This window comes from Ursus americanus, chromosome 21 (genome assembly GCF_024610735.1).
Source record: "Ursus americanus isolate L20-20 chromosome 21, mUrsAme1.1.p, whole genome shotgun sequence".
In the NCBI taxonomy this organism is placed as follows: Eukaryota; Metazoa; Chordata; class Mammalia; order Carnivora; family Ursidae; genus Ursus; species Ursus americanus.
In genome coordinates this window covers 30,195,609-30,339,787 of record NC_142147.1, presented here as the reverse complement: position 1 = coordinate 30,339,787, position 144,179 = coordinate 30,195,609, and the positions used below count along the sequence as shown (strand labels likewise).

At 44.3% G+C, this 144,179-nt stretch overlaps 1 protein-coding gene across 1 annotated transcript; it reads left to right on the top strand.

Annotated features, from left to right (window-relative positions):
- Window positions 1-65,298: 65,298 nt before the first annotated feature.
- On the top strand, window positions 65,299-138,310 carry ADAMTS18 (ADAM metallopeptidase with thrombospondin type 1 motif 18). The gene is made up of 20 exons (XM_045796049.2): window positions 65,299-65,579; window positions 67,757-67,950; window positions 68,228-68,311; window positions 69,923-70,082; window positions 71,388-71,493; window positions 73,443-73,580; window positions 75,693-75,846; window positions 83,395-83,490; window positions 87,847-87,995; window positions 94,236-94,408; window positions 98,072-98,202; window positions 99,174-99,297; window positions 100,021-100,265; window positions 119,122-119,263; window positions 121,623-121,749; window positions 124,884-125,088; window positions 127,755-127,940; window positions 129,298-129,510; window positions 131,436-131,583; window positions 136,323-138,310. The coding sequence occupies exons 1-20, from the start codon at window positions 65,441-65,443 to the stop codon at window positions 136,436-136,438; spliced, it is 3,030 nt and encodes a 1,009-aa protein (XP_045652005.1). The 5' UTR covers window positions 65,299-65,440; the 3' UTR covers window positions 136,439-138,310.
- The last annotated feature ends 5,869 nt before the right edge of the window (window positions 138,311-144,179 follow it).

The following is a 144,179-nucleotide window of genomic DNA, read 5'->3' as shown; positions in this document are numbered from 1 at the left end:
ACTTGTTTGAATTTCACTGTGTGTGTGGCACGCACCTTGTCTTTCTGGTTATCTCTAAAGAAAATGGAAAAAGTTTGGACCTGCCATTCTTTTTCCTCTTTCTTTCTTTCTTTCTTTCTTTCTTTCTTTCTTTCTTTCTTTCTTTCTTTCTTTCTTTCTTTCTTTCTTTCCCTCTCTTTATTTCTTTCTTTCCTTCTTTCTAGAGGGAGGGAGGAGGGACAGAGGGAGAGAGAGAATCTTAAGCAGGCTCCACACCCAGGATGGAGCCCATCATGGGGTGGGATCATGACCTGAGTCGAAATCAAGAGTCAGACGCTTAACTGACTGAGACACCTGGGCACCCCAGAGATCTTTCTCTTCGGACATGAAAATGCAGTCAGGGATTTGTTCGGTAAAACCTGATGAACTATTCAGTACAGCTTTGAAATGCCAGAGGACAGTATCCTTCTCTTCTCTGCACAGAAAGGAGAGGAGAAACTAAGGGGTTGGCCATGGCACAGAAAGCAGTGGTGGTGGGAAAAGAATTAAATGTTCTTATTTTCCATGAAAGAGACACTTGCATCTTCCTAAAACAGAGACCAAGGGAAAAGTGGTTGAATAACAGGCATGCCATTGTTTCTTAACGCAGGCCGGGAGGAGGTACATGGCTTAAGGTGCATTCTATTGAAAAAAGGTTAAACTTATGACCATGTAGAAAGAAGAAAAACCAACACCTAGAATTGTATCATTCATATTAAAGAAGGAAAAAAGGGAAAGTATTTAAATACTTAAGAGTGAAACCCTATGATCTCTCTGTCTCAAACTTTCCCATCCCTTCCTTTCTTCTTTCCCCCCTCCTTCCTACAAATATTTATTGAATGCCGGCTGCGTGCCAGGCTCTGGGCTAAGGTCGACAGAATACACCACCAAGATTTTTTTTTTTTCTTTTTCCCCTTAGGTTTATGTGATGAACTGAATGTTTGTGCCCAGGCCCCAAAATCCGTATGTCGAAACCTAATACCCAAGACGATGGTATCTGGAGACGGGGTCTTTGAGAAGTGATTAGGCCATGATGATTGGGTCAGTGCCCTTACGAAAGAGATGGAAGAGAGCTCCCTTGCCCTTTCTACCCTGTGAGGACACAGCAAAAAGAAGGCACTCTATGAACCAGGAAGCAGGCTCTCTAAGACGTCAAATCTGTCAGCTCCTTGATCTCGGACTTCCCAGCCTCCAGAAGTGTGAGAGAGAAATGTTTCTTGTTTATTTTATTTTATTTAAAAGATTTTATTTGTTTATTTGAGAGAGAGCTTGTGAGAGAGAGTACAAGTGGGGGGAGGGGCAGAGGGAGAGGGAGAAGATGACTCCCCTCTGAGCAGGGAGCCCAGTGACCCAGGGCTCAGTCCCAGGACCCCAAGATCATGACCTGAGTGGAAGGCAGATGCTTAACCGACTGAGACACCCAGGTGCCCCGATGTTTGTTGTTTATGTCGCCACTGCTATGGTATTTTCTTACAGCAGCCTGAAAAGACTATGACCTTTAGATATTCATTGTAGTGTCTTAGATTTGTAGTTTTAAAATCAGCTAAGATTTTTTCTTTAAGATTTTATTTATTTATTTGAGAGAGAGGGAGAGAGAGCACGAGCAGGGGGAGGGGGCAGAAGGAGAAGCAGACTCTCCACTGAGCAGGGAGCCCTACGCGAGGCTCAATTCTAGGCACCTGGAATCATAACCTGAGCTGAAGGCAGACACCCAACCAACTAAGCCACCCAAGCACCCCCAAATCAGCTAAGATTGGTATTTCCAAAAAACCTAGAGATGACTGCTATGCAATTCACAGCTGAGTGCTATGCAATTCACAGCTGAAGGGCTGGACCTTGCGCTCCTGACTCTCTGTCACCATCTAGAGGCAATTTATACATATTGCAGGGCTAGTTCTGGGAATATTGAATATATACAATCATCTCAGCTGGCTTTGCCATGTTTATGTACTGGCTGTACAGAAGCCAGTGGACCCAGTCATCCGCAAATGGATGGAAATGGAAGTTGTGATCTCTCCAGCTATGCGCATGTGAGAAATGGCTTGGTTTCTGTAGCAAACCATGGAGGGTAGGGACCTACAGAGTGCAAAGGTTTACTACGGTGTGGTTGAACAGCTGGAAAACCCGTGGGGGAGAAGCCACTTACATCAGGTTCAAGAGGAGGCCTCCACTCCCTTGGTGTCCAGTTCTTTACTGAGACCACTGAAGTCACCTGTATCAGAAACACCCACAGGTGCTTGCTACAAATGCATATCTGGGCCCCACACCAAACCTGCTGAATCAGAATTTCCATGGTGCGTGGGCCAGGAATCTGCATAGTAAGCCAGCATTCCAGGTGATCTTGATGCACATCAAAATCAGACATCAGATGTATGAAGTCATCCTTTGTTGTCACTTTTAAAGCCCACATATAAAGTGCTCAGAAATCATAGTCAATCCTTGAGCTATCCTTCTGATGCATCATGTTTATTCCCATTTTACAGATTATACAATGGAGGCCACTAGGGCTGAAACAGATTATGTTGGGAAACCCTACTGGTTTGCTCAACCTGGACTTCCTCACTGTGTGGCCTTTCCCAAAGGCCTTCCCTCGAGGAGTATTCTGCGTCGGCAGCCTGGAGGTCACCTTGTCGCTGCTGCGTCCAGGGAAACAGACTACGCATACTGAGCTGTCACTTGTTCTAAGCTGTGACTGGGACCTCATCTTAACCACCTCGGTACCTGAGGACTGGAACAGGGTACACGACCCCCTCTCCTGCTACCATCCTGGTCCAGGATGCGTCATTAGTCACCTTAATTCTAGCAAGTTTGCTTACCTGCTCCCCTCTGGCCCAACCTCTGCACCACCAGTCCCTATCCACGCACAATCTGAGACTCTGTATTAGAGATAATGCTGTCCTACACACGCACACACACACATCTTAAATCTAACAGACTCCTACATGCCTCCCCCAGCCTACAAGGTCCTGACGACTTGGTGCTTTGCTCTCTGCGTCACCCTCCGGCCTGTAACTCACTCACCAGGGCGAGCATTTTTCGTGCCTGAAGACCTTTTGTTGTGTCCCCTCTGCTGACACACAAGACCTTATTCCTCTCTTCCCTTGTAAAGCCCCAGCACACACTCTTCGGTCTGTTTGAAATGTCAGCTCTGAAGAGACATCTTAGACACACACACGCTTATCCCCACCCCCAGCTGAATTAGATATAGCTGTTAGGCTAATTTCGGAGCCTTTTCTGTTCCTTTATAGTATCTGTGGTCATCTGGGTTCTGGCATTGTTGAGTTATCCCATGAGTCTTTCCCACTGGCCTAGGAGAGTCTATTCCGTTCATCTCTGCACACAGTAGGGATCCAAAGATCAAGTAAACGTACTGAGTAGGTGAACAGGCACGCGGCAAGTGAGTGCACATTCAAGGTGATGGCGGCCCTGGGCCTGGTGGTTGAGTTCTGTGAGGTGTGGTGTTTGGGGCCAGGACTGTCTTACGAAGTTGGAGGCAGGGTCACAGGGAGAAGAACGGTGAGAAGCGGCTAGGCCACCGCCAGCCTGCCTTGCGCTGCAGGCAGTGACCAGGATCAGGGTTCCAGCCCTCCAGGGTGCTCTAGATTTGCCAGCCCCCGGGTTTCTCTGGGTAGAGAGGCTGTCTTGAGCCCAGCTGAGCCCAGTTTCCTCGTCTTTCTCTAGGGGTTAATAACCCCCACCTTGCAATGATAGGGCCGGAGGTAAATGAGATAAAGCGGGGGATAGCCGCTGGCACTCGGGAGGCGTTCAGAACGCTGAATACCTAGCTGTCTCGCCAGAAGACTTGTGCAAGAGAAGTCTGCACAGGCAGCGAGAGGAGTCGCGCCACTTACCTGAGCCTGCCCCCTCTCAGCTCAGCCCGCGGTGCGCTTCAATTACGTTTTCCAAGCCTGACCCAGGGCGCTCCCCCCTCCCTTCCCTCCACTCCCCCACCTCCCCTCCCCCTCCCCCTCCTCCCTCGGAGCGGGAGCCGGGGATCCCACGCCCTTGCACCAGCCCGGGGGCTCGGACGGGCCCGGGAGCCGCTGGTCGCCAATCACCGTGCGGTGGAGAGGCGGGCGCTCGGCTCGGCGCGCTGGGGGAGCCAGCTGGCGCTGCTTTCCCCGGGAGCCTCAGACGCTCGCACAGACAGACGCACAGACTGGCGGGCAAGCGGGCGGGCAGGCACGGACAGAGTCCGCCGGCCGTCTGCGCTCAGAGGCGCGCGCCAGCCCGGGCCCGGGGAGCCCCCGTGCCCCCCGGGAGCGGCAGGCAGGCAGCTCCGCCGGCCGGCGCCGGCAGAAGGGAGGGCGCGCGGGCGGCCGGAGGAGGGGAGGCCCCGGCGCGCGCGGGCCGCGAGGTGAGCGCCGGCGGCTCCCACCTGGCGCCGCACCTGGAGCGCCGCGCTCCGGGCCGGCGGGGAGAATGCGCGCCGCCAGTGCGCTCCGCCCGCCGCGTCCGGCCGCCCGCAGCCGCCGCGCCCGCACCTGACCATGGAGTGCGCCCTCCTGCTCGCGTGCGCCCTCCCCGCCGCCCGCTCGGGTCCGCCGTGGGCTCCGGCGGGGCTGGGGCGCGTGGCCAAGGCAGGTGCCCGCCGAGGGGCGCGCCGAGAGCGGGTGGCAGGGGGCGCCGGGCGCAAGCCCCGCCGCGCCCCCTCACGCGCGGTGTCACCTTTTCTCTTGCAGGCGCTCCAGCTGTGCTGCCTCTGCTGTGCGTCGGTCGCCGCAGCCTTAGCCAGTGACAGCAGCCGCGGCGGCAGCGGACTAAACGTTGGTTCGTATTTGCTCCCCACGCCCCGACGGGCCTTTCCAGGCACTTGCCCCTTCCTTCCCCTCAAAGAGGGAGACGTAGAAAGGCGCGTTCCACCACCCCCCAACCTGGCAGGTGTGCTCGCGTCCTGGACAGGACTCCTGTTTGGAGAGGGGGGTGGTGGGGATGTGGCAAGGACTCTGAACTTAATCAAAAGAATCAATGCCTCAAGCTGTAAATCCCATAAATGAGAAAACAGTACTTTCCTTCGTTCACAGATGGCTTGTTTTTTTAAAAAAAGTCCTTACTGTGGTGAGAAATTAGGAAGTGGACTAGATGGTCACTATCAAAAGGCACCTTCCTCATTTCCTTCCTCTTTTGGGAAAGCCTGCAGGAACTAATTCTTGGGGGGAGATGGAAAAAAAATTGAGTTCTCCCCTCCCCCATCTTTTTTTCCCTCACTTTCCTGTTCGTTTGTGTTCCCGACCTTCCTTTGCTGTCCTGCTTTCACCGGCCCTTGTGTCATGGATCCCCAAACACTGCTTTTAGAGAGAGCAGAGCAGGTAGCTTGAGGTTTCTGGGGCCTTTATCTCTTCTGAGGTTCCCAACTGGAGGGTCCCAGAACACCCTTCCTGTCATTTATTAACTTCTTTTGGCACCCAGTGGAAGGTCCTTGGTGCTATTGTTCCCACCAGCTACAGGAGAATAGCTGATCCAAGTGTCTAGCAACACCTTGATGTCCAACCCTGATCCTAGAACTTTTAGCCTTGCAGGGTTATCTCCCACTGCTGTGGGAGAGCAAGGCATATTGGGTGGGTGGGGGCCTGGCAGAGTCATGAAGTAAGGGCTGGGAAGATGTGGGTGAGTGAGGGGCCAGGACTCTCTTGAGAAATTCACTTTTTGTCCACCCAGAGAGGCTGGCTGCAGTTTCTAAAACAACCCCTCATTGTTCCACATACAGTTCTCTCTGTTCCAGCCACCACCTGTAAGGACCGCATCTTGAGTCACCCCTGAGCTGACTGATTAGATCACTCTCTACAGAAGGCTCTGACTGCCTCTCTTTCTGTCGAGGACTGAATATTACCACCCACCTGTTCATTCTCCCCTTGGAAACAAACTAGTAGCTGTGTCTGGCACAGATGGCTTCGTGGGCTGATGGTATGGAAGGTTGGCTGGTTAAGGCTACCACATGGCCTCTTAAGTAGGAGCTGGCAGAGTTTCGGGTGGGTTTGGACAAGGAGGTAAGAAGCAACTTCTTGCAGAGACTGGAGCACGTGCAGGCAGGGTTTTCACACTTAGGTTTTAGTATGGTGGAGGAAGGAGATGGTTCTTTGCCAAGAAAAAGTTGCATTTAATCAAGAGCTGCATACCTGTAAAGCAACATAGCAGATTTTTATTTTATTTTATTTTATTTTTTTAAAGATTTTTATTTATTTATTCGACAGAGATAGAGACAGCCAGCGAGAGAGAGAACACAAGCAGGGGCAGTGGGAGAGGAAGAAGCAGGCTCATAGCGGAGGAGCCTGATGTGGGGCTCGATCCCATCACGCCGGGATCACGCCCTGAGCCGAAGGCAGACGCTTTAACCGCTGTGCCACCCAGGCGCCCCAACATAGCAGATTTTTAAAAGAGAAATCATGAATGGCCTGCTCAGGTGTTTTGTTTTGTTTTGTTTTTTAAGGTTAAGAGAGGAGACAATTTTTCCAGTTGTTTTATTAATATACATGTCAGTTAGATAGTATTGCTGGTTAAACAAGGAGAAAATGGGAGAGGCAAGACTTAAAGTCCATTGTGAGAATGGGAGTTGCTCAAGCAGTAAGAGTCACAGATGGTTCATCCAGAAGAAAACAGTTGAAAGTTATGATCCTGTTGGGATCCGTCCCCCCCCCCCCCAACACAGGCTCAATTAGAGTATCACTCATTGATCCCTGTTAGCTACGGGGCTTCTGTTCATTCCTGAGCTTTTCTTATTTGGTTGTTGACTATTTTGGGAAAAGGGAAATTCCTCTTTCTTTTCCTCCCTCCAGTAACCAAGGACCCAAGTGACTCAAACATGCCTCTTAGTTATTCGGAATCTTTCTAAACACTTTCCAAATTAGTTTCCCATTCTGTGCCTAGAAAGTGGAAATGCAGAGTGTGTTTGAACACGCGGAAGGCATGCTCCAAATCATTTTGTGATGATACTTTTTAGTTTCAACGTTTTGCAATAGAAAACAGTGTGCCGGCTTCAATTTTCCAGCAGCAAAAAGGGTTTTTTGTTTTTGTTTTTTGTTTTTTTAGCTCCTTCCCTTTAGAAAAGCAGCAATTAGTGCTGCTCTAGAGAGCAATGGGGAAAGTATTTTGAAACATGCCTTTCCAGGTGTCCCCTGACTGACACTCCCCCACCAACATGTCTGAGCAATTTTAAACATCAGATTCTATAGGAAAGTTCTGACAATTTTGAGGCATTTTTATGCATCCACTATATTTTATGTTTACAGTGAAATGGGATTGTCCCTGTAAAAGCTCAGAGTAAAATGTTCAGAGCCATGCAAGTGCTGGGGTTTTATTATCACATACAGTTAATATCGGAAATATGAAACTGCCGCTAGGCTCTCATTATCTGGGATGTCATCTCAAGTTACTCAGCACCGTGAGTTATCATTTGAAATTTAAGCTCGGCCTCCCCAAGTGCTCCCAATTCGGTTGAAACACGAAGATATTAATCACCTCGAAAAAAACCTTTTCTTTTCTTTTCTCTCCTTCTGTGGTTTTACATTTATTTTGTCTCTAAAAAAAAAATCACTTTTTATGTATGGAAGGCTCTGACTCATCGACTAAGTCCATCTGTCTCTCTCCAGACCATGAGAGAGAGTTGTGGCATTTTCCGCAAACATTCTTGGCATTCACGAAGGCTGGGCTTGACTTTTCGCTTTTGTAGGAATTACTGTCACAGAGCTCATCGCGAAGGCCACAGAGCTCTCTTCAGGAGCTGCTCTGAATTGTGAATCTAGGTGCATGGCGAGAGGAACACCACCACCTTTGAGCTGCGCGTTTGCTCTCTGCCAGCCTGCCAGAGAGTGACCCTTTGGCCCTGTGGGTGCTGGGTGCTGACAGCTAACCCTTTCCCGTTGCAGATTACGTCTTTGTCACGCCAGTGGAAGTGGACTCGGGCGGGTCATATATTTCACACGACATTTTGCACAGCGGCCGGAGAAAGCGGTCGGCGCCGAGTGCCGGCAGCTCCCTGCATTACCGATTTTCAGCATTTGGACAGGAACTACATTTAGAACTTAAGCCCTCGGCGATTTTGAGCAGTCACTTTAGTGTCCAGGTACTTGGAAGGGATGGTGCTACAGAGACCCGGGAGCCTGCAGTGCAGAGATGTTTCTATCAGGGATTTATCAGAAATGACAGCTCCTCCTCCGTCGCTGTGTCTACGTGTGCCGGCTTGGTAAGTACCCCACACTCTGGGTCGACTCCCTCTTTCGTGTGTTTTGTGTAACTTGAATGAACAGATGTCTGCAATATTAAGTGTTCTTCCAGCCAACTCGACACATTCACACTGTCAGCTTTGATACTTCTAATATTCTCAATTGAATTAATCTAATCTGCTCCCAGAAAAAGAAAATATAATAGAACTTTAATTACCATTTAGAACATTCTTTTGATGTTTAATGGTCTGGGCCTCTTTATTCTCCATGTTTGAGACGATCCCCAAGGAAATTAATTTGATGGATGCCATTCGCTTTGTAAAGTCTTGGGAGACCCAGGCATTATATAAATCTAACAAGCTGCATGCCTCTACATTGCTTTGAAATGGGAAAACTGTATTTCAATGCAAAATTGTGTTCAGCCGCCCCGTGAAGCCCAACCTTCTCTGTAGAAGGGAGGCCTTTTGTTTTCTTTTAACGAATCTGTTCGTGTCCTGCTCACATAAGACATCCTTTTAGAATGTGGCATGGTGTGCTTGAGGGCTGGCAGGCTTGAGTGTGGCATCCAGGGATGCAGAGCTCTTAAAAAGGATTTGGGACAAGAGTTCTTTCGTCTCAGTGTAATCCTCAACAGTGGAGCTCCAGGCCAAGGGTGTTGGTGTAAAGGATGCTTGTCTCAGGATTCGATCAAATTTGTGAGGCAGTAAATGGGGTTCTGGGTTTGCATTGCAATTGACAAGTGTCTTGAACGGACATCAGAGTATGTGTCTCTTGAGACACATCATGGCCATGCTCTGGCTTGGCTGGAAGATGGAAAGTGTGAGAAAGCCCATTTGAGGATGTAGTTGGTAACATACATGGTACATCAGAGCAAGAGGGTCTGGTGTGGGTGCCGGTGAACGAAAACTCCCATGTTCTCTGCTGAGTCAAAACTTTATTATTTAACTTCTTTTTCACATCGTGGCCTGAAATTTAGCTAACATCTTTCATCACAGAGTTTTGAGATTCTTTGGCATAATCTTCGAAGCATAGAGAGAAGCAAAGATTTAACAATTCTCAACTAAGCTTGATCAGTTTAGACAATCACTATGACTCACTAATGACCTGTGTATTCTGACATGGTCACACACACACACACACCCTGGGATCTCATTGGTTTGGCTTGATTGTGATGAGTCTCCTGCTCTTTTCTGGGCGTTCCCCCGTACTCCGCCCTCTTCCTCTCAGGAGGTCGGGCATCTCACCATAGCTGAAACGATCGCATTCCACATGACACAGTGGTTAAGAGCAGTCCGTCCAGGACCATTGTACCCCAGCACTCACTAGTAGGACCTTGGGCAAGGTATTAACCTCTATGTGTCTTAGTGTCTTCATTTCCAAAATGGGAATAACAAAAGGATTTACATCACAGGGCGGTGGGGATTAAGTGACTTCTTCCATGGAAGATGCTTCCATGGAAAATAGTTCCTAGCAGGGAATAATCACCCTATAGCTGTCCTAGTTCCAGCCAAGCTTAGCCACCTTATGTTGATTTCTCTTGGGATTCCACTCTGCGAATGATAGGAAATCTGATCAGTTGCCTCATATTAATAGATGTCAGGTTATTTCTCCTAAGGAGGAGATTCACAGGGAGCAAATGATCACTGAACACCTAGGAAGGAGGCAAATGAAAAATTTCCATCGTGATGTAAAAATTGTGATGGATGTGGAAGAAGTAACTGACAGCCACGTCTGCCTGTGTATAAGGCTGATGTGAATTGGAATCATGAAATTCGGATTCTGTCCACACTGCTCAACAGCTGCATGTACTTAGCTAAATAACTTCTCTAGGTCTCAGTTTTCTCTCCTGAATCATGTAAAATAATTTCTCAGACCACTGCCACCTCTAGGCATCTGACTCTGATTATCCGATTTGTTGACCCTGGACAGGCCCGCTTGCTATGGGGTAGGGCGAGAATCGAGCTTATCCCCGTTGCATTACCGACCTCTCCATGACCCAGCCAAACAACTGCGAAACATATACACCCATCCTTGATAAGAAAACAACAACAAGAAAAAACATGAAAGAGAATAGCAATACAACTGAGAAACTGGACTCCACTTGGAATTAATTTTTATAACCTGTGTTGAAGTATAATGTATATACAGAAAAGTGTAAAATGTATATTCAGAAAAAGGCAAAAACACAGAATATGGCCTAATGAATTTTCACCACGTTTGCACCCATGTGACCACCAATGATTTGAAACAAGACATTCATTACCAGTGCCCCCACAAGACCCTGCTGTGTCCCCTTCCCAGTCACCTCCACCCAGAAGGTAACCACTATCCTGATCTCTTAGCTTCATTTTGCCCATTTGAATATTTTACGTATGTGTAAAATTATACAGTATTCCTCTGTAGGACTATTCACAGTGTTTCCATTTAATTGCTGGTGGGCATTTAAGTCGTTTTTGGTGTGGGCTGTTCTGGAGTACTGCTGAGCATTCTTGAATATTCCTCTTGGTGAGCATATGGACGCATTCTCTTGGAAGTCTACCTAATAATGAGCTGTTAGGTCTGGTTGTACTAACTGGCACTGCCCTCAGAGTGTATGGGAGTTCCAGTTGCTCCACATCCTCACCAACATTTACTATTGTCTGTATTTTCCATTTTAGCTACTGAATCAATGGGTGTGAAGTGGTATCCCATTATATGGGTTTAGTTTGTGTTGTCTTAATGATTGCTGAAATTGAGTACCATTTCTTATGCCTTTCGGCCATTTGTATATTCTCTTTTGTGATCCATCCATATCATACGGACAGGTGGTATAAATGTTTCCAGCCTACATAGTGGTGCTTTTTTCCTTTTCTCTATAAATAGAAATAGGAGTTCTGAGAAAAAAACACTGCTTTGCCAACTTATCATCTCTGTTATTATGGCTCTGAATCTCTACCAATGCACTGATCTACTTGTGAAACCCTATCACATAGCAGCAGTGAACACTGTGAGATTATCTGAGCTCAGTGAGGGGACGCTTGACTAGGAACATTGAGAGATGGTGATGGAGAAATAATCATGGCAGGAGGAAGAATTTCTTCATCCTTCTAGCCACCTAGAACACATAGACACTGCCCTGCTTCTTTGGCCAAACAAGGGGTTCATACCTTCGCTAATATGTTAATTTGGACCTACTGTAACAAATTCGGAACAGTGAATGATTTCAGAGTTCAAGAGAAGACAAACCACTAGATGCTTTTTGGAGAGACTCCTCAGGGTTAACATGCTAAAGGAGATGAGCAACTCTTCTTCCTTTGATCCAGAAGCTGATGTGAGATGAAGGAGACTGAGAGGTAGAGCCTCTTCCACTAGAAGTCTCTACACCAGCATTTCTACCGCAGCGGAGCTGGATGGCTGGCGTCAGAATGCCTTTAGGGCATTTTAGCGACCTCCTGGAGTGCATGCAGTGTGTATCAGGAGAGCAGGTCACCTTTCAAAGGCAAAATAACCATGGGAAAACTAACCGTGACCTTGATTGCTTGGGAAGCCCCAGGAGAGAATGAGAAAGCGTAGGAGGGTTATAATAGTAAAATACACGTGTAGGGACAGACATGCCTACCTGTATACCTACGTGTTCCAGTGAGGATTTCTCCAGCAGGGAGTTTGCTTCAATAATTCAGAATTAAACTGTGCTTAAAATATTTTCTTAAAACACCCTCCCCTCCCCACAACCGACAGGGCTCAGTTCATTCAGGAGTTGAGCAGGTAATTATTTATTTAGAGTAATGGCCAAAACAGAAGTTGCAAACTTCCTGGAGTGAATCCTGCCAATCCTGACGTCTCGGCAGGATTATTTTTTTTTAATTTTGAATGCCTTTACACAGGAGCGTGCGCTCCAGCTCACCACTGCCCCCTACCTCTGACTGCCTTGCACTCTGGGGAAAGGTGTCTGGGTTTGCAGCCTTTGTTGCAGAATCTTGGGGTCACAATTCACCTAATCTAATCATCATCTGCCATGTACATCCCTTCTCTAGCTAGCCTCTCCTTGACTACCACAGTGAGGAGAGCGTGAGTACCTCCAGCAGGCCGGCGCCATTGTTGGGAGTTTCTTCTTGATGTTGAAATTCCACCTACCTTCTCATGACTTTCCCCTGTGTTTCTTAGTTCTGTCTTCTGAGGTGCTAGAACAAACTTGTGTCTATCTTCCTATGTACTTGGAGATCCAAAAGGCCTTTCTGCTCAAAACTCTTTCACCCTCCTTTTCATTAGGACAGTGTTTTTCAGCGTGCCATCGGCTCCCTCAACTGTTCCTGAGGTGTTGAAAATTTGAATTTCTTTACCCACAACAGAAGGTCAAAGAGGTTAAGCTCAGGAATGTGTGTTTTTAATTCTCCATATGATTCCTAATGCACACTAATGTTAGAGAACCATTGGATCAAGACAATGAACGTATAGGCAAATTGTTTTAATAAGTGCTATTGGGGAAAAAAATGCTGTTGCTTTGAGATACTGATCCCATTTCTGAAACTTAGACATGTCCTATTTCAAGAGCTGACTGGAAGGACGCATTGAATGATTACTTTATTCAACAACTATTGATGATCTTCTGTTCAGGGCATGGTGGATACAGTCGCAAACAAGTTGGATGCCATACTCTAGTTCATAGAAAAAGTTCATGGATACGGTTTTAAAAAATGGGGGAAGCATAGTCAAATAGGTGCTAAGGTTACCCCTCTGAGCTTTACCACGCACGTTAGCATGTTAACAACATGGAAATGCCCTACATTAAAGACCTTTGTTTATACCTAGAACTTTCCGAACTTATTTGGTCTTGGAAACTTTTTTTTTTTTCCCCAAAGAGGATCTCTTCACAGTCTGGTAGTGACAAGAAAATCGAAGTGATGCTTCCCCCCAAAAAAGATACATCATGTATTGAGTTCTAACTGGTGCGAGATGCGCCAGGGAGAAAAAGATTTCATGACTTTCTAAGTGGTTTCATGGCCGGATATTCCCATAGAGTGAGAGAAACTTTAGGTTTAAATGCAATTAGACAGAGTCTTCTCTGTGGTACATTTCACACCTTTTAATATGCTAATGTGGATTGTGAAGCTCCAAGAGGGGGAATTGTAATACTAATTGGACTGCTCCCCCCTCTTTAAGGCACACTTCCATCAGCAATTTGTCCAGGTTTCGGCATTTACCATGAAAGAGCAACTTCTAGATCTAAGATTAATTGCACTTTATTGGTACCTGATAAACCCATTAGCAGAGGTTCCAGTTGGGGAAATGCACCCCTTGCTTAACAAACTCTTAACACCAAGCTCCATTCACAATGTGACGAGCAAGAGACAAGGCAGGCAGAAACTGCCACGGCCTTGCTTTCCTGGCCAGATCTGTACTACGGGTACTTGGTACTTCACCTTTGATGAATAACCTCCGCGAACGCCCAGCTGGCAAGAGTGGCGGAGTGGTCTGCTGGGATCTCTGGTCGTCTCTGATCAGGACCCCAGCCTCAGCACGGTATCAGGGGCCCAATGGAAAGTGTGCCATGATCAAGGCTGCAGGAGATGCCTCCAGCCTCTATTCCTGACACACCATCTAGTTGTGTCTTTGAGTTTCTCTTTCGTTTCTTTTCTTTGTCCCCAACAATTAAGCTGTAAGGGGTGTTTCTCCTGCATGGCTGGTTGCCCCAATGTCCTCGTGTCTTTCTTCGTGGTGGCCTTTTAGACTGCAACTACAGGGACCCAGCCTCCAGCGAGCCTGGGTCCCTGTGAGGAGCTTTGGAAGCAGCTGGGTTTCAATAGGCGGTAGGGAAGCTTTGATCTCCCCTTTTCAGGAGTATTTTATGACTCAGAAGTCTCGGCCATTGAGTCTGCTGCTGGCCACTGCCTGCCCAGCAGTCTTTAGAAAGCTGATTTCCATTCATAAAAGGGTTGAAGTTAAATGACCTTAGTCCAGACAGGCAGAAAGAGACCAGGCTGTCCTGCTTTGTGGGGCCTTGTTAGTAAGGCAGAGTTTTGCTGAATTCCACACACCCCCTTGGAACTTTTCAATCACTTGAGAGGATCGTGTAAAATTAAGGATTAGACTGGGCCGTACTGATAAGTTTTTGGATACAGGCTCTCCCAAATCAGAGATGTTTTCTTAGGTTCTTGATTCATCAAGGGTAAAAAGATTTTTTTCTGGCCACTCCTCAGAGGTGATTTGTGAAGACAATTATTTGCTCATAGCAATACTTTTAGCAAAGTGCCAGCCAATCTCTTTTTTGAAAACCTAGCCGAGGTTCTTGCCAGAGAGCAGGATCCCGAGGCTGATTTGAGGGGTGCTCACATAGGAGGGCGAAGGGCTGACCCTTCCCCTGTGCTCTCTGCCTGTTAGAGGATGGCCCCTGGAGTTACGTGCCCCCCGCCCCCCCCCAGGCTCCAGAACTGTGAGTACCACGCTTTCTGCCTGGGTCTACACATGTTTCCTCATCTGTAATGTAGACTGTATGTCTTTCTCTCTCTCTCTCTCTTTCTCGGGGGACTGCGATGACTCATGAGGGCGCTTAGCCTGACACACACTGAGCGCTCTGTCCTTGATTACTCTTGACTTTGGACTAAGAGGGGGTCTGGGAAGGACATGGCTTCCGTTCAGGAGCCGCCTCAAGCCTGTCAGAACAGGGAAAGGGCACCCGGGTGGTGGTAACATCAGGATGTTGGAGGATGTTTGCAGATTTTGCGGGAGGAAAGTCAGCACTACGTTATCTACCCTGAAGAAAGGAAACGAGAGAAAGATAAGGAATCAAACAGCAGGGGTTGACAAATCCATAAAGGTTTGGGTCGGGATGCACTTGGTCCAGCAGTTAGTGCACTGGCCTCGAGCTCAGACTTAGAAGTCCCAGCTCTTGCCTCCACTAACCGCACAACTCAGGTCAAATTCCTGATGCTCTCTGTGCTTAATTTCTTCATTGGTAAGATGAGGATAATGAGGCTTATGGATGCTAAATTGGAGGAAAAATACGTGCAATGCTTAAAACAGTGCCTAGAACATAGTAATAATGTTAGTAGTGGTAACAAGAGAGGAATAATCATCATTATTGCAAACCTCCTTCCATAAAGGAGTTTCCAAAGCTGGCTAATGCCAATCTTCCTTACCACCCACAGGCGGGAAAGTTTTAGCCAAGATAATAATAATAGTTTCTATTGATTGAGCACTTCCTGAGTTATTAAAACTGGAGCCGTGGAGAGGAGAATTCAGCTAAGACATAGACCGAGGCCTTCATAACATTTAACTGCCAGTGAGCATATGGGTATTCAAGGTCTGAAGTGGCATTTTTTTCCTCCATGCATTTCAAAACGACCGAGGCACTTCAAAAGAAACCCCCAGCATCCTCCATTGAGGCCCTTCGAGAATTCCATGGGTCCTGGGTAGAGCCTACGTGTCCATTTGAGGAAAGGAAAGAAAAAGCGTCAGAGATGGTCCCAACGCAGCAGGTGCTGTTGACTGATTTAGTGTCCTAAATGTATCCCTGAAGAATCTTCTTGGGGGTAACAGGACTGCTGGAACCTCTTTGGGGCAATTGGTTTTGCTTTATGGAATGCATCACGACGTGTGAGTGTGACTGTCCGTGCTCTCACTCCCATCAGCCGACCTGGATGCTAACGGGGACAGCCAGGGCTGGCTCGTGTGACTTGAAAGGCAGGTTGTTCTCGTTTGCGCCCGGTGATGTCATTGCCGTAGGCTTTGTCTGACCCCGCTCTTTGCCCTTGCTCGTCTTCCTTCTGCAGGCAGGGCCTCCTGCGTTCCGGGGAGGGGGCCAGCGTTTCCTTGGGTGCCTGGTGCCCCATGTGCCTTACTCAGCAGCGATACCGCAGTTGTAACCTATGTCCTACGTGAGAGCATGTGTCTGGCTCTCTGCACTTTATTTCTTCTCCCCTCTGTCTGTAAGCCTCAGGGGGCCGCATTCAATTCATCTGTATATCCGAACAAGACCAAATTATGTCTTCCCTTATGTATTGATATGTGAATTAATGCATGGAGGGAAGTCAGGGGTGATGTGCAGCAAACCAAGGATTCCAGTTACTGCTTTGAGGTTCCTTTTGAAACCAGAGTTTAAGTCTGTGTGTGTGTGTGTGTGTGTGTCTGCATGCATGTGTGCACATTTAAAATGTCCAAAAATTGTATCAGCCAACACTTTTCCCAAAGCATTTTTTTATGGAAAGGAGGAGTTTTTGAAAATAGTGTATATCTTGGAGTTGCTTCCTTATCAATACAGGTACATCTATCTTATTCTTTTAACTGCTGCATATTTAATCCTTTCCTCCTGGTTAATGTGTTGGTTTCCAGTTTTTTGCTGTCTCTGGAGAGAACATGTATATACATGGGTCTTCTTAGTTGCATGCAATTCTATGTTCCATGCAAGAGAGAAACACTGAGAGACCTACTTTGTGAAAAACTGAGGCGCCAAACACATACTAGACATTTGCTCTGGCCAGGAATTTCCTTGCTGATACTGACATTGGCCACCCAACATCACTGGCTATCACCTTGGTGGTAAGTCATACAGTTCCTGTGAACTCATTTCACCTTTGTTTTCCATGAGCCTAAGAAAGTCACTTAGGAGAATGGTTCTGTCCAGTGGAGCAGATGTCCTGGTAAAATTGCATGGTTTCCCACCATCGACAATAAACAATTGAAGAGAAAGTGGTGCTGATTAATTCCTGAAGTCCAAATAGAAACAGGCCCAAGGAGCACCATGAAGGCTTTCGTGACCAAAACGGTTTGCCTGGGCTTCCTACCTGTCTCTGTCCACTAACCCAGGAGTTCCCTTTCAGTTATATCCAGTTATTTCCATGAAAGCCTGTTCCCACGGCTTCTCTATCCAATTATAGGGAGGGTACACTCAAATGCCGGAATACAAGTCTGGTGAGAGTGTTCTTTCTGGACGGCACGCTCACCTCTCCTGAAGGGATGCCTTTGATGTGTCCAAGGATTTCATGTGCAGCTGAATTCTTTTCATTGCTTATTCATGCCGCTGAGCTCTGGAATATTTTATCTGCCCTTATTACCACTACCAGTCAAGGGGGCATGCGTTCTAATATAAATTATATAATGCACACCACTCATTTACTGGAAGTCGGCTACCCTTATTTGAGAGACGGCACTTGAAAGGGACTGACATAAGCTAGTAAAAGGAGATTATCTCTCCGGAGAGTTCCCGAGTTCTCTCTCCAGCAGACTGATTTTTAGTGTCTGTGGGTTCAGTCTGTGATTTTACGATTCCTCACCTCCCTTTCATAGTGTCCTTTGCCACTTCCAGGAGACAAATGAAGAGTTACGCAAAATTAATTTCTCTGTTGATAAACAACACAATTATTCCCCTACCTTGATTATGGAGTGTAGGTCTGTTTTAGGCAGCGCAGCGATGTGGTGGAGAGAAAAGACTTCTTAAATGCACTCTTGTTCTATATATACACACACACACACACACACATATGTAATATATATACAGACATATATGTATATCCTATATTTTCCTATGTCTTGGTCTTATCTCAGGGCTTTACAGACGTTGTTTTTCAATGAGATGCATTGAAGCAAAATGATTCCATGCTTTTAAAGGGATTCTTTTTTGTGCAAAGCAAATACCAATTTCTGTTTAATCCTGCATATGTAACAATGATTAAATCATGTCTAGATCAGTGATTCTTTTTTTAATTTAAATTCAATTAATAAACATATAATGTATTATTAGTTTCAGAGGTAGAGTTCATTGATTCATCAGTCTTGTAGACAGCCCAGTGCTCATTCCATCATCTGCCCTCCTTAATGGCCATCCCCCAGTTGCCCCATCCCCCTGCCCCACCCCTCCAGCAACCTCCTCAGTTTGTTTCCTATGATTAAGAGTCTCTTGCGGTTTGTCTCCCTCTCTGATTTCATTTTGTTTTATTTTTCCCCTCTCTCTCTCTCTCTTTTTTTTTAAGATTTTATTTATTTATTTGACAGAGACACAGCCAGCGAGAGAGGGAACACAAGCAGGGGGAGTGGGAGAGGAAGAAGCAGGCTCCCAGCAGAGCAGGGAGCCCGATGTGGGGCTCGATCTCAGGACCCTGGGATCACGCCCTGAGCCAAAGGCAGACACTTAACAACTGAGCCACCCAGCCGCCCCATTTTCCCCTCTCTTCCCCCATAATGCTCTGTTTTGTTTCTTAAATTCCACTTAGATCAGTGATTCTTAGCGTAGAGAGATTTAAAAAACATGGTGCCCAGATCCCACTCCAGACCAGTTGAAGGTGAATATCTGGGGATGGGGCCCGAGCATGTGTATTTTTTAATGGCTCCCCAGCTGGTTCTAATGCACAGTCCAGGTTGGGAACCCCTGGTCCAGATAAATGCCAAGGGCTTCAGAGGCGCTGTCACCTTAAAAATGCCTTGTGCGGTAGTTGAAGAGGGCAGGATAGCATGTTAGAATGCGTGAGATTTTAGAAGCCCATCGCTTTTACTTACTAGTTGTGTGATCTTGGCAGAATTATTCTTTTTGAAGACATTGCATTTTGAAATACTTTTAGACTCACAAGTTGTAAAAATAATACAGAGCGTTCCCATATATTCTTTACTCAGCTTTGGGAAATTATCAACTCTCTGGGAATCTAGCACACAGGGCCTCCCAGTTACTGGTCCAGTTGCTAAGTCAGGTACTGCTGGGAAGAGATTTTGCAGATGTCACCAAGGCTTCAGATAAGTTGACCTTAAGATAGGGAGATTTTCCAGGTAGGTTTGACCCGATAATCCTATGATCCTGCAGAATCAGATAAAGTCAAAGCGGTCTGTAGCTAGAGGGATTTGACATGTGAGCGTCTCCATTGCTGGCTTTGGAGATCAAGGGGTCCATGTGGACGTGGTAAGGAATGCAGTGGCCCCTAGGACGTGGGAGTGGCCTCTAGTTGGCAGCCAGCAAGGAATGGGCCCCTCAGTCCTACAACTGGAGGCAGTTGAATTTTGCCAACAACCTGAATGAGCTTAGAAGTGGATTTTTTCCCAGAGCCTCCAGCAAGGAATGCAGCCCTGGCTGACACCCTGATTCGGACCTTGGGAAACCCAGAGCAGAGAACCTGGTCACACCGTGCCCAGACTTCTGACTTGCAGAACTGTGAGCTACCAAAAGGGTGTTATTTTTAAACTGCTAAATACGTCATGATTTGTTATGCAGCGGTAAAAAACCTAACACAGAAAGGTTCTACAGTGCTGATTCTGCAGCAGGCGGGTCCCCTAGTAAGTGCCTTGTCTTTCCAGAACCATGGTCCTTTTACATCATTCCCCAACCACTCTTGCTACCTCATGGGGCACCTGAAACCGTGGGTTCAAGGAGAAGCAGCAAGTGTCCATAGATAGCCCATGTTAAAAACTGCTTAGGAAATTGTTTTACAGTTTAGTATCGGGTTTCCTAGCAGGGCGCTACGCACATGGATGGATGCCTGTGAGAGCTGTCCTGTGTGTTCTAGGATGCTTGACCGTACCCCAGCAGACGACAGTAGCACCCCGAGGTTATGACTGGTAAATGCTCCCAGATACGACCAGGTGTCCCTGGGGTGTGATCGTCCCCAGCTAAGGATCAAGGACAGCGCCTGATCACAAGCTGGCTTCCTTAATAGAATGCATTTATGTAAGTGTGTCTTTTTCCGGGAGTATACTTGCTATTGATTTCAGAATCATTAAGAGCGATGATTTCAGTAATAATGATGATTCAATAATGATTTTTACTTTTGAGGCACGTCGCTGGAGAGACCATGTATGAATGGTGCATGGGGACTGGACGTGGATTGGAAGGCAGCAAAAGACAGTCTGGAAATTTTTTTAAAGATCTGTATTTGCTTTTGAATTTCACAGCATGCCAACTCGGGCTGCTGAAAATAAATGGATCTCTGAAGAAACATATATTTTTAAAAGATTTTTATTTACTCATTTGAGAGAGAGAGAGTGCATGAGTGGGGGTGAGGGGTAGGGGGAGAGGGAGAATCAGACTCCCCGCTGAGCAGGAAGACCAAGTGGGGCTTGATCCCAGGACCTTGGGATCATGACCTGAGCCAAAGGCAGACGGTTAACCGACTGAGCTACCCAGGTGCCCCATAGAAACAGAGATATATTTATAATAAAATTTACCCTTGCATTCTTATGAGGGAGGAGGCAGGGAGTCAATCCATGTGGATGTAGATTAGAAATGTGGATTCCATTTCTGGGTTTGCTGCCAACCTTATATAAAACTTAAACATCCTCTGTATCCTGCGGACCTATAACAATGGGGGCTGTGGGCAGCTCTGGAATGAGATCTGGAATGTTCTGTGTGTTTTATGAATGTATGCTCAAGCCTGAGAATCTTCTCAATGTATATTGGATTTTTCTATCTACTACGTGTAGTTGGGCATACTTGAAGTTCACGGTATTTGAAGGTTCAAGGAGTTCTGTTTTAATTGGAATGCACCATAAGGAAGCTAATTCTTTCACCTGATTATTGAACCCATCGCCTCATCCCTTCCTTGAGTAGACCCGTCATAAGAGAGTGCATAGTACATTGGTACCTGCTACCATATAATAACAACATCCTTTAAATTACCCACCTTCTTTGTAAATGTAATGGGTGAGCAAAGTTAAGGTCATTTGGAGGTTTGTATGCCTGGCTAATTGCTTGACATTTCTTCTTTTCCCTCTGTTCCTTCTTCCTACCTACCATCCACCCATCTCTACACCCATCCACCCCCTCCACCCACCCATCCTTCTAACCCAAAGCATTTATTTTCAGCCTACTAGTACTTTAGTACTATGTGCATTAGTGCTATGATAGATGATGGAAATACAAAAATGATAGTATGGTTCCTAAATTCTAAGATACTCCAGTGTGAAGGTGGAGAGTAATAGTGACAGGAATATAAACACATAAGGGCAGTGCAACAAAATTAATATTAAAGTATCATTTAAAGCACCGTGAGAACACAAATAAGTGTTGAGTGACTACTTTTTAATATGGTGGGCAAGCAGCTTAGATGCAGGTGCGTAAATAGCAGGTGATTTTATACACCTGTCCATGTACATTTCATTGCTCATGGGTCAGTCGAATTGGGTATTTTGAAAATATACCCAATCCCAACTACTTGTTATCCACTCTCCTGCCACCACTGTGAGGCATGCCGCTCTCCTCTCCCACCCGGATTCTTGTAGCAGCTTCTAGTCTGATGGTTCTCCTTCGTCTCTTGTGTCCCTAATAACCTATGCTTCTCAAACTTGCTAGATTATTTCACCTTTTTTCCTCTGGCAGCTAATGGCTTTCTATGATTCATAGTTTGTAATCCAAATTCCTTACCACGGCCTGCAACTCCTCATGTGATTAGGCTCTTTTCGCCTAATTTCCTGTCATTTCTACCATCGTACACTCCCTGCCCTCCAGCCCTTCTGGCCTCTGTCACCTTTCATGGCCCCAGATGCCCCTATTCCATTGACTTTGCTCTGTGGATGCGCTTCCCCCAAATAGTCACCTACCTCCTTCCTTCCCATCCTGTGCACTTCAGTTCTCTATGTGACTGTCATCATTGCAGAAAGTTCTTCCCTGCACTGGTCACTCCGCCACCCCCTTATCTTGCTTGCTTCTTCTTCATCCTATTTAGCACTCATCTAATAAGCACTTTATTGTCTCGCATGGACCACCCTCCCTGCTTGAATAGTGGCTTCATGAGGGCCCGACTTCCTCTCTGCTGTTCACGGCTGTGTCTCCAGTGGCAAGAATAGACCCTGGTAAATGGCAGATACTCAATAAACATTTGTTACATGAACGTATGTAATTGACATCCTGGTCATTTAGAGATACATACATCGTTTCTGTTTGGCATGCATCCTGAGTTGGATTTTTCTTATGCATCCATGCATGCATTCATTCATTGGAAAAACTCATCAGTAGGTATCCTCATATGCAGGTTAGCCATGGGGATTCAGAGAGAGCAGTGGCCACCTGTGATTTCTTGTCTGCCCAGCATCTGTTTCCCCAGTCTTTTGGTAAAAACATTGCAGTTTTCCTTGGGGACTGACCTTCTCCACCTCTGCCTCAAGTCCTTGGAATCGGGGTGGAGGTGACATGTTTTCATAGCGACCAGTCAGAATATTAGATATCCCTGACTACAGTGGTTGGTAGTGATTCACATGTAAGGGGATCAGAGCCAATGAAATGAAACTCTGGGACACCTGGGAGTAGCAAAGAGGATGGAACGAAAGTCCAGAGTTGCTGGCCACCTTTATGTCCCCTGAGAATAGCCCATCACAGTCTTGATGCCCGAAGTTAAAGTACGCTGGGCCTTTCACTCGCATGAAACCTATCCCCCTTTCTTGTGAATCTAGTTTAATGTTAGTTTCTGTGACTCTGCAATGAAAAGTCCTAACTGTGATAGGAACACAGAAGCTATGGACACTTTCTGCGAAGAACCTCCAGGTCTCGCAGGGGAGCAGGCAAGCGTAATGCAGCAAGGGCATTCAGCACGTGCCGGCCGACACGTAAATGCAGTGACACCTTGCCCACATTTTGTGAACTGACGTTTCGTGGGTGCAGAGCCCACTGCACGGAGTGTGACTACATCTACCCTTGTCAATCATTGTTCACGACGGTGTGTCTTGGAGGCATCATCTGTCTTCTTGATTCACTACTTTGTCAGTTGTCTTGTTATTACACACCTCTCCATGTCTGCCGACAATAACTACAGAGGCATTTGACCGAGCAAATACAAGCGAGCACGTTCTATGCCTGTCAGTGAGCAGTTGGAGAGAGACCGCTCTCCACGGTTGGCTTAGAGGATGACTTCACACTCCATAACCACTTTTAATTGATTTCTTTGATTTGTTTGGACGATGTCATGTGGGGAAATGTTGTAAACCAAGAATGCTTATTGATGGATTGCATTGCCCAACATTCATATGCAGCTCATTTGCGTCTTTGAAGATATTTATTGTAATGAATCTAATTTTAGTAGGCAGTGGGTTTTTATTTTTAAATAATGACAACAGAAGTGTGTGTGTGTGTATTTTTTTTCTCCCTCATGCTCTGTTTCTTTTTTATGACGTATGGAATGCCATCTCCTCTTTGCTGTGGCACAGTGCTGTCCAGTAGAACGTAACACAAACCAACATACGTCATTTAAAATTTTCTAGTAGTCTTACTTAAAAAAGAAAAAAGTGAAAAGAAACAGGTGAAATTTGTGTTGGTATATTTTATTAGTCTCCTGTATTGAGAATGTTATTTCAAAATAGAATCAATAACCACAATTGAGATAGGTTTTATTTAACACACAAGTCTTCAAAATTCAGTGTGCATTTTATAATTCCTGCACATTTGCTTCAGACCAGCCACACTCCAAGTGCACAGGCACAGAGGATAGACAGGACAGCTCTAGTCCTCTCCTATCTGGAGTTCCTGGGACGTATACATTGAAAGTAAATGAGTAGAGAAGAAAGATTCCCTTTTTATCTAGTTTGCTAAGATGGCATATCTTCCAAAGAGTACTTCCCCAGTGTCTTTAGTTGTCTTCTGAACACTCTCTGCTATGAACAGGTTGATATTTGGGTTTGGAGGCCCTTTGCCATTATACATGTAGTCCCCTAGACAGTTGCACGATTCTGGTGGTGGAAATCAGATGTAAGATAAAGTGAAATATTTCTTTTGAAGGTAATTGAAGGTATTAGGTTTTTACACGTGGATTTTCTTCTAATTATATTGGAGTAAAACTTGGTAGTTTAATTTCTGCTTTTTTTAAAAAGTGGAAACCTCTTTATTAGGTCTCATTTTTCGGATCTTTGTAATAACCTGCAGAGTTCTGCTCATTAACATATGTAGAAATCAGAGCAAAATAGAGTTTTAAAAGGATCCATAGTCTGGTCATGACATTAAGAGGTAATGTCACACTATATTATGAATTTCCCTCTTGAACAGAAGGGTTCAGTGGCAAAAATAACCCAGATCAGCGAACAATCAAAAATGCATTGTATCTGACAGGGTCATATTTAATGTATCAGAAACTGTAGTTATCTTGTTACGTTTTTGCTCACGTGGTGATACCTGAGCCAGTTTTCCTTGTCGGTGGCCATGCTCACGGAAGCTGGCAACCCCGCGGAGAGGCGGGAGAGATCAACCCGCAGATGAGAGTCTTCACACCCTTCCCTGTGGCCAGAGCTGCTGGACTGTGGCGTCAGTGTGATAGTCTCTTGCTGGGCCCTGCCTTCCTTAGGCCAGAGAGTGGAGGAGAGTTTTCTCAGGAGCACTTGAAATGAGGAGCCAGGGGCTTTTATTCTGCAGAAGGGAAGAACTCCTCAGTCTAGCGAAAGGGCGGTAGGTCCTTTTCAGGGGAGCCCCCTTCCGCTCTCCATTCATGGTGGTAGACTGAGCATGCCTGGGGCTGTGGTAGCGTTCTCTGGAGAACCAGAGCAAGTGTGTGGATATTGTATATTATATATATTCTACATATGTAGTATTAATATATATTGATATCAATATTATATTAGATATTAATATATGGTTAATTTTAATTATACAATAAAGAACATATTAATGTATATATTGTGTATTTTTATATGTATATATACATATGTGTGCTTGTGTTTGTACACACATAAATTTATATATATAATAAAAGAAATGTATATACAATTATAAAAGATAAAATTATATATGTATTACATATACATATATACATACACATATATACACACATGTATGTGTGTGTATATATATACACACATATATAAATACATACATACATATATATAAATATATACATACATATATATACATATATACATACATATATACATATATATGTATGTATATATGTATATGAAATACGGGATTGACTCACATATTATGAGAAAGTCCCAAGACCTTCACTTGACCAGCTGGAGAGCCGAGAGAGCTGAAGGTGTGGTTCCAGTCAGAGTCTGAAGGCAGGAAAAGACCAGTGTCCCAGCTTGAGGACCATGAGGCAGGGAGCAAGTTCTCATTTCCTCCACCTTTTTGTTCTGATCAGGCCGTGAGTGACTGGGCGATGCCCACCCACGGTGGGGAAGGAAACCTGCTTTGTTCAATCTACTGATTCAAGGTTCATCTCAACAACAAACACCCAGAAAGACATACCCAGAATAATGTCTCACGGAATATTTGGGCCCGGTTGAGCTGACACATAACATGAGGCACCGCGGGGTCCGTCTGCCACCCTTGGGCACAGTCGCGGGGTCCGTCTGCCATCCTTGGGCACAGTCGGTTTTGCGCCTCTGCTTCTCGTAACGTGCTCCGCTCGTGCTGCCCCGCTTCCTAATGTGATTATTTCAGTAATGCCTGTCTCCTACGCTCCATGACAAGTGTCACGAGGGCATGAACCCCACCTTTACAGTTTTTATTCCCTCATCATTGTGTTTCAAGCATCTGTCCCAGTGCCTGGCACTCACTCATTCACACTCTCTCTCTTCGAAGTGCATATATGGAAATCTGTATCTATGCAAATCTGCATCTCCACATTATATATTAATACAATGAAATAATATTATTTCTTCAAGTGAATTTCCTCACTTATCAAGTGTGTACTGAGTGCCGACCGGGACGTGTCCAGGAGCATCGAGCCTGGTAGTTCTGAAGAAGGGCATTAGCGTCCTGCCTCCCCCGTGAACCTCGGCACCTGTGCTTGTGAGCCAGCAAATTCTGGGCAACCTTGACCTCTGTGTGTTTCTCGTTTTCCTCATCAGTAACACACGGATAAGATCACCTACCTCTTACGGTTGTGGTGAGTCTTACGTTCTTCATGCAAAACCCATATCGCAATGCTGGAGAGAGACAATAAACATACAAATGAGGGAACATAAAGTATGTTGGAAGGTCCCAGTGCCCTACGGTGGGTGAGGGAGGTAAGGACTGCCTGCCGGTGAGGGGGCGTTTGCGGCTCCCTGGTGGGTGCTCAGGAGAGGTCTCCCTGATGAACTGACAGTTGAGCCAAGACCCCAGGACAGAGAGGAGCCATGGTGCGGCTGCGCTGGGAAGAGCACCCCACGAGGAGAGGCGGTGAATGTGAATGCCCTCGGGTGGGTGGGAGTGGCCGGTGTGCTCCGGGAGTCCCAAATCCTCAAGGAGCACCTACCATCACAATGAATCATTGCTGCCATGCACTGTCTTCAGCCCATCCCCTAAAACAGGTAGGCAGTAGGTATTTACGCTTCATTGGTGCTTTGCAGGAAAATCAGGGTTTCAGTTGGAATAAATGAACCGGTTTAAAATGATGTGTGGGTCTTGCAAAATTGCTGACTAAACAGAGAGTATCTGAAAAGCCAGCATACTATATTTCTGGCCACATTCTGAGGTTTGAGGATCAAAAGAAGGTTTTGGAGAGATTCACTGTGCTGGACACTGTGTTGCCTTATTGATTAGAAGGGAGACAGGTTTGTCAGCTACCCGTGCTCCATACGGGGTTTGGTTCTAGCTAATTTCTGCAGACGGACCTCTTATGTTATTAGCCTTCTTCCCTGCTAATGCTCAGTTTTGTTGTTCACTTTCTCAACAGAGGTGAAAATGGGGGAAAAGATTGTTGACTACCTGCTGAGATGGTCTGGGACTCTGGAGATTTGGTTCTAGTCCCAAGGCTCTTACTAGCTACTCTGTAATCTTGTACGTCTCTGGGCCTCAGTTTCCTCATCTGAAAATGAAGGGATGGGATTAGAGAAGCATTTATCAAACTGTCATTCTTAGTCCACTTGCAGAAGCATTGTTTGGAGTGCTTGACAGAAGTTCAGGTCCCTAGGGCCCATTCCAACTCTCATAATCTCTGTCACTGAGACCCTTGGCATCTTCACTTAAAAAAAAAAAGATGTTCTTTATTGTGAGAGAGAGAGAGAGAGAGGGAGAACGGATGAGCAGGGGGAGGGGCAGAGGGAGAGAGAGAGTCCCAGGCAGACTACACGCTGATGCAGAGCCTGAGTGGGGCGCTCAATCTCATGACCATGAGATCATGACCTGAGCCAAAATCAAGAGTTGGACACCCAACCAACTGAGCCACCCAGGTGCCCCGGAATCTGCATTTGAGTAATTCCCATGTTCATCAAATTTTGAGAATCTATGAAATTAAAAAAAAAAAAAAAGCCTGACTCCCACATTTGAAAAAAAAAATTCTGCTTCCTTATATAAGATGTCCTCTTCAAACTCGGGGTTACAACTGATCAGTGGGTCATGGATCCGTTTAGTCAGTCACGGTGACTAGTAAGAAGGAAAATACAGAGAAGCGTAAAATAGAGTAGTCTAGACAATGCCAGATTATTATCTAGGAAAAGTATTTTGAGAAATTTTGCAGCGTGGGTGTGTACGTGTGTTTACTGAGCCACGTTATAAAATGTGTGGAGGTGTTTACGCTAATGCTTTGGACCCGGCTTTTAGTCAGGGTGGTTTAGGAGATATGTCATGGAGGATCCATATTTAATGCATGTGTGGTGTGGTCTGTGCAGTCGTCCCTCGGGAACGTTGTATGGTGTGAGCTACTTAACACCAACCTGGACAAACATTGAGAATCGTACTGTGGTGACATTGGCAGGAGCTCTGGAGTCACTGAATAAATAAATCTTTTCTAGCACGGATAGGTCTTAATGATTATGCACCTCTCTATACATTTGTGCCATTTCTTTTTCTTTATCCCCAAAGCACAAGAAAGATTTCCATTAAGTATTTGAACAGAAATGGAGCATTTTCCCTCTCATGTTAGCAAATGCTTGCCTTTGATAGCCCAGCGTTGAGCTGAGCCCAGATTCAAGACAAGGCTTGTTTGATGAAGCAGACCTGTCAGAGGGCTTCACCATAAATGCCATAACCTGTTGATTTAAGGGTTTCAGTGTATACTGTAGGTCATCAAGCCCCAAACAGAGCACATGGGTTTTGATCTGAGGATTCAGCTCTCCATTGTAAATCTGTCAGCCTCCACTGTTGAGTCAGCTACTGAGAGCGGAATGTCTGTGGTACTATTTATCCTGTCATATCAGCTTAGGTCAACAGTTTTTTGTTACTCTCTGCGGAATAAGCCAGTCCCCTGTTAAATGCTACTTTTGACTCTAATGTAAGTTTCTTATCTCTGCCTTCTTCAGTGTCTGCTTCAGTAGCCAGGGCTGCAGGCAATGAATGTAGCTTTGGCCTAGGGTTTTTTGTTTTGTTTTGTTTTGTTGTTTTTTGACTAACAGGGCCACTCAGCTCACAAGGTGCTTCTGAAATCTTGCATACCACCTCTCTCCCTTCAAGAATGTTGCGATTTCTGCTTTAAACAAAAATCAATTGAATTAGCCCAAATACAGAAAGATGGAGGAGGAATGAGTAGAGAGCTCATTTATTTGTTCCAAAGTGGCCACATTCATGTAACCACCAACCAGACCAGAATATAGAATATCTCCTGCACCCCCGGAGCCCTGCTTCTGCTTGCTCTCAGTTTCTAAATGTCTCACTTCCCAACATAACCATTATCATGGCTTCAATCACTGAAGGTTAGTTTTGCCTGTTTTTGAACTTTGCATCGATGCAATCCACAGAACGCTCTTAGTTGACCAGCTCCTTCTGTTCAACAGCGAGTTTGGACATAGCTGTAACTGATCCATTTTTATTGCTCTAAAGCATCCCATTGCATAAAGCGCAACACTTTATCCTTTCCATTGTTGATGGACATTTGACTGTTCTGGCTTTGGGCAGTTAGCAATAATGCTGCTGTGAATATTCTTTTGCAGGTCTTATGGTTCAAAGATGTACTCATTCCTGTAGGGTTTCTAGGAATGGAGTCTCGGAGTCGTAAAGCACATGCAAATTGGTTCTACCAATTTGTTTTCAAAGTGGTATCTACCAGTCCACATTCTCACAAGCAGTCTCATTCCTTATCTTTGCCGGCACTTGGAAGTTTTTTGTCTTCATTTTCACAAATATGGAGTGTACATAGTATATCATTGATGACTAAAGAGGTGGAGGGATTTTCCTCATGTTTAATGGACACTTTAATGTCTCCCAGTTCATCAGTCTTCAGCATCCTATATCAGAGCCCTCTCCTGTATCCAAAATCCTAAAGATATTTTTCAGTGTGAAATTCTAGAAGCTTTATGGATATTTGTACCTTCATGGGTAGCCTACAATCTACTTGGAATGCGTTTTTGTGAGTGATGTGAGGAGTTGATCAAGGTAACTTCTGTTCAGAGCTAGCAATGTCCACAATAGCCAAACTGTGCAAGGAGCCAAGATGCCCTTCAACAGACTAATGGATAAAGAAGATGTGGCCCATACATACAAAGGAATATTACTCAGCCATCAGAAAGGATGATCACCCACCATTTGCATCGACATGGATGGAACTGGAGGGGATTATGCTAAGTGAAATAAGTCAAGCAGAGAAAGACAATTATCCTATGGTTTCATTTATTTGTGGAACATAAGGAATAGCAGGGAGGACATTGGGAGAAGGAAGGGAAAAATGAAGGGGGGGAAATCAGAGGGGGAGATGAACCATGAGACACTATGGACTCCAGGAAACAAACTGAGGGCTTCAGAGGGGAGCGGGGTGGGGGATTGGGACAGGCCAGTGGTGGGTATTAAGGAGGGCACGTATTGCATGGAGCACTGGGTGTTATTCGCAAACAGTGGATCATGGAACACCACATCAACAGTTAATGGTGCACTGTTTGGTGACTAACATATCATAAAGAGAAAAAAAGATAACTTTTTTTTCTCCAAGTAAATATCCAGTGGATACAGCACCATTTATTTCAAAGATCGTGCTTCTAAGCACACTGCACTGCAGTGTTATCTTTGTCGTGAATCAGGTGATGGTGTGTGTGTTGGTCTGTTCTTGATTTCTCTATTTTATTCCATTTTAAAAATTGTCTTTGTCCTAATACCACACTTTATTAATTTCTGTAGCTTTATCATAGGTCTCGATAGCAAGTAGTCTAAGTCCTTCATCTTTGTAATTCAAGACTGTCTTGGCTATACGAGGTTTGCATTTTCACATGCATTTTAGGATCAGTTTGCTAATTCCTACCAAAATGCTGCTGGGATATTTACTTGGATTTCATTGAATTTACAATAGTACTTTTGATACACAAATATGGTATATCTCATTTGCAGGTCTTTAAATTCCTTCCCGTTTTGTAGTTTTCATTAGAGAGATCTTGCTCATCCTTTGTTAGATTTTCTCTTGACTGCTGTTCTTGATGGTATGTAAAATGAAATAATTGCCCTTGTTTTCTAAATTTTTGCTACTGTTATGGAGAAATGAAATTGATTTTTGTATTGAGTTTTATCTTGAAATTCTTCATTATCGATTTTAGAAATTTGCTTATAAATTCTTTTGATGCTTCTATATATAATCATATCTTCCGTGAATAGTGACAGTTTCCCGGCCTCCCCCCCCAATCTTTATTAATTTTTTTTTGGACTCTTGCAAAGTCAAAGACCTTAAGTATTGTGATGAATAGACGTGATCGTATTAAGCATCTTTGTTTCAGGCCTGATCTTAGGGGGCAATATTTTACTCTTTTACCAAGAAGTATGATGTTAGCTGTAGGTTTCTTTGTAGATACACTTCATCAGATTGGTAACATTCCCTTATATTTGTAGTTTGCTAATAAATTTTGTGAAAAATTCTTCATCTATTGAGGGCATATGATTTTTCTACTTTTTTTCCCTATTAAGTATATTGACTGATTTTTTTTTTTTTTCAAATGTTAAGCCAACCTTGCCTTTCTGGAATAAACCTTATTTGGCCATGACGCACTATCAATTTAGTGATTGCTGGGTTTTATGTGCACGTATTTATTTGGGTTTGCCCATGCATGTTTATGAGAAAAATTGGCCTGTAATTTTATTCTCTTACTGCATCCTTACCAAGTTTGGGTATTGAAGTTAGGCTGGCTTCATAAAATGAACTGAAAACGGTTTTGTTTTTTTTGTTTTCCCCTGCCACTTTCCTTGGGCTTAATTTGTTATTTCTTTATTTTTTATGTAGAATCTTAGCTCATTGCTTTTCCACCTTTTGTCTTTTCTAATGTGTATGGTTTTAAGTCTAAACATTTCCATATAAGCATGACTTTAAGCTGCATATCACAGGTTTTACTATGTGAAATCTTTATTGCCATTTATGAAGAACATTTGGTAATTTCCCTTTGGATATCTTTTTTAACTCAAGGATTATTTAGAAGTGATTTGATTAATTTGCAGCCATTCGGGATTATCTTTTTGGTTTTGATTTCGCTTAATGTCACAGTGGTGAGAGAACATCCATCCACTTTTCAACCCTTTGAAATATGTTGAGTCTTGCTTCCTGGCCTACAATGTGGTCGTATTTAGGGTGAAGATAAATATTCCATAAGCCCTTGAAATGAAGGTGAATCGAGGCCTTATGTGTACAGTGTGTTATACGTCAATGTTGTCAAGTACATTAATTGTGCTGTTCAGACTATTTTTGTCTTTGGTGATTTTTCTGTCTGTTTGATCCATTAGCTTTTGAGAGATGTACATTAAAGTCTCCCATTATGATTGTAAAGTTGTCTATTTTTTTGTTGTTGTTAGTTTCATTATCTCTTTCTGGTCAGTTATCCCCATTTAAAACATGCAGTATCTTGCTTTACCTCTAGTAATGCTTCTTGCCCTAAAGTCGGCTTTGATGACTATAGTAACAGTGTCATCTTGGTTGATGTTTTCATGGCGTAACTTTGTCCCATCTTTCCACTCGTAACCTTTTGTCTTCAGTTTTAAGGTGAGTCGTTTATAAACAGCACACAGTGGAGCTTTGAAAATCCATGCTTTGATTCTTGGCATTTTAAAGGGAGTATTTTATCCATATACTCTTAAGAGGATTACTTAGATGTTTTGGTATTAAACTTAGTACCCATTTGTTTTTGATTTGTTGGAGTCTAAAGAAAATGGATACCATTACCACTTCGATTACAATGTCATAAAAGTAAGGCATTTGAAATTCACCTACTCTCACTTTGTTAGATTATTGTTGCCACATATTTTAATTTTATATTTAAATCCAAGATATCACTATTGCTTATAGAATTCATATTTATTTAGATTTCCCGTGTTCCCTTTGTTGTCGTTCATTCTCTTTTATTTTCATTCTTCCTTCCGGGAGTAAATATGTGGGGGGGGGCAGGTGGGAATGTGCATTCATTAATCCATATTCTGCCTGAAGAAATTTCATTACTATTCCGTATACATCTGATGGTGACAAATAGTTCTCTCAGTGTTCATTTGTTTGGACATATCCTTAATTTTTCTTCCTTTTCACTAGGTCTAGAATTCCAAGTTTGCCTTTAGCTCCTTAAAGACGGTAATTCTTGCCTCCTGGCTCCCATCCTTTCTGTCAGGTGGCGCATTGCCATTATTGGTGTTGTTCCTTTCAAGGTAATACAGCTTTAAAAAAAAACTCCCTCTGGATCTTTAAAGAGTATTTAACACCTTTGGTCTTCAGTGCTAGTACTATGATGTGCCTAGGTATGTTTTTCTTTTTTATTTAAACTTCTTGGGTGGGGGGGGGGGTGCCTGGGTGGCTCAGTCGGTTAAGCGTCTGACTCAATCTCAGCTCAGGTCTTGATCTCAGAGGTCGTGAGTTGGGGCCCCGCATCTGGCTCCACGCTGAGCACGGAGACTACTCCAAAATAAATCAATAAATGAACTTGGCACTTGTAGTGCTTCTTGGATATGTGGCTTGAAGTCATTTTCAGTCTTGGAACGTGTTTGTGGCCATTATCCTTTTCAGACAGTTCCTCTGTCTTATGCTGTCTCATCTCTTCTAAGACTCCAATTGCATTTGCGTTACGCACATATTTTCAGATAACCAGTAACATGTATGTTATACATTTTCTACTTACCTGTTTTTCAAAGATTTCAATTCCCCCTTTAGCTGTGTCTGAATTTTTGATAAATCCATCTGAATTCTTTTTTTTTTTTAAGATTATTTATTTATTTGATAGAGAGTGAATGAGAGTGCGAGTGAGTGAGCGAGTATGAGTGGGGGGAGGAGCAGAGGGAGAGGGAGAAGCAGATCCCTGCTGAGCAGAGAGCCCAATACAGGGCTCTGTCCAGGGACTCCGGGATCATGACCCGAGCTGCAGGCAGACGCTTAACCGACTGAGCCACCCAGGTGCCCCAAGTCCATCTGAATTCTTAATTTCATTTGTTATAACTTCCATTCTAAAATATGAATGCTTAAATAAATTTTGATTTTCTAGTAAACTTTCTCACTGTCCCAATTCCTAATGAATTTTCTCAGTTGTTACTTATTTTTCTGAACATGTTAACCACAAGTACTTAATGTCTGTGGCCAACACCACCAATATTTGCATCATCCCTCTTTGGTCCTGTTTCTTGTTATGTCTCGTGATTTTCATTAACTGATGAACATTATGTATGAAAAATTAGAGAGATTCTAGGTAAGCCTTTAACTTCTTGAGGCAGTTAGGTGAGAGTGGATTCTATCAGGTAAATCAGTTTAATCCGGTCCGCTGTTTTGAGGCTGAACTTCAGTCTTTGTAAAGTGTGGTCTCCTTCTCATTTTCCTACACTTCCAGGCAATATTCCTTCTGGGGTCTCAGGTGGAGAGTGGAGGTGTTCACCAGTGTTTCTTCTTCCTTGGTCAGTTTTCTTGTTCTCTCCCCTTGAAACTGCCAAGGCCCTGGTTTGGCTCCTCCGAATCTGGGGTTGTCACTTTTCTGCTTGGCTTGCCTGGATCCATGCCATAATTAGGTAGCAGATTCCCAGAGAGATAAGCATGCAGACTCTTGGCTTCTTTTCTCTACGAGATTTTGGCCCTTCTAGTCCTCGGTAATTTGGTAGTGCCAAACACAAGTTTCCACCTTTCCTAGTTTGAATCAAAAGAATCACACCGAGGTTTCTGGGTTTTCTGTTTTGTTTTGTTTAGGGTTTTTTTTTTTGCAATTGCTTTAAATTGGACTTTTCAGCCTCTTCATTGAACACCTTGAGGGGACAATAATGTCAAATGCTCAGATCACCTACTTGTGTTTCCCTTCACTCTGGGATCTCAACCCTTTTGGTCCTGAATATCTAGATAGTTATTTAATATCTTCAAACTGGTTTTCTTTTGAGGGGGTGGAAATCTTACAAAGTTTATCTCGTTCTCAATGGCAAGAATGGGTTACTGCAAGATAGTCTTGATTTCTGTCTTTATTGTTATACCTTTGAGTTATTAAGGGCACTAGCAAAGAGAGAAGAGAAAAATTTGGGAATGAAGGGAACAGCTAGCACGAACTTCTGCACCCTTGTTTTGTGCCTGGTACTGTGAGGGATGGAGATACAAAGAAGCCATATGCATATTGATTAAGAGGTGTCATCATTTTGCTTGTACTGCCACTTGATTTTTTTATGAAGGGTTGTACTTAAGAAGCTAGTAGGATACTCCATTCCCTTATCAGAATTCCTTCTACATATACCTAATTAGTTTAAAAATGTTTTTCTTGGTCCAGGGCCCAAGATTTTAAGCGCTATACTGTACTACCTTTCATTTGTTACTAACCGTGTTTACTTCTTCTTAAAACTATGTTCCAAGTGCTTCCCTTTGTTCTTCGTTTAAGTCTTATAATACACACATGACAGAGGTTCGTTATTATCACCATCTTACAGAAGGAGAAACTGAGAGGGGTGTTATGGACTGAATGTTTGTGTCCCCCTCGCTTCTCTGAATCCATATGTTGGAGCCCTACACCCCAATGGGGATTGTATTTGGAGGTCGGGCCTGCTAGGAGGTAATAAGGGTTAAACGAGGTCCTAAGAGTGGGGGCTCCAATCTGACATGGTGCCCTTAGCAGAAGAGGAAAAGGCGCTAGAACTCTCTCTCCTCTATGTGAGGACACCACAAAAAGGCAGCTCTCTGCAAGCCCGCAAGAACGCTGTCACCAGGAGCTGAATTCGCTGACACCACGATCTCAGACCCCGCAGCCTCCAGACCTGTGAGAAAATACTTTTCTGTTGTTTAAGCCATCTGGTCTGTGGAATTTCGTTATGTCGGTCGTAGCAAAGGAACTGCGGAGGTTAATCAGTCAAGGTCTGTCATGTGTTGAGGCCGAGGAAGAACCTTTGTAGAGCGATACTGCTTTCTTGCTTGTGGAAAGCCGTGCTTAAGACACACCGGGAGAGCTCATTTCCTAAGCGGTATTCTTCAACGTTAGTTAGAGCTGAAGCCTGACTATAGTCAGTCTGCTCATTTACAGCCTCAGATCTGTTCTCTCGACAAGTGAAATCAGGGCTGTCCTAGACTCTGAATTGGACACTACAAGATGTTCTCCCCGGTGCGTCAGAGAGGTGCTCAAGCTAGCGAAAGAAATTCTGTTGTTTCAGTCTGGTTTTCATTCAGGATTGAAAAATTTGGGATGCATTTGACCAAGGGCTGCTTGTCTGGACATGAATTTGAACTTCGCTGTCAACACACCACTGAGGTGTCTAGATTTTTCTCCCCCCAGTCCCAGCCCGGGGGCGGCCAAATATTGCTTCAAGACAGAGCCTTACGTGAAATCTCTTGCATTCCCCTGGTCTGGATTTCAGTGTCATTTTTGGTTAGAGCTGCTCGGCCCAAAACCACTCGAAAGTTTTTCCTTGCCAATGGCTGGGGCAATTAACAGCAGTGCTAAAAATATTTTTCTGGAGGCTCGGGCCTTGTTCTTTCATTAAGACGTGTTCAAATATCCTTTTCACTGAGAAGTCTCCTCTGATGCCCCCACACGGAGTGAAGGGCCCCTGTTTTGCGCCCCCGGCACTTACCTTTGTCATCAGGCAGTGCTGCAATCACCTATTTTCTTGGCCATCATCCCCACGAGATAGGTAACTCCTTGAAGAAAGAGACCAGATCATAATCTTTGCAGTTTCAGAATCTGGCATGGAATCAATCACACGAGATGAAAGAATCACAGAGTGGACTGTGTACGAAGTACTTCAGAAAAGCAGATTGGCGGGAAGACCTGGACTGGGCTTTGAGAATAAACAAATAGAAGAAACAAACAAAAAGCACCAGCCGTATTAACCCATCTACCAAGTATTTGAGAGTCAAAGTATGTTTACTATTTTCCCTGTGGATTTTTAAACAAGATTTAGCCATGGAGTTTACAAGTGAATTTTCCATGATTTTCTTTTTTCTTATCATTTATGGCTGTCACTGGTTAGGTTTTTAACTGGCAGAGGAGCCCGGAGTCCATGTGATAATAGAGTAGGATGGAGCTGAGGCTCCATCCACACTCATTTCCTCTGAAACTTAGGTTTTTGTGTTCCTGAGAAGTTTTCCCCCGAATCTATTTTCTTGTCTCTCCGAGAAGCACCCCCTTCTCTTTGGTCACAGGCATACATCCATTGTCTCATGGAATTTTACGATCATTGTAGCAGAGCACAGAATCACTTCAAGCTTTGGATTCATTCATTCACAATGAACAAATGAATTTACGCCCTCCTCCTCCTCCTGCTAGGAGACACAGTGCAGTTGTCCCCACGTACTGGCAGATTTACTTTCTGGGGTTTCAGTTCCCTGCGGTCAACTGTGGTCCAGAGGCACATGGCCGTCCTTCTTTTTTTTTTTTTTTTTTTTTTTATTTATTTGACACAGACAGAGACAGCCAGCGAGAGAGGGAACACAAGCAGGGGGAGTGGGAGAGGAAGAAGCAGGCTCATAGCGGAGGAGCCTGATGTGGGGCTCGATCCCGTAAGGCCGGGATCATGCCCTGAGCCGAAGGCAGACGCTTAACCGCTGTGCCACCCAGGCGCCCCCATCCTTCTGACATCATGTCGGAAGGTGAGTAGCGGCCTGACGTTACGTCAGAGCGCCTACAGAGCTTCCTCTCATCACGTAGGCACTGTGTCGTCTCCCGTCATCACAAGAGACCTCATTCACATCACTTTTATTACAGCACGTTGTTACAGTTGTTCTATTTCATTCTAAGTTATTGTTAATCTCTTGGTATGTGTCATTTATAAATTAAACTTTTATCATAGGTAGTAACACATAGGAAGAAACAAGGTCTGTATAGGGTTCAGTACTGTCTGCAGTTTCAGGCATCCACGGGGGTCTTGGAATGTACCCCCCCCCGCCCCCGCCCCAGAGCTAAGGGGGGACTGCTGTATTCTTAAAGGTCAAGGCCCTGGATTCACAAGAACCACATCTGAAGAATTTTCAGAGGCCCCAGCCTGAGGAAAGCTTGCCCCAAATATAACTCCGGTTGTCCCTCAGAGCTCTGTTCCAAGGTCACTCTCTTAGGAAAGCCCTCTTCCCAAGTTGGGTTTGTTTTCCTGTATTTTATACTCTCAAAGCACTGTGTCTCTTCCTTGCAGGTGACATCTCTCCATTGGTAATTGTACACTTAATTGTGTGGTTGTGTGGTCATTGTTATCTCTTCTACTAGACCTCAAGAACTGAGTCAGGACTGTGTCTGATTTTGCTCACAATATCTGACCTACAGATACCCCCCCCCATCTCTACTTTGAATGGAATGAATGACTCTCTCTTTCTCCTGCTGAGACATGAAGAGCATTTACGCATTGTTCAGACACTAACTCAGACAGCAACAGTTTGTATTTCACGCAGGGGGAACTGGATATCCAGAAACAAGGGACCTATTGACTTCTAACCCTCTGGGTCCCTAAGACCTCCCAGTGCCCCACCCCATTTCCCTGCCTCCATAGTCATACCGTAGTGTGAGGTGGTGGGTTGAAACACAGGCCCTGAGCATAGACAATCTTAAGTTCAAATCCTGTTTCTGCCATTTGATAGCATTGTGACATTGGGAAAATTGCTTAAACCTTCATTTCTAAATGGGGATAAAATACTCCCTACGTCCAGGTATCATGGATTAAATGAAGGGACTCAAGGAAAGCATTCTCAATAAGTGCTTGCCATGATTACTCACAGTCGTGTCCCATCTCAGCCCAGGAATTTCCATTTATTAGCACACCTCTTAATGGCACTTGCACTTCTTGATGACGAATTAGTGTGCTCTCCTCTGACCATCTGCGTGATCTCAGGCAAGCTATTTAGCCTCTTGGTGCACCGGTTGTCTTCACTATAAAGTTGACATTATTATCAGTTGCCTCCTAGTCCCGTTGAAAATAAAATTGGGCTAATCCACATAGAGAGGTTTAGGCAGCGCTTGGCACAGGAGAAGCAGTTAACATAGTAGCTTTGTTATAATTTATAGTAATGATATTGCTAAAAATAATCATTATTACTAGCGTAGCACTGTGTGATTGCGGCCCAGCAATTGCTCCATATGCACTTGATAAAGACTGTGTTTTTGTGACATCGTGGGGCTTGTCCCATGAAAAAGCCAGATGCAGAGGCAAAGAATTCAGGGCATTCAACCATGGCTGGAGTTCTTGGTCTTGAGCCAGGCATCTCTTAGAACTCCTAACTCTTAGAGTTAGGCTCATTTTGTAAGAATAAGAAGCGGAAACTCAAACCCTCGTTTTTGGGAGGCCAGCAGTGCTAATCCAGCCTGACTTTCTTTGTTTTGTAAAAATGCATTTTCTATTGTTAGTCTCGAGATTGATTATCCATGTTGATCAAATGCAGGTTCATATATCAAGGGGATAAGGAGGCACATAAACATTCTCCCGCTTAAAGTTGATTTTTTAAGTTGTTTACATCCTGCTTAAATCTGGGACTTAAAATAGACTCTGAGTTTAAAGGCCCGGTAGTAATTCAGCCAGCACTCAGCAGTGGGCTCCATTCTCACTCGCTCCCCATGCTCGAGTGCTCCCGGACCCACACGGGGATCTGCAGGAACCTGGAAGAGCCCCCTCTGTGTTAGTCTCTGTGTTTAGAAAGGTGTCCCCAGAACTGTCAGGATAAGGAAAACTGCTGGCACCTAGGACTGTCTCCAGGAAGAGGGCAAGAGAGCTCAGAGGTGGGGGACTGGGCATCTCTCAGTGGAATAGCCCTTTCTTTGGGTGGGAAACAAACAGTGGGTCATATTTTGTGCTGTATCGGGAAATTTAGAAAACTGGGTATCTCATTATATACCTGAAGTTCTTCTAGACCTGTGTTTTTTTTTCAATTGTTCTAGAAAGAGGCAGAGTTTGTATGTTCTAGTGTCTGATGAGGACAAAATGCACCGTGATTAAAGCTCAGAGCCACCGTTTGATGGCAATTTTCTTGAACGCTCTGTGCCTCAATTTCTACACCTCTAGCCAGGGTCAATAATATCACGGACTTCAAAGGACTGGAGAACGAATTTAAGTAAAGCTCTGGATGTGGCATCTGGCACATAGGAAACATGTTTGCTATTATTAGCAATGGTTATTGGGCCCTGGCTCTGCCTTAATTTGGTTTTTCCCAAAGCAGAAACTGAGACAGGGATCTAGGTGCAGGTGGTTTATTTGGGAGGTGATCCCAGGAAGCAGAAGTGAGAGAACAGGGAGAATGTGATAAGGAAGCAAAAACAACACCATTGGGGTGCTTTCTAGAAGATTCATCTGTGAGCACAGTGAGCTCAGGTCTGCCAAGATCTCTCAAGAAGCACAGGAATGCCTTCTAGAACTCCCCGTGAAAGGTGGCTTTCACGGAGTCCCATCCTCCATTAGCTGTGGGTTGCCCTGGGGGTCTTAACTCACTCCTTCCTCAATGCTAGAGGCTGAGTGGGCCTCTGAGTAGAGGAAGGCCACAGGGCAGGTAGGCAAAGACAGTGCTGGCTTGAGGTGGGATGTGGCTGGCTGGATATAAGTCTGAGCCCACCTTGATCTGCTCATTGCATTTGGGGCTGAAACCAGAGGGGGCTGTAGGGAGGTCTCCTAGAAGGACCTGAATCAGAGGGTCGGAAGTTCCATTTTAAACTTTATCAGCTTATTTGAGAGATCTGTAGGCATCGCTTCACTCTAACCAGCGCCACCAGATACTTCTTGGTAATAGAAAGTCTTCTTGCTTATTTTAAAGAGAGATAAGCTGGCCAGATGTTCATATGAGCCACTCTCTTCTTAGAGATAGATGCACGTGGGCTTTTAGATTGTAGATAGCAAAGTTTTCCATAATTGCTGTAAGTGATTCCAGTTGTAATTAGTGGTGGTCACTGAGTCATGGTTGCATACTGAATAGTCATTCTGGTCATGTATTATGTATGAAGTGCTTGGCACTATACTTTGGGCCTGACAGCATCATCTCACTTTCAGCCCTAGATGGCTCTGTGAGTATATGGTGTCATCTCTCCCATTTCATGATTGAAGCAACAGAAGGTCAGAGAGATTAAGCAACTTCCCAGCATCCGAACACCAGCAAGGAGTGGAATCTCCTACTGAGAATTAGAGGAAACCACAGACATCACTTAGTTTTATCTTCTGGAATGGAAGGAAGGAAGGAAGGAAGGAAGGAAGGAAGGAAGGAAGGAAGGAAGGAAGGAAGGAAAGAAGGAAGGAAAGAAGGAAGGAAAGAAGGAAGGAAAGAAGGAAAAGGAAAGGAAAAGAAAAAAGAAGGAAGAAAGAAAGAAGAGGAAGAAAAGAAAGAGAAAGAAAATGCATAAAGACTTAAAACCCCCTCTGGCTTCCCTGAAGCTCCCATTTCAAGAGCGAAAAGCTTGATTCTCCTGATTTAGGTGAAACAAGAAAGTCTGGCTTGGGCTGTGCTGGATTCAGGTGCTAGCCTCTCTCCATCTCTTGGGTGTCTCCACCTCCCTCAGTGGCAGCGAGGATGGCCACAAGCAGGTGCTACTCTTCCCCCAGTTTAACAATCTCAGACTAAAACCAGACTCGTTCGTGTGAGATCCCGCCAAGGGCACAGGGCTGGCTCTCATCGTTGGGATGGAGACAGCCTTACTGCTAAACCCAAGTAGAGTAGCGGCCCTCAGAGCTAGTGGTGGGTCCTGGTGACATGGGACCCACATGCAACAAAAATGAAGTAGAAGGTGCCTTCCCACCGAGAGCGGTGGCTTCTGGCCCAGGAGAGCAGCTGGCCAGGTCTGGATGCTGGCGGCTGCTGTACGGGTTCACGGCCTCTCGGTTTCCATGTACGTACGTAAACAGAGAGGCTCCTTTTATACACTCAGCATCCTTCTGCAGCATTCTATGACTTTTTTCCTCATCAGACCCAAACTTCTAGATTCAGATTTTCGATTCCCCCTTTCTTTGGGTCTTGAACCATCTCTTCTTGGCCCCTTTCCATCTGTTTTCTACTTAGAACAGGAGTTCTGAGCCATGGACGATTATGCCCCCCAGGGGACGTTTGGCAAAGTCTAGAGACATTTTTGGTTGTCCTGTGTCAGGGAGGAGGGGATGCTGCCGGCAGCGGCTCGGCTGAGGTCAGGGTGGCTACTAAAAGTCCTGTAATGCCCAGGAAAGACCCCACGACAGACTTGCCCAGAGCGTCAAAAGTGCAGAATCTGAGAAACCAAGCTTAGATAAATGTCTTAAAACTGTTGTGACCAAAGTCAGTTCTCATATCCTCCTTGTTCCTGAAACTGGTACATGGCTCTCTGCCCTTAGATTACCTGACATTTTAAACATATTGGACAATCTTGATGACGGACCCTCCATTTCCTTGGAATATGTTATACACCACCCGTGGTGTCCTGGTATTCTTTTGACAGCTTCTTTCCAGTCCTTACCATTACTGTTCTTTCTTTTCTTTTCTTTTCTTTTCTTCTTTTTTCTTTTTTTCTTTTTTTTGGCCTATCTTAACAACTTTATTTATTTATTTATTGTATTATGTTCAGTTAGCCAACATAATAAATCATTAGTTTTTGATGTGTTCAACCGTTCATTAGTTGCATATAACACCCAGTGCTCATCACCACACGTGCTCTCCTTACTACCCATCACCCGGCTACCCCATCCCCCTACCCCTCCCGTCTGTCTTTATACCTGGTGTCCCAAATGCAGGATATGCACATAAGTAACGCGATCTCGATGCATGACGCACATGGGAGGGCACAGGGGAGCCTGCCGCAAACAGGGCTGCCCTCCAGCTTCTCTCGCTTCTCTAGACAAGCCATGCATCTTGGATCTGAAATCTTCCCGTGTTTCACATAGGTAGCTCTATGTAAGACACTCTATGTAGACAAAACAAAGCACCTCTCTGTGCTAGCAACGTGTGGCCACCTCTACCTTGAATACCATCATTTCCTGGGGATTTTTTATTTTGGGGAAAACAGAAAAAATGAGGATTCTGCCCCTTTCTCCTTCCCCACCTAGGGAGACCTGAATTCACGGAGCCCCTCTTTTCCACAGGGCTGGTTTTTCTTCTTTTCACTGGCTAAAACGGATTCGGAAACGATTTTTTCTTCTTTACTCCACTTGTGGAATTAACAGTATTAGAGTTGGAAGAATAGGCGTGTCTTGAACCTGCCATGCAGGTTGGTCCGTATTTAGAGGACAAAGCCGGGATAGCCGTTAGTGGGCAACTCTCTGCAAACAGTAATGTCTTTGGAATTCACCTGATGTGTGACTTTGGTTTACAAAATAAACCAGTCCCCGTTCCGTACACGCTTTCTTGAAATCCAGATTTCCCCTGTGTGCTGGAATTGGAATTTAGAACTTGTTCTTTGCAGGTTTTCTCTTGACCACTTGTCTTACCTTCCACATTTGTTTTTTCATTAAGATTTTTACCTTTGAATATTTCCTGCGGTTTGGTTGAAAATGGTTTTTCGACTTTGTGGTTCTGATAACAACTTCCTTCAAAAATTATACTAATCATATGAAACTGGTACATAACCCATATGGCGTCTGGAAACAGTTATTTTTAAATGACTTTATGCTGAAGTGTAGTCATATTTTTGTAAAAAGGCTGCGATCTGTTTTTAATTTGCGGCAGTTTGAAGCCATATTGATTTTTTTTTCTGCTGATATTTCAAATTTCCCTTTGTAGCAAACACATTAAGTCGATTAACCTCTTGGCTTCCATCACTGTCGAGTGGCAATAGCTTTGTTTACCCCATTAGCATATCTAGAGATTAAAATTCCCTTGATTCTCTGTAAGACTTCCATGGAATATGGTAGAGAGTTAGAGACTCTTGCGGTATAGGGCTCAGGCTTCGTACTCAGGTGGCTGGTGGAAATTCTGGCTTTCCCATACCAGCTGGGTGGCCTTGGGCAAGTTGCTTAACTTTTTCTGAGGCTTGGTTTCCTCATCTACAAAATACTAATGGCATTTTTCTTACCCTAGAGTGCTGTTAGGACAGTTAAGTGGCCTGGCGCCCTGCCTGGTTCATAGCGGTAAGTGCTTTCTAAATATGAGAGAGTACCGCTACTAACACTGCTGCTTGCAGTAACAGTACTTGTAGTAACAATGGTAGTAATAATAGCAGTAATCCTATCTATCACATTTTTCTAGAGTGGGTCTAAAAATGCCAAAAGGCTTTTCCCAATCCAGATTTCTCCAAACGCTCATTGACCACTGTCCATTCCTTCCTTTGGTTATTTATTACTTATTTTTTTAACTCCTGCTCAATGCCAGGGCCTTTGGTAGAGGCTAGAGATGGAATGATGGACTTTTTAAAAGGAACATTCCTGCTCTTGTGGAATTTATAGCTTATCACCTTGCTAGGATGGAGATACGTCCATTAACGAATCCTAGAGATACACGGTGACGTTGGTAAGTGCTTCAACAGAAAGGCGTGTGGCACAGTGAAGACACGATTGGTGGAGGGGAATTGAGAGGAGATAGCCCTACACAGTGGTTAAGCTGAGAGGTAAGGGAAAGACATCTTAACTAGAAGGAGGTAATGGCTTGTGTACATTTTCTGTAGGAGGAGGAAGATGGCTCGCCTGAGGAGCCAATGAGGCCATGTGGCGGAGCCACACTGGATGGGCAACTGGCCAAGCCCATCCTTGGTGAGGCTGTGCAGTAGGCATGGGCCAGACCCCATGGGCCTTATTGGGCTTTCAGAGAACTTTGGCTTCCCCCATAAACGCTCTTCCTCCTCACCTTCTAATCATCTCAAAGCACATTTACTAACTGATGATTGAGTTGGGAAGAAGACATAAGTATGGTTTCCAGCTTCCCCCAAGGTGACTTTCATAAGCCTTCCTTATGTCTCCTCTGGTGCTGTGGCTCACTCTGTACTTCTCAGACCTGTTTGAACCAGAAGATTACCATGAAGCTCTACTGATGAGGGAAGGCTATTCCTATTCTCACTAGCCACAGGTAGATTGAGGCCAACATTACCAGTTGTGCCTGGCATATAGCATGCGGTCAACGATTTGATTCAATGATTCGTATCACTTCTCTTCAGTTTCCTACACAATGACTAGCCCACCTGTGAGGGGGGCTTTTCGTGGTACTGAAGTTTCTATGAACATAGGTAGTCAATGGGGAAGATATTTTATCAGTAGCAGTGTGAATTACGTTTATGTTTCTCGAAGTTGGAGCACCTCTGTCTAATCCACCAGGCCACGTTATCCCTTTGTGAGGCTCTTTTGAAACTCAGAAAGTGAGGTGTCTGTTGTTTTGTGATGAACTCGTGAGTCCCCCTTGCCTGCCCTCCACACGAGGAAAACAACAGCTTTTTCTCTGTTCAGTTTGAAACCAAATACAGTTGTAGTTTTTGTTATTGTTTTTGGATATTGTAATTCCTATTATTTTAACCCCAGCAGATTATAGATTGTTCATAAAGCTCCTTGCATATATTAAAAGAGAGATTGAGGGGGGTAACTGGGTGGCTCAGTCGGTTAAGCATCTGACTCTTGATGTCAGCTCAGGTCTTGATCTCAGGGTTGTGAGTTCAAGCCCTGTGATGGGCTGCATGCGGGACATGGAGACTACTTAAAACATAGGTAGGTAGGTAGGTAGGTAGGTAGGGAGAGAGAGAGAGAGAGAGAGAGAGAGAGAGAGATGGGAGATAGATAGAACCTTATTGTAGGCTCCTCCCCTCGCCATGGCTGTCGATACTATATCAGGAACACCCGAATTGCTGTTATCTGACATTGCCAGGTTCCCACTTGTTTGCAGTAAGCCTCTTCTATACTGATCTAAGACTGAGAAATCATATAACGTTGATTTCTCCTCTTACCACATCACTCTTCCGAATGCATGTATACAGTGGCATTTAATTCATGTTTGTAGGCAGATGGAGGTTCCTATGTGTACAAGTAGCCTGACATCTTTTAGACTTCAAAGGAAAACAAAATATAAATGTGTAAGATCAGGGACAATTTGTTGGATAAAGTGGATGGGAGGATGGTGGCATGGTGTGTCCAATAGAACTTTCTACACAGTCCAGTATGGGAGCTGCTAGCCCCATGTGGTGGATGAGCTCTCAAACCGTGTGGCTAGTGTGACTCAGGAGCTGCCCTTTCAGTTTTATTTCCTTTTAATGAATTCAATTCAAATATAAATAGCCGCACGTAGCTAGTGGCTATCGTCTTGGACAGTATAAATTTGATGGGTGCAAGGGGTTATCTACAGGAAGTAAGCAAGGCTGAGTGATTCTCTGTCTTTGAGTCAGCTCATCGTCCACAGAAAGGATCTGAGTAACTTCCTTAACTACCCACTCCCAACAACTAAGCCCTCCTAAGTCTCCATTCTGAATTTTTAAAAATGTGTTTACTCCCTCTTTGCCATCATTGCTGGGTTTCTGTTTCTGTCTTGCAGAAACCCAGGCAAAGCCTCTGTGGGATTTCGGAGTCTCGATTTCTTGTGTTCCTTTCAGTCATCCTCCACGTTTCAGCTACACTAACTCTCCTCAGGATTAACATCCCTGATGACTCCAACTTTCGCAGGATAAAGTTCAAAGTTGCCAGCTTTAATGAGCTTAATGGCTTTTAGGGTTTTCTCTCAAGTTGTGAAATTCTGGCTGTTTCAATGTCAGCTGATTGTAAGTTTTACTAACAATGTGATTTTTATTCCTAATTACGTATGGGTTACACAGTATCTTTTTATATTTAGGGCTTTTAAAAAAATCTGCCTCTTGCCCCCGCCCCCCCCCCCCAGGGCACATACATGCCAGTGCACATAACCATTCTGTGCTTGGCGAGTCAAACAGCTGTGGCAACTGAGCCTTTCACCTTTGCTCCCTCACCTGGTTTTCCCTCCCCACCCACCTTGCCAGCCCCCTCAGCTGGTTATTCTCCCTCCCCCGCCCTGTTCACCTGGTTGACACTACCGAGCCTCATTAAAGACTAAGCTTAGGTATCTCCCCTTTTAAGAAATCTTTCCAAGAATTCGTTAGATGCCTCTTCAGTGACCTCCCCAGCTCCGTGGGGGGATAGGGAGTGGGGCAGAAGGAGGCTGTCTTGTGATGTCTGTTTAGCAGGTGGCCTCCTCGGTCAGACCCTGAGCACCCTGAGGCAGGGGCCCGAACAGTCTCATTCCTTTTCCCTAGGGCCGAGGTCAGTGCCGAACCCCTTAGAGATACCAAATATTTGTTCAATGAATGAATCTGACGGTCATATTCTGTCATGTGGGGAATTTTCCAAACCCTCCCTCACTTTCCCACCTCCAAAAAAAAAAAAAAAAAAAAAAAGTAACAAGCAAAGTAAAGCCAAATTCCTCGTAATAGGCTGTAATCTTATATATGTTTTGTGGAACAGGGTAATGCAAAGTTTGGGATACTCTTGCTTTTATTCATTATTAAATCACGTCCTCGGTTCTCCAACTACTAACTTCTTTACTTAGTTGACTCCTGCCAGCTTCCTGAGTGGCTGCTGTCTCTTCACAAAAGCATCGCTGGGACATCAGTCCTTCAATCCACAAATACTCAGAGTCTGTCAGGCACCAGACGCCACTCTTGGTGCCCGGAAGCCAGGGATAAAAGATGGGACAAGAGCATCCAAGGGCCTTTCTCTCGACAACCCCACATGCTAGTGGAAAAAGATAAACGAGTCAGTGGAGAAATGTGATACTTTCAGGCAGCAAGGCAGCACATGGAGGAGGCCAGCCAGGCCTCCCTGTGTGTCAGACACTGTCTGAGCGGTTTACATATATTGTCTTTAATACTCAGAGCAAGCCTATCACCTTCATTTATGCTCCGGAAACTGAAGCCCAAAGGGTCACGTAACTCAGCCAGGGTCGCAAGTCTTAGAACAAGTAGTGAAGCTCGAATTTGAAGGCAAGCATTTGGTTCTGGTATGTGGCATGACCCGGGTGTTGCCCAGTCATGACTTAAAGAGCGGTGTTTTTGATTATATGGTCAGGGAAGAGTTTTCTGAGAAGGTAAATCCGGCCTTACAGAGAGCTTGGGGTTTACCATGTTCCTCCTGGAGAAAGTCAGAAACAGGTCTGGCCAGTTTAAAGAACCGCGGAAGGCCCGCCTGCTTAGGAAGTCTTGGAGGGTAGGGGGTGGGGGCGGGGTGAGAGAGAAAGCCAGGGAGACTGCAAGAGCGAGCTGGCACTCTCTTTGCCTCTCAAGCTGGGTGGATGAATCCGCAGCACCCGCACGACCCAGGGCTCTAGTCGTCAAGTACACCAACTACTAGATGGAAAACGTACCATTTTACCCGTAGTCTTGATCGTTGATGGATTAAAAGTAAGATATTGGCGGTCGTCTCAGTTCGCATGTTATCTTAGCTATGGTTGGAGAATCAAACAAAACCCTTTTTTTGGCCAAAGTTAAAGAACTCAACATCTTGCTGATTTTCTCAGTATGATCACGGCGAACCACTGATAGGCAGGGTGTAACCTCTGATTAAAGGAGAGACTTGACAGCAGAAACAATTCCCTTTAAAATGCTTTATGTTAAAAGCAGGGGTATGTGGCACGAGCAGCTGGGTTACGATAGGGCTTCCTTCGTCAGTATACTCTTGAATAGTGCGTTTTACGATCGCTTCTAAGAACTAGCTGTCCATTTGTATTAGTAATCTGGAAGCCTACACATACTCGGATTCCTGAAATACAACTTATCCTAGGACAAGGGTGGCCTGAGCCATCTGACATTTTGAGCAACTTTGTAAACTGATCCGTGACCCATGACAGACTAATATGTAACTATTGATATCAGATGGAAGTGACCCAATGTTTGGCAAGAAAGCCGCTTCTCATCTTCCGGCCACACTGTGCTTGTAACAGGAAGAGAACTTACATGACAGTTGGATGAGCCAAGGAAATCTGTGAGAGCATAAAGAGAAACTTCGAAATCGCTGCACACATTCAATTAATCCCTCCGTTGCATGTTAACGAGTTAACAGCATATGTGTTTGTCTAACATCCGGTCTTATTTATGTCTTTCTGAAGCCCAATCTGGATGGAGGGTATTAGTTTAATTTAATGCAAAAGGTCGTTTGCTATTTTTGCCACCCCCCCAGGCTCCCCTCCTCCAGTCCCAGCATCTGTCTGGAGTAGTAATCTGGATACTGGAGAAGGCGAGTTTGGGTCACAGAACAGAAATGTTTACCCATGGCAGGCTTCTGTAGTTTGTTTCTGCAGGAAGGCACCAGTGTTTGCAAACTCCCAGACTTTGCAAGGTAAATAAACTAGGCTGCTTTTCCAACCTTCCAAGAACGCTGTATTTATCTACCTGCCTCATGCAAACAGTGACTGCTCGGTGATGTCTTAGTGACTGTCTGTCACCAAGCAGTGTGCTTGGCAGCCATTTCCTGATAGAATCCCAAGCGAGGCTATAAAAAATAGAATTCTGTGTTATTCTCATTATACAGTTCAGGAAACTGAGGCTAAGGGAAGGAAGGCACATGGTGCAAAGTTGCAAAGATTTTAATGTGTGGACTCCAAACTTGAATCTACGGCCAAACTCCAAATCCCAGTTCTTTTTCCCTTTGCTCACTAGAGACTCTCCATTCATAACCCGATCCTTTTTCCTAAATAATTACATTTGCGTGTGACACATATGTGGAGTTGGCATTGTGCTGGGTAATCTGGCAGATACAGAAAAAGGAAAAATGCCTTGGATAATGAGACAAGACTCTTACATAAGCAGTGCATCAAAGAGAGGGCTGAATTAAGGCAGAGGTCTCTAAGCCACAAGTCCACAGGCACCAGACTAGTCATGTAATGAGGGACATGGGACAGTGGGGAAGGTTGGACGCTGTGAGAGCATTTCCTGTATGCTTACAGGACAGCCACTCCTTACCTGCTGTCTAACAGCTGTATAGACAAAACAGAATTTCTGACTTCCCTTGAAAAATTGGGTGAAATGACATTAACCCAGAATTGAAAAACAAACCCACCGAGTAGGGAGTTCCGTCAGCAAGAAGGTGGAGAAGTCTCCAGCGCTTGTCCCCCGTAGAAGCATCAGTTTGAACAGCTAGCCGTGCATGAAAATGCCTTTACAACAGTGCAGCTAAATGAATTAAAAGCTTAGGCATACGACTGGAAACTGTGAAACTATGTTAGAAAACAGAAATTCAACTGAGTAAATTTTAAAGATCTCGTTGGCTTTGTTCCACCATTCAGGAATTAGGCAACAACCCATCTAGTGGATAGAAAGGTGCTCCAAGAAGCTATATAAAGTGGAAGGCTTTTATAGGCAGAAGGGAGCGGGATAAGAAAGTTAAATTGGCAAAATGTGGATTGGTTGTGGTGAGGCCACCATCCTTTAGGGAAAAGCAGGATCTTTCAGGAAGATTATGTCCTTGGTACTGACTAGGTAATTACTGATTGACTAGTTTAAGATTTCATTCTTGAAAGAGGCTGAAACTGTAATTAAGTATTGGGTCCAAGTTTCGGGACATGGGGCTGAGCATAAGTGACTCTATTCAGGAGCCAATCGTCTCTTTCTCAACAACTACTAGAAGAGAATATAGGGAAAATGCTTCTGGATATTGGTCTGGGCAATGAATCTTTGGATATGACCCCAAAAGTGCAGACAATAAAAGCAAAAATTGGCCAATAGAATTGTGTCAAACTGAAAAGCTTCTGCACAGCAAAGGAAACGGTAAAGTGTGGAGACAACTTATGGAATGAAAAAAAAATTTGCGAATTGTACATCTGATAAGTGTTTAATGTCCAAAATATATAAGGAGTTCAGGCAACTCAATAGCAACAAAACAAATATCTGGATTTAAGAAATGGACCAAGGACCTGAGTAGACATGCAGATGGCCAACAGGTAAATGAAAAAATATTCAACATCGCTAATTATCAAGGAAATGCAAATCAAAACTACAATGAGATATTACCTCACACCTATTAGAATGGACATTATCAAAAAGGCAAGATAACCGGTATTGGCAAAGACATGGAGAAAAGGGAACACTTGTACCCTGTTGGTGGGAATGTATAGCCACTATGGAAAACAGTGTGGAAGTTTCTCAAACAAAAAGAGAACTATCACACAATCCAGCGACTCCACTTCTGGGTATATATCTAAAGGAAACGAAATTAGGATCTCAATGAGATATCTGCCCTCCCGTGTTCATTGCAGCATCTTTCACAATAGCCAAGATGTGAGACCAACCTAAGTGCCCATCAGCGGATGAGCAGATAACATGTGGTATATGTTAACAATAGAATATTATTCAGCCATGAAAGAGGAAGGCAGTCCCGTCATTTGGAACAACAATTGGATAAACTGGGCGGACATTAATGCTAAGTGAAATAAGCCAGGCAGAGCAAGACAAAGACCACATTTGTGTGGGATCTAAAGAGGTCGACCCGTAGAATCAGAGAGTAGAACGGTGATTGCCAGGGACTGAGAGTGGGGGAAATGGAGAGATGTTGGTCAAAGTGTTCAAACTTTCAGTTATGCAAGATGAATAAGTTCTGGGGATCTCACGTATTGCGTGGCGACTATAGTTACTAATCCTGTGTTATATCCTTGAAATTTACTGAGAGTAGATCTTGGAGTTTTCAATACTTATACAAAATAGATGGTAACTTTGTGAGGGGATGGATCTGTTCATTAGCTTGATTGTGGCAATCATTTCACCACGTATATGTCTGTCAAAATATCACATTGTACAGCTTAAATGTATGTGATTTTAATTTGTCAATTACACCTCAACAAAGCTGCGAAAAACCCTACCAAGAGCCAGGCTGGAGCTGTGGACTTCAGTTTGTAGTCTGTGTTCTAGAAAATTGGTCTTCAAACCCTGGAAGTCTGGACTCTGAAGGTCTGAGTTGGGAGCTACATCCGTAAGCTTGGTGTTCAGCCAGGTCAAAGACGGGCTCTCGTGCCTGTAACTGGGCTCTGATGTTACACAGCACCGTCAACGAACAGTGTGTACCAGGCTCTCAAATAGGCTTGCTGCCTGTACAGAGATTGTACTTTGCACCACAGTCAGTTACCTGCAGGTCATCCCAACTGAGAAAAAGAATAGAATTCCAGATGTGGAAAGGCCCTTAAATGATCGAGTCTAATCTCTTTGTTAAGTAGATGAGAAAACTGAACGCCAGGCAAAAATGATCAGCTGCTGATCAGTTGTGAGGCTTTGGGCAATGTCTTTGTTCTTCCTGGATCCCATTTTCTTTCTCTGTAAAATTGGGGGATGGAGTACACAATTGCTAACAACCCATAATCCTATGATTATTTTCTTGGTTTTAGCTTGAGACGGGGTTGAGGGAGAGCAGGAGAAGATAAATAACTGAAGAAAATTGGGACCAGCCGTTTCCAACATGGTGTTCATCTCTGGCTCTTCCACACCACCCCTGGGAGGACTTGGGAAGTCCGGTCAGCCCCCCAGGCCCTCTGTGCAGCTATCCAATGAGTGGATGCCACGTGGCATACTTCGTCACATCTCTGACAGCTGGTTACTGGCTTGGCTTCCAGCTCCAGCTGTCTTTGAAACAAATGAATGTTGTCAGTTCCAAGGGAGGCAGGGCAAGGTGGGGTGGAGAGCTTGACATAACCCATCACCACTATAGAAACAAGGAAAAACATATGTCTTCCCGATGCCGTGCATCTGTGGGCAGCAGCCTTGGGAACGGAGCAGCATCATTTATTCCAAAGAAGCGATTTGCACTGTCTTGCAAATACAGCAGACACTATTTGTGCCGTTCCAGCTGAGTCACAGGGTCCATGTCAATTGTTCCTTCTAGGAAAATCACTACTTTCAGCAAACACGTATGAGACATCAGCCACCTACATTCCCTACTCTCCAAACTCAGACACCAAATAAACTTGGATGGTGAGAATTTAAATAGTGGGAGGGACCAATAACCTATTGATTATTGATTTTCAGATACAAGGAGTTAGACTTTTGATAGCAATACTTTTATGAAAATATTTATCTGGATTGATTTGATATTGAGAGTTTAAATTTCAGTACTTGAATACCTAGATCTGGAATGCTTAGGCTCTTTGAGATAGCAGTCTGAAGCAATGATGGTATAATGCGGTGAAACACTGGATGTTACCAAATATGTAATATTACCATTTTCGAGTTTAAATTTTTGGCATATTTCACCAAAATGGCAGGCAGACTATATAGTGTGAAATTAGCATATCCTTGGGGTGCCTGGGTGGCTCAGTCGGTTAAGTGTCTGCCTTCTGCTCAGGTCATGATCCTGGGGTCCTGGGATGGAGGTGCGCACCCAGGTCCCTGCTCAGCAGGGAGTCTGCTTCTCCATCTTCCCCTCCCCCCACTCATGCTTGCTCACTCTCTCTCTCTCTCTCTGAAATAAATAAATAAAAATCTTTTAAAAAATTAGCATGTCCTTCACTGTTACAGGTGGCAGAGTCCCTACCACTCGTCCAGCCATTTTTCTATAACAGAGATGGGTTCTTCCGGCTTTCCCTTCAAACCCTCAGCCAATTCTCACTGTACAAGAGCTTGATATCATCCTCAGAGGTGGTCTGCCTTTGCACTCCCATGGAATTTTGTGTATTCCCTCATTCCTGCAGCATGATTTGAGTGTCATGCCAATGCCACCCGAGTGCCAAGGGGATAAAGTCAAAGTAGATTATCTCTACTTGCAGGGATTCTACATTCCAAAAACAAAGTTCTCTAGCTCCCTTTGGTAAGTGCTGTACTAACGTGCAAGATGATAAGCCTGTGAGAGAAGCATGTAAATCATAATGATGAATCAGGAGAGGAACATAATGTATCTGATTCATTGGTTATGTGTTTGTCTCCCAAAGGAGAAGCATCCTTAAGTGCAGGCATCAATACCTTGCCTATTTTTAGGTCTCTCTGAGTCCCAAGCATGTTGCCTTATTTCTGGTTCATTAATTCTACAAATATTTACAGAGCACCTACCGTGTGCCAGAGATGAGCAAGAGAAACACAAGCCCCAGGCTTTATGGAGCTAACAGAAGCAACAGTCAGTAAACACAAAAGCAAACAGCTACAGGAGAGACCATCAAGTAATGATAAGGGCTATACAGAAAAATAAAGCCAACCGAGATGGAGAGCGACAATATTTGCTTTGTTTCGTAGGATGGTTTGAAGAGGTGGCCTTTGGGCAAAATGAAGTGAGGTATCTGGGGACAGAGCATTCTAGATGCAGGAAACAGTAGTCGCAAAAGTCTATGATGGGAGAGTGAATGGATCCAGTGTACCTTGAGTTTAGCAATAAAGGGTTGAAGATGGTTAGAGAGGCTACCAGGGACTGGATTTGGATTGGACTGGTCTGCAAAGTGATTTGAAACCCATATTTCTTGGTTTGGCACTATCTTATAGTAATAGGGCATGAATGTGACCTGTTTTAAGTGATGCTTTAGAAAAATAACTTTGGAGCGAGAGAGGGTAGGGCTTGCCAACGGGGAGACAAGATAGGAGGCCCCTGCTTTATTTTAGGCCCGCGGCAATACATGACCAAACTGGAATGAGAACAGAGGGCAGGACAGTGTTAGGAGCTCAAGAGATCAACTGTGCGTTGAAATTTGTCAACATTGTTAACCACATAATGCCACATTCCGTAGGATGTTGTCGGAGAAAGTGAGGATGGGAGGTTGGATGCCTAAGTTTGGATTCTGAAACTGACATGAAAAAACACGACTTTGATGGATATGAGTTCTGACCATTTCCTCTCAGACATTTAGCACACCCCTCCCTCCAGAGGACGCTGACATGACACGTGAAGAAGGAAGACTGTTTATTAGCAGACACAGCACCAAAGCCTGGAATGATCGAGAGGGTGAGGCCGATTGCCTGGTCCCATGCAAAACTGTCAGAGAGTCTGGTTTCTATTAAATCCAGACCTGCTAGCTATCTCCACTTGGTCCCTCATGATTAACCAACAGCCATGATGGTAGTCATGTGTTTCCCAAATGACATCCATCCTGAAGCTTCCTTTGAAATGATCTGATTCTCAAGAAGAGGCTGGAGCAAAGAGGATCATATGACACAAGGCTGTCAAATGGCTCCCTCCTTAATCTTCCCTAGATGAGAAAGTCTTCATGACCAAACTGCTTGTAAGGGTCCTTCAGCTCTGACGTCTGTTCTTGGTGATTGTCAAGGTCTGTTTAGCTTTCTGAGGAGCTGGGAAGATGGGGTTTCTCTTCCTCCTTCTTGTGTGTAGATCTCTCCCAAAGATGTGTGGAGTGCCTCTGGCATACAGGACATGACGTGGTTGGTACAAAGCAGGGTGTCCCAGCCTTGCCCTGAAAGTACGTGTGATACACTAGACAGATGGAAACCGGGGCATTGCAGAATGAAATCTGAGCCAGATTAGTCATGTCCAGTAAGGCCACATTCCAGAGAGCAGTAGAGCCACTTCCTCCAGATCCACTGAGAAGCTTCCTCAGTGACACTGTTGAACACCCACCCCCCACCCCTTTGGTGGGAAAATTGAGAGGGGAAGCCAGAAGGATGGCTGATTTCAGTGCCACTTGAGCCCAGCCTTCATTTCTGGAGATCTGAGTTTGTGGGTATTCCTCCATGTCCTTTGGATCCATTTAAATGGCAGGAAAAGGTCGTTGCCAGGACGTTAGGACCTACCTTAAGCCAGCTCAGAAGTATTTAGTGCTTAAGAGTCCATTATTTGGGCTGCTGCCCTACACCCCCAAAAGTCATATCCTTTCTGGAACCTTTCTTTTTTTTTTTTTTTTTCAACTTTATTGAGGTATGATAAATACAATTGTAAGGTATTTGAACATGACGATTTGATATACACAATACAATCCCCCCTCACTGAGTCAGTTAAGACATCATTCAGCTCACATATATATTCATTTGTTTATTTTTGTGAAAAAAATTTGAGTTCTACTCTTAGTAGATTTCAGTTAAACAATACAGTGTTTCTGGAACTTTTCCTGAATCTAAACGGCATGTGTGGTTAAGAGTGAGAAAAGGCTGTGTGGTCAGATAGCCCTGAGATACAGAGAGGCTAATAAAAGTACCCATCAAATTGAGCTTTGTGACAGGTGGGATTTTGCAGATAGAATATCTTGTACAGTGTCTGGTGCATAAGAAACAACTATTCCTCCAGGTGGGGCAATAAAAGAAGGGGGAAGGGAGAGGAGGAGAGAAATTCCCTAACCTCTATTGATCATAATTAACCACTTAATTAGTTAAAAAGTGTTGAACCATTGATTATAAGACTGCTTATAAAAGTTGTGTGCATTTATGAGTGGCATTTAATTTTTTGGAATTCATGCTAAAATATAGACTATAGGCCATGGTAAACATTAATACCATTTTGGTATTAATACATTGTTTTAGAAAAATAGAAGAGTTTTTAAGGTCTGTGCCCTACTGAGAACGGGCACAGGCATAAATTAGAACAGAATGGGCTTATACCTCCCAACCCAGTGTTGTGTTGGGAACCACTGTATTCTGGGTCTCATGAGATTTGGGCTGTTGAAGTCATTAAGTGTTTATTTCAACAGACATATTTTTAATTAGCCAAATAAATAGGTTTCATCAGTGTGTTATTAATATCTTTGAAGAGCTGCTAGTATCGCGTCTTCTATACCAGTACAGACGGTTGTACTTTAAGTTCTCTGAGGAAAGAATCGATTCATCTTTGTGTCAGTAGCTTAAACCATTGCACATGGTCAAAGCCATGTCAGTTAATACTGTCTCAGAGCCAAATTTGGTTAGTGTTAGTGAAAGCAAAGGATAATTCATTTTCAGCCTACTGGAGTATTTGAAGAAGTAGCCCAATATCCCAGGCCAGGAAAGAAAAAAGCCAGGCAATTTTAAGAACTTCTGCCGAAAGATTTTTTTTAGACCTTTTTTCTAATCCATCCTTATCAGTATGACTTAGAAAACCACAGAGACTGACGGTACACGGAGACTCTACCTGCCTAGTAGAGGTCAGGGGTCGCCAGGAGAACTGCTCCTTGCCCGGTGATGCACCTGTGTGTACCGCAGGCAGGGTGCTTGGTGAGGTCCATTTGGAGTGGTCCGCCATATTCTCCAGAAAGTTAACTTCACTTTTTTTCTCCCAGCAGTAACCTTCCATTTATTCTTATGGCCAAAGTGTCCTTTTCCCTATGATGCTGCCCTTTTTTTTTCAGTAGAGGGCAGGTGGATAAGAGATTGGATCTTCAGGGTGGACCAAGGCTGGGGTTCACATTTAACCTGTGAACATGTGGATGAGAAGTTAAGGGTCCAAAAGGGTCATTGAAGAGGAGCAGTCTTAGCAATTTCTACCTGCCATCTGTCTTTTCCATCCCCATCAAAAGAAACCAACAAACAAGTCAAAACTAAAACCTGAAACCTTTGGGTTAAGCAGCTCTCCAAGATAGAAAAATCCATGATTTCTCCTCTGTCTTTAAATGTCTTCAGTTACATTTGCAAGAATGTCATTAATATGTCTCTTCATCAGTCTTAAAGTCTTGTGTAGTCCTTTCATTATTTTCTCAGTAGACAGAATGCTTACGCCACCTCCCAGGATTTCTGGTCTAATTGAAGGGGAAAATTATAATAGCAACACGCTACGAGAAAACGGCATGACTTCTCTGTTTTGTTCCCTCAGATAATCAAATAGAATAGTGATAATAATAAACATGTACTGGATGTTTCTCTGTGCCAAGCTCTGTTCTTAGCACTTCAGAAGTATTAACTCATTTAAGCCTCTAAAAATCCTCTAAGGGAAGTGATATTATTATTCCCATTTTACAAATCAGGGACTGGAGTATCTGAGCGGTTTGTAAACTTCTTTAGGAGTAAGGGAAAGGATGAGAGAGTCACTTAACCACTGCGGAATTGGAAAAACTTTGTGGCTCTTGGCTTCATGGTCCCTTCCCTCTCTCTCTCTCTCTCTCTCACTCTCTCTCTCTCTTTAAGATTTTAATTATTTGACACCGAGAGAGCACAAGCAGAGGGAGCAGCAGTGGGAGAGGGAGAATCAGGGTCTCCGCTGAGCAGTGAGCCCTGTGTGGGGCTGATCCCAGGGCCCTGAGATCATGACCTGAGCCAAAGGGAGACGCTTAACTGACTGAGCCACCCAGGTGCCCCAACGGTCCCTTCTTTTGCCACGAAATTTGGGGATATTGATAGTATCTGATGAAATTTCCACTGAGGGGGCTTTACAGTGTTTTGAAGGAAGATTACTGTGTATATGAATCTGGAAAGCCTAAATCTCCTTTTAATCATATTTGTATTGTAGTATAGTTGACGGTAATATTTCTATCTATGAATGAATGGGAAACGCCAGATTTTTGTTGACATGGATATATTTGGCTTTTCCTCCCAAAATGTAAGAGATTTTTTCCTGCTCTGACAGTAATAGGGGATCCTGAATATACGTTTACTTTTTTCAAAAGGCATGCCTACGTGTGAGGGCCTGTCCAAGTTGTCTGTCGAACCACCTCTGCATGTAGAGAGGCAGATGGCAGAAAATTCTGTGTTGGTGTCTTCGAGCTGTATGCGTTGTAGACAACTGAGGACGTTACCAGCGTCTGTATGCTCTCAGCATCATGTCAGACTTTGTCTCCACAGCCTGATCAATGGTTTCTCTGTAATCTCAAGCTTCTGATTTCCTTTTGGAAAGTCGCTATGGGTCGATGTTTTATGTTAATACTTACTGAGCAGTTGACAGCTTAGCACGTTGCCTGATAAATAAATACTCACTTATTTGATCAGTGAGAAGGATCAGTGGGGATCCTTTAATTTCCATTTCACGGTAGGGGAAAAAAAGCAACCAGAAGTTCAGGGTGCTTAAGCCCAGCTAGCAAGCAGTTGAGCCTCAAGTTCATATCTAAACTGTTTAGGTTTTTTTTTTTTTTGTTTTTTTTTTTTAAGATTTACTTATTTATTTTAGAGAGAGAGCGGGGGGAAGGGGCAGAGGGAGAGGGACAAGCAGACTCCGTGCTTAGTGCAGAGCCTGACACAGGGCTCGATCCCATGACCCTGAGATCGTGACCTGAGCCAAAATCAAGAGTCAGACACTCAACAGACTGAGCCACCCAGGCGCTCCCCTTAACTATTGTTTTTATGTTGAGGATTTCCGTAACTTCATTGCCTTTATGACATTCCATGTTATCTTAATTTTTATCACTTCTTCACACGATTCTAAAACATCCTCATGCTGATGGTTTTCCTCCATTAGAGACTTTCTCAGCCTTTCTTAATCCCTAGTCCTTCGCTTCTCTGATGCTCGCTTTCTCCTTCTTCAACCCCTGGACCATGGACTCCTGTTTCATACTGACTATGTACACTTCCTTAAGCTTTTCGCTCACTCTAAACTGAGATTTCTTCTTTGGGGTATCCTCGTACATGTTGGGCAACAAATCAGTTATTTAGTGCTGTTGTTTGGACAAAATATTTTTTTAGAAAAAGAATGTGACATCTTGACTGAATGGCAGTATTTTCTTTTTGTCACTCTTGTTGACAATGGGTAAAAAAAAAAAATGAAAAATCAATGGATTTTTGGTAACCACAAATATATATCTTTGCCAATATTTTCTCCAGCCAGCCTCATGGGAACTACTTTGCTGTTCTATTAGCCTTTCCTAAAAAGATAAAAGAAGGTAAATAGAATGTTGATCCTGCCCCTGGTGGTTCTTTTTTTTTTTTTTTTTTTTGTTGTTGTTGTTGCTTCAAGACCTTTCTTTTAGGTATATCATTTCACTTTTAGCAAACATCATTAATCCATTGAATCGGTTTTTGATTATTTAATAGGGATAAGTGCTGGGATATAGGTCACTCAAGACAAGGACTTTGTTCTTTCTGGAATCTGCAGTCTCCCTTTTTCCATTAAATCTAAAGCCTCTGATAGAATTTAAATATGACCTAGAGGGAGGGTGTTTTAAAGGGCAACTTCTTGAAATATGATTCATACCCTCCGTGAATCCTTGATGTACTATTTGACCATTGAAATCTAAAATGGGAAAGAACGGCTAACAAAGTATATTATTTTATAATCTCTCCATTCTAAAAGTATAAAGAGGTAAACTATGGTCTGCGTAGCATATAGACTCTTGGTCTGTATCCATTACATTTTTAAGATTAGCAGTTAAATTATGTGACTGGGTTTCTTTCTAGGTCTTTGAAACTGGAGAAGGTTGACATTTAATGTGGGAACAATATTCAGTCCAGAAGGGGGAGCAGCCAGGCCTGTCTCACTGGCTCTCTCTGTCTTTTGTGGGAGAGGAGTCCCCTTGGTTGGGGAGGTGGGGGCAGCTCTCAGTGTAGCACACCCATGTCCCCAGGGACTTGAGGCCTTTCCTGTCCTTCCCTAGCCTAGGGGAAGTCTCAGTGCATCCTCAGGCTCCATCCCCTTCTGATAGGCCACTGGGTTTCTGTCCCCTCCTGTCCCCTCTCACCAACTTCCACCCCCCTGCATGAGCCACGAAAAGGCTCTGGTCTCCTGGAAATGCCTGTCCTCAGGAAAGCCTTCCCGATCTCCCACTCTCCTCATTCTTGTTTTCTCTCGTAGAACACTTTTTTTCTTCATACTTTGCCCAAAGGAATATTCCATACCCATTTGTGATCTTGTTTAATCCCTGCCTCCCCCATTTAACTGGAAGCTACATGAGACCACGGCTCCATCTTGCTCACCACTGTTGGAGCCAGAACGTTGCGTGTGTTCAGTAACTCAAGATGCTTCACACATTCTCCAAATAAACAGATGGCTCCTTTTGGAGGTGCTGGGTTTGGATTTTTAAACTATAAAATGCATTTATTTGGTCAGAATCCAATGTTTTTTGTCAAACTAAACCCAAAACAGAGTGTTTCTTCCTTAATATCTGGCGCTGTAAAATTCTTTTTTTGTTTTGAAGAATTATTCTAGATTTTTATCCTTGTCACTCTGAACTGAAAAAGAGAGGGCCGTGTGGGGCCAGTGTGTTTGTCCTGATATAGGATGACAATTTTTTTTAATGCTTTCTCAATACAGAAGCTTTCACTGTGCCTTTGAGTTGCTTAAGGTGCTCAGGAAACAGGGAGAATAGAGAAAAAGTTTCCCAACCGGTTAGTCCAGTTAAGGCACTTAAGTGGCTTAAGCCTTTGATATTAGTTTAACCAAGTTAGGAAGTTAGTAAGGCAGGAGGGCTTTCATGGATAAAGCACTGCTTTTTCCCCCCCTTTAACTGTTCACTCTGTCTGCTGGGGATTGTAAATGGTGTCTTTTGTCTTCATGCCTGTGGAAGAGGTAGGGGCGCTGGGAAGGCAGGGTTGACATCAGGGACTGCATTCTACCTGGGTTACCAGCTGAGATTTCCTCACAGGGTGGTCTTGAGGTTCAAATAAAGCACCCCAAGGAGTGTTCCGGGCTTCACAGCTGGACTTCAGAAGGAGTGCCTGGTTTTTATGTATTTGAACGTGTCGCTTACCCCCTCTGGTGTTGTCCCCTGTAGAGGGGAGGGGGTGCTGGCGTGTGCTCAGCAAGCCTGTGGTCGGAGACTCTTTCATTCCCTTACTCCACACCAACATTTATAGTCTAATAAACAAATGCCGATTGGCTGATAATGTGAGGCACACAGCAGGGAAGCTAGAGAGGCTCCAGCTGTCACAGAGCGTATGTTAAAATTATACGTCCTCGGGGGTGGGGAGAGGGTGGCATTCTGTTTGTTTCTGTCGCTGTAGATAGACGTGAGCAAAGAAACTGGCATCACAGCATTTGGACATAGGAGAGAAACAGGGCCGTGAGTGTAGTTTCTTTGAGGGGAAGGTGACAAAGCAGTGAGCCCCAGAAGCCAAGCAAGTCGATGGGAGCAGGAGATCATAGGTCAAAGAAAAAGTGTGTAAGAGTGTGCAGGGGAGGAAAAATCATTTTCCCTCTACTCTACTAGGTTCTTGGCTCAGATCTCCTTGTAATAAAAGACACATCAACAGGAGAAAACAAAGATGTTTAATAACATGTATACCTCCTGCATACATGGGAGGGACCCAGGAAAACTTAGGTATCTCCCCCAAAGGGCCCAAGACACCACCCTAAATATCATCTCCAGCTAAAGACAAAAGAAGATGTTGAGGGGGGCAGTTATGGGACCTTATCAGGCTAAGTGCAGTCAGGGAGGGTATGGTTGTTCTGCAGATTTAAGTCCATACCTTCTCCATTGAGAAGAGTTTCCAGACCTTTGGTCATCTTCCTATTCCTGGTACACAGAGGGAGACACTCTTATAAATGGAATATAAACGTGAACGTCTCTTACAGAAGGGTAACTTCTCTGGGTTTTCAGAGCTTCTTCTATGTGGGCTGGTTCTTTCTTTCTTTCTTTCTTTCTTTCTTTCTTTCTTTCTTTTGTTTATTTGTTTGTTGAAGATTTTATTTTATTTATTTGACAGAGAGAAAGTGAGCACAAGCAGGGGCAGCAGCAGGCAGAGGGAGAGGGAGAAGCAGGCTCCCCGCTGAGCAGGGAACCCAGTGCCACTCAGGGCTGGATCCCAGGACCCTGAGATCATGACCTGAGCCACCCAGGTGCCCCTGTGTGGGCTGATTCTTAAAAATCCCCAGCTCAAGATAATCCTTGTGACAAAGAGGCATATTTTGGGTTGGCAAATTCTGCTCCCCTTCAAGTAAGAGAACATAGCAGATTCAAGAAGTGAAATGTTCTGTGAGAATGGTGAGGAGGGAGGGAGAGGGGGCAGATAAACTGCCCATCTCCACACATAGCAGGTCATGCACGAGCCTGTGGGCCAGGGAAAGGGGTTTGGATTTGAGATGAATACTGGAGTGCATGGAAAGACTTGATTACTTTGGACAAGGACTCTGGCCAATGTGAAGAGACCATATGAGAGGAAGTGGGTGGTTTTGGGAGACTAAACAGAAAGTGTCCAAATGAGGGATGGAAACCTCTACCAGCATGGCACTGGGTTCAGAGGGGAAGAGTGGTTACTCTGAGCTCCAGCCTGAAGCTTTGATGGACAGGATTCCTAGAGTGTGGGATTTTACTTATCTGAATATTTATTTTGCCAAACGATTTCTTTTCTCCCATAATCTCCATGAGAACATGAATATGAACTGTTCTGTTGACTTGCTGTGTGCCTCTGTGCTTTATGCCAACACCTGGAACAGGCCTGCTAATTAGGTGCTCAGTGGGCGTTCGCAGAGCCAAGGAAAGCATCTGTCTGTGTCCCGATTCTAGATAATAGGTCAGTGCTGCAAGTCAGTAAGGCAGTCTTTCAGAAGACAGCACCCTCCTGAAGGGGGAGGAAAATCAGGACCAAACCACATGTTCTGGGACTTCTCCTAAGAACGAGAAGCTGAACCCTAACAGAGGGCCCAAATTAGGCCTGGGCGCAGAGCCCGTCTGCGGCAACCCCTCCACCCCACAGGGGGCGTTAGGTGCCAGCGCCTCTGTGTTCCCATAGTAATCTGTGCTCACCCCGACAGCCCCTTAGCATTTGGTACCATCCGTAAATTTCTGGGTGTCTGGCTCCCCAGCAAACCACGTGGTCTGTTTGTGTGTCTCCTGCACAGGTGTGCCTGGCACTTCCCTGGCATTCAGTGAGCGCGGGTTCAATCACGCATCCTCCTTAGCCACGTAGATTGCTGTAGTTGAGAGTGCATAAAGGGCTTCTTCAATGGTTATCTTATCTCCCCTTGTAAGGTAGTCAGGGGAGGAGTCTCCCCATTTTGTGAGAAGAAGGGGAGGCCAAAAGACTGGCCCACGAAGCCCTTTGTGCATGGCCATAGTCAGTCATTGGAGCAGTTCAGAACAAAAGTTCTGATGCCTGAGTCACAAGGACAGAGATCTGGTGTTTGATGGTGTGGGACTGTGCCTGGGAGTGAGGGAGTCCATGTGTACATTTTGGCTCCCCACGGGTTTCTGATGTTTGGCAAAGGTTAAGAGTTGCTGGCCTCTATCAGAGCTTCTAGACTTTCACAGACACACAAATCATGTGGGGGTCTAAATAAAATGCAGACTCTGACGCCGTGGATTTGGGGTGAGACCTGCGTCTGCATCTCTAACAAGCTCCTGGGTGGGCTGAAGCTGCAGGGCCAGCAGACCATCGTTGCTTATGGTCCCAGATGTCCAGGAGCTTCTGAACCAAATGCAGGAAGAGAAAGGGTAGAGGTGTGGAAGGGAAGGCAGGGGTGCGTTGCGGCTAAAATATCAGGTACAAAGATACACACTTTGTGCCATGCACGTGGAAAGTGAAATTGGGATTGGACGGGCTTGCCGAGTCCCCTTTTATAGCGGGGGGCGCAGGGGTGCAAGAGCATCTGGCTCCGGGTCCCGAAACAGACCAGATCTGGCCACTTGCTGCTGACAGAATCCAAAGACAGAGAGATGGGTGGTGGAGAAACAAGAAAGAGATTTATTTCAGTGAGGCCGACACTGGGAAGACAGTAGACTCACATCTCAAAGCCTGTCTCTAAAGTGCTGAAAATACTTCCAGGTTTACATCAGGAAAATGTGGAGCAAAGGTTAGTCCGTACGTGCAGGTGGGCAGTGAAGGTCAGGTCCGTCATTATCTTGGTGTCAGTCACATGGGGTCTTGCTGGCTCAGGGCAGTCACTATTGCTTGAGGGGGTAGTTTTAGTCTCCATCAGGGGATGCGTTGCCAGCTGGGTCTTTTGCCTGAGTTAAGAGATAACCTGAAAAGAAGAATTTAATCAATTAGCAAGTACAGACTGAGGTCAGAGTGGAGGGGGTAGAAGTCCCCATTCACTCTTTCTTCTCCATTTAGCAGATCTGTCTCTTGATAACGCAACCCCAGGCCCCCGACATGGAGATGACCGTAACCACTCTCCCCCCTCTGCCACCCATGCTAGCCCTGTTATTTAGCACTTGTGAAACCAGGATGGAATGTCGTCGTTTCTCCTGCCCATACTATGGGTCCTTTGAGGGCTGGGCTGCTGTGAAACAGCCCCCCTGCCCCGTGTTTGCCACTGTGTCCCCCGAGTCATAGATGCAGAGGCTCCAGGACATCATGTGGCTCTACCCTCAGTCACAAGAGTCCCTAAACATCAAGATTAGTAGTGAAGAGTCTGGAACAGTAGCTAAGGGTACTGCTTCCGAGGATAGAGAGCTCCAGGTGCCCCAAACTCTGCCTCTTTGGCATAAGGGTTATTTTAAGCTCATTGTTTTTAAGAAACAGCAGACATAAGAAAAGCTCTGAAGACCTGAGTAGAAGTTACGACTGTACATTCACAAGAGAAATCTCCATTTGTGGGGGTACCTCCCTCTCTGTGCCAGGAACAGGAGGGTGACCAAATCTTTAGCAACTTGTCTGTGCAGAAGGCCAGGACTTAAATCTGCATAACAACCATATCTCTTTTGATTTGTGCTTTTTCTGGTAACCTTGCTTGACTGCCCTTCCCCCATCCCCCATCACTGCCTCAACATCTTATATCTTTAGCTGGAGACAGTATTTATAAGGTGGTGTCTTGGGCCCTTTTGGGGAGTTACTCAGTTTTCCTGGGTAACTCCCGTGTATATGGAAGGTATACATGTTATTTAAAGTCTGTTTTTCCCCTGTTAATCTTTTATTACAATGGGGTCGGAGCCAAGAACCTAGAAGGGTAAAGGGAAAATTATTTTTTCCTTCCCTACAATGCTAGTGCTAGCTTTCCTATTTACTACCTTAGCTCAGTTTTGTCCTCTGTAAAATGGGGATAAAAATGTTGTAACTGCTGGGACGCCTGGGTGGGTCGGTCGGTTGACCGTCTGCCTTCAGCTCAGGTCATGGTCCCAGGGTCCTGGGATTGAGTCCCACGTTGGGCTCCTTGCTCAGGGGGAGGCCTGCTTCTCCCTCTGCCTGCTGCTCCCCCTGCTTGTGCTCTCTCTCTCTCTGACAAATAAATAAGTTTGGGGGAAAAAAAAAGTTGTAACTGCTAATGGTACATGTGAAATAGATAATACACATCAATTACTTAACACAGTGCCCGCACACAGAAAGTAGCCAGTAAGCAGTTGTTGAAAATCACCACATAAAAAGGGGATGCCTGGAATCATTTATGTTTTCCGTGTGTTTGGCTCTTTAGTCAGGTCTAATAAGGACACGAAAAAACGAATTCCTCATTTCACCGTTACCTCAGCTGCTGGCCCAGGAACATAACTACAGCACACCTGCAGGACACCATCCTCACGTACTGTACAAAAGGACGGCTGAGGAGAAGGTCCAGCGTTGCCATGGCTACCCGGGCTCCAGTGGGCATTATCCCGGTCACTCCCCAACTCACACTCCCTACACATCTTGGAGTCAAGAAAGACAGCATCACCACCCAAGGTTGCAAAAGCAGCATTTTTGTGGACGACGCAAGAAATGTATGTAAGGAAACTTTTTCTTATTCTGTTCTTAGGTGGGCCCTCAATAGGCTCTCTTGAGTGCAGTCGGGTGTGCTGACGTTGCAGGTTAAAATGGGGCTACCCTAAGCACCCCCTGAAATTATTCTTGGAGATGGACCAGTATTCATCCCTGTCAGGCAAAAATTGGGTGATCACTTCTCAATTCTTCTAGGTTAAACTAGGACAGATTTTTATATGCTTTTGTTTTAGTCAATGGGTCCCCATATTATCTTGATTTCTGTGCTCCTGAGAAGGATGCCCAGTGTTCCAATGATGACAGAAGTCAGAGGTGAATCCTCAGGTGTGGCTGGATGTTGGTTCCTTTTGAGCTCTTGAAGGACAACATCACAGGAAATGAGAACATTGGCACCTATGTGGAGATGGCAGTGAGATACAGGGCCCCTTGGGCATGGTTTGTGACCCAGGCACGACCTTCTGCACTTCATAGACCGCTGGTGTCTAATAGAAATACAATGGCAGCCCCACAAGTAGTTTTAAACATTCTAATGGCCACATTTTTGAAAAACTAAAGATAGGCAAATTAAGTTTAATAATGTTTTTTATTTAACCCGACATATTACAAAATATCTCAGCATGCAATCAGTATACCAAATTATGAATCAGGTATTTTATATTAAGTTTTTAGATGGAAATCTAGTCCTTGTTTGACACTTAGAGCACAATTCCAACATAGACAACAAATTCTCATCAGAAATACTTAATCTGTATTTGAATTTCATAAAATTTAAGGTAGATTTGCATATTCAAGTTGTTCCAAACTTATTTTTCAATAACTCATCAAGTATTGCTTTCTTAATTTAAATTGAAATTGATTAAAATTAAAACTTCAGTTTCTCCAGTGGCACCAGACACATTTCAAAGGCTCAGTAACCATGAATGGCATGCGAGTGCCAAGTAGGACACAGCAGCCAGTTCGCCCAAGGAGAAGGGGAACTGCTATCCCTGAGCTATTGATCGGGAGCAATAATGAAATGCCATGTTTCTACCATTTTAATTGGTCTTTGGGATTTGGAGAGTTAACAGAAATATCCTCTTTCAGGAACATCAGTTTGGCATGGATTCATGATATTAGTGATATTAACACTAGTACTGCTATTCCTAGTGACAATGACGTGCATTTGATAGGCGATATCAAAGCCGATCTTTAGAGCAGCCTTATAATTGGTATCATGGGTACTAGGCTCTTTTCATTGATAAAGAAACTGAGACTCAGGGTCACTTATCAAAGTGGCCAACTTGAGGTTTTATATCTAAGTCTACATAATTTGATCTTTTAATTTCACTCTATGGAGAGTTAGAATGACTTCAGTCTTATGACTCTACTAGTTGTTGAAGTATTAAAATAACTGTGTTAGTATTACAGTTCCAAATGCCCCGTTCCCTCCCAGCAATCCTTGCACTTGTCCCTCCCCATTAACTGAAGGGATCGTGCCTGGCCCAGCGTCCTGAGACTGCCAGCTCTCTTCTCAAAGCCCACGGCCAATATCCACTCTGTTGAGGTGGCGCCTGCACTTTACCTGTTGCACGATATTTAATACCATTTTAAATATCACCCCTGACTATGCTATTTCCCCAAAAACGAACTCAAAATTAGGCCAAAGGGTCCTTATTGAGCACTTATTTTGTGCTATATTCAAGTTTGTGTTGATGAAACAAGGATATTAGACATGGACAGTGTTCTGTAGGATGTTTATTTCTAAATTTTATTTAGAAAATAATATATAAAGTGTTATGAATTCAGATGCAAAGGATAATGTCTATTTCTGCAGTGTTTAAAATAAAATGAGCATTTTTCTGTTTTTAAAGACTATTCCGACAGAATTGATTTTTGTTGACCTGCTCTACCAACTCGATTTGTAGGTTGTTTGGGGGGGGTGTGTGGTTTTGTTTTGTTTTGTTTTTTTACTCAGAGTATTTTTGAGTTATTGAGTATATTCATCCACCAGCCTCTTTGAATGAATCTTTCTTGACCACAGACTAGGTGCAAAGCCCCAGGACAAGCACCACAGTCATCATTTATCAGTAGATCAGTCCCATGTGGGTTCCGGACTCTCCCCCTGCCCTGTTTAGATTTCTTTCTGTCTCACCCAGATGTTCTCCACTGACAATCCCTTCGAAATGCTCTTATGTTCATTGTAGATGCCCCTCAGCCTCCCACAGAGGACACTTATCTCAGGTTTGATGAATATGGGAGTGCAGGGCGACCCAGAAGATCAGCAGGAAAATCACAAAAGGGCCTAAATGTGGAAACCCTTGTGGTAGCAGACAAGAAAATGGTGGAAAAGCACGGCAAGGCAAACGTCACCACGTACATCCTCACAGTCATGAACATGGTAAGGGAGTTTGTTAGGACTCCAATGCTCTGGTTTTCCAGAACAGCCAAAAATCATAGAATATCCTTGTACGGATTGGATAGCAGATATAGCCACATAATTTTATTGGAAAAAAATTGAGTTTTGAGGAAATTGGCTTTATACATATATATATATGCGTACGTTCAATTTTGTAAAATTGAAGCCTGCATAGTTATAAATATGTCTGATTGTTACACAGAGTTTTGGAAATTTTTAGATTTTGTTTATTTTTGTTTGATTTCAATTGTTCCAACAGGTTTCTAGCCTATTTAAAGATGGGACCATTGGAAGTGACATAAACATTGTTGTGGTGAGCCTCATTCTGCTGGAACAAGAACCTGTATGTGCCAAACTTCACTTATTTCTTAATTCATTCCGCCATTCAGCATCTACTTATTGAATACCTACTGTGTACCGATCCGTGAACTAGTCATTAGAAATTCCAGCAGGAAAATAGGCTGACCCTGTCCTCAAAGAAAGTACAATCTAATAAGATTGTGTATTCAAATAACAAAACATCACAAAATAATTATATATATATAATGTATATATTATATATATATTATGTATATATAATATATATATTATATATATTATGCATATATATTATATATTATATGTATATATAATATATATAAAATGGCATAAATATTAAATATGCATATATAGTGTACATATTACATTATGTATAAAAACACACATTTTATGTAGGCTTCGCAGGGAAGGTGCATTTGATAATAGATTTAAGGGTTAGTTGGATTTTGCACATTGGATATGCTGGGTCATTACAGGTAGATGCAAAAAGATATTTTGAAAACATACTGAAAATAAGTCATCAGAAAATTCTTGTAGTAAACCTGCTGTCTCCCCAACAGCATCTTAGGTACTACAGGGAATTAATAAGGAGTATTTAACTGTCCTCGAGTTGATTACCTTGAGGTGCAGGACACAGGCATGGAGTAAATCATAAAACCAGAACATATAATAAAGTGTTAATTGCATGGCACCCACTGCTTTGTAGTGTTTTGATGCTGAAACTGTATTTTTCTGGGGTGGAGATTACCAAGTGTTTTAAGTCCCCCGTGGCTTCTCTTCTTCATCTGTAACCCCGGTAATTAATGTACAAAGCAAGGAGTCAGAGACAAGACAAAAATTAATCTCATCGTCCAGGTGTGTAGAGATACAGAGGTCAACAACCTGTCACATTGCTCTTGGAATTTTAGAAAGGTAGAAAGGAGGGTGTGTGTCATTGGGAGACACTTTTGCCTTTAACCTGCCACTTAGACTTTGCCCAAGGACGTGGAAGCCGGAGGCATCCTAATTCACGTGTAATTAAAGACCTCATCTAAAAGCCCTCAACTTGACCCAAGTCAGTAGTTTTAAGCAAAGATTTTGGTAAATAATTATCTTAAAGCTAGGTCCTGTCTTACCTCCTCAGAGTCTTATAATTATTTGTTTCTAGATCCATTCAGTGGGCTTTCATTTTATTGATTGATGGACGGATTGATTTTAGTCTGTGATGTGCCAAGCCCTTTGCTGGAAATTATAACTTGGGGGAAGGAAGTTGTGGTCACTACCTTCCTCATGCTGTATTGAAGAAGGCATTGAACTTTATCACCATTAACTTATAATTAGGTTCTAAAACCTAAAACAGTTTTATAAAGGTGGTACCAACATGAGATGAACATAGATATTCCTAACTGGTATCAGGTTATTATTTTTTTTATAGAAATAGAACTAGTCATAAAGTATACTACTAAAACTCTGTAATTACTTTAGTTTTAGGTTTGTTTTATTTTTTAATCAGTTGTCTCCAACCTTAGCTCAAGTGTTTTCCTCTACTGACCTTTCTCCCTAGAAACATGTTTCTGTGTTTGCCTCTACAAGTGGAATGATTCAACGTTCTCACCTCTGACAAATTCACACTCTGATTTGTGTGGGTTTCCCTTAGGGAGGATTATCGATCAACCATCATGCAGACCAGTCTCTGAATAGTTTTTGTCAGTGGCAGTCTGCCCTCATTGGAAAGAATGGCAAGAGGCATGACCACGCCATCCTACTCACGGGATTTGACATTTGTTCCTGGAAGAATGAGCCATGTGACACTCTAGGTAAGGTATGAATGGATGCTTCACTCACACCTGTGAAAACACAGTATGGGAACTGTCTACTGGGTGGGCGGCCCTAAGGATCCTTAATAAGGAGACCTGATATTTAAATTGTGGAGTGGTATCTTCTCTGTACCCTGTGGTGAATGTCGTTCTCTTTAACTGAAGTCAGGGTGGAATGATGAGCTCATTTCCTTTATTTGTTTTGTATTTTTCTTTATTAACTCTGTTGGTGATCGTTGAGGTAAATTATTTAACTAGACGAGTTGTGGTTTATTCCATAAGCACACCTGGGCCGCTGAAGAGTGTTTGACTGATGTCCATGGTGCATCCCTGTGCCCTTGGGTAGTAGTGCATCCTTTAGAAAGTTACTTGACCTTTAAAGGACCCAGCTGTTCTATACATGCACAGAACAGTGAGTGGGGACTGTGTCTTCTGCATCTATACTGTATTTTCTAGTATATTCCATTGCATACAGTAGGAACTCACCAATTGTTTTGATGAGTTAATGATCGCCTAGATCAGTTTTGATGATGGTGGTGGTGGTGATGATGGTGCCACTGATGCTAAATGCCTATACATTAAGTTTCTCAGATCATCTCTTGAGCCTCAGAGCAGCAAAGTGGGTGCAGTCCATCCCCCAAGTGTGTATTTAATACTAACTGGGTACATACTCCTGGTCTGCGTATGAGGACCCAAAACTGGGAAGAAAGACATTTACCTAGTATAATGTGGTTCAAGATAGAATCAAGCACTGGCTAGAATGATTTTATAGCTGCTCTTAGAAGGAAGTCATTTTTGAAAACAGAAGCATTTATCACATTCTAGTGAAGAGGAGAAAAATGCATTTAATTTGTTCACATCGTTCAGACCTTTCCATGTTGTCTGCTTCAGAAAAAGACCAGGATGTATGTTCTCTTAGAAAATACACCTTGAGCTGTAATGCTAATAGCCTGGTAAGTGAACATTTTGCACTGGTTTAACTTACATAAGGCATATAAATGTCCTGCAGCTTCCTGTTCTGTATGTAAAATGGAAACAACCTCATAGCGACTTCACAGGGTTGTGAAAAGGATCTGTTGATGACAAAAAAGTATTAAATACTGCGTTTATCTGGGAAGGACAAATAATCCTATACTTTTAGGGTTTTCCTGCAAAAAAAAAAAACTAAACACATTCATCAATTAAACTGAAATTAATTATGTTAATGAAACTAAAACTGTGCAGAACATTTTGAAGCCATAAGAAATGATCGGGTATCTGTATGTGTGCCCTTTGGACTAACCCTTGAAGTTGCTCTCTCAATAGGGTTTGCCCCCATCAGTGGAATGTGCAGCAAGTACCGAAGTTGTACCATCAACGAGGACACGGGGCTCGGCCTGGCCTTCACCATCGCTCATGAGTCAGGGCACAAGTGAGTGAGCCCGGGATTCACCACTTTATATGAAAACCAGTTGGGTGATTCATTGGCATCTCCCTGATGATAATGGTTGGTCATGTCAGAATAGATAAGATAAATCTGGGGTGAAGCTTAGAATCGTACCTGACTATAAGGAGAGCTCGCTCAAGAAAAGCGAGTCATCGTGGGTGTTGCTTTTTTTAAACAACACTGTTTCACAGCTGCACAGAAATACACTGTGGGCATAGATGGACTGCAAGTCATCCAATGGACCCCCTGGTCTTTTAGGAATGTCTTCCATGTTCTGCTGCAGTGAAGGTCCTGTTAGTTCATTAGACCGAGGAAGTAATCGGGCAGACGTGTGAATTCGCAGAATGTAACGGCATGTTGATTGTTCAAAGGCTTTCGGTGCACACACTGGACGTTCTTGTATGGGTGGCATTGCATGTACGTAATATTCTCTTCACTGGTGTTACTAAATCTTTCTTCTGTGAGAACAGAGCTCTGAATGAGGAATGAGAAACCTAAGAGTACTGAGTTGAATTTATAAGGCACGAAATCTGGTGCCAGCGCGGTTCTGTAGAGGATTTTCAAACATTCCTTGAGCGCAGCACCCACGTTGGAATCAGCACGCTGCTTTACAAAATGACTTGCAAAGGGCAAGCTCTCTGGATAGATGAGCTTCGGAGCGCTGGCGCGTGCGCCTCGTGTTCACCATTTATGTTGAGCGCTCATTCTCAGAGCATCTGAGTGATTTCTGACTTAAAAGCAAAATCATCTACACCACAACTGTAATTATATTTGAATATTTTGGTGCTAGTGTCTTTTATGAGCATGTTATCTTCACGAAATTTGAATCATGTATGTACACAGCCACTTTCTTAGCAACGTATGAATGAACCGATTTTATTGTGAACACTGGTTCAAAAATGCCTACTCGGCGCAAGGCCCCTTTGTACAGAGCAGGAAAGGAACACGAATGTCAAACATCTAAGTTTGTGTCTGTACCTGTCACCTACTGACCCTGAACTTCCTTATCACAATTTCACAATTGGTGGCAAGGGGGAAAAAATGTGGTACTTGAAATAAAAGAATTTGACTATCCCATCATTTTAATTTAGCTTAGATATCTTGACCAAAAGTTTCTCATCCTTAAAATATATAGCAGACATACCATTATTGATTTTGTGGCCAAGACATAATAGAATAAAACCCTTAGTATTCTTTAGAATTTTCTACATGAATTTTACAACACTACAGTTGCCTCTTTTTTTCTTAAAAAAAAAAAAAGCTTTTTAAATTTATTTTAGAGAGAGAGGAGCATGCAGACAAGGGGAAGGAGCAGAGGAGAGGGAGAGAGACTAGCAAGCAGACTGCACAGAGCCCCACACAGAGCTCAGTCTCACGACCCTGAGATCATGACCTGAGTTGAAACCAAGAGTCGGGTGCTTAACCGACTGAGCCACCCAGGCGCCCCTACAGTTGACTCTTAACATTGGTTTGAACTATGTGTAGAACCGCTTAGATGGAGATTTTTTTTGATAAATACAATACAGTACTTTATTAAGTATTTTCCTTACATTTTCTTTATAACATTTTTTCTCTAGCTTACTTTATTGTAAGAATATAGTATGTAATATATGTAACATACAACACATGTGTCAATTAAGTTATCAATGTAAGACTTCCAGTTAGCAGTAGGCTACCAGTAGTTAAGCTTTAGGGGAGATAAAAATTACATTTGAATTTTCAGCTGCAGATGGGGAGGGTCAGTGCCCTTAACCAATATGGTGTTCAAAGGTCAATTGTATAGGATAACTCATTTTTGTCTTTCTTCTTTCTTACAACTTTGATAACTCTGTCTCTCACTTGGGTTCATTGATTGTCCGTGTATCTTCTTCCTTTGATTATAATTTGGAAAACAGCTTCACAGAAAGCTTTCTGTTTTCTCCTTTCTATTTCAGCTTTGGCATGATTCACGATGGGGAAGGCAATCCCTGCAGGAAGGCTGAAGGCAATATCATGTCTCCCACACTGACAGGGAACAATGGGGTGTTTTCCTGGTCTTCGTGCAGCCGGCAGTATCTCAAGAAATTCCTTAGGTAAGACAGAATAAAGCAGGGTATTCCCAGGGTGGTGACAGCAAACAGTGTTCAACAGATGTTTAAAATAAATACTCAGTGGATTGGTGATGATGGTGGTGATAGCAATAGTGACGATGATGATGATGATGATGGGGATGGGGATGGGGATGCTGGTGCTGGTGATCATGATGATAATGATACTGTCATCATTGCTATTGAAAAACTACACTGAAGATCTAATAACCATGCTAGATGCTCTGCACATGTTGCCTCATTCAGTCCTCATAGCAGTCCTATTATGATCCTTAGTCTGGTTGAGGAAACTGAGTCACAGGGAGGTTAATTGTGTTAACATTCTACAGCTGTTAAGGTGTAGACATAAGACTCACACTTAGGTCTGCTATGACTCCAAGATCTATGCTTATAACTGTCTCCCCTCAATGACCTCCAGAGATTGCTAGATATACTTTTTACTGTGACTAATTATTTTAATCTGGTCAATCGATTTGGTCAGAAGAGCATTAAAAATGCTAAAATGGTGTGCATGTTTTATAATGAATGGAATATTGTCTTGCTTAGCTATTTTGTTTAAAATGGCCATGAGCTAGCTGTATGTCCAGAAGATGTCCAAAGGGGATGATAGGTATATAAAATCCATTTGAAAACTCAAAACTCCTACATGGCTTTAGTAAAATGGGACTTAGGAAGGTAGCACTATGTGATTCATATATAATCATGATGAACCCAAAGTTGGAATTCTTTGAAGTTTCCTCTAATTTTATTTAGCAACAATGTGTATTTGACCGTTGTAATTACAATAGCACTCCAGTTGTTAATATATATCTCATCATGCTATGTTGACTCATAAGAACACTCAAGTTCTAATCCCATCTCCCTTTGACCAAATGTTAGGGAAACTAACAGACTATCTCTGGGAATGGATAATATTTATGCTTTTTTCTTAAATTGTACTATTGCATACTGTTTTCAGATGTTTACAGAATTAGTAATACACATAGGCAAAGCTGATTAAACGTAAGGTGTCTAACCAAATAATATCCCAAAGAACAGTAAAAACTCGACAAGCCTTTTGCTAATGGTAAGTTTTATCAAATAGAAGATTATCTTATTAGTTATAAATTTATGATGTGGGGCTTGAAGTTATCTTTTCTATCTCATGTGAGAATGGAATAAAAATATTGTAAATACAGATTGAATTTCCATTGTTAATATGATACAGTTAAATGTTTTGGGGTGAAGTTAGCAACAGTTGACTTTGAATGCTTACTCTGCTGCGTTAAACACATTACGTTTTCTTGTTGGATCTGTTCAACTCCTACTGGAAGTCACTGTCAGTAATGAGGTATATTAGAGTTGTTCTTGGTCTCATGGTTGACTTGGATGCTCATCTGTCTGCCTCCAGAATCATCCTTAACCACCATGCTATTTTGCCTCTCATTGATATCCTAGTTGACCTATTTAAGGTGAATGGAGGAAAGGTGCTATTTAACCATATCCACCATCCAGACTGATCTTTTTTCTTAACACATCCCAGTTGAGTACACTTTGGGGAATTATTCTGCTTATCACCCCAATGCATCCTTTCTCCTGATGCTTTAAAAAACCTAACTTATTTTTTGCTTGTAAAGATTATTTGAGGGAAAATACATCTTTGACCACTGCCCCATTATTTCTAAAAGATGCAGCATGACTTTCAACTCCATGAAGGCATGTACTAACGCCGTCTACTTCATTTTGTACCTTTAGCACTTAGCCTGGTGCTCAGCACACGGTAGGCACCCAATAAAAATTCGTTGAATACTGTTGGATGAGATCGTTGGGGAGAGTTTTCAAATATACTGACCTTTCCCATCTAGCTGGCCAAACCAAACCACTTGGAGAGCTATAACTTCCAGTGCCGGGTGAGACGTTCCGTAGCTGTGTAAATTCCATCTTCTTGGACAGGACTCACTCTCTGGAAAAAAAAATACACATTTTAACTTCCATTATTACCTGTATCTTTCACCATGCTATATTTTTCTTTGCGTGAGTGTATTCAGAGGTGTGTTGTTTTATGTGGAAAGATCACAGATAAACACAGGAATTAACAAGGATGTGTTTCCACGGCAGCACACCTCAGGCTGGGTGTCTGGTGGATGAGCCCAAGCAAACAGGACAGTATAAATATCCGGACAAACTACCAGGACAGATTTATGACGCTGACACACAGTGCAAGTGGCAATTTGGAGCAAAAGCCAAGTTATGCAGCCTTGGTTTTGTGAAGGTATGTTTGCTTGTGATTTCAAACTTACATTAAGATTCTGCGATGTGTTTGTGTCCCTAACAGAAATATAAACATTTGGTTTGCAAAGGCCAAGGGTCAGAGTCTGGGTTATCTCTAAAATGTCAGTTGTTTGGCATGATAATTAAGTGGCAGTTTTAATGTCAATGAGTTATCCAGGCTTATCCCCCATAGACCATGCCTGGTTTAAATACCATCCGACTGCATCCCTGGGAGAAAATCCCTCCTGGGAAGATGAGGATTTCATCACAAGTAGTAAATCTGGGTACAATCACGTTTACCTACTTCTCATCATTCCATTTATTATTGTTGTGTTCATCTTCCCTTTTAACGTAATACGTTGAAAAAGCATCACAACCTCAAAAGGTATACATATGCCTTCATGGAATCTGAAAACTAATTGTTGACAGCCAGCTTTTTTGTGTGTCCAGTCTTCCCTTCACTATTGTGAGAAACACTGATGGGAAAGCAGAGGTCCAGGATGTAGAAATGGGAGAAACATTGGACCAGTTGGTCCAAAACTCCATCACTGGCCGTCTCAATTTCAATACAAAGTGGAATCGGTTTTAAGTCTCTCTTGCCTGGTATCCAGAGAGCAAGGTGGAAGTTCTAGGTATCTGGAAACTGGGAAATGACAAAGTTTTATAGCTCCTTTTCCCTACTCTCTTCCTATTCTTCCCCCTTCCCCTCCCCCATCTTGTCTGTTCCTCCTTCTGCAGCCCCAGCTACCCCCATTGTGGATAGCACTGCCCTCCCACCACCCCCAGCACTTGCCACGTGAGCCTCTTCCACATAAGGCATCTCCTTGGAGACTTATTTAACTTCTCCTCAATCTTCACAAAGACCTTTTGAAAGGAGAATTATCATTTTTTACACGGAGCTCAGAGAATGTGTATTCCATTTGCCCAAAGCCTCAAAACTTTTAAACCTGTCCATCACACTGATGTTAAGCTTCCTTCTCTCCAGGTGATAGGAGTGTTTCCTAAGCCTCAGTCATGAACGTCAACATTTAGTCATTGATAATTACCTTCATTCTTTGTGCTGTGCCTCTGTATTGTGTTTTTTTTTTAAAGATTTTATTTATTTATTTATTTATTTGAAAGAGAGAGCGAGAGAGCACACAAGCAGGGAGGCAGAGGGAAGGGGGGAGCAGACTCCCCCCTAAGCAGGGAGCCTGATGCGGGACTCAATCCCAGGATTCTGGGATCATGACCTGAGCCGAAGGCAGATGCTTAATCGACTGAGCCACCCAGATGCCCTGTATCACGTGCTGCTTTGTTAATAAATAAACTCACTTAAAAATACATAAGTCCAGTCCTAAGAAGCACCAAATCACAGGTTTTGATAGAGGACCACATACTTTTCTAATGCTCTTTAAATGTGTAACTATTAGAAGTATGTACCCACACCCCATCCACAATTTTTTTGGTGTATCCTCCATGGTACATGGACCTTATTTTGGCAAATACTGGCGTATCATGTATATGATAATTAATTTATAACTGTTTCTAATTGCCTGTTAAGTTGTTGTGTTTGGCAGAAGTCCGTAGACATTCACTTTGTTGACGAAGTTTGTCTAGCTCGGTCTCCTCTTCCCTTCATCCCTAAAGGTTTCACTAGCTTACACATTCATGAATCAAACATTTATCAAGCGCTTACTATGCAGCAAATACAGAATTGGTAACGAGTTTGATTTTCTCTAGAAATATAAAGGAAGTTTTTAAAAATCACTATCATTCCTCCAGGATCAGACATTCAGCAAACACGTGGGGTTCCTGTTCCGTGTCCGACAGCGTGCGGGGCTCAAACAGCCACTCCTCAGTGCCAGATACTTTACTGGAACCAACCATACTTTCGAGAGACAGCACCTCAGTGTGATGGTCTCCCTTGGGGAGCAGAGCAGAGGGAAGTGGGAAATACAGACTAGAAGACTGGATAGAATGAGGAAGGCACAGGGATGAGAATGCCTGGAGGGGTGGGGAGATTCGCTTAAGGGAGAGATTAGAGATGACTGCGAGGTAAGACAGGGAAGGTGGCAGATCCCGAATGCGGAAATCCCCCCCACACACACACACAGCCGAGGGGGTGGGAAATACCTGCTTGTAACCAGCCATGGCATTACCTCTGAGAATCACAGATACTTCCTGTCTGGCCCTACGTGGGAGGGGTTTCCCAAGCAAACCTCCCATTCGCCCTGCTGGTCTGGACAGTGTAGACCCATCTCCAGCAGCACAGGAAAATGATGGTGTTTGTTTTCAGGGTCTTCACTGTCCTGTCGTTGCTTTCCCTTATAAACCTATTCTCCTCACTGCCTTTTTCTTTTTCTTTTTTCTTTTAAACTGTATGCCTCCTGAAAAGGCAGTTTTGCGTAATTGTTAGAAGCACACACACACACACAAAGAAAAAAAGAAAAAGGAAAGAATCTCAAGTGTCTTTGGAACAGGGGTGCAGTTATCAGCATCCCCTGGAACTTGTTAGAAATGCAAATGCTCAGGTCTCATCTTGGTTCTAAAGAATAAGAAGGTTTAGGGGTGGGACCTGGCAATCTATGCTTGAACAGGGGCTCTAGGTGATTCTGATGCATGCTCAAGGTTGGGCACTGCTGAATTATGCAGTCTTCAGTTTTATACACACACACACACACACACACACACACACACACACACACACACCCTCTGACTTTTGGGATTGCGTAGACCCAAGTTTAAAACCTTCTTCCATCGTGTCCTAGAACCCTGAGCAAATGGCTGAACCTCCCTTGGCTTTTGTGTCCACATCTGTAACGTAAGGACAGTTCTTCCCTGGTAATTGTGAGGGTGCAGCTCTTGGGACGGTGGCACCCCTCCACGAATGCCCAGGCTTTCCTCCCTGCTCTCCCCCTCCTGTCCCCGGGAGCATCACCGTCCCAGGCTCCTCTCTTCCAGTGGCTCCCTTGTCCGGGGCCTGGAGCTGGCTGTCTCCCAGCCCCGTCTCATCTTCCCTCCTCTCCCAGCCACGGCTGCTCTGTCTTCGGTGTATCAAGCATGATCTCTCTTCCCTTGCAAAGTGTTTGGGAAAATGAGTTGGTAACGGATGGGTCCACATTATTTGGACACACATAAAGGAAGGTCCCCTCCCACAGCAACTGGGGAGACCGTGCATTTGGTTATTACACGCGTGTTACCTGCTGACTGACAGTGAAGGAATCGACGCTGTCTGCCCCAGTGCCCCAAGCTCTGGACGAGACTCTGGTCAGTGCTTCTGAGGCTGCTGTTACTAAGTCAGCAGCGAGTAGCCTGTACTCCGTCACTTCAGCTGCCAGCCGTTGCTGTCACATAGCAAAAGCTCCGAAAATGTTCATTTGCAGATGCACCAAGAGGGTTTGAAGCAGAATAGGAATTACGGGGAGGGTATTTGAATTCTAGTGAATATGTTTGTGTTCACCACCTCTGAGAATGCTTCCTTTGGAAGAAAAGTCATGTCAAAAATAGTAGGATGAGCATGTATTTTCTCTTTTGAGAATCTGACATTGTAATGCATAAAGGACGTAAAGGATACAAAGTTCTAGAAAATAAGTCACAGGACATGCATTGTACAGCATGGTAACTATAGTTAATACTCTGTTGCATATTGGGAAGTTGCTGAGTGAGTAGATCTTAATAGTCCTCTCACAAGAAAAATATTGTAACAATGTATGGGGACAGATGTTAACCGAATTTATTGTGGTGTTATTGTGTAATATATACAAATATCAAATCATTGTATTGTACACCCAAAACTAATAGTGTTACCTGTCAGTTATACCTCAATTTTCAAAATTCTTTAAAAAAAGAACTTGACCTTGAGATAAAAGAATGGAGAATAGGGATGCCTGGGTGGCTCAGTCGGTTAAGCATCTGCCTTTGGCTCAGGTCATGATCCCAGGGTCCTGGGATTGAGTTCAGCTTCAGGCTCCTTGCTCAGCGGGGAGCCTGCTTCTTCCTCTCCCTCTGCTGCTGCTCTCTCTGCTTGTGCACTCTCTCTCTCTGACACACAAAAAAGGAAAATAAAGAGAAACTTCCTAGTATCTAAATCTAAAGTAATCTAAAATTACAATTTAAAATTGTACCTGCTTGGCAATCTAATAAATTGACTACATTAGGTTTCATCTTTTATTAACTTCCCCCATGGACTTATGTTCCAACTATGTTAATGTCCTTGTATTTTCTCAAACCATTCCCTCTTTCATGTCTCCAAGTCTTTGTATACATGCTTCCCACCCTAGAATGCTGCCTGGTCACCCATGTGACAAATACCTAATCATCTTTTATTGTGGTCCAGGATTCAGCGCAAGTGTTACCTCCTATTTTCCCCAACAGATTTAAATGTTCCTTTCCCCCAGGTTCCATCTGCACCCTCTATGGACCATAATAAACCTGTGGTACCGTATTATAACTGACTAGGGGTGCCTCTTGCCTCCGTGGATGGCGGATACATAGCGTGTACCCGCCATGTTGGCAGATACCCGGAATCCTTTACTGAATTTACAGTGGTCACTAAAGCGAACATTTCTTTAGCACCCCCCTTTTCATAAAGTGGAGGATTTTGCATCTGTCCCCTTCTCATTCCTCCTCAAGGAAGCAGGAGTGAATGACTTCTCTGGGAGAGAGAGGGGAGTCAAGGATGACTCTAGGATTTTTGGCTGGAGCAACCAGAAGCATGGGGTGTCATAACATGAGCTGGAAGAGGCTGAATAGGTTTGGGGGGACAGATGGGGAATTTAGTTTTGGATGTGTTCGGTAGTTTATAAAGTTTGATATGCAGAGACCATTAATATATTTAGCACATCGGGTTTCGCTTGAAGGGGCATCCTTCAGAGTCTTTGGATTACAACAGGACAACATGGTCGATGACTGACAGGACAGAGTAATGCCTAGTGTGGAGACTCTCCTTAAAAATCACATCCAGGCAACACGAGACCTGGAGTCTCTGTGGTTATTTCTTTTTCCCTTAAATTATGACTTCAATCTAGGGAATTACAGATAAGAAAAAGCTAGTCGAATATGCTGGGGGGAAAAAAGAGGGAAGAGCAAGCAAAAAAAGTGCAAACTCCCATTTCTGTTTACTTTGAAAGGGAGCTTTCTCAGAGGACTCTCATGGTCGTCAAAGCATGTAGTTGGCTATAATTACGTTTGACTTATGTACTTCACCACAAAAGAAATAACATGTTCATACAGCCTGTCTGATTTCACTCTGGAATCCTGTGTTTTTGTGTTTTGCCTCATTTTCCCGGTCTTCTCCAGCTGCCCATTCTCCTTAGCCCTGTGGCTTGGCATTGGCTGTGGAATCCAGGTCTCCTTTGCTTGGGTCTGCCCCGGGGTCATTTCGGCGGCTGCCACATCGGCGAGGGGTATGGGTTATGGCTGCCTGCTGGCTGTCGGGAGGGAAACGGTTTAATTCTGAAAGCCTTTCTAACTGTGGCTGGGTTTCAATGGTTACCTCTCATTTCTCCATTTTGATGTCAACAGTCTTTTTCCACATTAAGCTGTTCCCCTCAGGCCCAGGGTGATACATGGAGGAGAGCACACAGAGAGGAGGCAGCTGATTCACTTGTTGGAAGGCTGCCTCATGCTTTCTACTAATGTCAGTGGCAGGTCCACGTCTGTGGGAAACATTGACTTGTTGTGTCTTAGGAGCTGTTTTGAGATTTGAAAGTGCTGTGATGGTATGTGTGGCGCACATGTCTGGGGCCACAGGTGGGTGGTGGTCCCCCAGCAGCGTCCTGAATGCCCTTCCATTCTCTTTTTGGGGGGGAAGGGCTTTGTGGTCTGCAAGATCGGGCTCACTGCACACATCTCTGGTTTCCCCGTATTTCCTCATCTTGGTTCTGTGGAAACTTCTTTGTGAAATAACCCCTGAGCTTGTTCTTGCCATATTGTCTTACCGTGAAATCTACATTAACTGGAAGGCTTGGGGAATTGGGTGCCTGGTTAGTGGAATTTTCAGGGCCACACCAAGTAACCACAAAAGTCATTTTGTTTCCTCCCTGGTTGTTAATATTTTCCCCCCAAGTGTACGCGTTCACACGTCTATCCCAGTAAATAGACTGTGGAAAACAAAGTGGAATCATTTTGACATTTCATGATTTTGACATTCCCTTAATGACATAATTCTGAGTAGCAACTTCAGCTGTTTGAGCTGGAAAGAATCCGGTTCGGTCCCCTCGCTTTATAGATGGGTACCTGAGGCTCAGAGAAGTTGAGAGCTTTCCAGCTGCCATTTTTGGCAAATCCAGGACCAGGGAGCAGTGGTCAAGGACTCTGGCTGGAATCAGGCCAGTGCGAGTCCTGCCTTTGCCTCCAGCTGTGTCACTTGGCGGCTTTGAACGTGTCCGTAGTTTGCTCAGTCCCGTCATCTAAATTAGTTTATATGGGGAATTAGTTTAGTGTCCACCACTAAATGGTGTTGGTAAGAGTATTAGTTTCCTATGGCTGCTCTAATTCACTTTCCATGAACTTGGTGACTTAACACAAATTTATTTTCTTACAGTTCTGGAGGTAGACATCTGGAATGAGTCTCACGGGGCTGAGATCAAGTGTTGGCAGGGTTGTGTCCCTTCTGGAGGCTCCAGAAGAAAAGCCACTTTCTTGCCTTCCCCAGCTTCTAGAAGCCTCCTGTGTTCCTTGGCTTATGGCCCCTTCCCCCCATCTTCAAAGCAGCAACATCCCCCTTCGTCCTCCTCCCGCTGTCCTCTCTCTGGTTCTCTTCCGTCTTTCTCTGCCCTATTTAAGGCCCCTCGTGATCATCTTAGGCCCATTTGGAAAATTAAGATAGTTTCCCCATCTCAAGGTCAACTGATTAGCAACCTTAATTATATCTGCAGGTTTAATTCTCCTTTGCTATGTAACTGCAAGTCAAAGGTGTCAGCGATTTGGATGTGGTCCCTTGGCGGGGGGGCAGTACTCTGCCCACCACAGTCTGGCATGAGAGGTAAACTCTTTCATGGTCTAGTGTGAGAATTGTCAAAATGCCTGAAAATTCATATAAAGAGAAGGAAGGTGATGATGGTGATCATTTCTACCGTTTATCCTTGAGAACCAGCCTGGAAAGCCAAGAGCTCCTTTTATCACTGTTTGCCCGGGGGAGAAAACTGCACATCAGAGACTTCTAGAACAGGTCCATAGGGCGCGGAACCTGGAATTCTGGGGCAAGGATTTGAATCAGATGTGCTTGATTCCAGTCTCGACCTCTCCTGCTTCACTGGTGGTGGTGGTGGTGGTGGTGGTGATTACAAACCAGGTCTCTTAGTTTCAAGCCGAATGGTCCCGAGTGAACTATTATTACCTCCCCATCATGACTAAACACGCATGCAGGTAGCATAGAAACTTCCTGCTGATATATTTGCTACAACCCATTACTGGTTACCTTGCAGCTACAGTTTCACTTGCCTCTACTTCCTGGATCACGTCTCATTTCAGCCACCTCAAAATACAATATCGTGTACAAAAGCTTTGGGTATTTTCGTTTTTATTGTATCAACACCCTTACCAGCTGCTGCTTCTTTCCTTTCAGGACATTTGCAAGTCACTTTGGTGCCATCGAGTGGGCCACAGGTGTGAGACCAAGTTTATGCCTGCGGCGGAAGGGACCGTTTGTGGCTTGAGTATGGTAAACTGCGTACTTGTTAGTTTTTAGTTCTGGAAACACGATAATGCATAGAAACAAACCATTGTACAAACTATTTGTACTGGGACCTCTGAATGGAATGCCTTGGCCGCATACATTTTCTGACTTGTCTTTAAATTAACCAAAATTATTTTGCAGCTATTATAAAAACTCAATGCTAATGTCACCCAATTGGCTCAATTGTTGAGGATGATTTTTTTTTTTCTGCCTTTGGTTTCCATTTTTAGATGAAATATTTCTATTTCAACAAGGTGGAAGCTCTCACTGTATACTGTTTGCCTTTTAAACTTGATTCAGTATAGAAAAGCGTCAGGGAGCAGATGTCCCCTTTATAGCAAAGGAAGGACTGTTCCCCCATACAGGGCCTCTACTGCTCACGTCGCAGGACCCGTCACTGAGTTTCTGACATGCTCGGTGGAGTCCCGTCACTTAGCGGGACTCCTAGCAAAGGGTAAGCCATGTCTCCGTCTCGATTGTACCAGAAAGCAGCCACCAAGTATGGTCAACCCTCAGAACCATCTCCAATATGGGAGATTTCTGTGTTTTGGCTGAAGAACATTCGTATATTAGTTTCTGGCATTTTTTCTCCTTTCCCAGTAGCATGCGGAGGGAGAGGCACACTTGATGGAGCAGTAAGTGACCCAGATTTGGTGCATTCCTTTGAAAGACCATGATCCAGAGCTGTGAGAGAGGGGAGCGTGGAGATGCTCCAGGTTCTCTGACCTCTGCTCTTGGCTCTCTCGAGGCAGCACGAGCCCGTAGAGAAGACTCGGTTACTTAAAGTGAATTCGGTTGCACAACTTACCGATGCTAGATAGCAGAGACGGGAAGCTCTGGGGATACATAGACGAACAAAATTCAGTTTTATCTCTTCAAGAACTCCCAGTCCAGTGGGGAAGCCTGTGCAGAAGCCAGTAACTCTTGACTTTGTTTTTAAACGGACCTCCTTTAAGCCCCGACTTGCTGTCGGTGCTGGGGGTTAGGTGTGCATTGAGAATGGAGTGCAGTGAGTGCGTACTCCGGGATGTGTGTCGGAGCGTGGACTGAGGCTCCTCATCTGGATGGGAGAGGGGCTTCCAGTGAGAGGCTAACGATAAAGGCAAAACTACAGGCACGCAAAAATTGACGAGTGTTCACAAAATGCTTACTAGCTGTTGAGTCATTTATTCAACATCTCCTAAAAGATTTGCATTTTTAAACTCTGGTTTTTTTTTTTTTTAAACTAAGCTGCTTTTAAAAAATGGAGGTATTATGTGCAACTTTCCATCAGAGCTACCTGTCTTAGGAAATTCCAGTAAGGATTCTCATTGACAATGTGCATAGAATGTTCTAGGTGGGATGAGGTGAAATAGTGAAGTAATTCCTTGAACATATAAGTACTGCTCAAGTCATTTTTTTTTGTTTTTTTAAGGATTTTATTTATTAGAGAAGGGGAGTATGAGTGGGGGCTTGGGGCAGAGGGAGAGGGAGAAAAAGGGTCACCACTGAGCAGGGAGCCCGATGAGGGGCTCGATCTCAGGACCCTGGGATCATGACCTGAGAGGAAGGCAGCCATTCATCTGACTGAGCCACCCAGGCACCCTGTCATTTTTATTTTTAGGGCATCAAGATTTAGGACTCGCCACTCAAAGGTTAGTGGGTATTTTTTCATCATGGAAGCACCAGCATTAAACGTAAGAGGGTGTACAAGAACAGATTGATATACTAAGCAAGGAAAGTAAGTGCCAAGTGGCATAGGGCTAAAGTTGTATTACCTACATACACCAGGGATGTGGGTCCATGGGCATGAAAATGCCCCTGGATTAGACTGCAGTTACTGTAACCTGAGACACATCAGGCCAGAAGTTAGAAAACAGATGTCCTCACACCACTCCCCCACCTCATTATTTTAAAAGACCCAGCCTGCAGTTCTAAATACTGCGGGAACGCCCCTTGACTGCATGGGGGATGCCCCCGACCAGCAGAAAGCGTTCAGATGAGTTCTGTCCGTCATCACCCCACTTTAATTATTACAGCATCCACATGGAAGGTCCTCGGACTCTCCCTCCGCTGGGGGATGGAACTGGCTCTTCATTAGACCACACACTCCGTGAGGCCAGGACTGTGCCTTATGCTTTATCTCACGGGCCCTACAGAGTAGCAGCTACTCCATGTTTTGTTCCTTTGTAGCTGGGACCTAGCTGAGTCCTTGCCCATCTCTCTCTAGTCCCTGGTCATTCATGATATTTGGACCATGAATGTTCAGTAAACATGTGAGGATGTGAACAACCACATGTCCATCTGGTTACACGTGCAAGGAAAGAAAGCCTTGTGTTTGCTGTCGGTCCTAAAAGCCCAGTTACGGCCACTCAACTTGAAATTCGAAGACGTGCATATCTATGTATGGATGGACAGGTACAATTTTATATGTGGAATTTTGTAAATGTGGATTTTGCATGTGTGTATTCACACACCGTATTTAACATATGCATATTATGAGCAAGTTCTGCGTGACTTAGCATAACTTCACACTTTCCTAAAAGCCTCTGCAATGAGATCCGAAGAGGATGTGTGTGTGTATGTGTGTGTGTGTGTGTTTATGTATTTATTTCTGATTTCTATACTGAATGAAAAAGCCAGAGGAGACAATCTGTTAGCAACCTAAGCCAATACTAGGATGAATCTGGAAATAAAAGAAAGTTAAATTAATTGAAGGTTTGGAACAGATCTAAAAACCGTATTTCTTAAAAAAAGAAATTAGGGTTAAGACCTAGAGGGGGGCGTTTGCCTCTGAGGCGAGAAGTATGCGTATCCTGTTGAGGAGCTTCAGTGACGGAGTTGAAATCGAGCCTCAGCTCACTGTGTGGCTGCTTGGGTAGCTGTGTTAGTATTTCTTTGCTAAATTGCTCTCATCCAGAAAATAGTTATTAACTCCTTAGCGCTTGGGGAGGATTACGTTAGAAAGTGCATGGGGAGTCCTCCCTCTCCCCCGGCCGGCACTACTTCTGGCACCTGGAAGCAACTTCATGAAGTGCAGCCCCTGCTGTTATTGTTGGCTGTTGTCATTTTGTGTCCGCCGCTGAGCTCAGCCAGGAGAGTCCCGGGGATTCCTGGTCGGGAAGATTCTCATTCCTGCTCACAGTGGACAAAATCCTCGGGTGACCAATTAATTGCTTTCCCCCTAAAAGTGCTCAATGGTGTTATATGAGTTCATGCAAACTCTGAAATGACAGTTAATCCAGGGAAAAGACAAATGAAAAACACAAGAAGCAATCCGTACGCGGCAAGAATTCAAAGAAAGGAATCAGTATCTTGACCTGGGCAAAGTGCACTCACAACGCAATAAACAGCCAAGGAGCCAAATGTATCCCGGGGGGAAAGTGAAGATTTGAAAGTCCAGCCACCTCCCCCTAACTCTGTAACTGAAGCCCCACTCCTCGGCAGAACCCAGCGTGGTCCAAACCCCAACCCGTTGGATCTCATGGCAGAGGCTTTTAGGAAAGTGTGCTGTTACGCTAAGTCACGCAGAACTTGCTCATAATAAAAGCACCGCAGGAATAAAACCACTACCAGAGGCTTATGCAAACCCCAAGGACATTGATGACCAGCAAAGCCTGGAATATATTGCAAAGGAAAACAAATGGAAAGGTTAGCCCAGAAAACCGTCTTGCCCTGGCTCAATCAGAGCCTTGGCGAATGAAAGACCCAGAGCTAATTCATAAAAGACACTCAGAGAGCCCACAGTCATCCGAGGGTCTGGAATACGGATCTTTCATACAGACACAAGGTCAAAGGGTGTTATCTAGGAGCGCAATTTGCCTGGACCGAGAGCTATTGGAGCTCCCTGAGAAGTGCTCCACAGGGATGGCTGGGGATAAACAAAAATGCCTGCATAATTATATCTCTTTTTATGATGAGATCATCAGAATGATGAATTCCGTGCTCATACCTGAAAAAGCCTGGTTCTCCTTGAGTGAATGACCCACATTATTCTTGAAGCAGCCTTATTGCTCAATGTCAGGGGCGGCTCCGTGGTCCTTGTGCATGCGCTGACTCCCTTGGCTGTTGGGTGGAATCTTATCTGAACATTTCACCTCAACGGCTCACAAAGCATATGATCCTCGCCTGCTGGTGACAGGTGCCCCCTCCTCTAGATGCCAGCCTTTCACATCGCACGCGGTAGGTGCAGAGTGACCGGGTGCTGGCAAAGTGTGGCCGGCCAGGGAATTCTGCCGGGGTATCCTGCGCCCTCCCATTTGCCCACATGCTCGTGTTCCCCGTTAATGGGCAGGTGTCTGCCTCTCCTTCCTGTCCGCACGTGGACTCTGACAGGAACCGTGTCACACCTTCTTTCCGCAGTGGTGTCGGCAAGGCCAGTGTGTGAAGTTCGGGGAGCACGGGCCCCGGCCCGTCCACGGCCAGTGGTCTGCCTGGTCCAAGTGGTCAGAGTGTTCGCGAACTTGTGGCGGAGGAGTCAAGTATCAAGAGAGACACTGCAATAACCCCAAGTAAGCCTCCAAAGAAAGTCCGTACTCGGAAAAGGCAAGAATGCACTGTTTTGCTTTTGTTTTGCTTGCGTGTTGGGTTTAAGCGCAGCTTCCTTTCCTCCGGTGAATCGCGACCAAACTAGGGGGGGCGGGGGTGTGGCGGTCAGAAACCCCAAAACAACAAAGGAACTACTCAGTGTGTGACTAGGAGGACCAGAGACTCTAGTGATAGTCCGAGCTCCTTTCTGAATCTGAACTCGAGCCGCACGGTCACACCATCAAATGCCTGTGTTGTCGAGCAGAGAAGCTTGGCCAGTGGAATGTGTGTGTGTGTGTGTGTGTGTGTGTGTGTGTGTGTGTGTGTGTGTGTGTCTCAAACTGATGAACTGGAGAAAGTATGCTAATTTTTGCCTTGCAGGAATGTACATCAACACGTGTTGACAGATCTGCCTGACTTTTCAAGAGAAACCAGAAATCCCAAAAAAATGTGTGTGAAATTTCCCGACTGTTAAGATACCGACAACAAATTCCGTTTTCTTTAAACAGAACACAGGGCTAATCGCAATGTCTACAGATGGAGACTGGCCTTTGATCACCTGCAGGCACGCTCTGGCCCGGGTGTACCGGGGTTCTGAACTGCCATCTGTGTTTTAAAACGAAGGGGGTTTTATGTTGCTCTTCTCTGCTCTCACCTCCTTGTGCAACCCACGGGAGATGCACACTTCCTGATTGGCACAGGGATGTAGACAGAGCCCAGGTCTGAAAGCGAGATGGGACTGCAAATCCTGGGTCTGCCACCTATTCACTATGTGACTCTGGGAAGTTCACTTGAACTCTGAGCTTGAGTCTATGTGTAAGATGGAGATAGATAGTGATGCCCCCTTGAAGGTTTGGGGGGATTAGCATTGGGTCTGCAGAATGCCTGACATACCTCGGAGCATCCAGTGGGCATTCAACAAACAGATCCCGGGTCCATGTGGCTTTTATCACTTTCATCCTAAACTCGAGTAGGAGTACAGGGTAGCTGAGGATGGGTCCTCGAAAGCAAGGGGAGCAGGGAGACAGGCCTTACTGACGAAACTGGACTTTGGAGAATGTGGTAGAGAGAGGAGAACGTGAGGGATCCTTGGAAAATAGGAATTTCACTCCACAGCCCTGTTTGAGTGGTGGTATAGTGCGAATGTCAAGAACACAGGCTCCTAATCCCAGAACCCTAGGTTTGCCTTCTGGCCCTGCCTCTCTCCAGCTGTGTGGCCAAGACAACTGTCTCTCCCTGCTCTGGATTCCTCCCTGGTAAAAAATGGGATAAGGAGAGTGCCTACGTCCACTGAGTTAATATTCGCAAAGCACTTCTACAAAGTGCCTGGCGTGTTATAAGCATCGCATAAATGTTTGGTGGATTGAGAATTAAAATAAATAATGAAACTGGAGCAGAAGGAAAATTTAAAAGACCTGGCATTTCGTCTGAGTCAGCAGCCTGAGCTGGCTCAAGAGGCCAGTTTGTTCCAAAATAGGAGAGGGTCGGAAGACGCTCTGACCGTGGTTTACTAGGCGCTCCTTGGGATATCAGGCTAACGGTATTCTTAACTTTGACACTATTGACGTTTTGGGCTGGAAAATCTTTGTTATGGGATTTGTCCAGGACATGGCAGAATGTTTAGCAGCAGCCCTGACCTCTCTCCACTAGATGCCAGTAGGGTGGTGCTCCCTCCCCGACAGCCCCGTGATAACCAAATCTGTCCCGAGACTACTGAATGAATGTCCTGGAGGAAGCAAAGCCATCCCCAGCTGAAACTCACTGGTTTATTCGGATCCGGTAACTAGGTGGGATGGTAGACAGGCTTGTGATGCACTTCCAGCTAATACCCGATTACTGAAACCACCCTCCTCGTACTTCGAATGTAGCCCCTATTTTGGATAAGAATTCTTAAAATCATTGTATTACTTTTCATCTTTTCAGCCAATTTCACGGATCTGGTTTTCATACATCACAACATTTTACAGCTCAGTGTTTTCCCAAGAAAGAAATAGATTACCTAATTTCATAGCTGTGCTGGTAAAGTGCGTGAATGACACCCCTGAGATTTAAATTAAAACCTCTCTCGTATCTGTGGGATTGAGAACTCTCATTGTAATAGGGCATTGTTCATGGAAATATCACATTGTAATTTTAGAAATGCCTAATAAAAGCATCACTAATGTAGTTCCAGTTGGTGCTGTTTTATCATTTTCAACAAGATGAAGGCTCCTCGGGATAGTGTTTAATTATGTCTCACAAATAAAACAAGTACATTCACAGCTGTCCCAAGGCAATTGAATTAGTTGTTTTCTGTTCTTATTTCACTTTGTTGTAGTAAAACTGAGGGTTCGACCCCCCGCCCCCCATTTTAAATCACTGATTTCTTCTTTGCTTCAGTTCAAACATGTGGTCTGTTCACATCACTCCACCTAACTAGTTTCATTTTCTCATGTGAGAAGCAGTAGGAGCTTTTATTTCACATAATGATGGTTTTCCCAGAATGTATTTTGTTTCATAAAAATGAACTACTCCTGGCTGATTCGGGGACTGATCCAACTTCAAAAGTGTTTAAAGGTTATCTGTTCTGGAGTGTCTGGTACCACACAAGTATGGCTCTTCTCTTTCCCATGTCTGGGGTGGACATTTTTATTTTTATTTATTTTGAGAGAGAGAGAGACAGAGAGAGAGCAAGTGCGGGGAGGGGCAGCTGGAGAGGGAGAACGTCTCAAGCAGGCCCCATGCTCAGCACAGAGCCTGATGTTGGGCTCGCTCTCATGACCCTGAGATCATGACCTGAGCCTAAACCAAGAGCCCGGTGCTTAACCAACTGAGCCACCCAGGCACCCCTGAAGTGGACGTTTTTCTGCTGAGCTCTGCTATGCCTCAGGAACCTCGAAACAGCTCTCCAGCCTTCCCTCCCAGTCTACCTACAACAGATGCGTGAGTGGCACCCTGTTGTCTAATCGGGTTATTTGACGAATGAGTAACCAGGGGAGGCGGAGGGTCCCAGAGCAGCGATCTTTGCCCGGGTCACCAAGCTGGTAGTGGTGGAGTCAGACCAGGAGCCCACAGTTTTAATCCTCTGACTTTCTGGTTCCCTGACTGTTCAATTATTACAGTCTGGAGGAGCCTAGTGGAATTTCTCTAAAGTCTGGTCAAAAATATTAATTGCAAAAATTTAAGTAGTGAAAATGAAACATGCAAAGGCATTCTAGAACTTTCCTAAAATGCAAGTCTGTTTGAGAAAAAAATAATAGACCACTAGAGTCATGGCTCTAGAATAATAATTGATTCAAATCTCCAGTGCATTTTTCAGCCAGTAATTTCCAGGCTCAGGTGATTTTTCAAAATAGCCAAGTGTGCTTTAAAAAACACTGATTTCTGTGTCTTCCCATCATATATTCTTATTGAGAAAGTCGAGGGACCCAGGAGTGAGTCCATCTGTCTGTCTGGCTCTCTGTTTCTGTTTTTGTTTTTTTTTTAAACAGAGCTCCCTTCCTGGTTCTGTTGATCAGCCAGCCAATATTGTAACCATTTGTAGCCAGGACATGATAAATTATGCAGAAGTAAAAATGAGTATCCTTTATAATGGTCTAATATAAGGACAAAATCATGTTCCCAGACATTGATTTTCTGACTGTTTATATTTTTGTTTTTAATCTTGTTACACCCAAAGATGTCATGGTAGAATTTTCTGTCAATTTATCCTAACACTCCTGGTTAGAGCTGCAGAAAAATGTACCTGTATTTTGAGGATTTGATGGAAAAGTACAAATTCTTGCCAGTCATTAAAAGCAAAAAGCATTTTACAGTTATGATTGATTTGTGCTGACTCTGCCCTAAACTCAGCCCTAAATTCTTTTTTTTTTTTTTTTGAAAATTGTATCTCATTTATTTTGTGACCTTTGGGTTTTTTTTTTAATCATTTTACTGTATTTTTTTCATGATGATAAGTGTACTCTTTAATCCCCAGCCCTTATCCCCCCAACCCCCCACCCACCTCCCCCCGGTAACCATCAGTTTGTTCTCTAGAGTTAAGAGTCTGTTTCTTGGTTTGTCTCTCTCTCTTTTTCCCCTATGATCGTTTGTTTTATTGCTTAAATTCCACATATGAGTGAGCTCATATTTCTCTGTATTTCTCTGACTGACTCATTTCGCTTAGCACAATACCTTCTAGCTCCATTCACGTCACTGCAAATGGCAAGATTTCATTCTTCCTGATGGCTGAGTAATATTCCAGTGTATGTATACCACCTCTTCTTTATCCATTCTTCTACTGATGGCCACTTGGGCTGTTTCCTTACTTCGTCAGCCCTAAATTCTTTACAAACATTTTCTCAGTTAATCATCCCAGTTGCCCCCATTTTACAGGTCAGGAGGTTAACCACAATTGCTTAAAGATAAGCTGGGAAGAGGCAGAGAATATTTAAATCCAGATCGGCCTCATTATAAAAGGTCAGCTCCCTAACCACTATGCCTGACTGTCTTCCTCTTCCCTGCTGGCCCCCGCTGCCTCACTCCGGTAAACGCTGGCAGAGTGGGGTCAGGGAAAGGATCCCGGGGAGTCGAAGATATGGGGCGTAGCCGTGCCCTGTCTCTTGCTGGCTGTGTGATCTCCATTCAGCAAGTTTCATGAGCCTTCTCAGCGGTCTTTCACCTCATCTACAAAATGAGGGGTTGCTGTGGAAGTTTCGAGATCTTTTCCATGTTATGGTTTCTGAGTTGAAAAAGTGACACCTGTGGTCCTCTTGCACTTTGTTGGATCTGAGTAGTCTCAGGGAACGTTATTTGTAAAATTTCAGACAGAATGTTTTTAACTAAGAGTTTTAAATATGTCTCGTAAAGATGACCAGGAATAATAAGGCTATCGTAGGGCCCTTTAAGGTTTTTCTAAGTGCTTTTCAGATAATGATTTAAGAAGCCGTCAGGGATTTGATCTAGCACAATGGCTGCTGAATGTTTAAGTAGTTGCTCCAGAGTGTTTTGAAATAGCAAAAAAATCTCATTCTGGCGGCGTGACACTTCCCGGTTCTGTTGAATTCATCTTAGCGTGCAGTTGCACGAGGATTTGATAAAATATGCTGAAGCAAATCCAGGGGTGTTTTATAGCATTCTTGTGCTTCCTAAAGAGACAAGGAATTTTAATCACATAAATTTATTAACCTGGAGGCTTCTTTCATGTTACACGTTTGCATTGAGCTTTTGTATGCGATGATCCATAGCTAGGTTTTAGCCCTCGGAGAAAAGCACAAAAAAGTGGGCATGAGAAAAAGCGATTGCTTTGTGCCTGGAAGAAGCTGGATAAGCTGTTATTGGTCATTTTCAGTTTGGTTTATGCTCCTTTTTTTCCCTTTATGTTGCTTTCTGGTTTTTGCAGTCTACCTAGCAAGAGCTTAAAGAGCCGGCCATTAGATCATAATTATTTATGTTCTAATGGGATTCCCTACGCTGGAAATCCATTTCCCATTGTGCTTGGCAGGAGAGGAGTAGGCCACCTACAAAGTTAAAAAGTGATTATGCAGATGAAAACAAGGGAATTTTTGTTCACAGTTTAGGATCAACTGGAGTAAAATACAGAATAGTCAGATAATAATCCGAACATCGGCTCAATGATTGACAGAGCTGGATGGGGGGACATGGCAAATGGGGCCCCCTGCTCTTTCTCTTCAGTGTCCTGACCTTCTACGTAGCGACAGGCGGACGGCACCCTGTAGGAAGCTGGGGGTGTTTCGAAATGGGAGGAGAGCTGGGAGTAGGTTGGGTGCACATTTGCAGAGCTTTGATACCGGGTGGGGTGTGTGTAGCACACAGACACACATCTGTCTACACTCATGAGAACATTTACGTGCATTTACAGATTTCCCTAACACAGGTAACGTGAGGAGTGCCAGGAATATGCTTTCATCATTCTTTCAGGAAACGGCCAGAATGTGACACTGGGATCAGAGATGACAAATCAGATTTCGCTAATATGGCAGTTCCAGTTGCTGGGCGGTGGTGGTGCCTCCCAAGGGCCATATGGGGAAAAGAAAGAGCAAGTCCCTGATTGTCAGTTTCTCCTGCCGTGGACGCAAGAAGGGACACGGCATGTCGTCTTCTGCGTTATTTCCGTTCTTGTTGTAGCTTGTTTACACTGCATGCCTTCTGCCAATGTTCATCTTGACCGTCCCCCCCTTGTATTATTGCTCATGCCTGGTAGTGAGCCCTCTGTCTGCACTAAAGCTCTTTCATTTTATTTTTAGGCCTCAATATGGTGGCAAATTCTGTCCAGGTTCTAGCCGTATCTATCAGCTGTGCAATATTGACCCCTGTAATGAAAATAGCTTGGATTTCCGAGCCCAGCAGTGTGCAGAGTATAACAGCAAACCTTTCCGTGGATGGTTCTACCAGTGGAAACCCTATACCAAAGTGGAAGGTAATTTGGTCTCTGTACCTCCAACAAATAGGACTCTATGTGGACAGTAATGTGAACGAACACAGGAGAAATCGCGGCCTATGTAACAGTTTTGATGTTGACGTCACCGCCTAGACCCGTCCTGACCCAGTTTTTCATTCACCTCCATAGGTTTTGTTTATTTTTCCATACTTTTTTTTTTCCACAAGACACCCCTTGTCCCCCACATCTGTAAGTCAAAGGGTTCGTGTGTTTGGAATGTACTTACGTTTCTAAACTTACCTTTGACATTTCAGTAATTAAGTCTCCCAGGGATGTTAATTGGAATTGGTATGAATTGTCCAGACCAGAAACCCATGAAACCATATATGCCCCATAGAGACGCCCTATTCAGCAATTGACATGTTAGATGATTACATGCATGGGAAGGCCTGTTTGCAGGGCATCACACACACACACACACACACACACACAGCCGTGAATTTCAAAATGTCTCCATACTGGGTTCCTAGTACTTATTATTACTTAAAGTTTGGCTTGTATTTTGCCTTTTAAATTGAATTGTTTTTATTTTACCGAAGTATCAAAACATTTATTTTAGTTGTAATGTGCACATTTAATGCACTTTCTGTTCCCTTTGCAGACTATGCTGTCACTGTTCTGGTTGTTTGCCTTCTATTATTTCCATTCTCTTGCTTTATCAAATATCAGCCATCCTCCCTTGAGAAAGGATTCCTGGGGGCCCTAAGGGCACGTGGGTAGAACGGGAAGACGCTGAACTTAGTGGCAGTTCATGGGAAATAAGACTGAGGGCTGTAGCTGTGCAGAGGCTCAAAGTGAACCCGTGTTGTCAATCACCACGGAGAAGCCAGTGGAGTTAGAGACGCACACAGCACGGAACGGGGTGGGAGTGCCGCTCTCCCCACTGCCAGCCCAGCCATCGTGGGAGCACTGTATGCTTTTGGGTCACGACTGGTTATCCAAAAGCACAGAGAGAGACAGGCATGAAAATTCTGCAATTGCAATGAGCAATCTGTAAGTGTCTACTTATACGTGTTTCTTTTTTTAAAATAGAAACTCAGCCCTTTATTATCTCCAGTGTTTCAAATTGCACTAAGAGATAATAGGTGTGGTGTTTCTTAATGAGTTTTAAACCATTTTTTAAAGTGAGACTTCATGGTACGCCTCTTTCTTGCTTTATGGAACAAATGTGTGCTTGCAAAGTTAGCTCGTCTAAAGGCCATTTCATTTTTCTCTTGGACTTCAGTGATAAAGCTGGGAATACAGTCATTAAAAAAAAAAATTCTCCAATAGAATAATTTGCAAACTTACCAAGGAAAGGAGAAAAGAAACCAGGTACCTACAAACATTCAGAGATAATAACTAGAAAGGATTTAGATTTATTTGAAACCACTTCAGAGGACAGGATTAGTTCAAGGGTTATCCTTGAAGATCCAGAATATCCTTCCTCCATGTCATCTTCTGAATCCTTAACCTGCTTTGTTCTTCATAGCTCTTATCCAGGCGTGAGTTTATATCATATAGTCACTTATTCATTCTCTTTCTCCCCGTAAGAATTTATTTTCCACGGGACGAAGCCTTTGTCCATTTTAGGAGCATGCTCGGACCTCCAGCATCTGAGAACAGCCCTTGGCACATACTAATTTTCAGAATGAATGAGTGAACAAAGAAATATTAACTGTCCATAATGGATGTGTTTCCCCTCTATGAGTGGCCAGCTCTCCATCATTGGAGGCATTCTACCAGGAACTGAGCATTATCTAGGAAGGGCACTGCTCAAACAGCTTCCCAGGGACAATTAGATAGAACACCTGCAGTTGCTTTCGAGTCCAGCGTGTCTTCAAATTTCTGTTCCCTTGGTTGAACGTTCCCATCATTCCGTGATTCTTACATATGGCTCTTTCCCCCAGACCCTGCTGTCCTTCATTTTTCACTTCCCCTTCTGTTCCTTGCTTTGTTTTCTTGGATTCTCCTTGGTCTTTCCCACATCGTGTCTTTCATTCAGACACAGTGTTTACAGAATGTGTTTTGTGATCACCCTTTAAATAGCTTCTGTGTTGAGTACATGAGGAAACAGTGAAGCAAATAGATTTTGTAACTTGTAGAAATGTTTTTCGGTTTCAAAAGATTTTCACTAATTTAATTGCAGCCTTCCTGAGTAAGGAACGTGCCACTTCATTCATTTGCTCAACGGATGTTCACTGAGCATTTCTTGCATGGGAGCCATTCTGCTAGACATGGGAGTAGCTACACGGAGTAGAACAGAGACCCAGTCCGGGAAGCTCCCATGCTAGCATAGGAGATGGAAAAATTAAGGCCTTTTGTTTCTCCCTCTTCTCCTTCTGATACGTACTTAGAATCGGGAAACACTGACCATGATTTGAAGGTCTGCTGACATTCCTGCAGGTTGGGAAAGAACAGGGGAAGACTATTTGTAAGTGTAGACAGTCTTTGTCTAACAGTAGTGAGATTTCTTTTTCTCCCGTCTGTGTTTCCAATAGACCAGTTGAGAAACTTGCCCCAGAGCCTCTGTGGGTAAAACTGAACTTTTTAGAACTTGTTCATGCCTGGGCCTGACGGAGAAAAGAAAGGGTATAGATACGTCTTCCATAATCTCCGATGCAAAAATTACAAAGTGTTTAATAAAGCTATTAAAAGAAATTTCTGGGTAAAGGAGAAACTTTTCCTCCATCGACACATCTGCATAGTTGGATCCTGATAATCTAACGGCTTTCACATTTAAGTTTTGACTTTGTCTTGTATCGAGAGGTTTTATGAAGCATAGCGATTTGCAAACTGTTTACACGTGTGTTGTACACTGTTGTCAGGGCCGTTGTGTGGTGTCGCCCACGCACGGGCTCCCGTGAGAAATGTCATCTGGAGCTGCTGGCCAAGAAGAACGCTTTGTGTTTGGGAAATTGGCATAACTCCTTTCTGATAACGAGCTCCGTAGAAATACAGTATTTTTTTTCTTTTTGCCTGTGATACCAGAAACTTCTCAGGGACTTTATGGTCAATAAAAGTTACATTTTTTAGCATTTAGGTTTACTTTATTTGTTTCCTCTTCCTTTTCATGACATGATTATTCTCTATATGTTTTATAAACATAAACCATATGCCCTCCTTTTTTTTTCCCCGAAGTGTCTGAAATATTTTCTTTTAACTGCCTGAATAAATATCTGAAGTAATCCCTGTCCTCCATCATGGTCAGCAAACTATGGCCTGCAGGCCAAATCTGACCAATTTTTGTTTGTTTTTATAAATAAAGTTTTATTGGAACACGGAAATGTTCCTTCATTTATATCTTGTCACTAGCAGACCGTAAGTCCTGTAAAGCCTAAAATACTTGCTAACCAAGGAAAGTAGCTGTATTAACCCATCAATTGTGTGTTTTGTGGCTATTACTAAGAATTAGAAAAATTAAACTTTTGTGTGTGAAAGCAGTTTTATATGAATTGCAAATGGGATTCCTGTTTTTATAAGCATGTGTATGTGCTTTCATGCATGCACACCCACACCCACACCCACACCCAAAATGGTGTAACATTTCCCATTTTAGTCGTGATAGCTTTCTAAATAAGTTTATCTCATCCTTTTGGCCATCATGTCATTTTCCTGTGATTTCCTCCTGATCACGTCCTGTCTTGATCTTTTTGCTTCTAGAGGCAGATCGGTGTAAACTGTACTGCAAGGCTGAGAACTTTGAATTTTTTTTTGCAATGTCCGGCAAGGTGAAAGACGGAACTCCTTGCTCCCCAAACAAACACGACGTTTGTATTGACGGGATTTGTGAAGTAAGAGGCCATTTCTATTTTGGAATGTGTGGTCTTGCTTGTGTTTCCTCATATCAAATGTGCACCGTGAGAAGTAGTACGAGAGATTCTGTGTCTGGAGACAAGGCAGCTTAGGGGAAAAGGCCAATGTTTGCAAACTGGATATGTGCGCCATCTCTAACATCCCCACTGACTCTCTGCAAGACCCCATCCAACATTCTTTTTTTTTTTTTTTTAAAGATTTTATTTATTTATTTGACAGAGATAGAGACAGCCAGCGAGAGAGGGAACACAAGCAGGGGGAGTGGGAGGGGAAGAAGCAGGCTCATAGCGGAAGAGCCTGATGTGGGGCTCGATCCCATAACTCCAGGATCACGCCCTGAGCCGAAGGCAGACGCTTAACCGCTGTGCCACCCAGGCGCCCCCCCATCCGACATTCTTAATTCCTCTTCACCCGGCTCTGCGCATATGCAATGGAGATAACGGCATTTCTACTACACGCCGTAGTTGCAAAAATTAAATAAGAATGTAAAAAATAGTAGTAAGCTTCCATGGCATGTTTGCTAAGTATGTTCAGTATATGGTCACAGCCTCACAGATGCGTTTTGACACCGTAGTACTATTTCCTGCCAATTAGTCTTCCTTTTAATTGCATTGTGTGTTGGGGGGGGGGAATCGTGTGGGGGGCTCAGCTGGCCCAAATCAGCTCACCTGCCATTAGTAACAGCAGTGACTTTTTTATTCCAGTTTTCCGGATGTAGGGTCTCAGCAAGCTTTAGATGAACTCTATAACTTCCCTAGTCCCACATCTGGTAAAGGCAGAGGAGGGATTTGAACCCCCAAACTTGAGACACTGCTTTTAACCCTAAAGCTGTACTAGCTTCCTAATGTTCTGAAGGCAGAGACCCACGAACCTCTTGGTTATTTTTAGCCACTGGCTTTTCTGATTTTTTTCTCACTTTGTGGGTATTATTTTTTTATTTTTGTCACAGCCAGTGGGATGCGATCATGAACTTGGCTCTAAAGCAGTTTTGGATGCATGTGGTGTTTGCAAAGGGGATAATTCAACTTGCAAGTTTTATAAAGGCCTGTACCTCAACCAGCATAAAGCCAACGGTAAGAGATGCATGCCGTTTCATTGCTGCGGTTTGCTGCCGAGCACGTTTAGGTCAAGCTGGCCATGGTCGAGCCGTTTACCAGCTCGTGTGACACACACGGGATGATGGCGTTGACACCTTGCAAGACCAAGGGAGGGTGGGTGGTTTCTCAGTGTGAGGAGTTCCGTCCACACATGCAGCTCTGAGATGTGTCCATCAAATGCCTTTTACTTTGCAGTTTAGTCCGATGTCCCACAGGCCTTTGCTCAACAAAGGACGGACTTTGAAACTTACAGTTCAGGACGTGAATCGTGATCCACACTCTCGACGTCAGATGAATATTTGTAGCCGTTATCTAAACAAATCTTGAGTAAAATGAAACCTGGAGCCCTGTTTCCTGAATATCGCTATTGAGGACCATGGCTCTAGGTTTCTTCCAAGTATATTAATGCTAAAATGCGTTCTTGAGTTTCGTGGCCTTGGTTGTTCTGGAAAGAAGAGTGTATCTCCTGTCCACACACACGTGCTTAGGAAGGGAACCACACTTTCTCTCTGGTGTTCCTTCCACTGGGAAAATGGAATAATTGATCATTTATTTGCACTTCATAGAGTAGGGATGAATGTTCATGATTCAACAACCCCACTCTGTAAAAGTGGACATCACTATGTCTCGGAGCATTTTTAGCCCTGTTTCTCCAGTGTGCAACATGGAAAACAGCACTGTTCTATTCTTCCCATTTAGAATATTATCCAGTAGTCACCATTCCAGCGGGGGCCCGAAGCATTGAGATCGAGGAGCTGCAGCTCTCCTCCAGTTACCTTGCGGTCAGAAGCCTGGAGCAGAAGTATTACCTCACGGGGGGCTGGAGCATCGACTGGCCTGGGGAGTTCCCCTTTGCTGGGACCGTGTTTGAATACCAGCGGGCCTTCAACCACCCAGAACGTCTGTATGCACCAGGACCCACCAACGAGACACTGGTCGTTGAAGTAAGCTCCTTCTCTTTGTTTACTGCTCGGTGCATCTTGCTGTATTTATAGTGACGGCCCCACTTTGAGCTAGCTTGAAGAACTCCTGTCCTTCTAGTTCAGATTTCTTTCCTAATAAGCTACATTGCAAAGTGCAAAGAGGAAGAGACAGCATCTCCATTTTGGGGACAAGGGCAGGAGTCCAATGGGTCTCTAAGAGAATGCACAGATTTTCAAATTTAGATGCCTGCCTCTCAGCATTGCACTTGACTGCCATGAATGCTAAGGAATATAGTAGGAACACGTTGTAGATAATTCCATAGTGTCTGCGTCTGCCATTTGGATAGACCACTGTAGCTATTCACATCGGTAACCTGGCGTCGGACGTAGGATGATAGAGGAGAAAGAACGCTTGCTTGAATGCCAAGAAAAGTTGAGTCAGAGCAAACCACCTTACTTGTGTAGTTGTCATTCCCTTGGAGGGAAGAGAAGAGAAGTTCATGGATAGTAATCAGCCAGTGTACCTGCAGAGGATTCTGCGAGACAAGTGTCACACGTTCATTTTCCTTGTCCTCGTCCTTGTCTCTGAGGTTGCCTTCTCTGTTTGTAAAGCGGGGCCGATCGCAGCTTTCAGAGCCAGTCGATTTGCCTGAGGTTGTGTCGAAGTCACGCTGGCTACCACTTGCTGAGGGCTGAGATTACCAGACCCCCGAGGTACCAGATTACCAGGCGCCCCTCCCTCTGCAAGTATGATGTCTCCACTCAGTCTGGTCGTGCTGCTCTCTTCTCAGATGAAGGAAACATGAGCTTAATTTAACTATTATTATTTAAGGCACCGCCTTTAAACATTTACTAAGAAAGATGAGTAGAAGACCGTTGGAAAAAAACATGTCACTTTGGATTCTAAATCAGATGTCGTACACCTAGTATGGTTAAGAGGACAGATTCTTAACTAACTGCATAATGTGAACAAGTTATCGGGTTAGATTTCTTAACATCCGTGTCCCTTAATGTCCACGTTTGTAAAGCGGACAGACAATACTAGCTAAGTGTTAGGGTTATTATAAGGATGATGGAAGACAAGTTCAATGCTTACAAAGCGCCTGTCACAGCCGTGTAACAATTCTTATCACTTTGCCTTCCGAACTTTTCACATATATATTTTTTAAAAGTCTGAATCTCAAGGGGGCGCCTGAGTGGCTTAGTTGGTTAAGCATCTGACTCTTGATTTCAGCTCAGGTTTTGATGTCAGGGTCGTGAGTTCAAGCCCTGCATTGGGCTCCATGCTGGGTGTGGAGCCTGCTTAAAAGAAATAAATACATAAACTGGTAAAAATCTAAACCTCGGACCATGGCCAGCAAACTGGTGACTGCCAGCCACACCCAGCTCCCGCGTCTGTGTAATACAGAAACACCATGGACAGATGCTGTAATGTCACGTGATGTCGTATAAAAATAGAGACTTGGGTATCACCTAGCAACACGGAACTTGTGGCCCCGGTAGATACTTGAGTTTGCAGCCTTGGTTCTAGATGGTGACCATGACTTAAATTCATTTAAATTCCTATCATCTTGTCACTTGAGATATTAGGTCCTGTCACCTCTGTCTGTGTGGTGGGAGGTCCCTCAGAGATCTCACATCACTTACTCAGAGAGAAGCTGTAGTTAGGAAATACTCTCCCAGCGCGCTCAACTCTTTCATTTAGGAGGGACAGCAGGAACTCCAAGTCAAACTGGACTAAAGGGGCCCAGGGCGACTCAGCTGGTTAAGCGTCAGTCAGCCTTTGCCTCAGGTCACCATCTCCGGTCCTCGGGCTTCCTGCTCAGCAGGGAGTCTGCTTCTCCCTCTCCCTCTGCTTCCTCCCCCTACTCACGCTCTGTTTCTGTCTCTCTCTCTCTCTCTTTCTCTCTCTTTCTCTCTCAAATAAATAAAATCTCAAAAAACAAAAAAAACCTGGACTGAGGGTGGTTGGGAGCTCAGCAATGGATCCAGCCCCTGAAATTACACTTTCATTAAATCTAACGCACAGAGGTGGAATTCTGATTCAAGGTTTCTGGATATTTTTTTCACACTTTTTTTTTTTTTTAATGTTCTTTTTCCTATCAAGCATCTGAGCCGGAAACTTCTTTTCCTTCTCTTCAGGAAAGTTCCCTTTTCTTCGGAGAGTTGTGTTTAGCTTGCAAGCTGTTCGTTTTAGAGCAGCGATACTTCAGTAGTTTTGCCAAGAGGCCCTTGATCGGGCTCTGAGCAAATGCACACAAACCACGGTCTGTGGCTGCAAAACGACCTAAGTCACCAAGTGGGGTAGGTGCCTCTCACGGCGGCTGCCACGGCCGTCAGAACAGAGCGCGCAGCATACCCGGGGAGAAAGACGTGTTTCACTGCTTCGTGCCAAGCAACCATTTTTTGTCCTTGTTTCTCTCTCCAGTCTTGTTCGTAAACACAAAGCTTTTCTAATAGGGCTTTCACAATTCTGCCTGTAATTTAAGGTTTGCCATTAAATATATATCTACAGGAGAACCACAACAAAGAATAAGACGAGAAGTGACGGAGCGGGCAAGGCAGGATAACAGAGCTCCCTCTTGCTTTAATCTTTGGCACCTAAAATACCCCCTGGCATTGTCTGCCTTGATCAGATCAACCAGATAATGGACACCTTGTCACTGAACAGTGCACCCAGCCTGGGGCTGAGAATTTTTGTTTATGTTTTGCTTAATTTAAACATAACTCCTTATTTCATTCATCTGAATTGTGTCGCCTTGACCGACCCCTACATCTTTGGAGTGTTCACCAGATCCTCAATTTTTCCTGATGCAGCTGTTTTTGAGAAATGGTGGGAGGACCTCAATTGGCGATGGAGTTCTCCAAAATTGGCCAGGTCCGTCATCTGTCTCCTTGCAATACAGACACCTCCTTGAAAATAGGTCAAAATGTAAGGAGAAATATTGGCTAACTCTAAATAAAATTATAAAAACAAAGTCTTCCTTAGGTTCAACCAGATATGTATTTTTTTAAAAATAATTTCTTATTCTCATATGAACAGAATAAGAACTATAGTAATATCTATTAATATGGGTCGTAGTATTGCCACTGTAGATTAAGGTCACATTTGTTTAGCTATTGTTGTACAGAATCTTATTTTATGGACTCATTCTACTTACAGATTGAAAGAAAGCTTTAATTAACATCTTAGGAATGTGGCCTGTCTGAAAACAATCTAGAGGGAAACTCATATGATTAATTGGACATGCCTTGCTTGTATTTTTAAAGGAGTTATGGTTTCATTCAAAAGTTGCAACTATGTTAGCAGCTAAAAAAAAGAAAATCAAATCTAGAAACCTAGTATTATGTCTGTTTTATCTTTTAAAAGAATTTGGGTTAATGACTTTAATTTTAAATTATACTTTATTGCTCGCAGGGGGACATCGACAAATTTCTGGTCAGTTTTTATCACATTTTCATACCTTTCCAGACTCAGTAGAACACAGTGATTTTTAAAACTTAAAATCACAATAAGCAGTAACGTTCATTTTCCAAAATGAAACTATATATCAGTATCCAAGTAATCCATGGCTATATTCTTTAAAGGAAGTTAAATGAAGTTCACGTGCCTTTCCGTACAGCTATGGATTGAACCAAAATGAGTACTTTGGGAGCCAAAAATATGTTCACTCCAATATAAAATGTTGAATGTGTTTTAACAGTCCTGTGGGATGCTGGAATCAAAGTGTGGGAACCAACCTACCAAAATGAAAAATGCTGTTCCTTCCACAGAAAGTATAAGTCTGTGAAAGAAAGCACTTTGTCTCTTGGCCTCTTAAAATTACTGAATGTTCGCTAAGTTCTTATTATAGTGTACAATCTAGCAGAAGGTATGTTTGTCAAAATACGTGGGGATGGCACTGGGGGATAACGATTCTCTGCTTCGTATGTATTCATCAGGTCCTCCCAATATCTTAGCCGGCTCCCGTCTTCAGCCACCGTGGTACTGATCTAGATATCTACCTTCAAAGCAGTTCTCCTCTCTTCACTTCCATGTCTGATAGAAAGAAAATTCAGCAAACATCCATTGGGTGCCCATTCTATGCCCAGTCCTCTATGAAACACTGGAGATACACCAATGGTTTCAACGTAAATTAGGTTGCCAAAACATCGTAGTCCATGAAGAGTGAGTGTTGTATGTGGATCCCATTCTTGTTGGAAACAGCATGGCTTAGAACATAAATATACATAAAACTATGTATAAATAGTTGGCTCTGCTGTTCCCTATGCCACTCTGCATGAGTCACTTAGACTCTCTGGGTCCCAGTCTTCTCATTTGAGACATGAGGCTGAGCTCATGTCTTCCACTATATGCTATGGCAGTGTCCCGAAATGCCTTTATATCACCCCAGACCCCAGTAGCAGAAAGAGGACTTGCTCATCGTCATCCACAACTGGCATGATATCGGGGACATTGTAGATGCCCCCTCAGAAATGTTTACTGAATGAATGACATCCACTGATAAAATGTATTCATTTGTTCCAAGACTAGAACCTTCTTTCCAAATTGAGAAGTCATACATGCAGGTGATGAATAAGACAAAAGACGGTGGCTACCCTTGGCGGGGGCAGAGCGTAATGAACAAGCTTGTTGAACCATTGTGTCATACACCTGAAACAATTATAACATGGTGTGTCAACTATGCCCAAATAATAATAATATTAAGAAAGCAAATGAAAGGAGAGCTTCTGACCAAAGTCAGGAGTGACAGGCAGAGTAGCCAGCCTTCTCCTTCTCATTCTAGCCCCTTCTGTGCCACACCACGGTCATAATCCCAAGTTCTCTGAAGAGGTCTGAACTTGTGCGGTACACATTTTAAAAGCCACTGGATTTCATCATCTCTTAGGACTCCTCTTAAAACTGTACAGTTTAAAGTTAAGTAGAGTGAATAGCACTTAGAGGATTGAAATTTGATCTCCTAAATTGCATTTGAGGAATCAATATGCTTCCTAAAATGCTTGCCTTTCCCAAAGTGAATGATTTGCCCATAAGAAGTTGCTGACCAGTTAGTTCACAGCAGATTTAGCTTAATTTGGGAGAGTAGCAACTTGCCCTCCCAGGGTGGTGGATTTACCAGATCTTCTCACTTTTTTTTTTTTTTTCCTGGGCATAGCGCAGTGCAAGGCAAAGGTAATGCAATCCTGGGAATAACTGACTGTTGTCCATTAACCCTAAGAAATAAGCACATGGCCTGACACCAAAAAGAAGTGCTTTGTGCGTCTGGTTCTTTTTACATGTCGAAACCTTCTAGAATGTCTTCATAGGGAAGCTCAGTTTAACCTAAATGGAAAACAGACCTTCACTTCTATCACTGAGTCACCCAATTTAAAATGCAGTCTCTGTTACAAACATTCATTCTCCCTGGAACTTTGACTCAACATGTTTCAACATTTGCAACAGGTGGATGTCAATTTAAACAGAGCTGGCCCCATTGATTTCCTCGGTGGCCAAGGGAAACTCCTAAGGGTAATCGAGGATTTATATGATTGTCTTAGGTCTTAAATTTTTAAGGCATTATTTAAGTCCATCAATCAAGTTTTTATTTTGAAGTACATTCGTACATATACTTGTAAATGACTTGAAGAAAAGGAGCTAATTTTCAGGACCCTGTATTAAATTTCTGCATTGCCCAGGGAAAAACCACTCGTACACACACACACACACACACACACACACACACCAGCAAAAAAAAAGAAATCAATATTGATTTGGCAATCATAAGCTTTCTGAGATCACTACAGAGACAGTTATTATAAACTAGATAATTTCCACATATTTCTTCTATCAGCGTATTCCCCACAACGTAAATCTGGCATAAAGTCTAAAGAATTTCTTATTGAACTAGTATGCTCATTAGTCATCTGAAGGATTGAACAGTCAGCTTGTATGTTAAGTCTTTAGGACATTATGTATGGACCATACCACATCATGTTTATTTTATTGGCTTTGGGAACATGAGAAAAGATAAACGTGTTACTTCTATACCCCACGTAGCTGGATTGGGGGTGAGGGGGGTGTTGTGTAAGGACTTATATTTGAACGGTTTCACAGAAATGTGAAAATTGAACATCAGAGTTGAAATTTACACGTGCTTTTGTTGAAAAACAGTCATTTAATCTGAGGTATACAGATATATGTTGGGCTTTTTGAGGATAGCTGAAAATATATTTCCATGTCGAGACTGAGATAGAGGTAACGTAAGGTTACGGACTTTGTACTTTGTGCAAGCACTGTGCAGAAGGGCTGTTTAACACAGAGTTTTAAGAGACCTTGGTAATAAGAATTAAAAACACAAAACATTGGGGCACCTGGGTGGCTCAGTCAGTTAGGCGTCTGACTCTTGGTTTCAGCTCAGGTCATGATCTCTGGGTCTTGGGATTGAGCCCCGAATTGGGCTCCTCATTCAGCATAGAGCCTGCCTGAGATTCTCTCTCTCCTTCTTCCTCTGCCCCTGCACTAGTCACACCCACGTGTGCTCTCTCTCTCCCCAAAACAAATAAGTGAATCTTTTAAAACACATACACACACACACAATTTACTTTTTCATGATAAGGTGCCCCTTGAGATGACACATTTTTAAGAAGTGACTGAAAGTGAGCTTTTTTGCTAGTTGATGCATCCTTTCCTTCCCCCTTCTCCTCCTCTTCCCTCCCATTTCTTCCTCTTCTCCCTTCTGGCTCTTTCTTCCACTTTGTCTCTGTGTCTCCCTCATTTCTCTTTCTCCATCTCTGTCTCCTTCTCTCTCAAACACACACACACCACCACCACCACCACCAACAACAACAACAACCGAGTCATACTCTGTATCAAACCGCCCTGCAGGGGGAGGAAAGGTGAGGAAATTCGTCGTGAGTGTTTCATTATACAGTCATCTCAGCCCCGTGTGACCAACAGGACTCAGGATGACATGATAACACAGGTTGCTATTCGAAGAATGAAATATAATCACCTGTGTTCTGACGGCGTTCATTCCGTTATGAAAAGTCTTGAAAACACAAGCTCTCTTGTATGTTGAGGACTGTTTCCGTCCGTGTGAAGCCGCGCAAGGGATGTTTAACTCTTAGGAAGCCCGTGGCGTTGAATAGCGTTAACAGGGGAGAGTCCTGCCGCTGACAGCGACAGCAGCCGTGGTAAGGCCAGTAAGTGAGAAATCAGTGAGCCGCAGGCCAGTTTCAAGGCAGAAAAAGACATCTCCGGAAAATTACTGTAATAAACAACTTCCTGCACACGGCAGCCCCAGGAGGCGATGGCGCAGCGGGGAGCAGGTGGACAGGCCCATTGATCAGTGACACGGGCGGAGTGTCACCTTCTCAGGCAGCTCCTGCCTCGTGCCCCTGCCGTCGGAACTCTCCCCACGGGGAAGGGGCCGGCGTGAGTGAAGATGTGCCGCAGGATAAAATCAGTGGCGGGGAGAGGAGATTAGCCAAGTAGCACGGACTTGAGTGAAGACACGAAACACAAAAGAGGCAAAGAAGTAATGGAGAATTAATTTGGAACAGATGAGAGAAAGCTCAGGCTCCAGAGGACGATTCTGAGGCGCTTTTGTGATGCCACCTCATTTGTCTAGAGGCTGCCATTTGCTATTTGCAACCTGGGCCCCCGGTTAATTCATGGCAAATACTTGTGTGACGGGTCAGAGAACACTATTTATTCTCTTCATTAAACTCCGAGGAATGCGGGCCGGTCGAATGAGAACTGTCGTCCGCCCCCTCCTGTGACCCTGCCTCGTAGATGCATTTCCCAGCTCCTGGCAGAGTCTTTGCACTGCTGTGTCTTGTCCAAGCCCCCCATCCCCATACTAGCCCTGAGGATCCCTGGGGTGGCCTTCCAACCTGGAAGCAAACAAGGAGGCAAAGACAACGGGCAGAGTTGTGACATCACAGAGGCTTCCAGAAGTTACAGGACCTTACAAAAAAAGGCATGACTCCACCCCACAGAGCCATCCCTTCCCTGAGCGCCACTCGACCTGTAAGGTCCCGTGCGAGTCCCAGTTTATCTGGAAGGGCCAGTCTGCAAAGCGTATCCTCTTTCAGTTGTCGCAACAGCAGGGTCAGTGAAACCTCTAAATAAACCCAGGGGAAAATGGATTGAGGAGATTAAAAGTCACATATGCTGAAACCAGACGTTCGCATGGTCAGAAACACAGGCTCCAGGTTTGAACCCAAAGCCCGAGGTGGATGCTGTAGCCCGCTGTTGAGTCCCGGGGATAGAACACTTCCCAGGGCTCGTACAGTTTTTCGAATTTTACAGTATGGTCCTAGACATTGTGTTTCGGGGTTGGAGAAAGAGTGTGGTAAGAGATAGGACGTCAAGTTTTGGAGTCAGACAGTATCAGAGACTTGAGTCCCAGCCTTACCAGCTAGTGCCCTGAGCCCCTGCTCGTACACTGCGCCGGCATAGAATAACCCCAAGAGCTTTGCGGTCATCGCAGGGCAGTCAGACACGTCACTGAGGACAAGAAACCAGCTTTCTAGCTTGCGTTAATTAAAAGACCAGCCTTTAAAGCCTATTTGTAACTCTCTGATTCATTTGGGAGAATTAGGACACCTTTTTTTTTTTTAAAGGCCTTAAATGGGGGGTGCCTGGGTGGCTCAGTGGGTTGACTCTTAATTTCCGCTGGGCTGGTGATCCCTCGGTCCTGAGATCGAGCCCCACCTGGGGCTCCATGCTCAGTGTGGAGTCTGCTTGGGATCCTCTCCCACTGTCCCTCCTCCACTCTCTGTCTCGAAATAAATGAAATCTTTAAAAAATAAAAATTACAATAAACAAATAAAAGGCCTTCAATGAAAAAAAATACAAAACTGGTGGAAGGCATTTGTAGTTCGAACATTACAAATTAAAAGTGAGAGCAAAAGAAAGAAAGCCGTTTACCCAAGATGACTCAGTGTGTCCTTTGTTTTAACTTTGTGTGCCCTAAGCAGAAACCAAGCCCCCCTCCTTCAGAGGGTACTTGGTAGAGTCCAGCCCTGCTGTGGTTTTCCAACTTAAGAAGCTGTAAATTTTATAACTCTTCACCCTGCCGTCAGAGCTGCTGAATGTTGTGTCTGAAGTCAGGTGGTTCGTGTGTTAAAGGTAGACATTAAACAGTTCTACTGAGGACCTGGAAGTAGTTACAGAGGTTGCTTGCCAGCTGTAAATTAGAGACCCAGTGCCAGTTGGCTGGAAAATTCTCTGGACTCGGTCCAGTTAAGTAGACTGAATCGCTGGCGGTCTCTCTAAATGTGTGCATTTAGCAGCTCGCCGTGCAGGCTGACATGCAGTGCGGGGTGGCTCAGAAACAGAATTGTGATCTTGCGCCACGGGCGGGCGGCGGTGGGGGGCATTCCCGTGACCTGGAGGGAGTCTGTGTTCTCCGCTAGTGCCGAGAACAGTTACTGACTGCTTTCGACAAGATCACTGAAAATGCTTTAAAATAGATGTGAGTGGAGGAACGATCGTGTTCAAATTGCCCCTTGTCCCGGCCGAGTTCCTCGGCGTTCACGGGGGCAGGTGGGGTCTCAGCTGTGTGGTTGTCATACTGCTGCTGTCCAGGTTCGGCTGGGACAGTCTGTGATCCAAGGGATGGCCAGGCTCACCTGCCCAGAGGTGCTAGTCTCCATATAGGAAGGGCAGGTGACATCAGTGTTAGACCACAGGGTCATTAAGAATTTGGAAAATCTAAAATTGTGTCTTAAAACTGGCGCATGTGACCACCTACAGGTCCAGCAAAGCTGGCCTCATGGATGTGGGACCTGTGACATCCACAAAGCCTCAAGCTCAGAAGGACTCTGTGTTCGGTCAAATGCTCTGCTGTCACTAACATGAAATCTTTAATAATTTTTTAAAGATTTTATTTATTTATTAGAAAGTGAGAGAGCATGAACAGGGGAGCAGCAGAGAGAGAGGGAGAGGGAGAAGCAGGCTCCCCGCTGAGCAGGGAGCCCAACACAGGGCTCGATCCCAGGAGTCCAGGATCATGACCTGAGCCAAAGGCAGACACTTAACCAACTGAGCCACCCAGGCATCCCAATAATTTTTTTTTTTTTAAACAAAGGGCCTTGTGTTTTCATTTCGCATCAGGCCCCACCATTTATGTAGCTATTCTTTAGGGTAGGATTGATTTTTTTTTAAACAAAGTCCTGTCTCTGAGAATAGGGTGAAAGAGTGACCAACAGAGATTCCATTAGCTAGGCAGACAGCCTGTTTCCAAAGGATCGACTATTTGCAAGCATCAAATAGTGAGAGACGAGATGATTGCCGCGTATCCTGTTCGTGGTCACTTTGCTCCTCAATACAGGATAAAGAAAAGGGCAGACAACACCTTAATTATCATCAAGAAGCAAATAATATGTTGTAACTGGCAAATACTCATCTTTTATATACTTGGCCTTGGTGTCTATTTGTTTAAATAATTGCTGTCTCTCAGAGGCCTGTATGAGCTGATGTTAGACTCTTCAATCAGCTTTCTGCTGGTTTATACAAATATTGTCTTTCAGCCTTCGTGATTGTGCACACGGCTCTGCATGTGAATTTGCGGCTACATAGACATTAAGTCAAGCCTAAGTCGTCTCATTTTTTAAAGCTGAGCATCTTTTATTCATTTACGTGCTCACTAAATGCATTAACGTGTTCAGCAAATAAAATATAAATGATATGTCCTATATGCCATAGATTCTATGAATACATTCATAGAATCCTGTGGATGTTTATAGTAAAGTGTGTAAGTTACTTCTCTTCTTGCTTTGGCTGGCTAAGTAAACTTACTGCACTGATAATATGAAATGGATTAGCTGCCTTCTTGGAATCAAATCTTCTGTTTGCTGCTGTTTCTACTTTTAGCTCAAGAATTTTACTCTTCAAATAAATACTTATTCTTCTCAATCTATTCCAAAAAATAGAAAAGGAAAGAAAACTTCCAAATTCATTCTATGAGGCCAGCATTACCTCAAAACTAGATAAAGAGCCCCCTAAAAAAGAGAACTACAGGCCAGGATCTCCGATAGGTAGAGCCAGAAATCCTCAACAAAATGCTAGCAAACCGAATCCAGCAAAACATTTAGGAAATCATTCACCACGATCAAGTGGGTTTTATTGCTGGGTTGCAAGAGTGGTTCAATATTTGCAAATCAATCAACATGATACATCACATTAATAAGAGGATGAGAGCCATCTGATCATTTCACTAGACACCAAAAAAGCACTTGACAAAGTACAACATCCATTCATGATAAAACCCCTCAGCATAGTAGATTTAGAGGGAACATGACTCAACATACCAACGACCGTATATGAAAAACCCACAGCTAATATCATCCTAAATGGGGAAAAACAGAGCTTTTCCTCTATGTTCAGGACAAGACAGGGATGTCTACTCTCACCACTGTTATTCAACTGGAAGTTCTAGCCACAGCAATAAGACAACAAAAAGAAAAGAATGGTACTCAGATCAGCAAGAAAGAAGTAAAACTTTCACTATTTGCAGATGACACGATGCTATATACAGAAAACCCTAAAGACTCCCCCTCAAAACTGCTGGAACTGACACATGAATTCAGTCAAGTCACAGGATACAGAATGAACATACAGAAATCTGTTGCATTTCTATATACCAGTAATGAAGCGGTAGAAAGAGAAATTAAGAAATCAGTTCCATTTATAATTGCTCCAAAAATAGTAAGATAAGGACTAAACGTAACCAAAGAGGTAGAAGACCTGAACCCTGAGAACTATAAAATGCTGATGAAAGAAATTGAAGATGACAGAAAGAAGTAAACATTTCATGCTCATGGATTGGAAGAACAAATATTGTTTAAATGTCTGCACTACCCAAAGCAATCCACACATTTAATGCAATCCCCGTTAAAATACCAACAGCATTTTTCACAGAGCTAGAATAAACAATCCTAAAATGTGTATGGAATGTACAAATCTGTATGGAAAGACCCTGAATAGCCAAAGCAATCTTGAAAAAAAGCAAAGCTGGAGGCATCACAATTCTGGACTTCAAGTTATGTTACAAAACTCTAGCGAACAAAACTGTATGATGCTGGCACAAAAATAGACACAGAGATGAATGGAACAGAATAGAAAACCCAGACGTGAACTCACAATTATATGGAAAATTAATCTTTGGCAAAGAAGGAAAGAATATCCAGTGGGAAAAAGACAGTCTCTTCAACAAATGGTGTTGGGAAAACTGGACAGCAACATGCAGAGGAATGAAACTGGACCACTGTCTTACACCAGACAGAAAAATAAATTCCAAATGGATTGAAGACCTAAATGTGAGACCTGAAATCATAAAAATCCTAGAAGAAAACATAGTAACTTCTTTGGCATTGCCCTTAGCAACATCTTTCTAGATATGTCTCCTGAGACAAGGGAAACAAAAGCAAAAATAAACTACTGGGACTACATCAAAATAAAAAAACGCTGCACAGGGAAGGAAACTATCAACAAAACTAAAAGGCGGCCTGCAGAATGGGAGACATTTGCAAATGGCATACCCAGTAAAGGGTTAGTATCTGAAATATATTGTAAAAACTCATAGAACTCAACCCCTTAGAAGCAAATGAGCCAATTAAAAATGGATAGAAAACACGAACAGACGTTTCTCCAAAGAAAACGTATAGATGGCCGACAGACACATGAAAAGATGCTCAATGTTGATCGTCAGGGAAATACAAATCAAAACTATAATGAGATAACACCTTACACCAGTAAGAATGGCTGAAATCGGCAACACAAGAAACAACAGGCGTTGGTGAGGATGCAGAGAAAGGGGAACCCTCCTACACTGTTGGTGGGAACGCAAACTGGTGCAGCCACTGTGGAAAACAGTACGGAGGTTCCTCAAAAAGTTAAAATTACCCTATGGTTTAACAGTTACACTACTATTTACCCCAAGAATACAAAAATATTAATTCAAAGGGATATATGCATCCCAATATTTATAGCAGCATTATCTATAATAGCCAAATTTGGAAACAGCCCAAGGGTCCATCAACTAATGAATTGGTAGAGAAGATGTGGTGTATATACCTACAATGGAATATGACTCAGCCATAAGCAAGAATGAAATCTTGCCACTTGCAATGTCATGGCTGGAGCTAGAGAGTCTTATGGTAAGTGAAATGAGTCAGTCAGAGAAAGACAAATAACCGTATGATCTCGCTCATATGTGGAATTTAAGAAACGAATGAGCAAAGAAGGTAAAAGAGAGAGAGGGGCAAACCAAGAAACAGAGTCTTAACTATAGAGAGCAAACTGAGAGTTACCAGAAGAGAGATGGGGGGGGATAGGTGATGGGGATGAAGGAGGGCACTTGTGTGATGAGCACCGGGGGACGTATGGAAGGGCTGAATCACTGTATTGCTCACCTGAAACTAATATTACACACTATGTTAACTAACTGGAATTTAAATAATTTTTTTTTAATTAAAAAAAGTTTTACTCTTCGGAGGATCCTTACATATTTTTATTTAAATTGTGAGGGAAGGTAGTTGGGAAACTCAATATAAAAGTTTGCCCTTTGGGGGGGGAATAGAAATCCTCAGAACTGAAATTTTCTTTTTTTTTTTTGGTGGCTTCTTTGTGGAAATCGTCACCAAGATACTTTGTTAATTAAACGACAGCTACAGGGGCGCCTGGGTGGCTCAGTTGTTAACCGTCTGCCTTCGGCTCAGGTCTGATCCCAGAGTCCTGGGATCGATCCCCACATCAGGCTCCTCCGCTGGGAGCCTGTTTCTTCCTCTCCCACTCCCCCTGCCTGTGTTCCCTCTCTCGCTGGCTGTCTCTCTCTCTCTGTCAAATACATAAATAAAAATCTTAAAAAAAGAAATGAGCGCTACAAAGCTTTAGGGAGTCATGTGATCTGCCCTCCCCCCTCCCCCAAATTTCACAGCAGCATTTGATTTTCCTTTGCGGGTTCTAAGACAGTTTGTTTTTCATCCCTTCAGTAACAGTCAGTGAATGATTTTTATAATACTAAAATGGTGCGGCCTTATCTCCTCTAGTGAAGAATATGGCTTCTCCTCGTCCCTAGGGCGCCATGAGCATGGAAATGAGAAGAGGTGATGAGCTTAGACCAAGGAAGCAACAGTGGCGATAGACAAAGTGAAACACGGTCAGACTGGAGGCACACTGAACGTGAAGAGAACTCCATTTCCTGGGTGATTCGATGCAGGGTGTGAGAAAAAGGAGATCGGGGTGCTTCCAACTTTTTATCTGGGCCTGAACCATTGGAAGGGCTGGTTGCTATTACATGGGATTAAGAAGAACAGGGTACAGGGAGGAGAATCATGAGGTCGCCGTTGAATGTCGATATGCCTTTTATATATTCAAGTAGAGAAGCTCCATAGGCAGCTGGATGTGTGAATATGGGCCTCAGAGCACGGGCTTCATCTCCAGCTCTGCTGCCCAATAGGACAGCCACTGGCCACACATGGTTATTTAAGCTTAGATTTAAATTAAATTAAATGTAAAGGTTTATTTAGCCATGGTTCTATGCTATGCTCAGTAGCCCCATGTGGCTTGTGGCTGCCATACGGAGCAACATGGGATTAGAGTACAGTCATCACTGTAGAATGTTCTCTTGGAAAATATGGTGTGGAGTGATGAATTGGGGAGTGGTCAGCATACGGATTGTGCTTAAAATCAGAGCACTGGATGAAATCACATGAAGGAGCGTGTGCAGATAAAGGAGAGGTCAAGAGGTTGGGGTCACTCTGATAATGAATAGTTAGGAGATATGGAGGATTCAGCCAAAGAAACTAGGAATGAAGTTCTGTGGGGCAGGAAAAGCACTGCGAGAATGGGCTTCTGGTGGCAAAGCAAGGAGGAAGTGATCGATTGTGTCCAATGAGACGAGGCCCATCAACTATTGGATCTGGCAGGGTGCCCATGAAAGAGCGGTTTCGGTGATGTGTTGGCGAGGGACGCCTGAGCCAGAAGGCTCCTGGGTGAATGAGAAAAGATATGGAGACAGAGAGTAAAGACAACTCTTTGAGGGATTTTTCCTATAAAGGGAATCAGTGAAATTAGATCTGAGCTGGAGGGATATGTGGAGATATATCCCACATGTGTGGAGATTTTTTTAAAATGAGAGAGAGAGAATAGCATGCTTGGACTGATGGGAAAGATCTAAGAGAGAAATTTGAGTGAAGCTCAAATAAGGGGCGGCTGTAGTAGCGGTCTCCGTAAGTGGGTGACGGCAGATGGGATCTGGAGCCTAGTGGAAAACCTGGACCAAACAGGAGCTAGGGTCGGGCTTCCTGGGTGAGGGTGCGAGAGCTGGAGTTTCATGAGTACCGATGGAGTAAGAAGTGTCACAGGGGGGACCGCGTACGTTCTCTTCTTGCTGGTGGCCTCGGTGATCCTCTGTGGCTAGCTTTACTGGAGGCTGAGGGAAACTTGACATCTTGATTGGTTGTGTTTAATAGTAATGACACTTTGACGTACTTAATTTTTTTTTTCCTGAACACACCCTGCTATTCACAGTGACATTTTTAAATGTTTTACAGTGAAATCACAGTCCACGTATGGCTTAGATTCTAGAGTCTGTCTAAAAGGTGAAAACCGATTATATTTTCAATGCCCATTGAAAGCGTGTTAAGCCCCTCTCAAATCACCAGAATGTAAGTCTTTCGAGCTCAGAAGGCAAAAACTAATATTTTTAATATTTTGTGCATTTCCACTGGGGACCCCAAAACCAGGATCTAGTTTGAAGGGCAGAGAATGGGGTGGGCTTAGGAAATGGAGATAAGTGGATTTCTTTCTCTGTCATGCTTAACACTTGAACTTGTCTCCCTTACTCGTGTGTGTGATACAATTCCATGTGTTATAAAATGATCCTGCCCTTGGGAGCCTTATTGCTCACTACAGCTCCCCAAACAGCTCCATGTACTTCTCCTACATCTTACTGGCACACGTGGACGGGTGCACGGCATTACTCTCTCCTCGCGAGACCTCTGTACCAAGAGATTCTGCTTAAAGAGATATGGCACAAAGAAAACAAACTCAAAATATTACATATGAGATACTACTTTAATTGAAGGGGGAACTGAGTTGAAATATCAATGAGCATCAAGATTCCTTTCAGAATGTAAAACCTCTCTCCAAATTCTAGTTTGATTGTGAATAAAACTCTCAATTGTGTGCTTAATATCAACAACAGTTTTAATAAGCAATAAATAGCCATAAAAAGAAGAAAAAGACTAGAAGGATCTTCAAAAATAAGACCTCTAGGACCTTGATTTTGAGGTTTCCACTGGGGACTAACGAGAATTTGGCATTTGTCCATTTTAATGGTATTACCACCTGTTGTGTTTGGGTTTTGTCTTGGATGGGGGCGAGGAGAACAAAGACTCATTTCTCAGCATGTCGTTTCTGGGAGGCACCAAGGATCCGTTTTGTGGTAAAACCAACGGTGTTCACACTACGCACTCCTCAGGGTACGCCGTGATCGTCCCGGAGACGCTGGAGCTAACGGTGACGTGGAAACCGTTTTGTAGCATCCTGAGCAGCCGAAGGGCCTTGAGCCGCTGCCACCCGCCCCGCTCTACCTGACGTGGGGTCTCACCAGACAGGGAAAGAGCCGGGCCTTCCTAGTTTTTAACTGGAACTCGGCTTTGCTTTGGGGGCGTGAATGCCCAGTCCTAGTGGTAAAGAATTTTCCGCAAGACTCATGGGGCGGGAGAGAAACAGCTATTTATACTCATGTTTGAGATTAAAAGAAGGAAAAAAAGGAAAAGCAATACTTAAGAGAGCATCAGGAAGGGAGACGCATAATGTTTGCCGCAGAGAGAAGGTGACAGATTGCAGTATTGAGGCACATTTTGTTGGCGGTCCTACTCCTATTTTAAGCTTATTCAGCAGTCACCTGTGTGATCCTATACAAGGTCTTTCTTGTCAGTTTTTTTCAATGAAAAAATGAGCAGCTATGTTGTAGACTTGTAGGAATGTTTTGAGATAACGCCTGGAAAATGCGCAGCAGAGGGCCTGACACGTGGGACGTGAGGGTACATGATCGCTCTTATGTTAGTGGCCGGACCTTATAGGATCAGATTTATCCTAAGTCCTTGTCCTTTTTTTAAAAAAGTTTTTATTCCAATTCCAGTGAGTTAACATACAGTGTAATGTGAGTTTCAGGCGTACAGTACAGTGATTCAGCCCTTCCATCCGTCCCCCGGTGCTCAGCAGACAGGTGCGCCTCTTAATCCCCATCACCTATCTCACCCCCCAGTTCCCCTCTGGTAACCCACAGTGTGTTCTCTAGAGTTAAGACTCTCTTTCTTGGTTTGCCTCTTTTTTTCTTTCTTTCTTTTTTTTTTAGTTTATTATGTTATGTTAGTCACCATACAGTGTATCCTTAGTTTTTGCTGTAGTGTTCCATGATTCATTGTTTGCATATAACACCCAGTGCACCATGCAATACATGCCCTCCTTAATACCCATCACCAGCCTGTCCCATTCCCCCACCCTCCTCCCCTCTGAAGCCCTCAGTTTGTTTCCCAGAGTCTATAGTCTCTTGTGGTTCGTTCCCCCTTCTGGTTTGCCTCTTTCTCTCACTTTGCCCCCTAGGCTCGTTTGTTTTGGTTCTTAAATTCCACATATGAGTGAGATCATATGGTATTTGCCTTCCTCTGACTGACTTCACTTAGCATGATACTCTCTAGCTCCATCCATGTCGTTGCAGATGGCGAGATTTCGTTCTTTTGTATGGCTGGGTAATGTTCCATTGCATGTATACACCACAGCTTCTGTATCCATTCGTCTACTGATGGACACTTGGGCTGCTTCCATACTTTGGCTATTGTAGGTAATGCTGCTGTAAACAATAGGGTACATGGATCCCTTTGAATTAGTATTTTTGTATTCTCGGGGTGAATGATAGTGTGATTGCTGATCATAGGGTGGTTCTATTTCTAACTTTCTGAGGAACCTCCATACTGTTCCCACAGTGGGGGCACCAGTTCGCATTCCCACCAACAGTGCAAGAGGGCTCCCCTTTCTCCACATCCTCGCCAACGCCTGCTGTCTCTTGTGTTCATTTTAGCCATTCTGAGAGGTGCGAAGTGATACCTCATTGTAGTTTTGATTTGTATTTCCTTGATGACCTGTGACGTTGGGCATCTTTTCACGTATCCTAAGTCCTTTTGAGATTAAATCTGTTCCAGTATATGCATTACCAATCCCTACTTCTGATCCTCTTTCTTTTTGTCTTACCTGTTCATCCTGGTACAAAATCAACAGACACATTCTCTTTGGACAGATTCTCTTTGGAAATCCTACTGGAAACCTGCTTGGATTCTAAAACTGATGATAGGTAACTCTAAGGGGGGTATTCTGTGGTTTTTGGAGTGCCTCCCTCGTGCCCAGGAGAAGGATTGTAAATTGTGGCCCAGGACAAATCTTAAAAATAGATATATGTAGATTCAGTTTCAACCATTTCTGTGAGGCACCACTGTGTGTTCGTACCATGCTAGGCTTTCAAGCTTAATGGGAAGGTCGAGACCTCATAATATAACCTTATTGCCTTCAATATATTGTAAAAAAATTTTTTTTGCGTTATTAATGGATATACATAGAGTTGAGGGTTGTGGGCTTACAGCAAATGTCAAGTCATGTTTCCTATTTAGCATCCGTCTAAATCACAGCTTTGATGATATGGAAACACACATTTGAAAGTATCAAGGGAAAACTTGAAACAAACATAAAACATACTTGGGAACAATGGCGTGAGCCAACTTGAAGGTCAAAATGTCATACAAATATCTTTAAAATGCTCGGTGAGATTTCTGGAATTCCAGGGTCTGACCTGTCTCTTCATCTCTGGTTTGTATCTACGCTGTCCAGGTCCTGATGCAAGGCAAAAATCCGGGGATAGCTTGGAAGTATGCACTTCCCAAGGTCACGAATGGAACTCAGCCGGCCTCAAAAAGACACAGCCATGCCTGGACCACAGTGCAGTCTCCATGCTCCGTTTCTTGTGGGGGAGGTAGGGGATTTTCCAGTTCTCCCTTCCAAGTGTCTTCTCAAAACAGGTCCATCGATCTCAGACCTCTTTGAATTGTATGATTCAAATAAGCAACAAAAGAGCTGTCTTTTTTGGGAACCATCCTTGTTAAAAGCAAATACTATTGTCCTCTTTAAGGATTTTCCTATGTACAAGGGAACCAAGTCTCAGCATTCAAGTCATTCATAACCAGGACTCAAGAGTTATCTATCTGAATGTGGGGGGGGGGGATAGACAAAATACCTATTTATTTATATTTTTCTTTTCAGCTTATAGTTCAGTTTCTCTCTATCCTGACTTTTCTGTTGGGTAGGAACCTCCCACTGAGGCTTGTGGAACATGGGGTCAACACCAGTGAGGACACACGCAAGGCAAACGTAACACGTCTGTCTGAAACGCGAGTGTTGTGTCATTCCATCCCCTCGGGTGAGGCCAGCAAAGTCTCTCTCAGGAGGGAAGTGTAGTAAATCTGAGAAATTACCCTCCTAAGGGAGGGAAAACAACAGCCATCTTCTCAGCAAGTAAAAGGCAAACATTTTATTTAGATCCAAAAGTACCATCTATTTGTGTGTAAGTCGGTACTTGTTCCCCTTGCCCCTGTGAGAAGAAGAACGAAAGTCTATAAACGGATCCATAAAGCTGAAGCGTGACGGCTGGTCACTCGTTTTCTCATTATCAGAGCCCCTGGTGACCGTGGGTCTCCACCTGTGCCCATCCCCCCACGCACACGGGGGCACCCTGAACCAGCCACGAGCAGAAATATAGAAAATGAAGAAGTTCTTAGGTCTGTACGGCTTCTTCAGGTGTTTATGCTAATTAACAAAATACAAGGATATATTTCTTTGTTAAATATATTAGATACTTGAGAAGTAGTTTTTTTACAGAAATCAGTAAAGGGGACTAAAAGTGCGCGTATCCCGATGAGCCCTGAGTAACGCGTAGCACTGCCGAGTCCTCGTGTCATACACCGGAAACTAACCCAACGCTGTATGCTAGTTACACAGAAAGAAGAAAATGTAAAATTACCAAAAGAAGTAACACATTTTTAGTAATACACATTTTAAAGGCAATATGCTATGCAGAAGAAAAAGACCCTCATGCTTTAATCAGCACATGCCAATGGTAATAGTTTTGTCTGTGTCATTCTGTCACCTCCTTATGCAAATATAAAATCACATGTGTTGGATGTTCTCAGACGCACACCACACAGATCATTTTGTATTCTTTTTTTAACTGCACAGAAACCATGCTATTGATACATGTTTACAATATGCTCTTTGTCACTTACTCTTAAATTACGAGCAGTTTTTCATGTATTAAATGCTCTTTGAGATCATTTGCAATGACTTCCTGGTATTCCAGGGAGAGCACAGTTCCTTGGGAAGGAGAGCGATTCAATCCATTTGCCATTTATGGGGAATGAGTCCCACCAAAGGCAGGATGCTGGAGAAATGCATTGTGAGATCCTCCCCTTGCCCCAATTTAGCGATTCCTTCCTGTGACTTCCAGACCGTAGTGTGTCCGAGGCATGTGAGGAGAGTCCAAATGAATAAATGCTGCACAAGTAAACGATTAGCTTTAGGGAATCCCAGTGGTGGTACGTGCCTTCTCCAGGCAAACTGGTCATTATCACAGGAGTGACTTTTCATTGTTTCTCAGATTCCATTTTAAGAAAAAGTACCATGTAAATATAAACAGAATTCAAAGAGGAGGCAGCATCCTATTTGGAGAGCTGACAAAATTATTCACACACATAAAAAATACGTGCCTCTGATGAGAAGTCCGGAGACAAACATTACAAGCCAGGCAGCAGGTGCCACTAAAGCAAAAACCGAAAGCCCCGAGTCCTAGCTGACGGGTACGAATCCGCCTTCAGAGAATTCCACTTTTTGTTTGTATCTACTTCTTATGGAAGTAGAAGATGCGTCATGGAAAAGCAGGATATTAGACTTTCCCTGTATAATTTACCAACGGTTTTCTTTGAAGAACATTTTCCAGTAGATGGATGCAATGTGAGTTAAAGTTCGTGGATGTTCCCGTGTATAGCCACCCTGTTTTCAAAAGGTTGTATTTATCACTTCGTGGTTCAAGAATCGACAGCGGGCTTGAAAACTAAGACACTACACACTAAAATTATTAAAATATGAAAACTATTATCTCGGGGGGAAATGGGATTCAAATTAGTTGCAGATTTTGTCCAAAGGAGGTGTTCTCAACACAGTATTTGGATTCTGTACCTTAATTAAACATCAGAACCGTGGTAAGTCAGAAGCTGCACTTGGAAATGAAATTGAATTGGTTATCCGTAATTTTCACTTTGTAACTTTTGATGTCTTACTAGGTTACATAAGTGTAAAGGCCATTTGCTTACGAGATCAAAACACTCAAGTCAGTTCCTCGTTCTGCAATGCAAGGACCAAGCCAGCAACTGAACCCAAAATATGCAATGCTTTCTCCTGCCCTGCTTAGTAAGTCATCTGGAAATGTCTTTCTCGCTATATTTGTACTTGGATGCTCTTCTTGGTGATATGAGAAAATTAAAACCCACTGCTGGTGCTTCTGCTCATAAGTGACCCAGAGACAAACAGAATGCCCAAAAAAAGTAACAGGGAAAAGAAGACAATTGAGGTTAAAATATATAACTGGAAAAAAAAACACAGATTTGCTTTAGACATTCATTGGACTCCAGCTATGCAAACCGAACCCTGGGATTTAAACGTGTCTTTTTAAAAATTTTTTTTATTTTTAAATCTTTACATAGAGCTTCCTCTGAACTAAGTCAAACAGACAGTTAAATAATACAAAATCCCGTATTAGTTAAATTTACATGTGGCTGTGTGCTTAACTTTCATATAGTCATCCAAGAATTTAAAAATCATAATACTATGCAGACCATGAAACCCCAAATGCAAATTACACAGTAGCAAGACACAAAATGAAAAGAAAGAGGTAGAGGCCAAGTGGTATTCGGCTTCTGATGATGGCACTCTATGGGGAGCTCGGCGGCTGTGTTTGGGGATGGATTTTAGCCACACTATTGTTTGGACGCTAATTTTAAAGTAATCTTCCCAGCCGAATGGAGTCTTTTGTGTGATTTATCTTCTGCCAGATGTATTTATATAGAATCGACAGTTTCTTCTAAAGCAGTGTTGTGTTCCCTAATGTTTCAGACCATCTTAATAAGTAGTGTTTGCTTTGTGGTGATGCAATTATATTGCACAATCTTTTTATACACATGCATGTGTTTTTTCCTTGTAATAGTGCAGTCATCATTGTTTGAGGCTTTAGCTATTCAGCAATCCTGTATGCCCCATTGTCCACCTAGTTTTTCTCCAAGAATCTGGAACCAGCTGTGTCCCGAACACAAAGAGTAGATGGAAAGTTGGTGGGCTTCCGTGGACTTTTCTGTTTTGCTGGGAAATATCTGATTCTAAAAGATACCTAGTGGCTCTGAGACATGATTCCCAACCAGTGTTACTGAAGCTTGTGGGGTCATGTCTTCTTTAGATGGTGTGTGTGGGGGGGATTGTGAGTCTGCTTGAATGGCAAGCTGATGTTTTGTGATTTTAAGCCTCCACTGCATTGCTGGTTATTTCTACCAAGTGAAGAAAAGGACCCTATTCATAGGCCAATCCGTGAAAAGGGAGAGAGCCTAGCTTGTGCCCGACTTCTAGAATTTCCATGATGACCCTGTGTAGAAATGATACTCTGCAGTAACCAGCTACTGGCTATTGAAAAGTGGAACAGGCCTCACAAGGACTGCAGGATTGGAGTGGCAAAATGGGCAGGATCTGTTGCTCCCTTCCTTTCTTCTCCACCTTATCATTTTTATCTTTGTATTTTCTGTTGGAATAATGGGACCTTCAGGGACTTTTGGTCCCCAGACATAATACTGGAAATAAGGTCTTAGGTTATTCGAGTTACAAGGACAAAAGAGTTCATCCCATCTAACTCCGTTATCTTCCCATGCGACAACCATGTCGTATGCACCTGCTGGATGCCAGCCTCGGGCTGACGACGGGGATCTGGAGCACTTGTACTTCCTGCCACCAGGGAACTCACAATCAAGGGGAAAAGAGGAGTGTGTAAGGAAGTAATTGAGAGGCTGTGAGATTTGTGCTGTGAAGAGGTCATGTGTAAAAAAAAAAGGGGGGGGGGAATGGACAGTGTAGGAGCTGGGCTCTGAGGTGGGGTTGCTAGGGACTGAGGACAGATGGGGAGTAAGCCTTGGGCCCAAGGGTGCAGAACCGTGCCTGGCATGCAAAAGGTCTACCTGTGTGTGCTCTTTCTATACTTTCACGGACTCATATTTGTCGCTGAAGGAAGAACTTGAATTGGGTAGACAAAGATGCCGTCTTTATAGGAAAATGGTGAAACTAATAATCCCATAATACTAAGTATGTTTTCTTTGCATCTTACAAGACACAAATAATTATACAAATAAGGAATTATTCTGTTTTGTATTATTTTTCTTTAAATAAGAGAATATGGGTTATGCAATGTTTTAGAACCCACATCATCCAGAACTCATGTGTCATACTCTCTGGACGAAAGGCCAGGTTTCTATCTTCACACTCAGGCTGGTGGGGGGAACCAGGGGAGAAAACTACAGGACTGGTAAAGGTGGCAGAAATGCAAGGTAAAACAAAAACGTACTTGGTCTCACTGAGGTTTTGTTGCTTGACATGATATTTATAATACTGGTAAACCAAGGTCAGTCTCAGACATCGCTCCTATGACTGAAATGCATAAGGTCGTCTCTGGGGGATCTTGTTCATGCCAGGCCTTCCATTCCTACATTATCAACTGGTCAAGTGCGGTTGCTGGAAAGGGTTAGTAGGTTTCACTGCATCACCCTTCATTCACATGCACACCAGGTCTCAGAACACCGTGAAAAATGTGATCTGGCAACTTTTCAATAAAGAACACGAGGTTGTGTCTCTAACTCATCCATAAAGTTGAAGAATAACCAGAATAGTTGGGAGAACTGCCTCCTTGGAAATAGTTTCTCTTAAGACCACCGCTGGATGTGCCCTTCCCTCCTGCAGGGAGGGAATGTGCCCCCTCCCCATCCCCCCATCCCCTTCCCTCTTTCCCTTCCCATTGAAAATTCTCCCCTCGGTCTCATTACCGTACTTCGTATTAATGTCTAGTACAGCAGTTACCCCACAGTATTGTCCTTATTTGTTCACGTATCCACCTCATCACTGTGTTGTATGTAGGCTCCTTAATGGAAAGAACATTGCCTTGTTCATTTTTCCAACCCCGATGCCTAGGAGAGTCCCTGGCACACAGCGAAGATCCCAGTAGATTTGGCCGAATGAATGAATCACTCAGGTTTCCAAATGGCACATGTTTCTTCCCTTGCCGAGAGCAGGAATGTGTTTTTGCCCAGAACTGTGTGGTGACTACATGTGACTCCCTATCCCTGGACCACATTCACATTAGGCTTTGAAACCCATAGAAGAATAATTACTAGGAATCGCCCTTATCGGTTCTAAAATCGATCAAAGGCTTTCATTGGGTGGCTAACGTCTGTGCTTCGGAAGGGGTGAGCCAAAGCCTCAGCTTCATCGCAAGTAATTTTGTTTTTCACTGCAAGCTGGAAGCCCGGCGAATGGAGTGAGTGCAGCAGGTCGTGTGCCGGGGGACAGCAGAGCCGCAAGATCCAGTGTGTGCAGAAGAAGGCCTTCCAGAAGGAGGAAGCAGTGGTGCATTCTCTCTGCCCAGTGAGCACACCCACGCAGGTGCAAGCCTGCAACAGCCACGCCTGCCCACCGCAGTGGAGCCTCGGGCCGTGGTCGCAGGTAACTGGGCGACACTTGGAGTCACGAGTCTTGTTCCTGCTGGACAAAGACAGTGGCAAAAATATGGGTGGTACCCTTGCTCCCCGTGGGACCCCCCACCGTTGATGCTTTCCCGGGGATCACAGGGAGTTACTATGACAAGGCATTTTAATTTGTATTTTTGGTGATTTTGCTGCAAGCTGCAGGTTGGGAAGCCCTGCACAATAGCGCAGTCTTCCTCAAGTCGAGAAAGCAGAGTCGGGGCCCTTGAGGCTGGCTAGTGAGCACAGCCAGAAAGGATCCGAGTGTTGGTGGATTGGCAGACAAAACGGCTACTGAGTTCTCCAAAGCAATTAGAAAACACAAATACAGAGAAGGAGGCATAGGGAGCATATTCAGCTCTTGCTTCAGGGGAAAGAGCCATGGTGTTCGAGGGATCCGCAGGGGAGTCGGGCATAAAGCTTCCTGTCATCACAAACCCTCAGTGAAAGGTAGAAAAGTATAAAGTCAGAAGAGGCCCTGACCTGCCTGCCCTTCACAGCTCAGAGGTGCTCTGTGGGGGCTGAGGTTGTCAAAGGTCCTGTCACGTGGTGTCTGGAAGCGTTTTCACTATCCCAATTCAGGGGGAATGACGCTGTGGGCATCTATTTGGTAGAAACATTCCACAGTGTCGGGGCCGGCCTCCCGAAACAAAGGTTTATCTGGTCCAAGACCTGACGACGGTGCGGATTCTGCTCTGTGGCAGCCCAGGCTCTGCTAAACCACGGATGTCCAGCCAGTGTTATGGAGACATCAGAAAGATGCAGGGGTTCCGTCACCTGAGCTGTGAAGCCAGGGAGAAGTCCGCGATCACATTTCTACCGTGCTTTCCTTTAGGGACCATTATCCCGGAGCATGGACTTCTGGTTAATGTAGCCGTGTTCTGCCACATCCCCAGCAGAGTTCAGATCAAGGCTTTTGTTGTAATTATAGGACGTGGGATTTTTTTTAATGTTACCCTCTGGTAGGGGCACAAGGAGCCAGCAGTGGGAAGAGTACCTTTGACACGCATCGCTATGCTTTAAAATGAAGGAACTCATTTACAGCAGGTCAGTCTAAATAGGATATGGTGTTATGTCTGGTCTCTTTTTCAGCAAGTAAGGAGGTTCACTTTCCAAGAGGAAAATTTAAAGGGCTGTTTTAGCCAAATGTGTGTGGTAGGCCTCAGGAAAAGAAGTGGGGGGCCAAACAGTTCCAAATGCAACCTCATGAAAAGGAGCTTTGGTTCAGAGCTTGCCCCAAATTTGACATGGAAAAATTTTGAGCGAGTATTTTACGTCCTTAGTTTTTTGTTTTGTTGTTGTTTACTAAGATCAAATGTGTCCTTTTGGGAACATCTTCATGACAAACTTGAAAGGAGACCCTCAAAATGTTACCTCAACCTGTTCTTCCCTTAGAGACCATGTCTCTAAAACCATCTGGGAAGCAATTTTAAAATATTTCATCATTCTTAAAAAATAATAATAAATAATTTAAAAAACAGGACAAAAACATGAAGACATAAAATAAGAATTCTATTGAGTAAGGGTCAGCCAGTGAGACATTTTGACTGTGAATGAAGGATGATACCTGTTAGCCATGCATCTCCCCATCTGATACCAGACCAAGCTGTCTGCCCACCTCTGCTGCGTGACAGCTGTTTCATTGATCTCAGTCACGTTCTCTCGGCTCCGAGTCTCAGATGGCCTTTCTGGAGAATGGGACGATAGCCGTGAGCTCAGAGGGTGGGCAGAAGGCTGTGGCTAGAAGTCAACATGCATGTGTCATCACACGGAAGGCGTTAAATAACTCGTCTGCTGCGGTGTTTGCAGATTATGATAATAGCGTCCCCATCATCCCTCTCCCTTAAGGATGTGAAGAGCCAGAAGTCATGTGGGTCCTCGGAGGAGGCTTAGAATTGTGCCCAGATGTTTGCATGTTGACAAAGAGCCAAGGCACGAGGGGCACATCTCCTGTGGCTCTTCTGATCAGAAACCAAGGCCGGGGAGGGGACGTGCCCCTTGAGGGCAGACTCAGACCTGGAGCCAACACCTTCCAAGTGACCCCGATAAGTTAACTACTCATCTGAAAGTGAGGACATTCTTCCCCGCCTCGTCTGTCCCACAGAGTTCTCGGGCAGGGCCGGAGAGTAAGAGTGCAGCAGTGACGGGCCCAACGCGCGGTTCAGTCCGACGCTGGCCGAGTGCTTCCTTCCTTCTTCCCCTGTGGTGAGCACACAGCCCGCCTCCGGGGCAGCAGCTGCGTAGGAACAAGAGGTGGACACCCTTAGCCCATTTGTAGCAACGTCACAGTCTCTTGCTATTACACAGCTATTTGTGTTGTACTTCCTATCGGGAGCACAATAAGAGCCGGCCACGTACCACTCTCCCGGTAATCACGTGTGCCGTGGACAGAAAGCCTCGTCTCCGGCCCCGGGCACCCAGCAGCCCCTGGGCATTCAGATGTCGAAAGTGAATGCTAACCTGCATTTAAGGCCTCTGGAGGGAGGAACGATTTCTCCTACTGACTGCAAGGGATTTTACTGGGCATTTGGTTTCAAAGCTGAAAAAGTTTGTTGAATACCTCATTAATACGTGCTCAGCGTTCACCTGGAAGAACATCATTTGAAACTAGCATGCAAATGACTTTTTTTCCCTCCCCATCTCCAGTGTTCCAAGACCTGCGGGCGAGGGGTGAGGAAGCGTGAAGTGCTGTGCCAAAGCCCTCCGCCGTCAGAGAAGGTCCCGGAGACCCTGTGCTCCAGCAGCCCGAGGCCAGAGTCCCAGGAGGGCTGTGTGCTAGGACGATGCCCCAAAAACACCCGGCTGCAGTGGGTTGTCTCCTCCTGGAGTGAGGTACGAGCTGCGAGTTGGTCCTGCTGGGTTGTGTGTGTGAATGCTCAGTTCACCCACCGACCCCAGGTGCTCAGACCGCCTTCCTGTTGCACACACACAGCAGGTGCCTACTAATTCTCCGTTCTTCCCACCCGATCCTTCGTCAAACCCTGACGACGCGCCCATCGCACTGAGCGTGGAAGTGCAAACCTCTACCACCCCCCACCCCCCACCCCCCGCATGTATGGTGGCACCCCGGGTAGGGCGCGCAGAGTACCGGAGTGGGGATCTCTAATGCCTTGGGGAGCTTGTGGTCCCCCGGCCTTGCCACCAGGGGGCGTCTTTGTCAGGAGAGACTTTCTGGGAGTCTGAGTCTGAAGGATGAGCAAGAATTGGGCAAGAGCTGGGTAGGGGGTAGGCTGTTCCAGACGAAAGGTGTGCCCCATACAAGGGAGAGGGGAGAGAAGGTGACAACCAGTACAGTGGGATGAGGGGGTGGTGGAAACTGAAAACCTCACCAAGGCGCACCTAGAACAATCCCACATAAAGCAGACGGCCCCTGAGACGGGCAAGGCGCTCACCGGGAGATTGCTGTGATTGGGACGGCAGATGCGTGTTTCAGGAGGGGAGAGAAGCAGAGTCTTCTTGAGTTCCTAAGGAGGCCATTGCCACCTTCGGACGTAAGTGGGTGGAGACGAGAGGGACCCGTGAAGATGTCTCCTGGATCTCCGGCTTGGGAAACTCGGGTGCACGCGCAGCCAGCGGAACTGTGAGCCGAGGAGCCCAGCCTGAAGTCTGCATCAGTAACTGATGGGACGAGGTCTCTGCTCTGGAGGAGATGGCAGTTCGGGGAGGAAGACCAAGGCCGGGACTGGGAACAGATCAATAGTGGGGAGAGTGTGGGGCAGTAAAAGCAGCAACCCCTGGGTCTGGCCGTCGGTGTCCTTTTGTTCTAAGTGATAAGTAACATACAGAGCAAAGCGTCCACCTCTCTTCCCACCCATGTTCTTTGAGACGTTAGAGCCTAACGGCTAAATGTGCGGGTAAATCAGACTTCCCTCTTTCCTTCCAGTGTTCACCCCAGATGTGACCTTGAGCTACCTACTCACCCCGGCAGAGCCTCGCTGCGGGGCCACGCCCCAGTGTGTGTCACGGTGCCGACGAGCTCTGAGACGCTGGGACAGTTCCTCCAATTCTCTAGCCTTTGGTTTCTTTGCAGCAGCACGAGGGACGTGGCTGCCTTATGTTTTGGATCCCTGAGTACGTGTGGTGGACCTGCCGGGATCCCACTCCTAGAAGTTCATGTGGGTGGTGCCTCGGCTCAGCGGACTTGACCGTGGAGCTCCGCACACTTAACGCCTCCTTTCTTGGCTCCTAGTGTTCGAAGACCTGCGGTTTGGGTGTGAGGAAGCGGGAGATGAAATGCAGCGAGAAGCCCTTCCAGGGAAAGCTCCTCACTTTCCCGGAGCGAAGGTGCCGCCACATTAAGAAACCAAACCTCGACTTGGAAGAGACCTGCCAGCGAGGGGCTTGTCCCGCCCGTCCGGGCTTCGGCGTGGCAGCCGGCTGGTACCCATCGCCGTGGCAGCAGGTGAGCGCCCGCAGATTTCCGGGAGATTCCCCAAATGGGGGCAGCCCTCCAAAGGCTGCTGTGAGGGAGCCGGCCGGACGTAAAGAGCAGAAGCTCAGGTTCTGGAGGCCGAATGACTTGCCATCTTTGGCCAGCGCCACCACCTGTGTGGCCCCGAGCCGGTTCCGACACCTGTGAGCTTCGGCTTTCACAGCTAGAAACTCTAATGTCCGGAAGAGCTGATGTTTTTCATAAGCACCTAAGATAACGTAAAGCACTTAGACCAGGCTAGTCACATGGTGCCTCACGTTCACTGTTGCTGCTGCTCTCAAAATCCCCACGAGTCTTCTGTATTCTAGAAACACTGTCTTGACTCCTTTGGTTTTTCTGTCCTGTTGCTGAATGATGTAGTAATAGCTGGCATTTGTTGAAACTGCCTTGTGAGTGGGTAATTTTGTCCCTGTTTTGTAGGGGAGGCAGGGAAAGCTCAGAGTTGGTCAGTTCAGGCCAGGACCCCCCAGCTCCTAAACGTGTCAGATGTTAGAGGCACGCTTTTGAGATTTTGGGTACAGTGGTTTGGTTCTGATTGGCTGGGCTGGTGTGGGACGCAAAGCCTGAGAGAAGCTGTGTCGTGTGTTGTGGTCCTTGTCCTGTCCAACCAACAGATGTCACGGAGCTCTTTAAAGAACTCGCCGGCTTGCGAGGTGCTGCCCAGCCCATCACTAAACGCAGGGCGAGCACAAATGGAGGTCTATAGATAGGTGTCTATGTAAGTACACGTACATGCACACGTATGTATGTATATATTATGGGTGCGCGCCTGTGTGTCCTGGGGAGGATCTGAGAACTAAACCATGAAGAAAGCAAAGGAAACTAGTGTGATTGTGTATCTCTCATCGGCCAGACAGCATGCTAGATGCTATTTATATCGCCATGGACTTTTTCAACTTTTTATCGCTATCTTACTCATTTAAGAGATTTGGAAATTGCTTTAAGATTATTTAGATCAGGTATCAGCAAACAACTGCCAGCAGGCCAAATCTTGCGTCCCCGGGCTTTTTTTTTTTGGTAAATAAAGTTTTATTAGAACACAGCCATGCTCTCTGTCTACACACTGCCCGTGGCTGCTTCGGTGCGTTGAAGGCGGACCTGAGTGGTTGCAGCAAACGCCACATGGCCCACAAAGCTGAAAATATTTACCATCTTGACCTTTACAGAAAAAAGTTTGCCAGTTCCTGGTTTAGATAACAATCCTACAACCCTATCTGCCCTCCATCCCCGCATTGTTCCCTCCCAAACACCAGCCCGTATAATGACGCTTGTCCAAGACGCGCGCTTCACCTGTCGGCAGCAAAGTAAAAAAAGTAATGTGAATTTTTAAAAGCAAAACAAAAAATGTTTGTTTCTTTTGTCATAAAATGTCTGTGTTTGGGGAAAAAGTTGGTAGTCCTTGTTCGTCATCTATTTTTTTTTTTTTTAACTGGACAGCGAAATCTGACTTCTAGAAGTGCCACACCCACTGTGCCAACTGGGAATGTGGCCGGGCACCGAGGGCAGGATGCCAAAGCTGCCGGGATGAAGTACTATTTCTTTGCTGTCCTAACTCTGAGCCACCCCCTGCCCCCCATTGCATCTGCAGGGATTATCTGGAATTCTTTAAAGACTGTGATGATTTGTTCTGTGTCCTTATGGCGGCTTCTGTATTTCTGGAAGCTCTCTTATGAGTCACTTAACTGGAGACACACACTCTGGGGCGAGATAAGCATGTGCCTCAGACTGTGGACGTGAGCACACGTGCCGGGCTCTGGCCAAGCCCTGCTTCATCAACAGGGCACCCAGGTCACGTCCTGAAGCCTGGAGATCGCTTCTGTTTGACATCACTGACCTCCGAAGGGACACCGTCCAGCTGAGCGTTGCTGACCCCTTGCTCTTTTGCTCTCCTGCAGTGCACGGTAACCTGCGGAGGGGGTGTCCAGACCCGCTCGGTCCACTGTGTTCAGCAGGGCCGGCCGGCCACCAGCTGCCTGCTCCATCAGAAACCCCCGGTGCTGCGAGCCTGTCACACAAACTTCTGTCCAGCTCCTGAAAAGAGAGGTAAAGGGCCCCCCACCCCAGTCAGTTTTGCTAGTCTTGAGAGAACTTTTCAAAACCCCATCCTGTGTGGTTGTGCAGTTTATTCCTTGCAACAACTGCAGGGGGTGCCCCTCACACCACTGTGAATAGTGCTCCCCACAGGTGTACAAAGCACAGATCTGGGGGGGTTCCTGCTCAAAATGACCTCGTGTGCACACCTACGCAGGGGACATTTAATTCTACGATAAGGCTTTGTAGCCATTAATTCTTACTTTCGGAGGGGAAACCGTCCTCTCGCAACTCCGTTTCTTAACACTGTTTTAGCTGAATAAGCCAATGACAAAGCAAGCACCAGGCACCCGAGGTGACGCTCCTCCGTGGGCGCGAGAGGGAACGGCCCGCGGGGAAGCCACGTGTTCACTGAGGAGCGGCTCAGTTACACCGCTGGGTGGGCGGACGTGTTCCCCAAGTTACCGTCCGTTCCAACGGAGTGCAGCGCGTGCCGGTGCAAAAACGGGAAACAATTATCTGAGTGAACTACACTGTGTTTCACTAGCCCGGCTCACTTCAAAGTAATGCGACGAACACACCAGGAGAGGTCTCCTCGCCCCACTCAGATTTCCTGGTGCTAAAGAATTATGTTCCCCTGGACCTGCTGCATTTCTTTTCATGCAGTCATGGCTTTGCCAAGACGGTTTAATTTCTTACCCCGTGCTTTCCAGTCTGTGGTCAGTCAGTCTCAGGACCCTCTCTCACGGGCTCTCCCCTGTCCCCATCACTTTGCGTTTCCAAATTGTTGTCCTCGTTTGTTTATCTACATCTCAGAGACTTAGCTCCACGCTCTGCCCTCCTTCCTTATCTGAGGCCTGCACGAGACGGGAGAACAGCACCACAGCAGCTGCTCCAAGCCACACCACGGCCATGCTGGCATTCTCCAGACCTGCAGCCCTTCTCAGCAGAAAGCTTATGGGGAAAGAGACACACATTTTGAGCAAGTGGTCATGTACTTGCAAACCGTCTCCTCCCTTCTTCCCCCTCGGTGACTTCTCTCTCCCCCCTTCAGTCAGGTGGCCCCAGACAAGCCCACACATGCCAAGAGTGAGAAGTGCATGCCCCCTAGCTACCGGGAGACAGGCTAAAGGACAAGGGAAAACTACGAAAATGGCTCAGCAGTATCTCCTGGGCAGGAATGCAAGGTGGGCAGAGCCAAGACACATTCGATCCAAGATGGGGGAGGCCACTGGTGGTATCATTTTGTCCATCCAGCACCCCGCCCGGCACGCTGTCGGTGCTCACTGCGTGTTAAGTGTAAGACCGTGGGTGAATCACTGTGAGGTTCTCTACTTCCTTCAAAGCCAGGTCACTGAGCACCTGCTATATGTCCCTAGAAGAATTCTAGGGATAAGAAAACAAGGCAAAATCCTGTTCTTACAGCACAGGGAGTCAGTGTCTCAGAGAAGGAGGACATAACAACAGAGGTAAGTGATAGAGTGTCACCGTGTTATAATGGAGGTCAGTTCCTCATGGGTTACAGGGGTGCAGACAGTGAAAGACGGCGGGATGAGAAAGGGTTATTAGAAGAAGGACCTCTCTCCATGCCTCTTGGCTAAATCAGGTCTCTTTTGTAGGGTAGTAAAGTAAGAAGGCAAATATGAAAGCCACAAGCCCGGGTACTGTATAAAGTAAGAGGAGTCCATTTTTCCACATTCAGTACTTACCGTGAACCAGGAACTGTTCTGGTGTCTGACTGTAGATAAGACAATGAACAAAATGGGCAAAGTTTCCACCTTGTATCTGGAAATAGACAACAAGCCAACCAATAAATATACAATGTCAGATAATAAAGTAGAAAATAAAACGGAAGCAGGGTATAGAGAATGAGGAGGACTGGGGGCGGGGTGGGAAAACCAGTTTAGACAGACTAGTCAGGCAAGGCCACCTGGATGATGTGATATTTAAGCAGGGACCTGAAGATGACCTAAAGGAAGGTGCGCTATGAATGTATCTAGGAGAGTATTCCTGGCAGGGGGAATAGCACATGCAAAGGCCCTGAGGTGGCAATGTGTGAATCTGATCAAGGAACAGCAAGACACCTGCAGTCAGATGTATAAAGTGGACAGGTGTTAGGTGATTAGCTGAAGCTGGTCCCAGAGGCCTTGTCAGTCCTTGTAAGGACTTCACATTTAACTTTGACTGAAGTGGAAGCTGATCGAGAACCTGGAGCAGAGGGGCAGTGGGATCTGACTTGTGGGAAGATTAGAGAAGAGTGGAGGGGCCCAGAGCGGAAGGAGCACTTGTCTACTCTTGGTCAGGAGGAGGTTCCCTTAGAGCAGCGGCTGTAGTGGCAGAAGCTGGGTGCTGGGACATTCTGAAGACTGAGCTTATAAATAATATTTGTCAACTGTCTGTATGCAGGATGTGAGGCAAAGGGGACTCCAAAGTCATCCTCAGGAGCACACATGAAATACGTGACTGACAACAGAAGTTCAAATAACCAGCTATTAGTAATCATTAGAATAACCCCAAACACAGTGCTCGTACTGATGGCACACGGTACACGTCCCTCTGCTTCCCGACTTACAGTTAGCTCATAGCACAAGCAGCAGAAGCCGGCTGATACCCTATTCCTATCTCAAGACGGGTGTCGATACCACAGTGCAGTTAGGACCATGGCTTTAGGGATCCGTTCTTATCCTGATGCAGTCTTTCCACTGCAGCAAGAGGATAATCTCTACAATTTAAACAGTAACGGACTCAGAGGTGCGTGCTGATTGGTTAGGCCATGTGCTGACTGACTGGGAGAGAAGATGCTGTACGAGTGTATCCTGAAAGGAACCGGAGATGAAAATACAGACACACAGATTACAGGCAAACAGTTTAGACGAGTGTTCACCTCACATGCGACTTGTTTCTCTACGGTAACAGATCCCACACCCTTCTCTCGGGCCCCATCGCTGTCCCCGTGATGGGCCACGTCAGTAAACCACCTCGATGCTCAGGGCCTTCTTTTCTCTCTCATAACTTTAGACTCTATCTCCAGGAGTTTTAGTTATTGAAAAGAAAAAAAAAATGCCCCTTAGTTCACCTTTATACGCAAGTTGAGACACCGTCGGTTTCACAGTGGTTGTTTCAGCCGTGATGGTTACAGGGGAGCTGGTTTATTTTTTCAGCAAATATTTCTTGAGCAGCTACTTTGTGACAGGCACCAAGCACTGGGCATGAAGAATGAGAACAGCAGGTGAAAACCCTGCTCTCAAGGAGACTCACTCTAGAGAGGAGCCAGACAATAAGGCAGCACAGCATAGGGTGAGCACGGACAGGCCCGAGGTAGAAAAATAAAGGAAGGTAGGGAGTGGGGCGTGTTTTCTGGGAGGCCACGGAACACGCTGCTTGTATGGGGGAGTCTGGGAAGGCCCTACTCTCGGTGACCTTTGAGCAGAGACTTGACTTAAAGGAAAAGAAGGGATGTGGATGTCTGGGGGAAGCCCCAGTATGCCTGGCATGTTAGAGCATCTGCCATGTGGCCGTGTCAGGGAGAGGACGAGAAGAGGAGGATGAGGTCAAGCAGTAGTGAGGGAACCAGGTCCTAGGGCCTTGTCAGCCACTATAAGGTAAACCTTTCACCCTGGGTGGATGCAGGGGCCAAAGGGAGAGTTTGGGGCTGAGACATGACAAGAACCGACTTATCTGTTCAAAGGATCAGTGGGGCTACTATGAGATGGGGGGGTATATTTTAGGCAGAAGAACAAAGGTATGGGAAGGAACTGAAGGCAGGATTCAAATCAGGAACAGCAGGAAAAGAAAGAGGAGAGCTGAGAGCCTTGCAAGCCACGTCCAAAGACACAGAGCAGAGCTATTTAAGGATAATTTTAAAAGGGAGGTAGATGGGTGCCTATGGGCAGTAGGGGGTGCTGGGCAAGGTGAAGGTAAAGTCACTTTTGAGCCTTGCATAGAGGAAGGGGAAACACTTCAACCATGAATGAGAAGCCTTATTTATGTATAGTGTAGACCATAAACACTTCTGAAGTCAAAACTCCTTGACAATCCAGTAAAACAGCGAAGGCCCTGACTCTTAAAATGTGCACTGAGGTTTATAGAAAGAAAATCTTAGAACTTCACCTGCGTTCTGTGTCTCGAGAGGCCCTTCTGGGTGCGAATCCCTGACGTACAACGTTCTGCTTCCAGTCCATAATCCCATCTGTCAACAAAAAAAGTCAAGACTCCTGTTGACTTAAATAATTCACTCAGTTGCAAACTGGCTTGGAGATTTATTTAAATCGACATGGAGTATTGCCACTGGGCCTCCTGTTCCCCAAAGTCAGGTCCGTGGCGCAAGCAGCCGCAGCCCCTGGGTGCTTTTTAGAAACAGAGCACCTTAGCTCTCACCCCAGACGTCGGCATCGGAAGCAGCGGTTTAACAAGATCCCCAGGGATTCCTCACGTGCTGTGCTGGGGACGCAACAGAATGGCTCCCGGGCTATCGGGAAGGATCAGACATCAATCTCTGGCTGGATGGGACTTTTTTTTTTTTTTAACATCCACTTTCCCCCCTCCTGTTAACACTTAGCTAAGGGTCATAGTCCTTTTTGAGGTCTTAATCCTGCTTCCCCACCCTCCCGGCACAGTGCTGGTGTATAATGAGCAGAACCACTCAGAGGCGTGAAGCAGGAGCACCCGAGGTCTTTGACCCTGAGGCCCTCACCTTAAGGAAAAGGCTAAGCTTCCTCCTAAGGGGTTCGGTATGTCTTCTCTCCCTGCAGAGGACCCATCCTGTGTCGATCTCTTCAGCTGGTGTCACCTAGTTCCTCAACACGGCGTCTGCAACCACAAATTCTACGGTCAGCAGTGCTGCAAGTCATGCGCGAGGAAGAGCTGATCTCGGTGCCCCCCAACACCCGAGGGCCGGGGTCTTCCCCCTCGCGTCTGGAGAGACCAGCCACATTTCACACTGAACGCTGAAGCCTGCACACTGCCCCTGCGCTTCCGCCGCGTCTGCGGAGCCGGCGCTCAAGGACGGACAGGCTCCCTCCCCCCGTCCCCGAAGCACACGGTACTCCGAAGCACTTGAACACGGGAAGCGAGGACCAATCGGACTTCCAAAAGACAAGACAAAATAACTTTGATTTGCACTGTTACAACGGAAGAAGTGATGAATCACACTGGGATACGTCACGTTTTAATCTTGACCAAGTGAGAATCTGGTCAACGTTGGGAGAGACTCCCCCTCTGAACGTGAGAGGGTTCCATGGCAAAGAACTGTGTGTTGAAAAGGTCCTTGAAGACTTCGGTCAAAGACGGAGCCTTGGAGCAATCAAATACGGACGGAACCCCTGGCCTGCCTGTTACTTGGAGCTCACAGTGTGGCGGACACTGTGGACGGCCCGAAGGAGCAGTTACCCAGGAAGCCAAATGGTGCTCATGACTGTGCTTGCTGCTGGGCTAGCAAGCTTCGTGTTACGTTTATCTAGTGTGCGTGTGTTGTTTTTATTATTTCGTTTAGAGTATATTCTGCTTAAAGAGAGTCTCCAAGACTAAAATTCACAACTTGAAAAGTATTCCAAGGAATATTGTGAAAACAGGGCAACATGGACTACTTAAGATTTGCCTTTGACTGAAGTTCAGACTCTGGAAAAAAAGCCCACAAACTGACATAAAAGGCAAACGCTGATGTCCTACACAGTCTATCAACCTCGTAACTTTTGGTGCTGGCTGAACAAGTCCACGGGAGCCTCTAGTCTGCTCTTCGGGAAGCAAACTTGGTGAGATGTTCATTTCTGGTAAAAATCTAGGAGGAGCTTAAATAGCAAAATAGCAGTGTTTTGAAGGAGAGTAGGCCCTCATTTATAAGGCTCCCTACATATTATCAGAGCTGCTTGGAAAATTAAAGACCACTTGTGGTCTTTTCCTACCAACTGTCATGTTTAAATTTTCCCTAAGATTTAGTTAACAAGGAAAAAGAGTGGCAATAGAAAAACCCATCTGTCTTCTTGCTAAGTTAATATTAATAAACCATAATAAGCCAAGATCCTTCGATGAATAACAATATTTTATAATCTTTCAGATGATATTTTCAGTCATCAGAAGCCAGCTGTTGATAGGCACTAATGAGCTTAAAATTGTTCTCAATTGGAAAATACCACACTATTTTGCCAAAACCAAAGTAACTTACAAGACGGAGTCCTCCTGTAATTTTTTGAGATGTGGTTAAAAAGGGCATATTTATATAATTCTACTCTATTCCTCAATTTCTTTGATGAATGTAACCCAATTTTACTGCTTTATAAAGTCTCAGTTCAAACAGGGATTTGCCAGCTCAGCACAGCCAACCAGACAGTGGTTTGTTAAATTTAGAGCATCCTTTGTTCCCATTCTAATTAAAATCATGCGTTCTCGAATCTCAGAGAAATAGCATTGGAATGGTCTCTCAGTCCACTTGGCTTGGCCTAGAGTAGTGGCCATTTTATCATCAGAAACACATAATTCCACATCACCTACTCCCTTGCCCTCTGAAAAACTGCAAGTTATTTGTTTCTTTATATAATGATCATTTTATTATTTTATGGAAAAATTAATTTATTAATAGCCTATTCTTATGTGTTCCCACTTGCTTCTCTGAGTAAGTGATATTAATTCTGAGGAAAAATGTTGAATAAAACAATGGGTTATAGAGAAAAGTCAAAATATATGTGTAATATTTAATTATTTTATAAGTTTTATAATAAAGTGTTCTGTTTCTTTATCTTTGAAATTTGTTAAGTTCTTGAATAAGTTAGAAGTTACTTCCAAGATCATTTAATTGTATAAATGTTGATTAGGAATCTCAGTAATTTCTCAATGAAAATTTGGGAAGATAAAATACTGATTGATTTTTCTTGCTTCTGTCTGAGAAAATCACCACACCCAAAAAGTCAGGGTGAAATGAAGGATGTATTTAGCATCTTATGGAGATACAGAGTTATTTTTTCCTGCTCTAATGCTTTGTCAACCTTTGTGGAAATCATCCAAGTTAGTTAGATAAACCTACCCTAAGCGTAGTTGGCTTTCTCCTTTATTTTTTCCATTTGAATGACATTCTGGTATAATCCTTTTGCAAGAAGAAAGAGGGGAAGGGAAGGAAGGGAAAAAAGGAAGAAAAAACAAATTAAAAGGCAATTATTTCAGGTTTTCCAAATCTGGAATCATCAGACCAGTGGAGAATAAAAAGAGTCTGGGCAAAGTCAGTCCAGCTGACCTGAATATACAATATTTTTCCCTCCATATGTGATTATATGTATGTATATGAATATGTCCTATATATATATGTGAGTGGATGTGTACACTGTGGCTCATTTATGCATGCAGATATCTAAGATATATTTAAGAGGGTTTTTATATGAATTACTGCTATTTGGCAACAAAAAACTGGTATACGCAAACAATGAATCATGGAACACTACATCAAAAACTAATGAGGTACTGAATGGTGACTAACATAAAAATTTTTTAAAAAATGAAAAATAGAATAGATGGCACATAAAATAGCAGAAGAGAAGGTGTCCTTGTGCCTTTGGGTGATAAAATATTTATTAATGAAAGCAACCACTTATTTAGTGTTTGGTGTTTAATGGGTGCCAGAGACTATGCCAAGCTCTTTATGTATGTTACTTCTTTTAATCCTCACAAGACTCTAGTTAGAAAGATACTAGTTTTTTTTCCCTTTGCAGATGAGGACTCTGGGATTCAGAGAGATCACATATTTCGTCCGAGGTAGCCATAAACATGAGCTCCATAAATAATATAAACATTTAAATGGTTCGTTTTAGTTAAAAATAATCACTATACGTGGTTTACAGAATTCCTATCTGGAAAAAATTCCCCAGCGAGAATAGGGCAGCTGTGCAGAGCTCCTCAGGAGTACTCCGTTGGGAGCGTTCAGTTTCGCATCAGGAGGTTGAAGATAAAGGTGGCGGCGCGCCTGTGCCCCGCCCAGGTTAGGGCAGCACCGGACACTGCCTGGCGTTACACCACGGTGCCCGCACACGTGCCAGAAAACACAGGATGAGCACATGGTACTCCTTCCCCCTCCATCCTCCTGCCAGTGCGCTTTCTAAAGCAAGCGCGCCATACAGAGCGGAGCTTCCACTGTATACACTTAACCGTCAGAGCCCTTGAGAGATGGTCTTTGAAGGTGAACCAGGGCCAGAGGCTGTTCCTGCTGGAGACAAGGCCCAGACATGTCTCTCCCGCTGACTCCCCTCCTGTCTCTCCTTTTATGTGGCTGGAGCACAGGAAGGACCGGGCAGCCCCCTCTTGTCAGAAGGCCAAGCCAGCTCTACCGTTCCTCTGCGTGCTCCCCTTTCTGCAGACTCATTCCACCTACCGTGGGGCTCAGTGTCCCCCCTTCCCTGGAAAGAAGGTTCTCTCTACCCTGCCCCGTCCCTTTTGAAAGATAGGTTGGCTCTACAGTAAGTCTCGGGACAATAGTTTCTAAGGAATTAGCTGCGTGAACCACCCCTGAAGGATATTTTATACATTCTTAGGCCCCATTCCAGAAGTGTAATTAATTAATTCTGGGAGTAGGGCCTGGGAACTTACAGTTTAAAAGGCATTCAAGTTTCTCCGAGGAAAACCTGGTTTTGGAACCACTGGTCTCGGGCAAATAAAGAAAGTACCTCGCGTCTGTCTTCCTTGCGTAGGCGAAGGAGTTCCCTTGCTATCATGCCCTCTGGTACAGCTCTGCTGGGCTCTGAACTAAGAAAGGGGGCTCTGCCTGTTGTCATCCTCCATACGGAATTCTCCTGGGACACTTGGGGCTGTACATCATGGGTCAAGAAGAGGACTCACAGGCAAGGAGCAGTTCCCTGGCCATCTTTGTCTCAGTTTCTTATTCCCAACCACATCGGTAGCCGACAGCAGGGTTTGGTGGGCAGGCTGTGGAAATATTTGAGGGAAACTGGCCATTTCTCTCAGTCAAGCACCCACATGCAAGAATTAGTATACTGTGTTTTTCTAAAAAAAAAAAAAAAAAAAAAGGAGCATTCACTAGAGAAGCCAGTGAAATCCCCATCGGAAAGTGTCTTTTGGCAAATTACTCCACAGCCTTGTGTGTGCATGGAGAAACCCACAGTACATGAAAAAACCGTTGTGCTCCTGAGATCCAGAGGCAAGACAGAATGAAGGCTTCCATCCGATTTCCTGCCAGGACTCTGGGTGCCAAGAGGTGAATTAATCACTTTCATGAATCAGGCCAACTGTCACTTGCTTAGAAATGGCCAGAAATGCACTGGCTGACTCGAGTGAATGAAAACTGTTACTTCAAGCTTTTGTACAACAGAAGAAAAAGAAACAACGGCTTTGAAAAGATAGGGAAGAGCAGCTAGAATGATGCTTTTGGCCACACTAAAGTATAAACAAGGTAATTTCATGTTCCCTACAATTGTGCTGTTCTGGGACTCTAATTTTTCTCATTCAGTGGCTCATTTCATTAATTTACAGGGTTTTAAAATATATATATATTGGCCCCAGATACTCAAAATGAACATGTCTGTCTATTTATGTATCTGCGTGGTCCTAAACCAATAAAGGCATAATTGTTATTGTACTCCGCAGTTTTTCCCCTTCGTTAGGATGCCCACATTGTCTAGGGCTTTTATTACTTGCAGGTCTGCTGAGGGGGCAAACGTTTCACATTTTCTTAGAGGTTAGCATTTGCTTTTATGCTAGAAGTCTCTCTGACGCACAGAGCCTCGATCAGCCTTCCGTGAGCTCTGCCTACTCTAACTTTTTTTTCTGCATTCTTGCTATCCAAAACACATTTGTTCTTTCAGCCAGCTTTTACTGAGCACCAACTGCGCTGTGAGATGCAAACACTGAAACGGATCTTCTTCCTGCCCCAAAGGGACTGGGATTTGAAAGTACGGGATGTGTATCCACGCAATCGGGCAATGGTCCAATGTTATATAGTCCTGAGATTTTTTTTTTTAATTCCTCAATGTTACATTCTCCCCAGTCAATATTTGATAATGCGTGTTTTTCGGCTTGTATTATTGTCACATATAATATGATAAGGTCCCACATGCAAATGAGGATCGTGCAGACTGCAGACTTCTCTTCCCCTTCGAAAATAGTAAAGTCATAAAAATATGGCATTAAGAAGAGAGTGGCCCATTTGCAAATTATTGTATAGAAATTGAGAAACGGGGCACCTGGCTCAGTTGGCTAAGAGTCTGCCTTCTGCTCAGGTCATGATCCCAGGGTCCTGAGATCGAGTCCTGAGTCAGGCTCCCTGCTCAGCGAGGAGTCTGCTCTCCCTCTACCCCTCCCCACTGATCGTGATCTCTCTCTCTCAGTCTCTTGCTCTCTCTCAAATAAATAAAATCTTTTTAAAAAAAGAAATTCAGAAATGGAAGAAGATTTCGTTATTTCATTCTCTCTCCCTCACAGATGTAGACAGAGAAATACTTGAGGGCCTTTCCTAAAATTATGTAGTGAGTTAATGGTAAGTCTAGGTATAAGGCCAGTTGTAATAATTTTCATGCAAGTATACTTTTCACTGGATTATAAAATATTTACTGATTTTTTTTTACTCAATAGGTAAACACTTTTATTACACTTAAGGACAATTTTAATAAGTAGTAAATTTCAAATAGAAACCTAATAAGAAACATTGCTGACTTCATGCACTATCTATGGTATTAACTAAAATTCCCCTCTCCCAAAAGAAATATGTACTCTGGTACCATAAAAACCTTAACAAATATTGTCATATTTCCTCTATATACAGCAAAGGTGGCCTCATGAAAGTACCAATTTTAAAACATCTGACCCTTTCCCTTTCCAATAGTCTGGTATCCCAGGGAATGGAGCTATTGCTTTGCTTTGAGCCTGGAATTAAGAAGAATGTTTAAGGTCACAAACTCTGCAAATATACTAAAAACCACTGGACACTTTAAATGGGAAGATTTTATGGCATGTAAATTACATCTCAATAAAGCTGTTTGAATTTTAAAAAATATGCAACGTGGGATCAAGATGGTGGAGGAGGGAGATCTTAAGCTCACCTCCTCTTACAGACACACCAGAACTATAACCGCATGGAGAACAACGGTCTCTGAGAACAAACTGAACCCAGTAGAACAGTTGGTAGATATAAAGATGGGCGGGGAGGGCAGAGACCCAGTCTCATCAGGACACATGCCCCTGGCACAGCAGCCCACAAGCACAAGGGATATCACAACTGCAGTGGCCCACCCTAAGGAACAAGGGATCCGAGCCCCATGCATCAGGCTCCCAAGCCCCGGGAACCTGCATAGGGAAGACAAGCCCCTATTCCATCTGCTTTGAAAACCAGCAGGGCTTATGTCAGGGACAGCCAGAGGGTACAGTGCTGTCAAAGTGCATCTCCCCGATCCTGCTCCTGGTTCCAGGGCGGGGGCAGCAGTTTGAAAAACACCTGGGTTATGCATGAAGGAGCATCACTGGCTAATTTTAGGGCATGTGCCAGAGGGACCTGTTAGAATGTTCACCAGGGACAGAAGTGCTGCTGGGCACCGTGTTTTGTTACTCCCCCTCTACCTCGCTGGGCCCAGTTCTGACACTCTCCATCTACTGTGTAAGCCACCACTTGCCCTGCCCAACTGGCCTGCCCTGGAGGGCACCACTCTCTAGTGGCTCCCACCACGCTGTACCCAGCAGGCAACCTCAGCTAGGCCCGAGCCCCTCCCAAATGGGCCTCCTGCACTGCCACGCCCAGTGGGAAGCCTCAGCCAGCGCTGATGTTCCCCCACAATGCAGTCCCCACTTCAGCCAGCCAACCTTGCATGGTCAAGTCCAGACCTCACAGACAGCCACACTGGGGAGACAATTCCACACACCAAGGGGTCTGCATCAATCACGGGCCAACCACAACAGGAGGGTACATGGGCATGCACAGGGAACACACCTGGCTCAAGTGACAAGGTGGGGAACTGTGCTACTGGGCCCCACAGGACACCATCTACACACAGCCACTCCTTCAAGACTGGGAGACGTAAGTGATTGACCCAATACATAGAAACACACAGACAGCAAGGCGAAATGAGGAGACAGAGGAATATATTCCAAATGAAAGAACAAGAAAGAACCTCAGAAAAAGAACCACATGAAATGGAGGTAAGCAATCTACCAAATACAGAGTTCAAAGCAATGGTCATAAAGATGTTCACTGAACTTGAGAGAAGAATAGATGAACACAGTGAGAAATGGAAAATGTAAGAAAGAACCAATCAGTGCTGAAGAACACTAAAACTGACATGAAAAATACAGAGAACAAACAGCAAATTAGATGATGCAGGAGAATGGATCAGCGATCTTGGGAGCAAGATAGTGGATATCGCCCAATCAGAATAGCAGAAAGAAAGAACTTTTTAAAAGGAGTATAGCTTAAGGAGCTATAGTATAGTTAATGTTCGCATTATAGGGGTTCCAGAATGAGCAGAAAGAAAGGGACAGAAAACTTATTTGAAGAAAGAGTGGCTGAAAACATCCTTAACCTGGCAAAGGAAACAGATATCCAAGTCCAGGAACCACAGAGTCCCAAGTAAGATGACTCAGAGAGGCTCACAACGAGACACATTATAACCAAAGTGTCAACAGTTAAA

Excerpts from the sequence above, each read along its gene's own strand:
- ADAMTS18 (XM_045796049.2), top strand. The coding sequence starts at position 65,441 with ATGGCTACCCGGGCTCCAGTGGGCATTATCCCGGTCACTCCCCAACTC. Across the intron at positions 71,494-73,442 it reads GCTCATGAGTCAGGGCACAA|CTTTGGCATGATTCACGATG; the intron begins GTGAGTGAGCCC and ends TTTCTATTTCAG. Across the intron at positions 127,941-129,297 it reads TTGTCTCCTCCTGGAGTGAG|TGTTCGAAGACCTGCGGTTT; the intron begins GTACGAGCTGCG and ends CTTGGCTCCTAG.